The sequence below is a fragment of the Lissotriton vulgaris genome, chromosome 4_1, assembly GCF_964263255.1.
Source record: "Lissotriton vulgaris chromosome 4_1, aLisVul1.2, whole genome shotgun sequence".
Lineage (NCBI taxonomy): Eukaryota > Metazoa > Chordata > Amphibia > Caudata > Salamandridae > Lissotriton > Lissotriton vulgaris.
The window spans coordinates 938,861,705-939,005,883 of record NC_141691.1 but is presented as its reverse complement, the minus strand read 5'-3'; the positions used below and the strand labels follow the sequence as shown (position 1 = coordinate 939,005,883).

The 144,179-nt window shown below is 41.5% G+C and overlaps 1 protein-coding gene across 4 annotated transcripts; it reads left to right on the top strand.

The window, feature by feature from the left end:
- Positions 1-23,481: 23,481 nt before the first annotated feature.
- Positions 23,482-135,276, top strand: VSTM2A (V-set and transmembrane domain containing 2A). 4 transcript variants are annotated; one of them, XM_086965213.1, is made up of 5 exons: positions 23,482-24,142; positions 26,899-27,065; positions 27,808-27,864; positions 42,020-42,356; positions 133,868-135,276. In XM_086965213.1, the coding sequence occupies exons 1-5, from the start codon at positions 24,067-24,069 to the stop codon at positions 133,912-133,914; spliced, it is 684 nt and encodes a 227-aa protein (XP_086821339.1). In that variant the 5' UTR covers positions 23,482-24,066; the 3' UTR covers positions 133,915-135,276. The 4 variants fall into 4 exon arrangements, with proteins under 4 accessions (XP_086821339.1, XP_086821337.1, XP_086821340.1 ...); XM_086965211.1 differs by having other exon boundaries at positions 134,127-135,269; XM_086965214.1 differs by lacking the exon at positions 133,868-135,276 and adding an exon at positions 128,938-128,977.
- The last annotated feature ends 8,903 nt before the right edge of the window (positions 135,277-144,179 follow it).

Sequence of the window (144,179 nt, the reverse complement as noted above, 5' to 3'; positions counted from 1 at the left end):
AGGTCTTTATGGTCAAAATACCTTTATAATGAAAAATAAACTGATCTGTAGATGACCTGAACACAGGACTGTGTTTGATTTTAGGGATTTTTTTAAAACAAAAGTTGTTTTCATATTTTCAAACTTTCCCTTGGTGTTTCTTCTTTCTTCTTTTACTTCTCTATTTACTTTACTTCATTTCCTTTGGAACTTGAGCTCTCTTATTTCTTTTAAATGTCTGGCAATGTGATATGTAATGTAATGCCATATCTTTTTGACAAGTAATCATCTACATGTTTGTACAGTTGTTATGTGGTTCTAAAATTGTGAGAATGTTCATTGAAATAATAACATGAACTGATTCAATTAGGTACATGCAAAATCAAAAAATAAAAATAAATGTATATGTTTTTAATCACTATGAGTATCATGTGTGATTGCGAAGAGTCAATTATTGAATACTTATCAGTAGTGGCTTTTGTGTTGTTGCGCATATTATTCGATTGGCCCAGCCATGCTGATTTTGGGCAAGAACCCTTTATAGATTCAAACTTTTAAAAAGTGGCATTTTCAGAATTGAGACTTAAAATCTGACTCTGCCATTAATGAGGGATTTTAAATTACAGTTCCCTAGAGACCAAACATGAAATTTCTTCCTGCTCTCAAACAAACGGTATCACTTATTAAATGTTGCAAGGAAACCCAATGTTATTCCATGGGAGAGGTAGGCCTCAGAGTAGTGAAAAATGAATGTGTGACTTCTTCACTACCAGGGCATGTAAAACTTATAAATACATGACCAATCTTTTAAATGCAATGCAGCCTGCCCCGTGGATGACTTATATATATTAAAAAGGGTCTTTTCGCTTGGAAAAGAGGCTATTTTGCCAAGTCAAATTGGCAGTTTCAAACTGCATAGAGGCTGCAATGGCAGACCTGAGAAATGTTCAAAAAGGCTACTTAAGTGGCTGGCACAATAAGTGATGCAGGCTCGCTAGTACCATTTAAATTATACGCCCGAGTACATGTAGTACCACTTTAGTAGGGATTTACAAGTACATTCAATGTGCCAGTTGGAATGTAAGCCAATGTTATCTTGCTTAAAGGAGAAAGCACAAACACTTTAACGCTGGCTAACAGTGGCATATAATGTCTGTTGTCCTAAAGTCAACAAACACTAATTCAGTAAAACAAGAGGGGTGAAGTCAAAATGTTTGGGGGTGACCCTGCAGAAAGGGCCAGGTCCAACATATTTTTAATATACAAACTTCTCCACAATCTGAGGCAGAATTTGGCCCTTCATTTGTGGAAGCGTTGAAGCAGGCAGTGGAGTCCTAGTGATTTGCCAGTGACACATAAGGTCCCAGTGGCACAGAGGGTCTTGAGGCTGGCACAGAAAACAATTTAGGGCCAGGAACCAACACCGATTTGGCTGATGACTCGTATGACCTTAGCCACCACCTTGGGGTGACATCAAACATTGGAGCATCGTCTTCTGGAGCTGCCACTACCACCACTCCCATTATATAAACCTGGAAAGTAGTGCTAGCTCCCAACCAAAAGAGATTGGACTGCAATGTACTTTACCTCATGCTCCTCACTCCTTGCTCCCATGCTATAGCTCCTTGAGGGCAAAGAGTCACTACAGATCAGGAGACACTTTGTGCTGGACAAACAGTGGTGTTGAGTGTCCTCCAGGATTTGCTCCAGAGTGTGGACACTACCAAAATAGTGGATTATCTCTTAAAGATGTTATAAATGCTGATGGTGCATATTCTGAGACAATCTTGCATTCTCCTTCAAATAAATGGCCATGTTGTTTAGTTAGCATTTTGGCAAATCTTCTCAAGGCAAAAGGAAAAAGGGCATAATTTGTGATCCTGTAGCATATTCCAAAGTGAAGACCGTGGTTACTAGGAATAAGGAAATTATAAACAGTTTAAGACAATTATATGTAACCCTTTACAGTGTCCCTAACACAAACACAACAGCATTCTTAAAATAGTTTTTGGGCCAATTAAACCAGAAAGACCCAATATAGTTGAATGAACTACCTAAAAGACAAGAATCTGTTTAGTACTCAGAGCATGCTTCACATGTACAGACATTTGCTTGGTTCACATAAACATTTGAAGATGTAATTCCTACTTTCATATACAAATGTCTTGATTTATAAGTAAAAGGTATAAGTAAAAGGTATTAACAAAGAAGTGCTGGCCCTTATAAATCTCTTCACACATTCATAGTATTCATAGTGAAAAATTGTGCTTGGGTAACCCCCTGTTAGACCTAGCATCTTTTGATGGTTTTCCCCAGTCTTTTTTAATGGTATGTTTGACTTCATTTTGATGGTTTTGTGCCTCTGTGCACTTTTTCACTGCTGTTCAGTGTTAAATTGCAAGTGCTCTTACTCTGAATTGTGTTTATGGATTAATGTTTTAATGTTTGGCATATTTGATTTACTAACAAGTTCCTAGTATAGTGCACTATGCGTGCCCAGGGCCTGTAACTCAAATACAGATAGTGGGCCTGCAGCATTGATTGTGCCATCCTCACAAGTGGTCTTCCAAATGTGTCTCAGACCTGCCACTGCAGTGTCTGCATGCAGTTTTTACTGCCATGTCGACCTGGCGAGTGCTCCCACTTGCCAGACCCTACCCAACCCTGTTCCTACATGTAAGGCACCCCTTCGGTAGGCCCAAGATGACCCCCTGGGCAAGGCGCACTGTATGTGAAAGGTGGTACATGTCCTGGTGTGTGTGCCCTGATAGTGAAATACTTGTGATTTAGTTTTTCACTATTGCAAGGCTATCTGTCCCATAGGTTAACATGAGAGTTTCTTTATAACACCTTGCAAGCATAACTCTCCATTGGGATGAGATAGAAAAATTCAGTTTAGGCTCTCTGAACTCAGAATTTAATATCACATCTTTTGAGGCAGATGGTTTTTAAATTATGTGTTTGAACATGCCACTTTTTGAAAGTAGGCATTCTCTTGCCTAATCATTTTGTGCACGTCTGGTGGTTTGTGTATTGACTGTCTGATTTTGGAGTGACAGGGGCTGGGGATGTGCATTCACTGTAGACAGATGCAAGGGGGGTTGAGTTGTGTCCTGCTTTTCCTGGATGACTCATAGTAGGTCTGAATATGCCTGTTCTGCATTTAGAATGGTAGGAAGAGTTTTGACTTTATTTGAATAGGCAGTATCTCCTCTGCACACTGCTGTCTCCACCTCCTGTAGTGAAGCTGGGCCAGAGTGGGCAGAACTGGTGTAGACCCTTGTCACAAAGAGAACAAAGAATAAATGTGGTATATTTATTGGGGCCCTGAACCCAAGTCTTTGGAACTCTTTTGGATCAAGGAACCTGCCAAGAAGAAGAGCTAGAGAAGCTATGAGGATTACCAACCACTTTGTTGTGTGCTTTGCTGTGTTGGCCTGCACTAGCTCCTTCTGTCTTGGGCAGAGAAAGGACTAGACTGAACTTTCTGCAACTTCTTTGTTTGAGTTATTCTAAGGGCTTGAGGTAGAGCTTGCTCCCTGTTCAAGAAGTCTCAGGAACAGCAAAGACTTCAAGGTCATCTGCTACTAGCACTGGGAACTGTTTGATTTGTGTTGCAACAGAAGAAAAAGCAACCCAATGCCATCAATGACGCCGCTGCTAGCTCCATGTTCTGAAGGCACCTCAGAGGGAACTGCTACACTTTGCACTGCAACCCTGGTCTCACTGACGACACGTCGCCACTGAGCCGCTGCTTGCATCGCGATCTGTGGGCACTGCACTTTGCAATGCCTTGCTTCACATCACCGCCCTGGTATCCGTGATGATGACACTCTATGCCGACACTGATTCCACTGTTTGAACTGTTGTTTGGGGGCACTGCTCATAAGTTACACAATGCACTGCCCCATCCCACAGTGCAGTCTGGGTCTACTGATGCCGGTGCCACTGACTCCAGTGAGTCAGCCGATGTCAGCACTTCAGCAATGACGATGACGCTCCATGACCTGCAGCACCACGACCACCACTGCACCAATTCGCACCACAGCCCTGCTCTCGCTGATGTCTCTGGATGACCATCACTGAGCTGCTAATTGCACCGTCACCTGAGGGTGCAACATGCTGCACCGTGCTCTTCGCACCACCTCCCCGACACCTACCGATGTCAGCGCTTCTGACTTCTATTGCACAGACTTTGAACTGCAACATGTGTGATTTCAAGAGCTCGATGACACCTGCACCGACCTCCTGAACCGACGCCGGCTCTTTGGAGCTCACCGCAAGGTCCCCAACTCCCTAACTATCTAAAGGTGATGTTTTGTTGGTCTTCCCAACACCATAACTGGCCCGCGACACCCCAGTCAGCCAGAACTGTTTGGATTTGTTGTTCATGATGATATGATAGCTCCAGACGGAGCTTTCAACCTCAAGCAACTGTATATTAAGTCTATTTTGCTTGTTGATATTTCTTAGGACTGCATGGTGGATTTTTTAAATTTTTGGTCTTGTTTGCATGGATACAATATTGGATATTTTTTCTAAATGTGTGTGGTATCTATTTGTAGTGTTTTCACTGTATTACTGTATGTTATGTGGAAAGGCTTCACACACTGCCCCAAGGATAAGCCTGACTGCTCATGCCAAGCTACTAAGGGGGTGAGCAGAGGTTATTTTAGAAGTGTATCCCCCTTATCCTGTGTAGGAAGAAGGGTCCCTACTTGGACAGGGTAACAACGTGCCAACTACAGACTCCCATTGCTAACACGGTGAGTGGGCATTCAAGTGAAGTAGGTTTTATAAGAACCAGGCCCTTTGTATAGCTCTCTCAACTATGACCTGCTTAACAAACACCAATCAGGCTTCAGGGCAGGTCATAGCACTGAATCAGCCATGACACACATTATTGATGAGGCGCTACAAATCCTGGATCAGAACGGAGCATGTCTTCTCATATTGTTAGACCTATCATCAGCCTTTGATACGGTTAAACATGAGAATCTGATAGATATTTTAAAACATAGAATGGGACTATCTGGATCAGTGCTAAAATGGTTCACCTCCTTCCTCCATTACCGTACACAAAAATACAAGGTCAACAGTACTCTGTCCAATCCAGTACCAGTCACGCTGGGGGTCCCACAGGGCTCCTCACTATCTCTGACATTGTTTAACCTCTTCCTGGAACCCCTCACTGAATTGCTTAATGCATCTAACGTTCAATTTCATATGTATGCTGACAACACACAACTCTGTCTCAAAATTCATTCCTTAAAAGACATTAAAGTGCTCAATACAACGCTCAGGAACACCCAAATTAGGTTGGCAGAAAACCATCTCAAATGGAACGCTCAAAAACCGAATTCCTCCTTATAGCTCCACCCGCCAAAGTACCCATGATGCAAGACCTGATCAAACATATTACTGCATTCAACGTTCAACCTAACATTTTAGACTCCGCTTAATCCCTAGGAATAACTCTGGACAGCAGCCTAACTATGCTGAAACATATTAGTAATACCACAAAGGGAGCAAACTTCCAGATAAACACGCTGAGGAAGCTGAAACCATTTTTACCAGCAAACGAATTCAAGTTGGCAGTCAAGCTGTACTTAAGAAACTATTTCATGAACGTGGTATAAGGACCTGTAGACAGGCTCTTATGGCAAGCTTAGATCCCGAAGACTTAGCAATTAATTAGCATTTGTGAAATTTCTTATATTGGCCAAGAAAAAGTTGGACGCTTGTGTTTGAATTTTGTGTAACTACTGTCAAGTTGATTAATGGAATAATTTTAATGGGTCAGAGTACTTTTTATTGTTTTATGAGAAATATTTGAATATATGCAATGCATCAGCATTTAAGTATTGTATAAATGTTCATCCATTTTGTAAGATTTTAATTAATCAAACAAATAAATAAACATGAAACAGTTCAAGCGCTAGTTATCCCGAGGGTGGAGTAGGGAAGTGTTTCTTTGTGTGGCCTCCCTAAAGCAATGACAGCACCCCTAAGAGGCCTCAATAAATGCAGCAGCAAGACTCGTCACTGGTTCTAAGAGAAGCTCCCATATTTCCCCAGACTTAAAAGCCTTGAACGGGCTACCGTTGGAAGCCAAAATTCACCTAAAAATAGCATGCCTGACACATAAGGCCTTAAACCACGAAGCACCCAGTTACCTCCCTCAGAAGTTGACAATCTCGGGTGGGACAAGAGCCTCAAGAAACGCTGAAAACCTGCTACTGAAACCCCAAAGATTCAACAGGAAGAAAACATATAAACAAAACTTCTCGGGGATGGCGCCCGGGATTTGGAACTCACTGCCCCCAGAAACCAGACTAAATGCCTCTACAGCTTTTTTCTAAAAGGAAGTGAAAGCGTTCCTCATGGAGAAACTCACCCACTCATAGACCAAGGTATCGCGGGGACACAGCACCTCCTTTCCATTAACACCTACTTTGACAAGGGTATCCCAGACTTTCTAGGTACGCAAGCTGACCGCGACCTAATGCAAAGTGTTTATGTTGTTCCTGTACCCTAATGCCTCACTTTGCACTATGTATTCTGTATTCTTGTTGCGCCTACAGTTATTTGTTTGTATACCCATCCTGATTGAATGCAAAGCACTCTGATATCCGCAAGGATCTTGTTTGCGCTACATAAGACCTTCAAAATAAAAATAAATAAATAAATGCAGAAGAGTATCCCACCACACTGGGAGATGGGAATCAGCAGCCCTGATATTGCAGTCTCTAGAGCTCAATGATATTGGCGCCAGTCATAGAGAGCATTCTTCGGCCAGTTTGAAAACAACAAACTAATTCAAATGCAGTAATGCCACGGACTCCCCAGACGAACTTAAATATTGCTATCTAAATTTTTTTTATATATCTCTGAGACACCTCTGGCCTTTAACATCACACACAAAATATTACTGTTAGTTGTTAGAACGTGCATAGGGCTAGTAACAGATGGCTAGACACCAGCACTGGTTGTCCGTTTTCACCTTCATTATCTGCAAAGGGTTCTGAAAGCAACAAAGGTCAGAACTGCAAAAGTCATGTATCAATCTTTACTTCCTTACATGCTTGTAAGCCCCTCAAGATTTCAAATAGGCTTTTAAATAGGCTGTCAACTGAATTCCCTTTAAATAGACATAAGACACTATGGTGCCAAACACTTGTACCGATGCTATGGGAAATATGATAACTCAGTTACTTACTAGGGACTAATGTAACACTAACTCCATCAGACTTCTGCCAACTGTCTCTGACATAGCTCCCATATGCAAACTTGCTGGCATATCAAACTTCCCTCAAAACCATTTGTAATTTGTGTTCCATCTGTCAAAAGAAGGTTGAAAACCTGTGGGCACCTGTAAGAATTGGATTATTAGTTGATATAATAAGCACAATCCTTGTAATGGTGAACCACAAAAGTCAGAAATAAACCTCTGCTCTGGTGGTGAGGCATAAAGCAATCAGGCTTCAGTTAGAGGCAATGTGTAAAGAATTATTTATGCAGCTCTAAAACACAACACAAGAAAACACCTAACTAATTTAGAAAAATAAACTTAATTTTAATGCATAAAATGAAACTGAAATACACAAGTCAAATAGGTAGAACCGGAATTATGAATTTGTAATTTAAGTAAAAATAGCTCCATGAAGCACTTAGTGGCAGTCACGGTTATCTGATAACTCTGGACTAGGTCAAAGTCAAGTCTCCAGGCCCACCGCAATGGAGTGGAGGTTAGATACGGGGCGAGTTTCATCCTGGTGGGAAGTTCAACTTCTTACATATTCAAGTTCCACACGAAGAGCCTCTGTCAGAACTAAGGGTGGGCGTAAAATCCGTTTCGCGGGCGAATTAGCGGATTTTCCACGATTTCGCGATCAGCGAATCTCGCGAAATCGCGGTAAAATCCGCGAATCAGCAGGGACGAATTTTCAGCCAAGCAAGGGTTACAGCAGCAGGTGCAAAAGTTGAACCTAATTTCTTTGTAACCTTTTACAAAAGGGTTACAAACAAATTAACTTCAACTTGGACACCTGCTGCTAATTGCTTCCTGGCGCCTCGTTGCCTACTTGCAACTATTCTCTGACCCTGCTCTGACCCTTGAAGCAGGGTTAGAGAATAGTTACAAGTAGGCAACGAGGCACCTGTCCAAGGAAGTAAACCTCATCAGGAAGCAATTACAGATATAAAAAACAGGAAGAAGGGAGAGGATGGCAAATACACCCATTTTGAGTTGTCAGGAGGGGTTAAACTAAAAGAGACCTTTACAGCACAATTTTCATATGCATTTTGCTAAAAATAAAAAGCTGTATGTTCTGTAGGGGCAACTCAGGAATCTGGCCCTTCAGAGATCCGGCCTTTCTTTCTTTCTCTCGTTCTCTCTCTCCCTCTCTCTTTCCCTCTCTTTCTCTCTATCTATCTATCTATCTATCTATCTATCTATCTATCTATCTATCTATCTATCTATCTATCTATCTATCTATCTATCTATCTATCTATCTATCTATCTATCTATCTACCTATCTATCTATCTATCTATCTATCTATCTATCTATCTATCTATCTATCTATCTATCTATCTATCTATCTATCTATCTATTTATCTATCTATCTATCTATCTATCTATCTATCTATCTATCTATCTATCTATCTATCTCTCTCTCTCCCTCTCCCATAAACGACTGCATGGGTAACTTTGCTATGCAAGCGGCTCGCGAAGACGCAAAAATCCCCGCGAAACACGCAAAAATCCCTGCGAACACGCAAAAAAACAAAAATCCGCAATTTTGCAGATCGTGAATTCGCAAATCCGCAAATTTGCAGATTGCGAATTCGCAAAATTCGCCCATGCTTAGTCAGAATTTCACATTGGTAGGGGACCGCAAGAAGATTGTTGTTGGTGCAAAAAGCATATCGTTAGACAGACCTTCACATTGGCAGGATATATGGGGTGTTTATTGACATGAGGAGCACCAAGAGTGTGAAGTATGGAGTCTGTTGCTGTGAAGTTTGCATCTGCAGTCAGATTGGGGACCCATATTGAACCTTGGTGAATTACACTTGCATTTACTAGGGGTACCTTGGATTTCTTTTTTTTTCATGCGAATTGACCAGAACCTCCCAATTTTCACATGGAGTCAAGTTCTTTTAGTTTTTGGATTGGAGAAGTACACTCTGACACCAGCCAAGGTTCCAGGACCTGGTGGGGGCATCTCTTAGGCATCAGGGCTCATTACAGCAGAGGCTTGCAGAAGGGTCTAAGCAAGTTCAGTTGGTGCTGGTCAGCTTGGCAGTTGTGGATAAGGTATCTAGAATCTTGTTGTGACCCTGAAGCACAAATAGGAGGTCAGCCAAATGACCCTTGAAAGTCACTTCTAGGGTTCAGATTTTAAGGCAGGCAGGTCCGGTCTTCCTTCAAGCTTCAGACAAAAGGCAGCTCTTCTGCTGAATCTCTACAGGTTCATGAGTTTTCTTTTGAGAAGCTCTGAGGGTGTCAATTGTATACCCAGTGCCAGCCTGTGTATGGGGATCATCTCCTTTGTCTAACCCCAAACGGGTTCTGGTTGTTTCTTTCACTTTCACTAGGTTTTGCTCCAATCTGTATAGAGGGACAAAAGGCAGGAAAGCCCAGGTGAGGAATGCATTCACCAGTGACAAGGCAGGCATCTTCTGAAAGCCAGAAAGGGGGTGAATACAGCCCTCAGGTAACCCTTTGAAGTCCAGAAAGGGCTGAGTGCAACCCCCTAGGCCATCCTGTCCAGAGGAGAAACACCCTCCCAAGATCCTGCTGTCTCCTGTCTGGAAGGAATACACCTTACACAACAGTATAGCCATGAACAGTTATATGACCCTAGACACTGACAGTAGGTTTAGACAGAAAAATGCCAACTTTCTAAAAGTAAACACAAAGAGATGATGGACTGAGAGCTGAAACTATTCAGACACTCAACCCCAGTCACATATCTGGGTTGAATCCATCATCATTCTTTAGCTTACTTCGCGATCCCAGTTTAGACCCAGCAAATGCAAATCAATCTTGACCCTGTTCCTCATGGTCAAAAAGTTGCACACGTAAATCAATCTATGCTCTTGCTTCTGCCCGAAGATTCTGAGGATCTCCCCCAGACATCAACTGCCAGGTTACCACTGGCTCTGACCACACCACCCAGAGGCATATCTCAACAACCCCCACTCACCAACAGTAAGCAGGGATCTCCTCAAACTAAAACAGCTCAAACTGTACATAACTTTGATTTAACAAGGACCATTTAAATCAAACAAACTCAAAATTTCAGAAACTCGCCCAATACCCAGACCAGCAATGCAGAGTTCCCACAGAAGTCAACAGGGGGTACAACAAACAGCACCAGGGCACTATAGAGAGAAAGGCAGCAAAGTACGCAACAAACGTGCCCCACAAGTGGCAGCACAAGCCGCTCTCCCCAGTCCGGTTACTCGGGGAGCAAGGGATGCCGAATAAAGCAAACTGCAGCACAGCACGGGGATAGCACCACAACTATTATTTTTACCCCAGAATATATGTCTCGAAGCAGAGACAATATATTGAACAGAGGAAATAAATTGTGGCTTTTATATTCAATCACAAGCCTAGAAAATATCTGATCTTCTCCAAATAGAGTTTCAGCCAAACAACAATTCACAATGTTCAGAAACAACCAAAGCAACCTGGAACGCTATAGAAATAGCCCCAAAAAATCATGGAAGAAGTGACTATGTTTAAGCAATGGGGGATAACATTTGAAATTGAAAAGCAACCTCCCTATCCGACACCCTTCTTACCCTCCACCGGGACACCCTGGCAGAAAAACACCAACTCAGTATTAAAAGAAGCAAGGAGTAATTCCCCAAGAGCATACTCCCAAGACACAAACACCTTTTTTCCAGAAAAAGATCTAAGAAAACCATGCCACCTTTTGCCGGTCACCTCACAAAACTGGAGGCAAATTCAGCGCACCATCAGTATAACAGAACATGCAAATTGACATAGGTAGAGTAACTTTGACCATGCCTTAGACAAGTCCAGACAAATTAATATATGTATCTGGAACATCAATAGTTTAGCTAGTAAACGTGAGGATGCAGAACTTCTGCAACATTTAAAATCATTCGATTTGGTATTGCTGCAAGAGACCTGGGAGGAAAAGGCCTTTGAACTCCAAAGATACACTCTTGTTGTATCCCGGCAAAAAAATGCTCCAATTTTGTGCGCCGATGAGGGGGCTTAATGATTATGGCCTCCATACTAACAATAGAAGAGACCATAACTATTGATTCTGAAATAACACTCCCAAGCGCCATGCAGGTGGTAAAGATCACACTCTGCCTAAACAGTCTACACCAAGAAGTTATAGTCATCAAAGTTTACATCCATCCCAAATGGAAATGGAAAGCAGCCAAGGAGTTGATTGAAGCCACAACAAAGATAATGGATGAAGAGGATTCCGATTATGTTATCCTGGCATGCGACTTCAACATGTATCTTATTAGCTCTGGGGCAGGTGATGCCCTCGACCAAGAACTTAGCGCCACATGGGAAGTGCCAAGACAGGGCTCCCCAAATATTAAGAAACCAACAAATTGCTCAAAACATCTATTACTACAGCTAGAACATCTTAACCTAAGAGCCGTGAACGGGTGCTTCACGGACGACAACCAACCAATCGCAACATTTCATTCAAACTAGCAATCTTCCCATTTGGATTATACATTCACATCCTTAAATATGCTTGGTACAGTAACAGCGTTTACTATAGGGACCAGTTAACACAGCGATCAGTTGCCTCAATAAGTGACAAGAAAAAAAAAATCTCCCCCTATCTGTCAGATGACTCAATGAGGACGGTGGTGCACGCCCTCATCACGTCACATCTGGACTATTCCAACAGTCTGTATGTAGGGGCACCTGCATACTTATGCCATCGACTACAAATTGTCCAAAACACGGCGGCAAGACTGATTTGTCATGTCCCATATCGGCACTCCATCTCCCCGTATCTGAAGAAATTACACTGGCTCCGAATCTCTCATCGAATACAGTTCAAAGCCCTAGTCCTGGCCTTCAGAGCACTCAATGACCTCGGGCCAGGCTATCTTAGAGCCAGATTGAAGCAGGTCCAATCGGTCCGCTCTCTGAGATCCAACCACCTCCGTCTGTTGCTACCTCCCCGTTTTCATCGCTCGAGAAGAGGTGGCAGAGCGTTTGCTGTGGTTACGGCCAAACTATGGAACACCTTACCGCTTAGCCTCAGACTCACTGAATCAGAAACCCTCTTCAGATCCAAACTAAAAACGTACCTGTTCCCACGCTGCTAGTCGTCTAATCCTCTGCTGTTCCTGTCCATAGCGCCGGGACACCCCCGGAGGGGGTAGCTGTGCGCTTTACCTAATTCCATAATAATAATAATAAAAAATAAAAAAAGCTAACTCACTTCTCAAGATTAAACCAGTCATAGGCATCAAGATCGAAGCTGTCGCAAATCCTAAGCGGCTTCAATGCAATCCCCGCAACATCAGCGCCATATGTCTGAAGGCAAAAACTCTTTACGCTCAAGCTGAAAGGCTTACGACTAAACTGGTAGAAGCATGGCAAAACTTCATCTTAGCTGTTGCTGAGAAACTATTGAAAGGATCATCAAATAAAGTAAACCATCAAAAGGGTGCATTGACCAAATTACAATCCACCCCAGAAATGAAAATGCAAAAGTAGATCATAAACCAAACATTGAGACAGATGCGAAAAAGATCCATTAAATAATGACCTACAAAACGTTCTACAGGAAGCAAAACGGTTGCTAAAAAGGAAGAAATGGGAAAAAAAGAAACTAAAAAATTAGGAATTATGGGCAAAGCTCCTCCATGAAGTTAAACGAAAAAACAGAGCCAGGTTTTGGCAAATGATTAAAAGAATAAAGAATCCAGACCGCCTAACGTCTAATGGAACGGAGGAAGCATGGACAAAATACCTCTTTGAACATTTTAACAGCACACCCACTGATATTGGGGAGCGCCTTGAAGAAGTAGGGCCAAAATAGCCCAGCAAAGAAATCTGCAGGAAAAAACAAGCAATGGTGACACAATGGCAACTATTCAGGATTCAGACCCAAGCGGAACTTTGTCAACCCCTTGTGCAGGTAAATTAATGCCCCATTTAAGTTCTTCTCCCTCTGCTGAGATTAAACAATCCACCTCCACACTAGCGGATATTAAGAGGCAAATAGCTAGGGGAAGACCAACAGGTGCTCCCAGTCCAAATGGCATCCCGCCAATGCTATATGAATAAAACTTTGAATATTGGAGTGCAGCACTAACACCGGTTTATAAAAATATAAGGAACACCTTGATACTACCGAAGTCCTGGTATGGATCAGTAATAAGACCAATCCTCAAACCGGGCAACAGGAAACTCTCAAATCACTACTGACTTATTGCCCTCATCGACATGGAGGCCAAGCACTTTGCAGGAACCATACTGGAGGAGTTAACATCATGGGCAACCAAAAATTCCAGCATCCCAATTAATCAAACAGGCTTTTGCCGAGGCCAAGGAACCACAACAAGAATCAAGGATTGACCCTGCTGATGGACGCAGCAAAAGATACCAAAACTCCCCTTTATCTTTGTTTTATTGACTATACTGATGCTTTTGCTCATGTTGATCGAAACAAAATCTGGGGGAAACTGGAAAATTGGGGAATACCTAAACGACTTTTGGACCAATTTATATTACTGCATACAAACACCTGGATCGAGGTTAAATTAGAAGCAGGAAAACACCTTTCCAAATCCATTCCGACAACAGAAGCGTTAAAACAGGGCTGCGTTATAGCTCCATTTTTATTTAACCTTTTTCTTACAGACCTGCCAAGAGAACTCGACAACTGTCCTTGCCACGCACCAAAACTGGGGAAAACTCTGCTGTCCAATCTGCAGTACCCGGACGACCTGGTTCTAATAAATTGGACTCCGATCGGCCTCCAACACCTCTTGAATGTAACTCACACTTTTTCCGAAGGGAACTGCTTGCAAATAAACTTTGCCAAATCCAAAATCATGGCAGTAAACTACTGGAAAAAGAGGAAACTCAATTGGCATCTAAATGGCAAGGGCTGGATTTGGTAAACACCTAAAAATACTTGGGAGTAATTATGAATCACAAGAACTCATTCAAACCCCAACTTGAGTCCTTGCTAGGGAAGGGAACTGTGACTTGTCTGGCGATACAATCTTTAAAGGTCAAACCTCCCGACTTAACATTTACAACTGTGCTCCAAGTTCTGCAAGCAAAGTTACAGCCGACGCTTACATATGGGAGTGAACTCCTTCAAGGTAAAGACCCTGCACTATTGGATATAGTGATAGCCAATTCATACAGGGTAATCTTTAATCTGCAAAGATATGTTTCTCCAGTGCAAATTTGGTTAGAATTTGGCCTTTTAAAACAAACACTGGAAAGACGGAGCGCATATGTTACTAGGTGTCACAAGATTTGCAGTGCTGAGGTTGGCTCCTTAAATTCAAACTTATGGGAAGAGCTGCTCCGACACCAACAATCCACAGCCAGAGATTATTTATTTTATTCACTCCAAGAGTTGGGACTGTCAGACCTCTGGGGCACCCCTACTGATCCCACTTCTTTTTAAAAAGTCACGAAAAAATCAGCACAAATCTACTCCTCCATTGAGGATAAGGAGACATTATCTAAAATCGCGCATGGTTGGATCAAACTCGGCCATTATGTAACACTGCAACCTCAAGCGTACCTTAGCATTGGAATGCACCTAAAGATGAAAGAAGATTTTTTTTAAATTACGCTTTGGGGTAGTTCCAGCTGCCCCTCACTTGCTGCCTTGGAAAAGAAAAAACTGCCCTCAACAGTGTTGCTTGTGCAAAGCTGGCAAAGAAGATATCATTCATGTAACCTGTATCTGCCCCAAATTAAAGGACCCGAGGTACAATTTATTACGTCCATCTGTTAAATTACATGGTGTTCAAACATGTAGGCAAGTGTTCAAACTGTGTTTCATCCCAACCAATACAAAATTGAACTGTCAAGACACAAAGTTTTTTGAATTAGTAGCAGAAAGATATAAGAGCACGCCGAATGCGAATCAATAAACACCAGACCGAACAGCTCCGCTATAGCGCCCTGATGCATCTGAACTTTTAATTGCAATGATGATTATAAACTGACATTAAGCACATTTTAAGTTTGAAAGAGTCGCATAAAATGAACTTTTAGTAATTTTTAGCAATGTTCCAATTCTTGAGTAAAGGTTTTAATGAATCATGTACAAATAAAATTACCTTACCTGTTCCTCATGGGAGCAGTCCATCCAGAATTGCCTAGCCAGGTTCACCCTGAATCAGAAACAAACATCCTGGGACCTGTTTAAGGGTAACACCCCTCATCAGCCAGGGTTTCTTGAATCCAGTGGCAAATTGAGCAAGGGACCCACGTCTGGGCATACCCTGCCCAATTAGGGTGAACAATCCAAACACAAAGAGATTTTGGATGGAGTGCTGAAACTGTTCAGACCTCACCCTTAGTCACAGATCTGGGTTGAATCCATCATCGTTCTTTAGCTCACTTCCCCACCCCAGTTCAGACCCAGCCATATGCAAATCAGTCTTGACCCTGCTCCTCATGGGAACAGTCCAGCCCGAACTGCCAATCCAGGTCTTCTCTGGACCGGCAACAAGCACCCTGGGACCAGTTTCGGGGTAACACCCCTCACCAGCCAGGCAAGCTTGAATCCAGTGGCAAGGTGAGCAAGGTACCTACATCTGAACATACCCTGCCATCTTAGGGCGAACAAAGCAGATACAAACAGATAATGGGTGGAGCGATGAAACCTTTCAGACACTCACCCCCAGTCACAAATCTGGGTTGAATTAATCTATGTTCTTTTCATCAGTTCACCCCCCCTGTTCAGACCTAGCTATATGTAAATCAATCTTGACCCTGTTCCTCATGGGAGCAGTCCAGCCCAATCTGTCAATCCAGGTCTTCTCTGGATGGGAAACATGCATCTGGGAACCGGTTTCAGGGTAATACCCCTCATCAGCCACGCTGGCTTCAATCCAGTGGCAAAGTGAGTAAGGGACCCACATCTGGGCTTACCTTGCCAAATTAGGGTGAACAAAGCAAACATTAGGAGATGATGGACAGAGTGCTGAAACCTTTCGGACACTCACCCATAGTCACAGATCTGGGTTGGATCCATCATTGTTCTTTAGCTCACTTCACCACCCCAGTTCAGACCCAGCCATATGCAAATCAGTCTTGATCCTGTTCCTCATGGGAACAGTCCAACCTGAACTGCCAGGCCAGGTCTTCCCTGGACTGGAAACAAGAATCCTGGGACCGGTTTGCTTGTTTCCAGTCCAGGGAGGAACAGGGTCAAGACTGATTTTTATATGGTTGGGTCTAAAGTAGGCTGGCATAGTGAGCAAAGGAGCTATGGATTAAATCCAGATTTGTGACTGGGTGTGAGCGGTCGAAAAATTTCAGCACTCCATCCATCATCTTGTTGTGTTGGCTCTGTTCACCCTAAATGGCCAAGAGTATGCCCAGATGAAGGTCCCTTGCTCGCTGGGCCAGTGGATTCAAAGTAGCCTGGCTGATGAGGGCTAGTACCCCAAAACTTTTCCCAGGATTCTTGTTTACGGACCACAGAGGACCTGGCCTGCTAGTTCGTCCTGGACTGTTCCCATGACGAATGCAAATACAACAGTTGATGGGCAGAATGCAGAACAATGTCATACATTCACCCCAGTACCGAGATCTGGGCCTAAATCCATCGTTTTTTAGCTCACCATGCCATTCCAGTTTGAACCCAGCCATATGCAAATCAGTCGACCCTGTGCCTCATAGGAACAGTCCAGCCCGAACTGCCAAGCCAGGTCCTCCCTGGACTGGAAACAGGCATCCTAGGACCGGTTTGGTGCTTTCAGCCCTCATCAGCCAGGATAGCTTGATTCCAGTGGCATGGAGAGCACGGGACTCACGTCTGAACATATCTGTCCCACTCAGGGTGACAAATGCAAAAACAACAGTTGATGGACAGAATTTAGAACAATGTCATACATTCACCCCAGTACAGAGATCTGGGCCTAAATCCATTGTTTATTTGCTCTCCATGCCATTCCAGTTTGAACCCAGCCATATGCAAGTCAGTCTTTACCCTGTGCCCCATGGGAACAGTCCAGCCCGAACTGCCATGATGAACAGGGTCAAGACTGCCTTGTGTATGGCTGAGGCCAGACTGAGGTGGCATACTGAGCAAAAGAACAAAGGATTAAACAAGGATATGTTACTGGGGGTGAGTAGTTGAAAGGTTTTAGCACTCTGTACATCATCTTGTTCTGATTGCCTACTTTCTAAAAGTGGCTTTTCAGAGTAGTCATTTAAAATCAGACTTTACCATTAAAGAGTATTTTTAATTATAATTCAAATAAGTGTAAGAAGTGTTTCCCGATCTACTCCTAAACTGAGGTTATCACATTTTGACGGGTATAAGTAGGGGTGGGCGTAGTTTGCGAAGTAGCGCTAAGCGTAGCTATGCGAAGTGCACTTCGCACTATGCAAGCTACGCGTAGCACTACGCGAACTGCCTAGTAGCATGTTCGCACTGTGCAAGATGTCGTTTTCAATGATTGCACAGTGCGGACAAGCATCCGGCACTGTGCAATCATTGAAAACAGCATCTTGCACAGTGCAAGCTGTTCTTTTTTGCCATTCAAGTAGATTTTTACTTGAGCTGCAGCTTTCTCAATGCGGGCTGGTAGTTTCTCATTGCGAGCGGCCGCGAGCATGCGCGACCACTCGCAATGAGAAACCTGACCCCGCATTGAGAATAACGCCAGGAGGTTTATTTTCCATGCTCACGATCGGCAACTTGTTGTTGCTGATCACGAACAAGAAAAAAGTCTCGCGAGGATGTCATTTTGCTTGCTCGTGGTCGCCAACTTGTCATTGAGGAACGCGAGCAAAGCAAAAAATGACCGCTGCACTACGCTACGAATGTTTGCACTGTGGTATGTGCAGTTCGCGTAGTGCGAAGTTGCGCAAACTTCGCAAACTACGCAAGCGTAGCGTAGTGCTTTGCCTAGGGTTAGTTATAAGGTAACCCAGTGTTAGTCTAAAGGGGAGCTAGTATTGCTCTGGAGAATCACAACTTTGGAAGTTCATTGACACAATAGTAAAACTTAAGTGCACATTTCCTAGTTTTTAAATATCATGCACCCTGCCCTATGACCCTTTAAGGCTCTTTCTTCGAAGCGACTTACAAGTATTAAAAAGGAAGGTTTAGGCTTGGCTAAAGTGTTATTTTGCCAGGTCTTAATCGCAGTCAGTTTTAAAACTGCACCACAGGCTGCAGTGGAAGGCCTGAGAAATGTTTATCAGTGCTACCTTAGTGGGTGGTACAATGAGATGAGTGCTGCAGTTTACTTGTAGTGTTAAATTCACAGGCCCTGGATACATGTGGAACTGTTTACTATTGACTTATAAGTAAATTAAATCATCCAATTAGGTGTATTCCATGTTTTCTATGTGTGGAAGGGAGAGCACAAGCACTTTACCAATGGTTATCAAGAGTAAAGCACAGAGTCCTAATACCAACAAAACAGATTCATAATAATAATAGCATAGAGAAGGCAAAAATCTGAAGGAAAACCATGCAAAAGGTGCTTATTTTCAACAGCATCTAATTCTATCTAGATGGTCTTATCATTACATTGAGTCTGTATCACCCATGCTGACCAAAAAAGAAATTCATTGGATTTCCAAGGAAAGAAAAAATAAGAGTACTAGAGGATTGCTATGTATGCACACGTCCAGAAAGTGGGAAATGGTATTGTTTTGTGCCCTTTGATGTACTTCAGTTTCTAAAAATATAATGATGATGACACTGTTGAATATATCCTTCAATGTCAGGTGGGATACACTCAAGAGATTTGTAAAAGATGAAGGACAGCTGAGAGTTAAAATGTGCTTTCTTCTTATGTACTGTTTCAGGTCAATTGGGGAGCCAGCTAATCCACAAGAGTCTAGGCAGTGATGCACAAGCAGCAGGACCAGATCATATGTTCAGTCAGTATATCATTTCCTTCCATATACTCTTCCCTCCTAGGATACAGTGCATAGGCTTTTATGCTCTTTAGGCAGGGTTTGAAATCTGTGGTGGATAGCAGGACCAGAAATAACTTCTCTGGCACCCATCATGTGGAATATGTGTCCCATAACAATCTCTATGGAGAGCTTTTGGGCTAGGTGTCACAAGTGAATGGTTGTACTGTATAAAGACTCCAAAAAGCCATTATGCATCAAAGTCAGGTGAACCAGAAATAAGCCACTGACTCCAAGCACTGAGCAGTGTTATTTTTGTCTCCCTCCCATATGACAGAATTTGATCCAGCAGAGTACAGAATTTAATTAGTATGTGCAAGTTATATGCTTAGAATTGTTATGAATTCAGAAACATTTGTGGTAGATAAGTGTAAAAGCCCACATAAAACGTGGTTGAAATGTCGATTACCTCATTGCCAAAGAAAGGCTGTAGTCCATCTTACGAAAAGATGTGAGGGTCAATCGCAGTTTGATAGGACAGGAAAATCTGCATTAATCAGTGGTTCCCAACTTGGCTGTACCCCGGCCCAATTTAGAGCAGAGGAATTACTGATTAACTGCTGGTGGAGCCCTGTTAGCTCTGTTGTCTGTTGATGGTAAATCACAGGTAGCAACTCTGTAGTCTCAGAGTAGCTGCCTTTCATGCTTTGAGCAATCTGCTCTATTCAAACAAAAAGACAATGAAGACATATAAGACATGAAGTAAGAAAAAGAGGATGGGAGCACATTACCTCACATCCCAACACTCAGTTTGCCGCAATGCATCATGGTAAATGCAGTGCATGATAACACTTACCTCAGTGACAATCTTTTGTTTTTCACCCATGGTACAGTCAGTGCTGTGTATATCTAGACATGTGTTTCAGGATAGTTGTACTTCTTCAATAGAGCACAACATATTCTTCTGAGGGTGTTCGAAATGCTGTCCAAAGTCTTCTCAGGTCTCTGTACAGCTCACTGGGTATAGGTACATCAGCCAGAGCATGTCAACTCATTAGCTCAACGGTGCCATTTCAAACAAAAAGAGGGTGGGAGCCCGCTGCCTCACATCCCAGCACTGAGCTCCCCCAATCCATTGTGGCGAATGCAGTGCATGATAACACTTAATACATAACTGACAGTGTTTAGTTTTCACCCTTGTTGGTGCCGCCAGGGCTGTGTATCTTTAGACACACATTTCAGAATAGTTCTCTTTCTTTAGTAGAGACCAACACATTCCTCTGAAGTGCTGGAAATGCTACCAAAAGTCTTCTTAGGTCTTTATACCACACTCTGGATGCACGTGCATCAGCCAGAGTAAGAAGGTGAGACAAAAGAATATAATGGAGAGGAAGACTAGGGGAGGAGTAAGTAGTAGAAGTAGAAGAAGAAGAAGAAGAGGAAGATGAAGAACAACAATAAAAGCAAGTAGGAGGAGACAAAGAAGGAAAAGAAAAGTAAGAAAAAGTACAAATTTGGAAAGAATAGGAAGAAAAGGAGGAGGAAAAGTATGAGAACTGGAAGAGAAGAAAAAAGAAAAGAAGAAGGATGAGGAGAAAAGAAGGTGAAGGAAAATGAGAAGGAGAAGATAGAATTGGAGAAATGGAAGAATAAAGATGGGCTGAAGAAGTAGGATGGACATTAGGAGGGAAAAAGGAGAAGTAGGGGATAAGAAACAGGGGAAGGAACAGGGGAGAAGGAAATAAGAAAGTAAAACAGGAGAGAATGAGAAAAAGAGGAAAAAGAGGAGAAAGAGAATGAGAGGATAAGGAGAGAAGAAAAAGAAGAATATGGAGGGGAGAGTGAACTAAAGAAGATAAAGAATAGGAGAAGGAGAAAAGGGGTAATAAGAAGGAACAGGAGAAGAAGAAGAAGCAGACGAAGCAGAAGAGGAAGAAGAAGAAGAAGAAGAAGAAGAAGAAGAAGAAGAAGAAGAAGAAGAAGAAGAAGAAGAAGAAGAAGATTGGAAATAGAAAGAGGTGGAGTAAATGAAGGAGGATGAGGAGGAAGAGGAGAAAGAGAAAGGGAGGAAGAATTTGAGAACGTGAATGAGAAAGAGGAAAATTAACATGGGAAGGAAAAGTAGAAGAGACAGGAGAAAGAGAGGGAGAAGTAGAGAAGAATCAACAAGCGAAGGAGATAAGAAAAATGAAACAGAAAATGGAAGAATTAGGTCAAACAGGAGAAAGAGAATGCAAAGGACAAGGAGAAGAAGAATGAGAGAAGAAAAAGGACGAGGAGATGCAACCTGGGATGGTAAAAAAAAGAGGAGGAGAAAGGGAAAAGAGGAAAGCGAAGAAATAGTAGAAGGAGAAGGAGAGAAGAAGGAGGATAGGGAGGGAGAAGGAAAAGGGTAGAAGGAGAAGGAGCATTTCTTGGGAAAGGCAGAAGAAGACAAAGAATTAAATGCACTTTCTCACACAGATAATAGGGTAACGCCAAGTTCTGGTACTTTATTACTGCTTCACCCAAAGTTCAGAGTATTACGCTGGACAGACAGAGAGAGAAGAGCCTTTAGGAATGTTCAACAGTAAAAATAACAAGCTGGATTTTACTGTTGATGTTACTGATATTAACACAAACATTGCCTGTAGCAAGCACAAATGCACGCAGTGTCCCATACCTTGCAACCTACAAAGCATACTTTTACAAGTTCAAAACTGGTTTATTTGAAATGCGGGCCACTTTTTAGGTTTCTGATTTGCTAATGAGGTCCGCTTTAATTTTGCTTCTTCGGACCTATTTTCTGAGACAGTCCTTCCTTGTTCACACCTTCCATATACAGGAACCCTTGTTTCCCGGCTCACAACTAAACACTGTTCACCACTCGCATTATTATTTTGTAAGTTAGCCCTCCTTCTTGGGGAACTTTCTGCAATATTAATCGTAAATGATCAGAGTTCATGTGACAGGGGAACACAGGACAACTCTGTCTCGAGATGAATCCTGTGCAGCAGGTTCGTCTCCACAGTAGAGAAATTGACAGACAGGCTGGCCGCCGCGATGATGTCACGCGTTCGAGTCGGTTGTCCTTCACAGACAGGGTGCCCTGACTGGCAGCACTGGTTTTCAAACACTGAACGTCGAGCGTTCTCCGTCCATGACTTTGATGACACGGTAAAGGGTATATATATATATATATATATATATATATATATATATATATATATATATATATATATATATATATATATATATATATATATATATATATATTATAGCTCGAGAGTGACAAAAAGCTTATTTTCTACGTGCCGACGCGATACAAATGCGCTAACACCTGATTGACTCCAGATGACTCGGGAATACATATGCATTAAAGCAAGGTACAAAGGAAGGCGCGTGTCAAGATAGACAGCAAGAAGTTGTTAGGAATTTCAATAAAACGTGTTTGATGCGGTTTTGATTGATGTTATGTATATATATACGTATAGAATATAAACGGAATATGTTGTGGAGGTGTGTACCTCAGCAATGAGTGTAGGGAGTGGGTATGTTTCCAGCAACAACAGCCGATTTAAAGGGAATGTTGGATCTGGCAGAGCTGGGGTGCTTCGCCTGATATTTTTTTTACTAGTTCCTACTCAGTCATGCTTGCTTATTTTTATGAGAAGATGCTTGTGCAATCAAGCTGACGTGTTTACTTGTTTTCTGAGGGGCCTGCTCAGTCCTCCGTCGAAAGCTACAGACCAGCCACTTTATTTTTAAGCATGTTATGCATCTGGGGCTGTGAGGAACATTCGTCTCTGCAAGTGAAATGAAAGGCAAATCAAATTTGGTGGCGGTTGTTTGGATGACTACGGTTAAATTGTGCATCGCAAACCTCAGGAATATTAATAGCAATGCATAAGCATTGGGTCTCTTTAGAACATTGTGCGTGCCCGCCTTTATGCATCGATGGGCGCTTCTGTGGGTCAAGTGAGCTATGGTCTTGAAAAAAGCATTTGGTTGAAAAATGCAATACAACAGGGAATTAAAAATAACAATATTATCTACTGCTTACAATACAATGAAGCTTATAAACACGGTTCAATCTGTGGTGCTCGCAGAAGCTTGGCGATCGGACTGCGCGCCTAAAAGTTTAAATCCGTTCACCGACGTTTCAAAAATAAATACAAATGCTGGTGCAAGCGATGGAATGTTGAAGCGACTGCATCCACAGAGCCAAAGTGAGCACAGTGCAACCTGCCGGTGCAGATGTCTCTCGCGGCGACAGGCCTCCCTCAGGGGGCGTTCACACGGGCATACTGACAGGGGGGCCGGCCTCTCTCCGTGCATGTGGGAGTCCACTTTTGCTCCTCAGGCAGTGCGCGCCTCCCTGCCCCTCCCCCGAGAGCAGGCACCGGCCGTTCAGAAGTGCGCAGCACATCACCCTCAGTCGGGTGGAGAGGCTGGGACCTGCTGAGCGAAAGCCCGGGCATCGGAGAGGACGTGCTCCCCAGAGAGCAGACAAGCACCAAGAATAAGCAAACAGGAATGGTTTGAAGCCGCGGCGGGGCAGCAGGCGGAGGGTTAAAGGCATGATCGCAGCCATTAGAGGGACAGGTTGATGCAGTGGCTAGCTGCCGGAGCGCCGCCCCTCCAGCTCCCCCGCCCGGCGCGCTGAGAGGAGGCACAAGGCGCAGCGTCCGGAGCAGCGCGGGCTGGCGGTGAGCGCGCTGCCTGCAGCTTTCAGCAGAGGAGGCGGGAGAGTTGCCCAGTGTGTGCAACGGACCCGAGCGGAGCCGGGCGCCATCCCTACTTGTCCGTCCAAGAAGAAGGAGCCGGACCCGATCCCCTTAGCAAGGCACCCCTGCCGCCTCTCCCTCTGAGGAGATGCTGATCTGTGGGGCGGGATGCCCGCTCTGGCGCCGCTAGGGCTGCCCCACACCCCGGGTTGCTTGCCGCGCAGTGGCGCGAGACCCCTCTCTCCAATGTGACTTTATCTTTCATCTCTGGAAGGATGGGGGTCTCTCTCGCTTCAGCTGGATTCCTTTACTTTTTTGCGTCGTGCATCCAACAAGGACTTTCTTCTCCAGGTAAGGTTTCTGGCAGCAACATGTCAATGTTGATTGGTGGGAGAGGGGGCACGGTTGTTATTTGACTGGTGAGGTGGAGAAGGGTACTGACATGATGAGCAAGCTCAATGCCCTTCTACGTGTATAAGAATTCAGAATTTGTAGAAATGGGGTTTGTATGAGTCAAGTATATAATTAAAAACGATTTCCTGCCTGTTGTCCATACAAAGCTATTTCTAGAAGAGCTGTGGAAGAACGTGGATACAGAAAGCGGCGAACAGTAATAGAAAACCCGTGGGTACGCTTAAAACGACCCCTTTGCTATCTGTTGCTTTCCACCTCAAAAAATAGGTTGTCCCCTCTGCTCAAAAAGGCAGGAGGGGGACTTGAATCTCAAACTGCCTCGAAACAGACCTCCGCACCCCTTGCTTCCGCCGGCTGCGCAGAGCTGACAGGGCATCGGCGATCATTTCAGCACCTTGGACAGACCCCCTCAGACGGTCCCTGCATCGTCCGCTCCAGTGAAACACAGATATGCCGAGACGTGGGTGCAAGTCGGTGTCCTACTCACCCGTACTCACTGAAAAACAGTGCAATGGATGAGAACTTCAAGAGCACTAGAGGCACGCAGAGTGGAGCCTCGAGAGGTGCTCAGACGCTCTAATGTCGCTGGCAGCGCGCAGAGAGCGCACCGACCCCTGCGCGAAGCTTCTCGAGCCCAAGAGGTTGACATGCTACCACGTGAGATTTCAACCCAGACTGGCCAGCCCATGCCTTTTCCTGCCTCCCCGACACAAGCAGTCTCTGCGGAATAAACACAACCAACTGCGAATCCGGCAGACGCAAGGCGCCGGAGAGGTGCTCTGGCGGCGTGCGTGCATGTCTGGAGCTGGTCTGCTGCGCGCCAGCCTGCCCCTTCCATGTCTCCGCTGCTGCATGATTACTAATGCCCCTGTAGCCCTTCCACTTTACACACGGGCACATTGCGCTCGTCTTTGAACCTGGATGTCTCACCCATAGACTACCAGACTTCTCTACAATTGAATCCCCCGTTTCAAGCGAGGAGGGTATACTCAGCTCGTGCCTGTCAACGCCTGCTACACCAAACATTGCTTTTAATAAGCTTCAGGCCATTTAATCATTTTAGATCGCCCCTTCCATAAATCACCGAGGCGAGTCTTCAGATGGCTCAGCCCTGAATCCATCAGCGGCCCCAAATGCTGCATTGCCCCAGACCGCATTCGGATCTAATTATAAACAACTTTATCCTCCCAGGGGAGCCATTGGTCGCGCTCTTATCTTTAACATTATCCGAGCAAACAAAGCGTTTCTGCTCTCAATGGGACATATAACGACCATAAGGGAAGGCGCAGGGGGCGTTACTGAAAAGCTAAACAACCGTGGGGAGGAAAGCAGGCATAACAGTCGGATATACAACAGGCTGTGTGCAAGACAAGAAACCAAATGGGATCAGGGAGATTGGCCACAGAAAAGAACTATGGTGGGAAATGAAAAGGGGGGAGACGTGCAAAGAACACGAATGTCGACACCGAAGGTAGAGAGAAAATGGCATTCAGAACAGAGTTGGGGGAATAGACGAGTGGGAAGAGGGGGGACAGACTAAGAGAGGTAGACATACGAAATGTGAATATTTGTAGAACGTGATATGAATACACCTTAGGAGAAGGAAGGCCAAACGTGTGTACAGAGTAGGGGAATGTGCTGTGGGAATAAACAGAGCATAAGTGTTGTCATTTGGTGAAGGGCGATCGCAGGAAGAAAGAATGAACGATAAGAGGAGAGAACATGGTCTAGGAAGATATTAAGAATACAGAAAGGGCGCAGAGCAAAAGGGGCTTATGCATGTACGGTAAGGATCACGAGGAGAGAACTGATAGGGTGACAGACGAAAAGGGACAATTAGAGGGGGAATAATGAATATAGGGAATTAGTTTCACTGAAGAAAGAAGGAAGGCCTTGTGGGATGGTTGGATTGAGGACTGAGGGGAGCAAGCATATCTGGAAACGCACGGATAGAAAATACAGGGGAAAGTGAGGAGGTAGGAATTAAAGACGGAAACTCGATGGGGAGGGGGCAATTTGCTGCGACAGAGAAGGAGAAATTAGGAGGAAGGAATAGAAAGGAAGTTGGAAGAATAAATTACGATAGAATAAGAAGGTATGGGTGACTGGAGAAAGAAAGAAAGAAAGAAAGAAAGAAAGAAAGAAAGAAAGCAAGAAAGAAAGAAAGAAAGAAAGAAAGCAAGAAAGAAAGAAAGAAAGAAAAAAAAGAAAGAAAGAAAGAAAGAAAGAAAGAAAGAAAGAAAGAAAGAAAGAAAAAAAAGAAAGAAAAAAGAAAGAAAGAAAGAAAGAAAGAAAGAAAGAAAGAAAAAAAAGAAAGAAAAAAGAAAGAAAGAAAAAAAAGAAAGAAAAAAGAAAGAAAGAAAGAAAGAAAGAAAGAAAAAAAAGAAAGAAAAAAGAAAGAAAGAAAGAAAGAAAGAAAGAAAGAAAAAAGAAAGAAAGAAAGAAAGAAAGAAAGAAAGAAAAAAAAGAAAGAAAAAAGAAAGAAAGAAAGAAAGAAAGAAAGAAAGAAAGAAAGAAAGAAAGAAAGAAAGAAAGAACTGCCTGTTATGGAGGGGAAGGAAAAATAATCCAGAAAAGGAAGCAGCATAAATAAAAGTAAGGGGTGGGGAAGAAAAGGTAGGGCATGGCGACACAGAAAGAGAGAAAGTAACAGAAATATATGCACACTTTGTAATGAATGCACTTTCTTACAGCGAAATTTACGGAATTACCACGAAACCTCACAGTAATTGAAGGTCAGAATGTGGAGATGTCGTGTGCTTTCCAGAGCGGCTCTTCTTCCGTGTACCTGGAGATCCAGTGGTGGTTCCTGCGAGCTCTCGAGGACCAGGAGAGCGCGTCGGAGGTCACAGGAACTCAGGTACCCACAGCCCCCGCTAGCACAGTATGCCTTCAACACTTCAGTCACCCTTTAGCAGGTGCACCAAGCCACGTGAGGTGTCTTAATAGAAAACTCTCCCCACACCCGACGGATTATGGAAAACATTTGCGCACGCATCACGTGGCCAAATCGCACCGAATGCGAAAAACTGCTCCCTGTCGAAGTCCATTGCCCAAAATCTCCCCCCCCCCCCCCCCAAAAAAAACTGTAATTCTAACTAATTTTCGTCGCTGAAGTGTCGTGTTGCCAATTAGTTGTAAATATCGAATTCGCCAACAAAACACAACGGTATTATGATTGGCAACCCACCCACATAGCACCGCGCCTTATACTAAGATTAAAGTCCCCGCGACTACAATGTTTGCGAAAAGGGGCAAGAAATGTAACAAACCTAATAATTTAAAGCATCCTTTCGTTTATACGGGACCGTAAAGCGATTAAAAGCCCGGAGATGTACTTGTCTGGTACCGCCACGAGCAGAGACACTGTGCCAAATTAAGTCTAGTGATGCAATACTGAGCGTCTGCTGGCATGTTGACGGAATTTAAATGATCAGCCGGGCATTTCTCAACATGGGCCGTGGGCGTCTGTTCGCCCTTTGAGCTGTAGATGGCGCACTAAACACACCAGAGCCTGCTGCAGCCGAGCTCGCGGATGAATTTCTGTGATATTATGTCCTGGACCTGCCTCTGTTCTCAGAGATTGCCATTTTTTCCAACAGGTGGAGCTGGTGCCAGAAACAGAGAGAGACCTGGACAACGACGGTACCAAGATCAGCGTACGTATGCCCTGACTCCTTGCTGTCGAGTTGTGCGCGGAGGCTGCGCGGGGTGCCCAGACGAGGGTGGCGTTGCTGTCTGCCCACAGTGGGCCTTCCTCCAGTGTCTGCATTGTTAAATAAACAGAACGTCATACCAATGTCTGATGCGCTTATAAGCATTCAATCACAACTCGTTTCTTTACTCTTTGACCTTAAGTTAAAACGGAACCACTTCGCATGTACTATACTGCCGCCTACCGGCTGACCGAGAGATACCGCAGGTTAGTTAATCAGCCTTTCCAAAATGGCTTCTCAGTTTCAAGAGAAATAGCTTCATTCTAAACTGCCAAGCTTAAATGGCGCTGTGTTGTGTCGAACTGTACAGAGGGATTTAGCTACAAAGTTCCCAGCTGAGCTTAGAGTCCATTCAGAAAACGAAAATTCTTTGTTTAATTTCTAAACACTGGTTGCACACAATAATGCCGCATTTACAGGTTAAAGGGTGGCATCTTTACGCTTTTTGATTCGATTATATGCAAATGTTTGAGTAATATCGACGATCACACGGATATTTATATATAAAAAACAAGCAAACATGCCAATTGTTTAGAACAAGACAGTGGAAGATTTTGGATATACATCGGGGGAATGTATTTTCCCCATTGTCATTTATTGAAGCAGTGGCAATTTAAGGTGGGAGACCCCTAAAAACGTTATTGACATTTAAAAAATCAAGAGTTTCCCGCCGAATTTGGGTCTGTTGGCATTTATGCAACAAGCAATGAGGCAAGATGTAACCTGCGGAGACCGGCGACATGCAGTACGTGCCACTGTCATTTGCTTGAGTTTACAATAAAATCAGCTACGTCATGGTTTAGTGTGGCCCATCTCAAACCAGGGCCTGATTTAGCGATGGTGGCACCCGGTGTGACAATCATTTTCGGCATTCCCACACCCCATAACCACCTCTTCGGATTTTCTCACTGCCATCGGGCAAAAGTGCCTCTCATCTCTCCAGTCATATGTTATTGCAAAACCGAGCCCCACTCCCCCCACCTCTGGGTTAGTGCCCCAGTGCAGCCGCACCAGTCACACTACCCGAAAGCAGGCCCTGCCTCAACCCACTGGTGCAACACCTATTAGCTACCGATGTAAATAAAACAGAGTAGCTCAAGGACCACTGAAGATAATGCCAGAATATTAGTACTTTACTTGGTGTCCTCACTTGCCGGAGTTAAAAGACTTCTGACAGTGGCAATTCCCGAACATGAGATCCATGTCGGGTCTTTGCTTAAATGCACCAGGAAGCCATGTATTTTAACCCCTCCTATGCTGGTGACGAACCCCAGACGTCACGCCCCGCGGTGGGCATGTGCTGATGACGGCTGGGGTTCGTCACGGCTCCGCCCTGTTCTTTTGTTTACCGCACAGCGGTAAAATCGCGGCTGCAGCGAAGGGGTTAAAAATTGAATGTTCAACACTGGGGATAAGGTCGTATCAATGGCCTTCTGAGCTTCAGTGCTCTGCAACAAAGTCAGGATTATTAAACACATCACCAAGCATGAATTTCGCATCTTGTATTTCATGACTCTATGTGTTGGCCATTGTCCCTTAAAGCCAAGTTGCCATAGTCACGTGAGCATTGATGTTCATTAAGTTGGTCCACCTTCTTGGTGTGTCCATTCCTTCAATCAAGGGAGGGCATTTTCAGTATGCAGCCCCACCACTGTGAAACTTCAAAATATAATGTTTATTCCTTGGCTCTGTCCAGCCCCCCCCCCCTATGATATGTACACAACTCAAATTTTTTTTGTAACTAAGGGCCATGTTATCAAGAAAGGGCGATACAGTATTGACGCTTTTATTGGCAGGAAACTGCTGCTAAAGCGGTGATAATGGGCTTGATAATATGCCCTTGTGAATTTCCATAGAAGCCCAGGTTCTGGTGTTAACCTGGGCTTACATGGGAAGTCACAAGGGCATATTATCAAACCCATTATCGCCAATTTAGCGGCAGTTTCTTGCCGATAAAAGCGGCGATAATGTATCGCCTTTTCTTGATAATATGGCCCTAAGAGTTCAGAAATTCATTGTCTCATTATTTTAAGATCTGCTTTCTGGGTGTAGGTCTAGTACTACTTCTGATAAATTGGTTACACCTGTCGAAAACCATTTCCTTTAAACACACATGGCTTCCTTAGTTCTACAGAGATTTACTTTCTCCTCTGTGACTTTTATACACCATGATTTCAGTTGTAATAACCTTTAAAATGACATCACCCTAGGCATATATTGGACTTGGCATACACTGGACATTTAGGTCCATTGGTGTATTCACTGATCTACTGGTTTTCATTATGTGCAAATGATTTTCCAGGGTAAATGTGTTTTCATCACAGAAAAGTGGAGGGATGGAGGTGTATGGGAGGGGCTCCTTCATGGCAGAAACAATGTTTCTTTTCTCTGGAAAACCAGTGTTTAGTTAAACAATACAAATATACTTAATCTCAGATTTACATAGCTACCAGGAGAAAATCAATATGGATACCCTTACAACACAATTGTTGCATTCAAAAATCCCTGCAAGGTACATTTCTGTGTATCAAATCACAAAAGTTTGAGACTTAGTCTCTCACAACACAACACTTCCATCTGACATTCATACCTCCTCATTTCATTACCACTTCATTCTACATTTTCACTGTTCATTTGAATTACGAAGGTGTAACTAGCATCCATTGTACTGAAAACAAAGTCTCTAATATGCCTTCTGATCCATGTGCAGCTCCCTTTCTGATGCCCTTCCTCATTTAACACTTCCCTTCTGGGCTGATCTGCTCCAGAATTCTAAGACACCTCGAGTTGAAAGAATGGACTAGACACACTTTTTCAACGTGTGTTTTGAAATACATGGAACTGTGAATCGTTTTGCAGGTGTTAATAAAGGCCAGACAGCTCCACCATGTGGTGGACTGTCAAAATTCTGTTCTGGTGTTCGTAAATAATTGCCGGTGCTGAGCACCAGTAAATACCGGCACAAATTAGGTACTGTCCCTGAATGCACAATTCCAGCAAGATGTTGAAATAGGAGCTACTGTGATAGCTTCAAGAATATGTTTAAGTAAACCACAGCCTTCAGGAAAATCAATTTAACTCCATGTCTTTGAGGGGCACTGAATTCTGCATGACATTCACTGGAGAAAAACGTGTTTTCTTGGATAGAAGTAGGACTTCTAGTTTCATCCTTCTTTCTCTCAACCATAAATGATACCAGTGTCTACAATGTGCTAATGAGTATTTTACAAGAATGGGCTTGCTTACTTGGAACACGCAATAGCAATAGAAATTTTAGACTCTCCCTCCAATTATAGCTAAGAAGTTAGCATGAAAGCATGCAAATCACCCTCATGGAGATTTTACCTTCAAGGAGAAAATCTGTTGTGCCTTCTTTTCAACATATATATCCACACCCTAACTCAACTCCTAAAGCAATGCACGGTAAACCTCTAGATTAATCATGATGAGACCCAAATCCACTCCCACCAGGAAAGCCTACCTTCAAATCAGAGCAACATCACATTTTGCATGAATCATGTACTCTTATGAGTGAAATAAATCTTACTATATTTTAAAAGAGTTGCAAACAAGGCTATGACTGTAGGGGGACATTCGCTACATCCCATCCGTAGTACACGTGTCCCTCATCCTAGGTCCACCCCTTTCTGTTACTGAGATTCTGAGGAACCTGAGAATCACTCGCTAATTCAAGTTTCCTTTAATTTCCCAAGTTAATGCAGTGGCAAAGAGCGTCAATGTGCTCCTTTCACACCAGTGGAAACTTCTCTTGCACTGTATGAACCATGGGTCCTAGCTGATGATAGCTGTTGTGTTAGAGCATCTAGAATATGGCAAAAGCATTTATATCAATCCTCAAACTAATCAGCACGCTGGAAAGAATTCAAAACCAGATAGCTAGCTTGTAATTGAACCAAATGAGAAGAGAACACAACAGGCCTGTAGTAAAAGCACATCACTGGAGCCAATAATTACATGAAATGTACAGTGGTAAGGGCATAGCATACTCTTCAGAATCCTGCACTCCACTTCGATCAATGTCGGCCCTCACATTCAACAGTTGCCCAGCTAATCACCCAAAGAGTCAACTGAATAAAGCTAGAAGCATTCTATGACCAAGAGCTTGACTAGCAGGTACGTCAAACAATTTCCAGTCCAAAATCACCCAGTACTGACTTAAATGTGTTTTGTAAACAGTATGAGTAAATTCACTGTTAGATGATTCCTTGACCAGGTCTGATAGTGCCAAGTGTTGCACTGATTGCTGACAATATCTGTGGTATCATTTCTCAATGGAGCCAAAAGTCTCCTCTCATCAGCTTTAATTATTTAAACCAGCAGCTTGAAAATCTCAAAAATCTGTTTATGGGAAAAATAAACTAATCTCCTATAGTAAGCATTATGCAGACAAGGAATGCCAAATAAAAGGAACTTCTTTTACAGATACAGCATCAATTGAATCAAATCACCAGCTCAATACAGACATTTAGGAATGCTTTTTCCAATATAGACTTATCAACCAGAGGTTATATATAACCCCTCATATCTAATATAAACTGTAGTTGGGCCATTAATGGAAGTTGGCAAGTCTAGTCTTTGAGTTCAACAAACATGGTAATCCAAGCTAGGAATTGATCAAGCGACCCAGGTAACACAAACACACAATAATTTTCTTTTTGCTTTTGAGCTCATTGATACTAAACTTAGTGCCAACTCAGCAAGGAACTATTGAAGGCCCACATGTTTAGAGCTCAAGAATATGGGGCTGTGAGCATAGAAAAGAACCATCAACCTCCCTCCTCCAAGGTTTAAGAGGATGATTGTCCAATGTTAGTAAGGCTGAATAAAGATCTCCTATACACTAATACATATGGGAGCAAAGCTGCACAAGATGTTCTGACCTTTCCGGTAGCTGGTTTTCCTTCTCTGCATTGTACTACTACCCAGTTGTACTGGATAGAGCTCTAGATCAACTTAAGCTACTTGAGCAGTGATTATTAACAACATGACATGGCTAATATAGTCTAAAGTTGTTTCTAAATCTTCAACATTTCAATACAGTGAGGTTGGGAAGACTGCTAGCCTAGCAACCACCATACCATTACGAAGGATGGAGCATTTTTTTCTGAAGGACGGTCTTGGATCTTGGAATTTGCCATATTTCAGTGCGCCCACTTGAAAATTTGAGTATGGAGTGCATTATCCAGAAATTTAGTGACAGGCAATAAGTGACTGAAACATTAAATGAAGGCCATTGTATTTCAGGGCACAATATTGGGAGCCGGCCTGGACACAAGCTTGAAGGATGAACCATACTACATGTGAGCCAGAAAGAAGCAGAATTGTTAGATTTTCCAGTTGGCATGTAATTGAACTTGACTAGTTTTGACAAGTAACAAACAATAATAAATGTGGACCTTCCCTTAAAGAATAATCTCTTTAAATACCCTTTGCATCACATATAGTCTAGTTCAACTTCAGTAACTGGGAAAGGTAGCAAGAAAGAAAGAAAGAAAGAAAGAAAGAAAGAAAGAAAGAAAGAAAGAAAGAAAGAAAGAAAGAAAGAAAGAAAGAAAGACAGAAAGAAAGAAAGAAAGAAAGAAAAAGATAAGCATGCTGTATTGAGCCACAGGACCAGCCACAGCCATTGCTTTCGCATTATCACGTGCTCCCAATGTACAAAATGTTGGGATGTTATCCCACAGTCCTTGCCTAGATAAAATGTGAGAATTATTCCATTAGCAATGTTGGTGAACCAAATTGCATTATATTACGCACTGCTTAATAAGGATATGGTGGCCATGCTATGTTTATTCATCAACCATCCAACGACCTTCTTTATTTTGGAACATTAATCGGGCAATACAATTAGAAACTTATTTAAGTGAGCACATGCCCTAATTTAGCAGCTATAAATTCTGCTTTTATTTGAATTTTAAAACTACACAGATTTTAAACCTTTCGGAAGTTACTAGAGTAATTGCAAAAATATATATATAAATGCATAAATGTGGAGACAATGTCTCCACATGATATATTTCCCCAAAATATTGCTCAGGGAGTTAGGCACAAAGCTCTAATATTTAGATTGCAGTATATTATAACACTTTCTATAAGGTGGGCCTGGAAAAATATCAGCATTAGCTAGACTTTGCAGAAGGTTTGGTTACGACTGAGAATTAATGCAGTATATTTTTGTATTCTGACTGGATTTGAAAGCATTAGATAAAAGTGTGTTGTACATTTTCCTATTATCAGGATTTAAAACAGGAAATTAGATAATGCAGTAAGTCCAAGTAGTAAAGATGACAGGACATGTTGCTGTGTTTTTCGTTCAGCTGAAATAGCAAGTGCTAGTTTGACAAGCACATTATTTTAAATACTGTACATCAAAGCCTAAGGTAAATGGCTTCAAGGAACCTACAGGTTTATAGTAATTTAATCCAAATAGGAACACAGCTATGTATTCATTTATGTACCTTCTTTAATCAAAGGACCTACTCATCCCATCTGATTATGTGACACATTTTATGCAATGTGGTTTGTCAAAACCAAAATATTATTAAGAGCTGTGCCTTCTAAGAGACAGCGGCCTGCATCTAGAAAGTGTATATAAAAGGAATGCTGATATAATGTGCATAAGCAAAAAGAACAGATGATGGACGGCATTAACTCCAAGTCACAGATCTGGATTTAACCCATCTTTTTTTTGCTCACCGCACCATCCAAGTTTGGAATCAGACATATGAAAATCAGTTGTGATCATGCTCCCCTTGAGACTAGTCCTGTCCAAACTGCCAGGGCCTTGCTGGACCAGAAACAAGCATCTTAGGTCCAGTTTCTGGATATCACCCCATATCAGCCAAGCTAGCTTGAATTCTGTGGCACATTGAGCAAGGGACCCACGTCTGGGCATACCCTTCACACTTAGGGCAATAAAAGCAAAAAGATCATATGATGGGCGGAATGCTAAACAAATCAAATGATCACACCCCAGTCACAGATTTGGGTTTAATCCATCTTCTTTTGCTCACCAAGCCACCCCAGTTTAGACCCAGCCATTAGAACATCAGTCGTGACCCTGCTCTCCATGGGAGCAGTCCAGCCCGAACTGCCAGGACAGGTCCTCTCTGAACCAGAAATAAGTATCCCAGGACAGTTTTCGGGGTATCATGCTTCATTAGCCAACCTATCTTGAATCCAGTAGTACAGTGAGCACGGGGCCCACATCTGGGCATACCCTTCCCACTTAGGCATAAAAAGCAAAAAGAAGAAAAGATGATGGACGGAATGTTGAACTAATCAAACATTCACCCTCAGCAACAGATATGGGATTAATCCATTGTCTTTTTTGCTCACCACACAATCCCAATTTGGAGCCAGCCATATACAAATCAGTCTTGACCTTGCTCCTCATGGGAACATTCCAGCCCGACTGCCAGGGCTGGTCCACCCTGGACCAGAAACAAGCATCCTGGGACCAGTTTCAAATTGTTCAGCATTCTGTCCATCAGTTGTTCCTTTTGCTTTTAATACAATGGGCTTGCCATCTTTATTTGGGGAAAGTAGTTAAAACATCACTGCCACATTACCGGGATTACTCAATATTTGTCCAGGTATGGTTTTAGTTGATTAGACACAAATATTTTCTAATGGTTGATCTACCAAAATGTAATAAGTTCCATCAACAAGAAAAAAAATTACATTTACTTGTTGGTTCCCTTAAACAATCTGTAAACAATCTTCAGCAGGTGAAGATCATATGACCAAAATTACGTTTGATATTCAAATAATGATCATGTAATCATTTAACACAGATCTTGACTAGTTTACACTTCACTTACAGATAATTTTCAAGTTATCCAATAAACAAATTGCTTCACTCCAATACATTGGGAAAAGGGCTGTCTTAGATCATCCAATCTTTCATTGTTTAAAAAGAAAAATGTAGGTTCTAATGCACTTGAGATCTAGCACAGTGTACAACGGAGCCTGGCCGGCATCCATGGATTAATCATGTTTTGGCTTTTTAAAAATAAATTAAAATTGTAGCAGATTTTCAATATTTCTACTGGCCACGAACTGTTTCTGAATTTCAGAGTCAAGTTTGATGCCCCCTTAATTATTTGTATATCCATAACTAAGGCAGAACGTTCTGATTGACACATTTGATAGCTGTGTGTAACCTTGAATGTCGCATGACCGTCAAATTACCCAATTCACCTATTACTGAGTTATCTGTCATAAGAGAATGGTGTTGTCAGGTATTTGGCATTAATCAATATGTGCACTAAGATGTCAATTGAGCTATGTTGAATACTAGTAAGTTGAAAATTATAATACATTTGGTTACTTTGTGTTACATTCTCTGCATCAAAAATAAATCTAAGTTCTTACGTGTTTTTTACAGCATGAAGATGAGAGCCAAATAGTGCTTCAGAGAAAGATATAGAAAATTAGAACAATAGTAAGAATGCATCAGAGAGAGAGTGAGGAAGAGGAGTGGAGAATGAGAAAGAGAACATAAATAGCTGTGTTGGAAGCCGAATTATGTAGAGTCTCACCCTGCTGCAGAAACATGTTTGCAAAATGTTAATTCAAGAAACATGCCAAACATTTTCTGAGATCAGGGTGATGTACGTAAATTGCATCAACTTATCCGGCTTGAGGAGTAATACACTACCATCCATCAAAATGAAAACATTCTGATGTGGTGAAGGTCATATTTCTGAGTTATTTTATTAATTAATGTATGAAACACTAAGTGCAAATGTTTGCATGTTTTCAAGCAATCTAGACCGTACATTCTCAATTCACTCAATTAATGTTGTGTTTTGACAACATAACATGTAATCACACTTCGAGATAAATAATTGTGTCAAATCCTGCCCCACCAATATTTACAACGCTCTACTGCAAGTTCAGATTTGCTTCCAAATTTGTCATCAGAAATCTCTTTAAACTGTTTGAGATTCCTGAAATACAAATTCAGTACTCCCCAAATTAGGTAAGCCATCGAAAGAGAGAGGAAAAAAAATATATGGAGAGTACTATTCAATCAGCGGAAAATGGAACGCGAGATCCAAAAAGCAATAATGAGGAAAAGAAAGAAAGAAAGAAAAAGAAAGAAAGAAGGAAAGAAAGAAAGAAAGAGGAATGTAGCCAGAGAGAAGGAACAATATATGAGAACATATAGTCAGTGACTAAGAATTGCTGACAGAACTAAGTGAACTAAAAAAATACAATTAGAGGAAGAGAGGGCAGAAGAGTCAGAGAAATGGCTATAGAGCCAGATACAATTAGTTTAATCAAAACTAAATACAAATTGTCGTCTCTTCAGCAGATAAGATTAGTAGAATCACTTCCTTTTAAATAGTATGATGATCTCAATGTGCACCGCCTTGCAAATTTGAGCAATACTGCCTTGGGTACTGTGAAGACACTGCTGAGCTCCGTGACACTAACAGGATCCTTGAAATGTAAACATGGTGGCTGTTCTTTTTAAGTGAAATGGTAAAGAGGATCTCCACCTCAAGTGCAGCTGAACATTATTACCAGATGCGGTAGGATAAATCAGTATTTATGCTCTAGTTGTACATTGCAGACAATCACTATATATGAACACCTTTATGTAACCCCTGTAAATGAAAGTTCACTGTTTTTCACAGTTCTGCATCAAAAGTAAATTAATCTTGTAACCCCACCGAAGACACATTGAAACCGCAAAGCAAAGATTCCCACTGTGAATCTAGTCAATTGAATTTCAAATGTCATTTTTATAAAACACATTTTCATATATATTTCTCATGTTCAGATTCTTTCACACACAATTATTTGACAACATAATGATGTGGGTATTGAATGCAGATATGTTGCTTCAAACAAACAGTAGCTTTGAACAGCACTCGTGCCAGACCTAGTATGTTATTTATGTTCATATACTAATTGGTTAAGCATTCTTACATACAATAAAGATTAAGATGCATCAGCCCATATTTGAGCATCAGCAAGCGTATTTATTAGGACACACATTTCAAACCACTGAAAGAGCAACATTTCAATACATGAATGTTTCATTCATCTAACTCTATATTACCCGAAAAACAATTACTTATAGTGATTATGAAACAATTATGTAACTTTCTTTCTCTCTCTCCTATTGCTCTCTTTCACACTTTCTTCGTCTCTTGCTGATGAAACTCTTGGCCACGTGTTGTTGGACTGCTTATTTATTTATTTCAAAAGTTTTATATAGCGCCAACATGACCCTAGAGGTATCAGAGCGCTTTACCTTTCTTTTGAGCTTTCTCACTGTTCAAATCCTGCCTAGACCTACAGATAACACTCACCTGTATACAAACATCGTGAAGTGAAATATGGTGCTAAAACTGTTGTTTTCTATAAGGTAGCCTGTACTGCTAAAGCACATGATCCAAGCGCCCTTCATTTGTTCCCTTAAATCATTTGTTTTCGTTTGACACCTCCTTTGCCAAGCTGGGTGAGCCTGGAAACGCTCCCTCTGTGCCTGATGTGTAAACATAGATATAGAATGGGACATTTGCCAGCAGCAAGGAGATTTCCTTCTTTTTAATCTTTAAAACAGCCTTGCGGAAATTCCAAATTGAAAACAGGGCAGGCAGGCGGTGGGGTCACAGTGGAAGTCTGTTAGGCTCATAGGAGAGCCTAACAAGCAAACAGCCGCCATGACTGTGCCTACTGCATTTTCTTGCACGGTGTGGCTTGTAAATGTAAATTGATACTTGTATAGCGCACTACTCACCCGCAAGGGTCTCAAGGCGCTTGTACGAATACCGCTGTGGAACTCATCCTGGCTTTCCCTGTGAGGCGTTCACTCCTGGGCACCCCCAAGGTGGAGGCCAGGCATCCTTAGCGTTGTGGGGGCTGTTGTGGAGATTAAGCAAGCTATTGCCCAGAGTTGTAGAGTGGGACTCTATGATTGGAATAGGCACCTAGGCGAGAATTATCAGGTCCATGGAATTTTTGAGCCCAAGACCCGCTGAGGCAGGAAATTGAACCCTGGTCCCGGGCTAAACCTCTGCATCAGGGTCTGCCGCTCTAACCATTGAGCCACACTTCTCCACTTCTGATGTGCCCTCGGACACAACCCCATGGCCAGATGTGTCTGGGGGCCCTGTTAGGGACCCTTACCTGCATTCTTCCATCCTTTTCATGATGGTCTCCCCTCCATGAAATGGGTGGGGGAAAAGAAGGTCGTAACAGCATCAGCGGTCCCTGCATCGTCACCACCAGCATTTACTGCCATTTTCGACACCACCACCTCCGTGGGTTCCTGGATCTGTGTGGAGGCAGTAGTCTTGTGGCCGTCCCACCACCACCACCATCGTAATACAGCAGGCAGACCTGCTGTGGTGGTCGGACTGCCACTGTGAGTCCACCAGTCCCAGGACGCCATACTCATAATAAAGCCCTAAATCCAGCTGTTACAAGCCACCACACAGATCCATGTCCTTATACATGCAAACGTCAGCATGGACATGGACCTGCTAGTGGCATGTCGATTCGTGTTTATTTACAATGGTGTCCCTTTATTTCAATTGTTATCTTTATTTATGACATCACAACTCATCAGATATAAAATAATCAGTGACTTGAGATGTCTCTGAATAACATCTGTTTTGTAAGCAGTTCCAAGGTGTTACTAATCCAGTCGTTGGAGACCCATTCTTCATAAAGAATTTAAATACATTATCTTCCAGAGCACTGACCAAAAACCGTCACTGTCTTTCTAACAAATGCAACATTATGACTAACTTGAATGCACTCACATGAGCATTTCGTTCTATTAAAGTTCAATTGGTATTTCTTCTTTAGTAAAGAACACATGGGAACTCAATAATACTGTTTTACGCCGTTTCCTATTACATTGCATTTGTGACAGTACTTCTTGGGTGCAACAAGGCTATTTAATCAGTATGCTAAGATAGCATCACAGATCTACTGTAATAGCCTATTAGAGTTGCGTTCTCACCACCAGAGCCGGCAAAAAGTCAAAAAAGAACTTTCATTTGCCACCCTGGTTACATGTTGCCGCATAAGACTCTGCACATATATGAAACTGTTCTACACTTTCTCCTCACAGATGCAAGCAGGCTATCTATAGAAATCACCAGCTAAAACACACTGGGCCTGATTCACAGAGGTAAACTTACACTCACCTTAATCCACACTTACACCTACATAAACGCCTATGTGAATAGCAATCAATCGTAAACTTACACAAAAGTGTAAGTGTACCTTTGTGAATTAGACACGTTGTGTTTCACTTTTGATTCAAGGAAATGACCAGCACTACCAAGGAAGTAGGTCTTTCTCTACACACATAATTCATACTTGGTAAAGGTTTAGGCACATGCACTTCATGCAAAAACAGTGGAGAAAAGTGGAAAAAACATCAGTTTTTTCGTAACACTGATTTACTATGAGAGTATTCCTGTATTTCTGTTTGTGGTTTGTGTCTCCATGTGTTAGTATGTTTACTTATTTCTGTGATTTGGTACTTACTTTGTTCCGGCAGTTGCAAGTGCTTAGTCACAACACATATGTTTGAGGGCAAGGATTCTTTTTTTCATCAGACTTTGACCAAGAGCAAGAGAGTGAAGGATAGAAAATGGGAAAGGAGGCGGAAAGCAAAGATAGGAAAACAGAAACAAAGAGAAAGAGTAGGAATGAATAAGAACCTGCAAACTGACATAAAATCAGGAAGTGTAGGCTGATGGAAGAAAGAAGCATGAGATTGACTGAAGACTAGGCAGGCTTTCTATTCTGCAGCTCTACAAGCAGTACAGACAATGAGGGCCTCCTGAGAAAAACATTGGGCTGCAGCACTTATTTGTTTTAAGTTATGCATAGCCTGGTTGATAAATTGAACAAGCTTACTAACTTTGTCAATTAAGTTATATAAGTTGCACTAAAGAAACTGTGTTATCACAAGAAACTTTTGATCTGGGCTAATATTTCTTCCATTTAGCTATCATGTATATTATCATTTTACCTAATCATACAGGACCCATTATCGACAGCATCCATTTTAAATCAAACATGGTCTCTTTTATCCGATTGAGAGGATGAACAAATTCTGTATTAAACAAATCAATGTGCTCTTCAATGATATTTGCAGCCATTTCTACTTCAAGTGCGAAGACTAGGGAAGAACACCATACCTCTTCATTTTAATTGCATTGCTCTGTGTGACCCTGTGTATTATTTTATAGCTGCAGCTGATTTATTGTGGTATAAGAACATTGCTTTAATCATTAATTGTTTAGAGCTCTTTTGAAGACAATGGAGTGGCTCAGGGCCTATAAAATTGGCCTACTTATCCAGCATTCCAGTGTTTGTCTGTCTGTTTGTCCTTTTCAATGTGTTACCTTCAGTGTATGTACTGTTCTCACAGTCATACTGCACGTGTGACTCTGGCTACACCAGTTGTTAAAGCCCCTCTTAATCATTATAGGCCCTTGCTGACAGTTAAGGCCTATACACTGAGTTCAGGACAACTGCATAACCCTTGAGAGAAGGCAACATCGCGACAATAAAGTATGACTAAATGAACTTAGAAAATCTGATGAAAAATTAAAGGGGCTGCATGAAGACAATGTGGCATATTATAAAGGAACGGCGTTAACATTATTGCCGCTTTTGCGGCAGAAAACTGCTGTTAAAGCCGGAATAATGGGCTTGATAATACACCCTTGAGAATTCCAATAGAAGCCCATGTCCTGGTGTGAACATGGGCTTCTATTGGAAATCTCGAGAGCGTATTATCAAGCCCATTAGCGGCAGTTTTCTGACGCTACAGGGGCGATAATTTTAACACCGTTCCTTGATAATATGCCTCGATATGTTTTAGAATGTTGAGATGGTCTCATTCTATGAAGGCGAAATAAATGCTTTGGAAAAAGCCAGCATGTCTGTGTTAGGTGATGTTTGTAACCAACGCCTCCTACTGAACATGTTTTAAATGCACTATAAATGGGAGTGACATTTTTAGCAGAATTTCCTTATCGCAAAATCTTAACTTTTCATGAAAAATGTTTTTCTCATGGCACGTTTACAGACAGTGAAAGTCCAGGGCAATGATATCTCCCACAAGCTGCAGATATCTAAGGTGAGGAAAAAGGACGAAGGGCTGTACGAGTGCCGGGTGACCGACGCCAACTACGGGGACCTCCAGGAATACAAGGCCCAAGCGTTTCTCAAAGTCAATGCCAACATCCACACTAGGCGCATGCAGGCCTTCGAGGCGTCGCCCATGTGGCTGCAGGATATGAAACCCCGCAAGAATGTCTCGGCCGTTGTCCCCAGCAGTATGAATGCCTCGGCCAATCAGCGACTGCGCGCCACCTCCAGCCCTGAAGCAGAAGCCAAAATACCCAAACAAAGTCCACAATCAGGTACGTGAATGGATTTTGACCAATTGCTGACCAACTTAGATTATTCTGAATCTGAAGCACATACAAAACTAGGAGCTGATTGGTGCTGGTGGATATTTCCTGTTGGATATACCTAATGGGATCTTAACGCGATGTTTGTGGGTAGTAGATGATGCTACCTTGGTTTTTATGGCACGAGACAAATGGCGAATCAAATATTGTGTTTTAAATCTAATGCAGTGCAGTGATTTCTTTACATTTGTAAAATTTGAACTTTTAAATTTTTTACATTTTATATTTTTTCTGCTCATGTGTGTTGCATTCCCTTTAGACCAAGTAGTTTCTGTGGCTGGTGTTCCCATGTTCCACACTCTCACCGCAACCTTGAATTCTGATGCAGCACAACAGTTAATGTAAATTACATGCGCAAAGACTGATACTTTTCAGTGTTTATGTATCGCATTTGTAATCAAGAAAGCTGCGAAAGTAACAAAATAGCTCACACACCTACCACATTTCACAACATTTATACTGCGCCTTTCAAACCATGACATGCAAATATAGTGTCGAGAAATAAATGAAATATGCAAGATGACACCTTTCAAGCGGAATAGAATGCAGAAGAGATATTGTCATGAAAATTACTCATCCGTGAAAATGCCCATGCAGCAATTTCATATCTGCCTGTATTTAGCTGTAGCTGCTTTCCTTGGAGGAGGTAGTTACAGGATTAGATAATGCAGCCACCGCTGTTGGCAGCGTTATGTGCCATTAGCTTCACAAGGATGGACTGCGGATGAAGGATGTGGCAATTCATTAAGCACCAGTGCAATGTGTTTTAAAATCAAGCAGGCACGACTTTTGTTCCACCTTGTTTCCCTGAGTGCAAATCATTATATGTTACTCTGGCATGAAAGAATGTTTCTTGGCAACATTTTCAAGTTCACAAATGATGCGTCTGAAAAGCCTAAACCAGTTCTCCTGCTGGTTGGCTCCATTTTCTGATCTGACACAACATCAGAATAACATTTATTTTGTGTCTTTTGGCCCAGAAAGGATAAATAGCTCGCAATGCACATTTTGCTTTACTTGTGTATTTATCCCGAAGGAGAACAAGTGGGATTAGCGCCTGAGACATACCTAATGTATTTTTTCATGCATTTTTCTTTCTTTCATCAATGCACTACTAGGGTAGAGTTAACCTCATTCAAAAGGAATTGAAGTAAGGCCTAGGAATTCCATTATTATAGCTGTGGCAAAATATTACTGCATATTTTATGGATTGTGAGGGTTTTATAATGGAGCATTGACTGCAGTTCTGAGTTTAGAGGTGGGCAGTACTAGTTTAACCCCGAAATATATGTGCATACTTTCCGCCACAGATGGAACAGTAGAGCATAACCGAGTGAGTTTTAATTTTGAGTATTTATTCTTTGACTTGAATTTTTAAATTTCAGGTGAACGTTGCAACCAACATATATCCTGTAGCTTTGTAAGTTTTTTTAATGTTGTGTGGAAAAGATTAATTACAAAAAAGAATAAATAATTATTTCAAGCAATACGTGCGCCCTGTGAGTCCCCCAGAGTGTCTGCTGCCCATTTAGTTTTAGGTATCAGTTATACATCAACATTAAAAATTATATATTAGGCTTCTGTACTTGGCTTCTTCTGCTACTCACCGTATTGTTCACATAATCAGCATTTAAAACCACACAGTCTACCATTGGTATGTGTCATATTGCTTCGCAGTGTGACTTTCCAAATGTATTTGAGGTTTCCACTGCAGAACGATTCACGACTAAGGTTGATTTTTAATTATTTAGTGATGAGTGAGTAAAATGTTTGCCTAATGTTTTCTGATTTATGTTTAGTAGTATTACTTGATTGTAATTAGTGTTCGGACAGTTTGATAAATGACCCCTCTTGGCATGAGCTTGTGCTTCCTCCATTATCATGGACACAACTCCTGGAGAAAGATAGGGGGTGTTTAACCAAAATCTGCTCCGCTAGGTGGGCAGAAAGCTCACTAAACACCAAGGAATATTGCTTTTACAGTTTTTTGGGGGCAGCCTCCCCACCCTGGGCCTGGGTCTGTGCTTCCCTTTACCCCAGGCAGGACAGACATCTGCTCTCCGTTGGGAGTAAAAAGGGGGTGTTTACCAACATTCTGCTTCACCAGTGGGCAGAAAGTCCACTTGGCACACAGGAAAGTCATCTGTCCTGTTTTTGGGGTAGGGTGTGGCCCCTCTGGGCATGGACCAGTGTTCCGATCCATGCCCATTGGTACAACAGTGGTTTTGCCCCTCCTAGGTGGCAGATAGGGGTATTTACCCATTATCTGCTCCCCTGGGGGACAGAAAGGCCCTAAGACAACAGACATTTGCTTACATTTTTTTTGTAGGGAGCTCCCCATTGTGGACATGGGCTTGTGCTCTGTCCCACCTTTAGGTCAGGACAGAGTTTCTGTCCCCCAGGGGCGGCACAGAGGGGTATGTATCCCAAATCTACCCTAGGTGGGGCAGAAAACCCACTAAGCATCAGGAAATGTAATCTGAAATGTTTGTTTTGGGAGAGAATCACGTGCCCTGCACATGAGCTGTGCTCCCTCCTTCCCATTAGCACAACAGTCTTTCTGCCCCTACTGGAGGGGCAGAAAGATTGAAGGGGTCGCCTCCCCTAATCTGCCCAAGAGCTAAATTTCCACTAGACTTCAGGGAATATTGTTTTAACTTGTGTGTGAGGTGAAAGTGCCCCTCAAGCATGACCCTGTGTTGTCCCCCACCCATGGGCAGAACAGACTTTCGGCCCACCTGCAAGCTGAATAGGTGGTGTTTGCTCCCAATCTGCCCCCACCCAGGTGCAGTTTTTACTTTTGTGGGGGTATATGGATATGGGCCTGAACCCCTCCATCCCCCAGCTTTACAGCCTTTCAGCTAACCGTTGTGGGCAGATAGGGGTTGTTTACCTCAATTTGCTTCCCCCCAGCAGTTGCAAAAAGCCCACTGAATGCAATAGAAATGTGTTTTTACTGTTTTTGTGGGGGAATAGCCCCCATAGCAAGGGGCCTATGTGCCCTCATCCCTAGATGCAAGAGACTTGCCGCTCTGAGGGCTGGGTAGACATGTTCTCCCATCCACCCATCCAGTGGAGAAGAGATCCTACTAGACACCCAAGACAAAAGACCAAAGAAAAAATGTAGGGGGGTGGGTGGCCAATAAATGGATAGCTCCTCAGCACAAGGAACGCAAAGCTCTTTCTGCCCTTGGGAGAGCAGAAGGCCCACTAGATCACCAGGACAGGAAAAATAGTCCAAAAAGAAGGGGGCGGGTGACCGACGCAGAGATCTGTCTGGGACCACACCCCATAATGCGTGCAACAGTCTTTCTGCTCCCCCGGTGGCAAATTGGGGGAGTTCTATCCTCCATTGATTGAGACAGGTGCTGGTCGGATGCTCCGTGACTGCATTCGTAAATTATTGAAGGATTGCAGAACTTTCAATCATACAGACATTGGGTTAGATTGATTTTTTTTTATCAATAGAACATGGGTTAGTGTTTGATGATATCTCAAGTTCCTCAAGGGCCTGTCCTCTTAGCTTAGTTTCAGTCACTCAGTCCTGATGATGGTCTTGCAGACTCATTAACCACCTGAGACCAACATGTTAACAGAACATCCTCTCTAACTTCCATCATACGACTGATAATTTGCAACTAAATTTGACATCTTATATGGACTATGGTCAGAATGTTTGTATATTAGGTGGATATACCAATTCCCATTCATCATTTCTAAATACAGTACAAATTGATTTTTGTGATTAATGTGGGTCAGCTGTGTTCTTCACAATGTTTTCTTTTGGATCCTGATTGAGCAATGGTGTAATAGAATACGTATAATGTTTTGATAGTTATTGCTGAAGTCTTATTTGTATTTAAAAAAACGTTTCTATAATTAATTAGTTGGTATGCCTCATTATGAGTATGTCATATTTTATTCGATACGTTGCATTTTTATACCAACTCAACTCAGAGTATATACAAGTGACTCCTTCAGGAGCCTGTTGTTTCACGATTGAGTTTATACCCAGTCTCCTGGGGGAATTTTGGGTAGCCCTAGTGTGTTTGATATGCTAAAAAATTTGGACCACGTTTGCAAAAGTAACTACTTATTTTTTTTTGCCAACTTTGTGAATGTTATTCTTTTGTTCTTGAAATTGGAAGATGTGTTTGGCATCGTTTTGAAGACGTCAGTTTTAATCATAATGGATTCAATTAAATGTGGAATCCCTGTGTTTGTTTAACATTATCAGGGGTGTAGCATTTGGGAACAAGCACGCTAGCTAGGTAAAGATGCTCGACAGGAGGAGAAAGTGATAGAGACAGAATATTGCATTTTTGGTTTATTTGACTGTGAGACACTTGCTTCAACATGGACTACTATGACTGAAATAACGGCACAGCATTTTTTTCTGAACTTACAAATATCTTAGGAAGACTGCAAAATGCATTTGGTAGGTGGTCCACATTTGTATCTACTAGTTTAATGTCAGATTCCCCCAAGTTTGAGGAGTGTATCAATCCAACATCCTATGTTTATTGAAAATGCTGGTTCTAGAAAATCTATCACAAGAGTGGGTTTGATGTAGATGAGATTGATTAGATGAACATTCCTTTCAAACCTTGTGGAACCTCATGCACCTGTGGAAATTAGCTTGTTGTAGTCACTATGCTATTAATTTATAACATATCCAGAACGCCCTTATCTCATCTATCCTTCTGATGCCACTTTTCATCCTTAGTTGATTATTCTTCTGAAGTTATGGCAGAAGAGGAGGAAACTAACAAGGGCATGTATGACATTTTGTGTGGATTTAGGTTATGTTCTCCATTGCAGCGTGGCTTAAGATTGTCTCCAGACAGTGAATCATTATTTCTTACAATCACATGCAACCTCCTCTTCTCATTTGCTTTAAACTTTAGTTTATACTTTTGCAGTACACAATTAAACTCACCTTCTAGGGAATCAATTTTTACTTTGCCAGTGCCCTATCTGCTTGTTGTGTCATGTTTGATTTCCTCTTAGCCTTTGATGTTAATATGAGAGTTGCATTTGACACACTTTGTGACACTGTAATTAAGGAATTTCCTTTAAGTATTTTCAAACATTAAACATTAAGTACAGGAGCACTAGGGTTGGGGCTGTAGACTGATGATTTCTTTCACACACATATTACTTTACTAATATACTTTGTATATCCACAGACAACAGTGACATTCTTTGCACCATTTCAGTTATTTCCATGTACCAGAGTATGATTCAAATGTTATATCTGGCTTTGCTTTCATTGTCCATAAGAAATTATTTCAGATTTCATGTTCAAATTTTCTGGCTCTCCATTTGCATTTATTGGACTGAAGGCATCTCCTCCATATCCTATAGTAATGTAAACTTTGCTTTTAAGACTCTATTAAAAATCTGAAAAAGTAAACATTTCATTGCCAGCATTTATTATAGTTTTTATATGGACAACTCAAGTGCCCTTATTATTTAGTTGGCCTAAACATTGTAATGTATTGATAGTTTCCATATTGTGTCATTTCAACTGGTAATTTACATTTTGCTGGATCCTGTGGCAGGAACCTTTATTTGCGATTTTCATTTAATTACAGTTTGTTAATTTTACAATATACTGTTTGTATTTGAGAATTGATTGAACATAGATTGGGTTCTAATTAATTATTAACATTGAATCATTGGCATAACAAAACATTAAATTCTTCTTTGTCTACATTTTGGGTACTTCCATGTTTTTTAGCAATGTCTCATTTATATTTTGTTTTTTCAGGAATTTAGGAAACAAATCAAAGCACTTTTGTTTGTCTTTTTTCTTACCAGTTATAGGTATGCCCCACATGTATTGGGAATTGCTAAAAACAGTGGTCCCTAGACATCTACTGGATATACTAGATAGTAAATATAGACTAGATATGTTCTATATTCTTTGTCCAGCTGGACAGAATTTTAATAATCAATAAGTATATAGAAAGAAAAACATTCATACACACTACAAGTGGGACACCACCTGGGACCTACTACCACAATAAGACAAACAAAAAATAAGGGAAAACAGTTCAGGCAACAGGAAAAAGTCTGTGAACATAAAATTGTAGTAGACTTAGATAATATGAAAAAACATTGCCGGTAAAGCTATACAGTATATTAACATGCATATGGTGAAGATTGGGATGATAGTAGATATAGCCCAGGAACTAGGTAGACTCCTTTTATGGCTGCATTGATAAGTGCTGTAAGAACTGGTGCCCACAGCTGAGGATTGGATTTAAAAAGATCTAGGGGTATACCTTTGGGTCCAGGGGCCTTATTTTTAGACAATCCCTCAATATATTTTCTAAACTCTCCGACATAAACGATAAGGGTCAACTTTCCCTCCCCCATACTATCCAATGGGCTGTCTACTATTGGACTGGTAAATATTTTCCCACAATTACCAAATAATTCCTCCTCTGTAATGTTTGCCTCAAGGGCCTGTGTGGACTCTCCTACCAAAAAGGGCTATTAACTATGCTCTAGAGCGTTTCACAATTTTTTGAAGTGTTGGCCTCTTAAAACATACTGTTATGTTATGTTATGTTAAATTTAGCTTATAAAGCGCACGTACGCCCGTAGGCTTCATGGCGCTGTAGGAAGTTTTCAGAGCATAACACAACAACAGGAGGACCACCTAGAACATCTAAGGATAGGCTACTCTAAAAAGCATGTTAGGTAAGTATACAGAGGGGGCGAACAGATCTGCTGCATGGAGAAGCCAGGAGGACAGTGCCCTCTCATCAACCTCCAGATCTTCGTCTAATGGGGGAAGGGTGTTGTTCAGCGTGTCCATGAACCCGGAGCGGTCCATGGATTTCCATTTGCGGAACTCTTTACCCATGGGAGGTTTGGCCTTGTGCTGCTCTTGAATTTCTAGTGGGAACTGGATAAGATAATGGTCTGACCAAATGCAAGGGCTTATAATAGGAGAGAATGGTGGTACGTTGTATGTCCAGATTTGGTCTAAGCTGTGACCCTTCTGGTGAGTGGGAGAGTGAATGTGTTGGACCAGGTTTAGATCTGTAAGCAGGTCCCTCAGTTCTCCAGCTTGGGTGTCGGTATCTGTTCTATCGAACCAATAATTTAAGTCCCCCACTAGAGCAGTTTTAGAGTGCTTTATTACATGGGAGGCCAGTTGTTCTGCCAAAAGTACTGGATAGTTGGCCATGTATTGGGGAGGGCGGTATAACAGAATTACAGTAAGAGCCCCACTCTCTGAGTCTAGTGTAATTACCAAATTCTCTGTGTTGGGGAGGGTGAGAGAAGGTAATTCCCGGAAGTGAAAGGATTTTGAAATGATTGCTGCTACCCCACCTCCAACCTTCCCTTGAGCACGGTTGGCAGTCAGAATGTAGTAGTCTGAGGGAAGTGATGCCAGAATGTCCGGCAGGGAATGAGGGTTGGTCCACGTTTCGGTCAACAACAGGAGATCTGGTTTTTCTTCCATCAGGAAAAGGAAGATGTTGACCTGGTTCTTTATTAGGGACCTTGTGTTGAGGTAGTAGCATCTCATATTATGTGATAATAGAGGGGCCGATCTAGGTTCATTCGGCAATGGTGGAGTAGGCTGAGTATCATCAGCCAGCAGGGGAAGGCGGGAGAGCCCCAATGTTTGTATACGTGTGCAAGTATGCGACGGGAGTGAAGGGAGGGCTATTCCTGAGGAGGAGCTAGGTTGTAGTGATAGTAAATCATAAGAGGAATACCTCACAAAATGGCCAGGGGGAGTGGGCCCAGGTCCCGGTCGGCCGCGGACGGGCGCAGACGGGCTTAACTCAGGCGCAACTCCGGCGCGCCTTCGTCGCGCCCGCTGCGCTCGTCCGCTGCGCTGACACATATGGACCGTTTAAGTAGGGGCGGGACTCGGGGGTGTGGCGGTGATGTCACTGGCCTCGCCTCCCACCTCACCCGAGCAACCCGGCCCAAGATGGCGGCCCCTGCCGCTGCGAGCCCGCTGAAGCGGTCAGCGCTCAGCCGAGCACCGGTGCACTCAGGAGGAGTGATCAGGTAGGTGTTCTGGAGTCCGAGGGAGAGACTGGGATCACAGGATAGTTTCCAAAGTTAGAAGCGCTCCTCTGCGCTTAATGCGGCGATGTGTTAAAAAATTTAAAATACTGCTCCAGCAATGTCTTTCCGCGTTGCGAGTGAATACTGCAGCTAACTTCCTTAGCCACAGGCGGAGACCCCCTGCCACAGGGTCGTCAGCCTGCAAATGCCCCATGCCATATCCCTCTGTTCAGCCTTGTGTCTAGCTAATTGTACCTTGTATTGACTTCTAGAGGCTTTCACTAAGGCAGGGTCGCTAGGTTTAGTACCTAACAACCCCTTCAATTCTCTAGCAGCTCTAGAGCAATTACGGTCGAACAATCTCGGGGCGTGAATAGTCAAAGACCTAGGTGGTGGCCTTAATAGTTCCCCAATGGAACGTGAGATAACTGAAAAAGCAGCAAGAATAATTACAGGAGCTTCCTGACCTTTACGCAGATTTCTAAGTTCCTCTTTACACCTAGCTACAAGTGACTCATGGAAGAGGTCCAATGTAATCTGAGCCCAACTTACTCTTCTACCCTGATCTGTTCCCTTAAGGGACCCCTTTTCTCTATTCAGCCTAGATTTTCATAGCTGGAAACAGCTAGTTGTAGCACAAAGAGGGTTGTGGTCACTATATATGCTATCATCTATAGAGAACTGTGTCAAAAAAGGAAAAAGAGGATTTGAGACATAGATAAAATCAATAAAAAATGCACATGCATTCCTGAAAACGTGGGAACAATGCTTCTACCACTTTGGTCCAGCCGACACATTGCTCCTCAACTAGAAAGTTTAGGGTCTCTCCCTGCTTGTTGTGCCCAACATGCATACCCAACACACACAGGCATCCACTATTGTGAGGCTTTGACACCATAGGGTCCCCGCATAAGTGAAGATTAAAATCTCCAGCGATCCCTATAAAAAACATGATAGTGGATCTTTAGACTCCTACTTGTTAAAAACGACACTAGATGAGAGGTATTACAGACATCTGGGGCAACAATTATGGCTCTATATAAATTCAATCATAACAGATTGACTGCCCCCTGAGTAAATAACAAGGACTACAAACAAGGTTTATCCATTGGCAGAACCATCATGCAACAGTGTACTGCTTGGGAGACAAAGATAGTAAGCCCACCCTTAGGTCTACCTGCCCTTGATGGAATAGCGGGCTCAATGAAAGTCTTGTAACCCTCAAGAAGAAAGCTTTTGGTGATAGGCCATGTCTCCTGAAGACATATAACATGAAAGTCTTTTATAAAAGCACCCGAAATAGGATCAGTAAACTTGTTTGTTAACCCAACAATATTCCATGACACAAGTTTACAGGGCTTCTCCAGAGCCAATCCGGCAGGGCAAGATAATCTTTTGGTGTAAAGACGATGACCTTGCGAGTTCCCTTTACAAGAGTCAATCACACAAGTTCATTGATTCCAGGGGCCTAAATCCTTATAAAGGGAAGTATTGTGAGTCGACAGCTGCCTGGATGGCTGACGGCCCGATGGAAGAACCAGAAGGCTCCAATCCTTCAACACCCCAGGTAACCTCACACTACACAGAGGACTGTAGAAATTCCCCAGAGGTAGGGCTACTATGGACAAAACGGGGACACTAAGTTTATTCTGCAAGACTGCATGCAGAAAACTATCTGCCAGATGATGACTGATGAAGTTAATTATAACACAGTCTACATCCTTGTGTTTTCTGGACCTTCCAATCCAAGTGACTCTCCGTACCATGTTAATGAATCTCTCCATCCTAAAACCCAGCATTGTGTTGCAGTTCAGACAATAAATTAATTTGTTCTTTAAATGGTCAAGTGCTTTAACGCCGCTGGGGAGAGCACCAGGACGTTTCCAAGGACCACTGCATGCAGGGTTGACTCCGGGGGGTGGTGTAAAACCGGCAACCTTTGCTGTGTGACGTGGTCCCGGATTGTATACTACCCATTTCTCCAAACAAACCCCCCCCCCTCCTCTTGATGGTTCTCCCCATGAGATATTAGCAGGCATTGGCCAAGATTGTGCTATAGGGTGCTAAAATTCAGTTACCGCAATTACAACCAGAGAGTCTGCCCTTAGGGAGTTTGACTTCACCTGTGACCCGGGGCCGGGAGATTTGCTTCCTTGCACAGCAATTGAAGAGGGTACAGGCATTCCATGATTATGTACACTACTTATATCCGGCAGAGGGCCAGACACTCTTCCAGTCCTGCTTTGAATTGCACAGTTCTCTGCTGGGAAGTGCTGACTTATATTCAGGAGCTCTGATTCTATTGTGACTAGGTGTTTCCTGATGGGGTCTAATTTAATGTCCATGCCTGCCAGTAATGATTCCAGCCAGCCTTCCATCATTACCACCAAGTTCCTCTGCAAAGGAAGCTTGCGTGGCATGTGCCGGGTCGTAACCTTCGATCCTTCTCGGGTAGACTGGTGAGGATACCAAGGTTTAAGAGAGCTAAAGCAGGAGGCAGATAATTTGGTGTAGCGGCAGCACAACTGTGGAATGTTCTCCCGGTTGACCTTAGACAAATCTCGGACCTCCTACCATTTAGGAGGTGACTAAAAACCTGGTTATTTCCAAAGTCCTAGATTGCCATCAGTCTTGACCCCTCCCCCCTCTGTTTTTGAGCTTGCTAGCGCCGGGATGCCTGTTAGGCAGCAGTGTGCTTTAGAAATGAAATAAATAATAAAATAATAATAAATAAGTCTCCCTTTGTAATGGTTAGCAGGTTACTTGGACTTTGCACCGTCCCCTCTGCCCTCAGGTGTTTTGCTTTGCTCATGGTCAAAGGGCCTTTCCTTTTAACTCCCATGCCTGATGGAGATCCAGCCCCTGGCCCTGCTCGGGTACTCCTAGTCTGGGGGATGGATTCCAAACCATGGCTGATTGGGCAGGATGATAATTCTGGTGTCGGGTCGGAACTGGCTCTCCCCCTAGGCCAGGTCCTTCTCCTGCACCCTTGCAAGTAGATCTTAAACATAATGTTGAGGGACCTGTGTCTGAGAGGGTGGGTTTAACATACCCTTCGGACTGATCTACACTGTCCCTTGTCCTTTCAAATGGAGGGCATTGGACAGGGGAACCAGAGAGCTGGAGGGCCACTAGCCAGACATCTTTATCAATAATCCCTGCTGCTCTTTAGAGAAACAAATCCATTGTGGTAACTAGAGGTGCTAGTGCACCCAAAGCCAGTCCTTTACATTTTCCCATTTGCCAGTGGGGGAAGGGAAGGAGCCACGGTAACAGACAATTACCATTGAATATACATGTTGACTCAAACAGGATTAGAACCCTCTGGCCTACCGGCAACACCCCCACCTACCTGCTTATGCCGGGAGGTGGTACAGATACCCCACAAGATTGTTGAACGTGCGGTGCCCACTTGCCTGCTTCCCACTAAGGGGTGACATGCAGCGGTACTCCCAGTACCTGTTCCAGCCTGGGGTCTCCGTTTCGAGGACCAAAGTGGGTGGCCCATCCCAGCCTCTTCAAGGCTCTGAAGGGCGTGGATCGACCTGCCCTTGGTCTGAGCTTTGCCCGGGTGCGGCCCACATGCGGCCCAAACCGCAGGAGCCCTTGCGGGCTTAAACATTCAAATTAGTACCTCCTAGCACAGGGCACAGCCTTCTGGGACTGAACGTCCCACTCACCTAAAACAATGGCGGCAGGCAGCACTCCACAGCATGACAACACTTCTGTGCCGCAGGAGCCCTTGCAGGCTTAAACGTGGGAATTAGCAACTCCTCCTGCAAGATACAGCCTTCTAGGACTGGAGGTCCCACTCACGAACAACAGTAGCAGCAGGCAGCAGTCCACAGTCTGACAACGCTTCCTGTGCCACGGGATTCCTCGCTGGCTTAAACGCGGAAATTAGCCCCTCCTCCTGCAGGGCACAGCCTTCAGGGACTGAAGGTCCCACTCACGAACAACAATGGCAGCAGGCAGCCATCTAAAGCCCAACAATGCTTCTGGCAGCTTTCATTTCACAAAGAATGTCTGGCACATTCCCAGTAGAGTATGGACTGCATGATGTTGGGTAGCGTTATCTCCCCTTATGCATGTGGCATGGCTATGCTGTTGTCTTAATAATCTGTGTATTTCTTTTCCTTGCCAAAATGTTGAGTGTTTTCCCTTATGAATGATCACCCACCACATATTATCTCTCTAAGACTTTCAAGAAGTTGCATGTTGCATGTTTTATATAATTATATTTTTACCCATAAGGTTGATAGTTCATGAGGTTCAAAGACAGCCAACACCCATTCAGTACAATATTTTCAGAATTACAAAATATTTATGATTGAAATTTATAAAACTACTCTAATCAACCTATTTGAAACAAATGGAAATTAGTATCTCATACATCATACCTGAAAGTTTAATACAATTGATCATGCACTATGTGGAAAAATATTTTATTGTCTATCAGTTCCCTCTTTAATAATTTAAACAGCGTGGGGCAGATTTACAAGCCCCTTGCGCCACACTTACATCATTCTTAACATGGGAAAAATGAGGCAAAAGTGGTGCAAGGGGCTTGTAAATCTGCCACCTTGTGTTTAGGTTGCCTGATAATGCTTTTCACTGCTCTGAAGTGAACTACCATTGTCAGTTTCTCATTGTAGTTATGAATGTTATACTCATGTTCATTCAAACGCTTTTCTATTTTGCTTTTGGTTCTGCCTATTTATAACTTTCCAAATGGGAATTTCAGTAGGTACACAAAGTTACTTGTGTTACATGTCATGTGGTCTGTAATGTGATTTTCCCTAATTAGGTATCGCAGCTTCACCCCCATTTTACCTACTGAGCAATGTCATCAGTGAGGGCACAATTGTGTACCATGTTGCAATTTGTGCAATGTGTAGTGTTTTCCACACCTGTGCTGTTGTCGTTTACTAAATATTGCTTTGATGTTTGTGCCTGACTGATATGAAAATAGAAGCTTTACATACTCATTTCCAATGAAAAATGGTTCCATTTATAGTATTTTCTATTGCTTTTTCCAGCAAATTTACTTTTTATGTCACCACATAACTATCTAGCAAACAAAGTATTATCTGTCGTGGATGTTCTCTTAACATGTATGACAATTCTTCTAGTTTTGCCTCTAACTTTGCATCCTAACTCCTTGAAATAATTATTTTGACTTCTATAAGGTGGGGTGTAGGTAAACACATGTTAAATGGAAAATGGGTAAACATTTCTTTAACGTGGGAAGTGGTATCTTTTTTTAGGTTTCTTTAAAGATGAATCATAATATCGCTATTCTGCTTTGCAACATGTACATCTACCAATGCTATACTATCCTGTATATTTTTTGTTAATTTAATCCTTTCCACTTTATGGATCAATTGTAATATTGGAAGAGCCACCAAAAGATGCTGAAACAGACATAAACCAAGAGTTTATATATACTTATCTTGGATTAAATGCAAGGCTCAATGACATGGCACTCATGTCACATATTGTTTCTGAGAAGTCCAGAGAACGCAGGGGGGCTGCTGTAGATAGTGGGCTGTGGTTGGTTTGGTCAGAAGAGCTATCAAAAGACAAGAAAGGAAATGCTGGCTGGGTTTTTGCAAATGCTGTTGTTAGGTGAATAAGTAAGCCTTACTGAAATGTTGCATCAGCTGCTTGCACATCTGCAAGAAGCGCACACAGAGCAGTTTGCAGTATGTATATTAAGCCAACGATTGGCGGAGAGAGATCTTTTCTCTGAGGATTACCTTCTAGGGTAGATAGAAATAAAGAACACTTAAGTTATATATTCTAATGCTGTATTGCAGTAACAAATTTGATAGCTATTTATAAGTCTGTAAGCAGAAAATGTGTAATGAAACAGTGACAATGAAGTTCTGAAATCAAAAAACAGACAATAAAGGAAGGAAAACAAGAACAGGGACCTCCTGAAGTCAAAGCAAAATGTTAAAATGCCACTCTGCTTTCTTTACTATAACAAAATGGAAAGATAGATTATGATGCATGTTTCATCCTCATTAGTCAGGTTTTTTAATGTAAATCATTGTACACCTATTTCATGAATACTGAAAGTTAGGTTAGGCATGTGTTGGGCAAGGGTTAATGTAGCCTTGGAAACATTTGTACTGCTTTGCCTAAACTATGTGGGAAACGATAATACCTTGGACAACTAGTGTTTGATTACTCACATCTTGAAGCAGACAAACCATATATATCCACACAGGTCACTGAATCATTTATGTCCAGTAATGTTACAGGCTGTTTAGGCATGGTAAATAGTTTTGAAAGGAGGTGAGACTAATAAATATGACTGTACGCTGACTTGCAAAGAGTATTAGCTTCATGGATAGGGCCAATGGGCCATTAGATATCAGTATAATCTAAAACGTGAGGAAGATCCACATGTTTCATCTGCAGAAATGATTACCTTAAGGCAAACTAATGAGCACATTTCAGAAAGTGTATTGATTAATGCAACATGAAACCCAAGACCCTAGAACTAAATGCAATACTTTGTTTATTACAGACTGGTGCTGGGAAGAAACAATCTGTAACCCGTAAGATAACTACTCTTATCATATGGAAACGTATCTCAAAGTCACCACATTAGATTAAGAGTTTAAATAGTCACCTCATGAAAGTAATTTGCTGCCAGATTAACTATTAGAGGGGGGAATGAGAATGTGGTCGAACAACAGGAAATAGAAAATCTGAAAGTCCTTATGAACATATCTGGAAAAAAAGGTGGATGAATTTGATACAGTTAAAATACCTTGTATTGATGAAGAGAAAGTTCAACAGAAATATTGTATTGCAACTGTATCAATAGAAGAAGTAGATGCCAAACCCTTTACAAATAAGTATTTAAAGTTAGTGCTGAATAGGCACAACAAGTAAACCATGTTAGCTAAGTGGCAGCTTATTGAAAATGCATTGCAATTTGGATGGAATATAACAAGAGACAAGGTATCTGATGCTCGAGCAAGGCAAACTGGCCAATGGAACTAAGCAGACATTTTGAAGCATTTTTGTGGTTAAAAGCAACTAAAAGATCTAACAACTAAGTATTTGAAGCTAATGCAACCAGAAAGCGATGATATATATATGGATGTGATCAAGGGAAACTGCCCGAAACGCGTCATCTGCCAATCTGCTGTACTCTCAGGAATACAATATCCTTTGCCATCATCTGGGATTCGATGGTCTTTTGTGTTTGATCGCCGAGGTACTGGTGATCCCAAGCCGACCTTTTGATTGATATATATATATATATATATATATATATATAACAGGTAATCCGCTTTCAAAAACGCTTTACTGGAATCTCGCCAGCCGGCAAGGAAACTCGGACACGGACCAATTAGGCGCTGAATTTTCTTTATTGCAGAGAGTTTGTCAAAGACGTTTCGGCTCAACGGAGCCTTGTTCACATGATATATATATATATATATATATATATATACTACTAACAATTCATTTACAGTTTTGTCTCTTTACATCAGCTAATGTTAGCACAGAAAGCATGATAGATGGGCTGGGGTTCTTGAAAGCTACAGTTAATGAAATCCTAGAACATTACTAGCTAACACAATAGTGAATAGAGTACCTGGAAAGACAGACAAAGGTGTGTGAAAGGGTAGATGCTGGTTCTAGATGAAAATAGAGAAATTTTTGTATTCAGTAACATAATAACTTTGGTGCAGTGTTGACAGGATTACAGAAAGAGTTATGTATTGATATTATAGAAATGCAACAATTCAATCAGATTGTAAAAATATTTGTGGCTGAAATGATTCTCATTTTATGCTCACTGATGTTATAGTAAAAGTGTGAAAATGTAGCATAGTCTCTTGGAATTTGAATGACAATTCCACAGCCCTTAATGAACCAAAACCCCTAGATTATCTGTAAACATACATGTTAAAATGTCACAGGAAATACATCAGTTAGAAACCTTAACCATTTGAGGATATCACACATTTGACCTGTTAGCACAGATCATAGTAAAGGGTTGGTCAGATAATGTGTTAGTGATTTTGGTTTTGAATCATAGGTGTTTGAAAGATGAAGATTTATACATGTGCAGTTTTTTTGCAATGCAACTCAAACACAAGAAGTTGTATTGGTATGGAATTTTCTTTATGTATATTTGCATACAGTAACAATGAAAGTGAAGATTAAATTATTATATATATATTTTTAAATAATTTTTATTGCAGACAGGAAGTAAAAACAGTACATGATATAAAGCTGTAGACACTGATATGACTCCCCGTCCACCCCGCCCTCTAATACCCATCAACAATCTTTACACAGCCTTAAAGCCCACATCCCGGAGGCTGGGCGGCGCTTGGCTCGGTAATATTCACCCCTGGCAACCGTATAGGGGATAACAGGATCGTCATTCGGTCCAACATCTGGTATCTGCTTTTCAAATATTTTCTCCCCCCCCTACTCCCAAACTACAGACAATCCACGCTGTAGGACCCCTTGCAGGACTGAGCTCATCGAAACTCCAAACAGCTCCCTCAGTTCCTACCCTTCCAAGCATCTTATCGATGTGGTAGATCCTCCCCGGGGACCCCGGAAGATTCAGTGCAACATATCAACTGCCCTCCTCCCGAGCCTGGCAGTTAAACATAACACCCCCTCATATCCATACATCCATCAGCTGTGTCGTGTCCATAATCCGTACCACCCACCCCCTCCCTCTAACTGCAATTGGTGTGGGCCTCATTAAAGTCAAGGATCGAATCCATTATTGAGTTCAGCACGTCCTCTGACTATGCTCAATGTGTCTCCCGGGAAGGCAACGCAGAATCCCATCCACTCAGTCATCCTCAGGTTCTAGGATGTTCTTAAATGTTTGCACCAGGTCTTCCCATGCTCTCGCCACCTCCAAACACTTTTCATTGGCCGAGCGAGTTGCCTGCCTGTGTCTAAGCACTCCTTCGCTACTGGCCCATTTGCACATCTCATGCGCCCATCTTCTAGCCCTCTTTCGCCTTCCAGTGCCAGGTTATCTCCCTCTGCGCTAGCATAAGTCCTGGATCAATAAACTTACTGGTTACCTTGGTCTTCCTCGTATGGGGGAACCAAAGCAGTAGGCAGGCCGCCTGATCGTACTCCACCTGCCTGTCCGTAGCTTCATTTAACAGGTCCCCTATTTCCGCCCAGTAGTGTCCTAGTTTGGGGCAGTCCCACAACATATGTTCTAGCTCTTCCTCGGGCCTCAAGCATTGGGGACAGGCCGCATCTTGGACATGGAAACATTTCTTAATTTTACCCGGGGTGAGGTATGCCCTATGTAACACAAAAAAGTGCACCTGTTGAAAGCATGCATTTCTGCTCCCTTTCCACGTTCTCTTTAGTATTTGGGCCCAGGTTGCATCCGGTATGTGTTTCCCCACACTCTCTTCCCATTTCTGTTTAAGTGTGTCCAACGGCATCAACCCTTCTTGTAGTAAGTGCGACTGCAGACATGTAACCGCCTTAAAAGTGCCCGCCGCCATCACCACATATTGGCATGCCAGTGTAGTCTTGGGTTCTAACTGCCCCGATCTCCAATGTCTTTTCATGGCAGACACCACCGCCATGTGCAATAGGAAACCCCCATCCGGAAGTCCAAATTGGTCCTGTAGTGCCGGGAAGGACAATAACTCTCCATCAGCATACAGATCCCCGACCATCTGGAGCCCCAGCTCCTCCCATTCCATAAATCTCGACCAGTCCCCCCCATGCGGTAGCACCGTCAACATGCCCAAGGGGATTTCAGGCGCACAGGGGTGGAGCACCCATGCCCTCCGCTGACTCCTATTCCAACATAGCCTCAGGGTTCTGTCCTCCGAGGCCAATTCCTTTAAGTCTAATTTTTGCTGCATAATTATGTAAGACAGTATATGCCTCTGCACACCCGACCCCCGGCTCTCTTCCGGACCCCTGAACTCCCTCGCAACCTTCTGCGTAAGGACCTGTAGCTGAGCTGCTAAATAATATAATTCAATGTGCGGGACAGCTAATGCTCCGTCCAATTTTGGCCTTAGTAGTGTATCCAGCGCCACTCGTCTCCTCCCAGACCCCCATATGAAATCTATCGTAAGTGTTCTCAGGTCTCGAAAGAACCTGGGAGGTATCAAGAGAGGGAGGGTATGGAAAAATTATAAGAGGCGAGGTAGAGCCACCATCTTAAGCAGCGCCACTCTCCCCAACACCGAGAGAGGCAACGTAGCCCAGAACGACACACAGACCCTCAAAGCCCTGATACAGCGGCCCACATTTCCTTCTAACATGGACTCCGAGTCATGATAGATCCGGACCCATAGGTAGGTAACCACAACCTCTCCCATACCAGTCCGGGGGGCAGGAGCGGCTGCTGCATGTCTGCCCTCAGAGGAAACACACACGTCTTACCCCAGTTGACCCTGAGGCCCGAAAGTGCCCCAAAATTCGTCAACAGGTTCACCGCTCCTTGAAGAGCCACATTTGTATCCTCCAAGAACAGGAGCAAATCATCCGCGTATAGCGAGATATGATGCGGTACCCCAGCACAGACCATGCCGGTGTAAGGTTCCCCTGTTAAAGCCCGAGCCGCTAGGGGTTCGATCACCAGCACAAACAGCAGGGGTGAAATTGAGCAGCCCTGTCTTGCGCCCCTCTGCACCGGATATTGCGCTGATATAACAGACCCTAGTCGTACCCTCGCCGTCGCCAATAAATATAAAATGGCCGTCCATTTCCGGAACCGTCCCCCAGTCCAAACCTCTCCAACACTTTATCCAAGTAGAGCCATTCCAGGCTGTTAAAAGCCTTTTCCACGTCCACTGATAAGACAGCCGGGGTCGTGTCCTCCTCTAATCCACCTTCCAACACCCGTATCAATCTACGTATGTTAAGCGAGGTATTCAGAGTCGGAATAAATCCTGCCTGATCCGCATGCACCAAGGTAGTCATGTGGGGTAAGAGTCTCGAGGCTAATATTTTACTCAGTATTTTATAGTCAACCGTTAGCATTGATAACGGCCTGCATGAGGTTACGTCACTACCCTCCACCCTGGCGGTCACATCCTCTATTTTTCACATTGCGGCGGGTGCGGCTTCAAGCTGCACCGCCGCAATGTTAAAAACGCATGCATTGCATTTACGTGCGCAAAGCGGCAGGCAGCGCGTGGTGCCTGCCACTTTCTGCATGTAAATGCAGGGGGGTACCATAGGTACCCCCCATGTGCACCCCTCCACCCCCACTTCACCCAGGGGGCCCGCAACAGGCCCGCGAAGTGAAGATCCATATGCTTTTCCACGGCAGAGAACCCGCTGCGGAAAAGCATGTCTGGGAAACCATCCTAATATGTCTGGCGGTGTCTGAGAGACACCGCCACCATATTAGAGCTTTTCCTTCGCTGTTGTAAGCCGACCGCGGCGTAAAAGCGGCAGACTGAAAACAAGACCCACCAGCCATCCTAATGTGGCGGTGTGTCTTTGGTGGGTCCGCAGCAGATTTTCCGCATCCTCCGGGCCGGCAGTGGCTTCCGCCGGCCAGGAGGATGCGGAAAATCCGCGATCCTAATCGACCCCCTATTTTTAACCTTAGGTATGGGCTTACATTACAATCTTTCATCTCTATTGTCTTCAACTCATTTGATTGCTTCAGTGTTTTTTCACTACACAGTTCTGTATGGTTATTTCGCCATTTACATTCTCTGGTTTTCCCTTTCTTTTTGATTTTGTTATTTCTTTCTCACAACTGTTGTCCCGAGAGCTCTGGTATCAAAGCTTGAGCAATGACATTGATGATTTGAAATCATAAAAAGGACAGTAATGCATACTGCAGGTAGCTTTGAGGAAAGAAAAGAGGTTATGAGGATATTAGAAAGGGTGCAAGGGTTAAGAATGCATATCGGAATTTTCAAAGATATGCTAGTCTATTGAAAAATAAAAACGTATGGTAAGAGGCGGTTAATCTAATTTGTGGTAGATAGTGTTGTGTATTTTACCTTTATGAATTGAAGTATGATTATTTCAAGAATTTGGTTTTTAGGGAAATGCAATGATTAAAGACATATAACTGATATTTAGTCTCCACCCCTATGCTTGATTAGTAAACATTTTCCACCACTGCAGACATAAGGCCCCAAATTCTTTTTCACAGAATCAAGATCTGTGGACAGTAGGTGGAAATTCTACAGTGCAAACATTAGGATGGGGAACAGTAAACAATTGTATTTTCAACATGGAAAGTTACTGCATAACGAAGCCAGAATACAGATGTATATATGTAGAGAAATCTTCCGAAACCACACAAAAAATTTTCAGGATTGTCAAGGATGGGGGTTCTCAACAGGCAAGAATGTAATCAACAAAAAAGTTTATTGCATTAAAATACATTTACCCAGGATATGTGTGTACTAAATTGGATAATTAGTTTAGAGAAATGAAAGCTACACTCAAATAATAAACACAGTCCTTGTTAGGGTGAACCCCAAAAGTTACTAAATAGGCCTGAGTGCAGCCTTCTGGTAGCTTGGCACAAAATCATTCAGGCTTAACTTAGAAACAATGTGCAAAGTATGTATGCGACATTTAAAAAGTAATAAAGTGAAGACACAACACTAGAAATACCCCAAACCAACTTAAAACAATAGGATACAATTGTATAAATAATGTATGACCAAACAACAAACATCAAATAAGTAGAATGAGAGATATGCAAATCTAAAGATTTAAATTAGCTCCAAAAAGCACAAAGCGTGAACTGTGGTTATCTGGTCATGCTAGAAAGGGGCAAAGTCACAAGCTGCATGGCAAAGCAGCCGGTTTGATGAGCTGTGGTGGGCGATGCAATTTTCTTGCATGGAGATGTGTCATGCGGTGCTTCAAATGAGCTGTGGTGCTGCAATGTGAAGTGCTGTGTTGAAGATGCATTGTGCAACAGTTCTGATGCAGAATCATACAAGACAATGCACCATGCTGCATCAATTCTGCTGGGACCACAGATGGGCTGGCAGAGCACATCCATGCCCACTTTCAATGGTCCAGTACTGGGGAGGGACCATTTGGGATAGTAAAACTCAGGGTTTCAAGACCCAAGACTCTGGCCTTCAAGGTTGCTGGAGTCGGTTCTGATCAGGAGGCCAGCCAACCAGCCCTTGGAGAAACTCTGGTGTCCTTGTGTTCAAGATGCAGGTTGGATCCTTCTAGCTAAGGCAGGAGTGTTTCAGGGCAGCAGGGCAGAACAGCAGGGTAGAAGAGTGGCAGTCTTTGTTGCAGCAAAGCAGCACAGCAGTTCTTCTTCTGAGTCGTCGACAGGTCCAGATGTGTCCTTAAGTGTTGGGTTTGAGGGTCTATTACTTATAAATGGTGTTCACGGTGAAGTGGAGAAAGATCTGAAGCCCCCCTTAAAATGTTAGGCATCCCCTTCCTCCTTGCCCCCAGCTTGGTTGGTTACACAAAAGACTAATGACAACCCCATTGTGAGCATGTTCAGGATGGTCCTTTTTGATGTACAAGTGTGTTTAGGTCCAATCCTAACAATACCTAGCTTTACTTTGGCTCACTGACTGGGAGCAATAAACAAGTACCGGCTGCCAGTTATACCTAGTCATGTGACTCTTGAGATAAGCTGTTGTCACCAAATGGTTAGGACAAGAAAAATCCAACTTTCTAAAAGTGTCATTTTCTGTATTGTGACTCAAAATACAACTTTTCAATTGCAAATTCTTTAGACACCAAAATCGAGCTGCCTACTTGGTCCGAATTGAAAGTTAATAATCATTAAATATATTGAGGAAACCCAATGTTATCCTATGGCAGAGGTAGGCCTTGAAATAGTCAAAAATGTATTTAGGAGATTTTCACTAGCAGGACATGTAAAACTTAAAAGTACATGTCCAACAATTTTAAATAGACTGCACCCTGCCCTCTGGGCTGTTCAGGGTCTACCCTAGGAGTGACTTATATTTATTTAACATGAAAGTTTGGGCCGGGCAGAACGTTTTTCTTGCCAGGTGGAAATGGCTTTTTAAAACTGCCCACACATGCTGTAATGGTAAGCCGGATACATGTTTTACAAGGTTGCTTAAGTGGGTGACACAATCAGTGCTGCAGCCCACTGGTGGTACGGATGCTCCGTCCATCACCACCCCCTTTTGTACCGCAGCCCACTGGTAGCATTTAATGTACTGGTACTGGGTACATGGGTTAACACTTTAGTAGGGATTTATAAGTAAATTAAATGGTCTCAGTCAATTCCACCATATTTAAGGGAGAGAGCACGAGCACTTTAGCATAGCAATGGTGAAGTACTCATAGTCCTAAAGCCAACAAAGAACAGATTAGCAAAAGTAAGACGGGTGAAAGCAAAAAGTTTGGAAAAAGACCACTCTTAAGCTGACAGGTCTAACAATCATGTTTTCATGCTCTGAAAAAGATTCAAAGAGTCAGGAGGTTTACACATTTTATTGATTATTACAAACTGTATAAAGGGATCTTAATGAAGGGATTTAAAAAAGTTATGAGTTTAATCTGGAAATGTGAAGCACACATTTCATTTGTAAGTCTGTGTAAACTAAATATTTTTCAGGAAGTAATAAAAAATTAAAATTCTTCTAGGAGGTGATTATTTTACCAACTCTCTACTGGATGGGCACTAATGTATGTAGAAAAGTAATATCCATTCCTATAATTCCATTGTATATTTGCATTGTAGGTGTTGGTATTGTTGAATATTCATTAACATCCAGTTAGGCATAACCATCAGTGGGTTAGTCATTTCACACATCTGCCTGTAGTAAATTGAGCAAAGGTTTGACAATGTGTGCTTTCCCATTATTATATATTCATTTCACAAAACAAAACTGCTTCTTTTGACTACTAAAAAGTCAGGGGCATATTATCAAGAACGTCGTTACAATTATCGCAGGAATAGCGGCATAAAACTGCCGCTAAAGCGGTGATAATGGGCTTGATAATATGCCCTGGAGAATTCCCATAGAAGCCAATGTTCACATCAGAACATGGGCTTCTCATGGAATTCACAAGAGAAAATTATCAAGCCCATTATCGTTGCTTTAGCAGCTGTTTTCTGCCGCTAAACCTGCAATAATTTGTAACGCTGTTCTTGATAATATGCCCCTGAGTTTCCTAAATTATTAAATCTGTATTTTCCATTTTTGTCTTCTTCCCACACAAATATGAATTCAAAATTATTTTGAAGTCTCTTTGTTGGGATGATTTTAGTTTCCTTTTTCCGGGTTTTACGTTTGAGTACTTTGAGAATTTAGTCTGTTAACAGAATGAGTCAAATTTATTCTGGCTTCTTTATAAACATTTTACAATTCTTGCTCCAAAGCTGGAGTTTAACCTGAGCCTTTTGTAGTAAAGGTTTGCTCCTGCCTCATAAAAATGATCCTGGCATGTAAATATGTTGACTAATATGTTAGTAGATGGATAGGTCATTGGTTTCTTATGCAATTATTTTTCTAATTCCAAACCAGACAAGATGTTTTACTGGTCAACCTCCATTTAACCATATTTTTATATTGTAGACATAAAGTATAAAGTAGACACTTGAAACTCTGCAGATAATTTCCAGAAATGCAAGATCTTCAAATGCACAATATATGATGCTTCATAGGGCATACCTTAATCCATCATGGTTGAACCACATTTACACAACAGCCTACCTTACTTGCCCCTGACGTCAAGTTCATTCAGCAGATATTCAGAACATGCTTTCATCTTGTCCTAGAGTAACTGGATACTGGCATTCTTTTCCACACTGCACTGGCTACTGTTCCAGAGCTCACAACACTCACATCATTGGAAGCTACATTTTGGGCATATTTCCCAGGAGGAAGAATCATAAGTTGAGGTTACTCGTTCTGAATCTAGCTCTTCTTTTAGGAAAACACCTACAGACCATGCTTTGGAGGGCACAGCAGCAAAAAAAACAATTGATGGACAGAATGCAGAACAATGTCATACATTCACCCCAGTACAGAGATCCGGTCCTAAATCCATTGTTGTTTCTTCTCCCCATGCCTTTTCAGTTTGAAACCATCCACATGCAAATCAGTCTTGACCCTGCACCCAATGGGAACAGTCCAGTCTGAACTGCCAGGCCAGGTCCTCCCTGGAGTGGAAGCAAGCATCCTAGGACCTTTTTCGGGTTTTACCCCTTATCAGCCAGGATAGCTTGACTCCAGAGGCATGGAGAGCACAGGACCCATGTCTTGGCCTACCCTTCCAACTCGGGTTGACAAATGCAAAAACAACAATTGATGGATCGAATGCAGAACAATGTCATACATTCACCCTAGTATAGAGATCTAGGCCTAAATCCATCATTTTGTTTGCTTCCCTTGCCATTCTAATTCGACCAAAGTCATATACAAATCAGTCTTGACCTTGCGCCCAATGGGAACACTCCAGCAAGAACTGCCAGGCAAGGTCCTCCCTGGACTGGAAACAAGCGTCCTAGGACCGATTTCGGGGTTTTACCCTCATCAGCTAGGATAGCTTGACTCCAGCATCTTGGAGAGCATGGGACCCACGTCTTGGCATACTCTTCCCACTCGGGGTGAGAAATGCAAAAAACAACAACTGATGGACAGAATGCAGAACAATGTCATAAATTCACCCCAGTACAGTGATCTGGGCCTGAATGCATTTTTCTTTTGCTCAGAATAGCTTGACTCCAGTGGCATGGAGAGCACGGGACCCTTGTTTGGGCATACCCATCCCACTCGGGAAGACAAATCAAAAAAATGTTGGACAGAATGCAGAACAATGTCATACATTCCCTCCAGTACAGAGATCTGGGCCTAAATCCATCATTTTGTTTGTTCCCCACACATTCCAATTCGACCCCACCATATGCAAATAAATCTTGACCCGGCACCCAATGGGAACAGTCCAGCCCGAACTGCCAGGCCAGGTCCTCCCTGGAATGAAAACATGCATCCTAGGGCCGGTTTCGGGGTTTCACCCCTCATCAGCCAGGATAGCTTGACTCCAGTGGCATGGAGAGCACAGGACCCACATCTGGGCATACCCACTCCACTCGTGGTGTCAAATTCAAAAAGAACAATTGATAGACAGAATGCAAAACAATGTCATACATTCAGCACAGTACAGAGATCTTGGCCTAATCCATAGTTTTTTTGCTCCGCATGCCATTCCAGTTTAAAACCAGCCACATGCAAATCAGTCTTGACCCTGCACTCAATGGGAACAGTCCAGCCCGAACCGCCAGGCCAGGTCCTCCCTGGACTGGAAACAAGCATCCTAGTACCGGTTTCATGGTTTCTCCCCTCATCAGCCAGGATAGCTTGACTCCAGTGGCATAGAGATCACGGGACCCACGTCTGGGCATTTCCATCCACCTCGTGGTGACAAATGCAAAAACAACAATTGATGGACAGAATGAAGAACAATGTCATACATTCACCCGAGTAGAGAGATCTTGGCCGAATCCATATTTTTTTTGCTCCGCATGCCATTCTAGTTCAAAACTACCTACATGCAAATCAGTCTTGACACTGCACTCAATGGGAACAGTCCAGCCCGAGCTGCCAGGCCGGGTTCTCCCTGGACTGGAAACAAGCATCCTAGGACCGGTTTTGGGGTTTCCCTCCTCACAGCGGGCACGGAGCTTTGCCCAATGGTGTGGGACTCTGCATCATTGGGGTGATACATAGAGTACTGGGCTTCAATAGGAGGAGGCCTTAGAATCCGGAAACACCCCATTGCAGCATCGGGGACACTATTTAATGCAATTAAAAAAACTGACGGCTGTGGAACATCTGCCATCTAATACATCCTAGGAGCTCCCCTAGTAAAGTCTCTATTTCACCACATTGTTTCATCTCATTGATCTTCCCGGTGGGTGTTACTTATGGAGATGGGTTACATTTGTGGAATGTGGAGACCATTGCTCGTCTGGATGATTGGGGGGCAGGGAAATTTCGCACTTCCTAATCATTGTGCTTCCTGGTGGGAGTTGAGAAGTACATTACGTATTTGGATTCACTCTCTGCCCAAAAAATCACTCCCGATCATTACCCAGCCTATTCGTTTTGCTAATTGCTTGTGCAGTCTCGACATATTTGTTTAGGCCCTTAACTGAGAGGAAGCTAAACTTTTTCTGTTGCTGAACCCTTAGTCTGCCTTGAGCATTTTTAGCTATTGCATTAAATTTTCTCTCCAGTAGAATTGGGTCATTTTAGTAGGCAGGCAAGAAAAGTGTTTCTTCCTTTGTGAAGAACAGAATGGCTCGTGTATCATCCAAAGTATGCAAATCAGGGCCCCTGTCTTGTTGCATGTAGAATGCACAGTGCTGTCTTTACAAATTCTGACACATTAGGCAGTACAGGCTGTGCAATGGAAAAATATATTTGAATCAACAGGATGTGTGTTTGCAAACTTCCATTCATTATTTTTATAGTCCTGATTTTTTCAAGGTTAAGATTTTATGGGAATGAATTAGGGAAGTAATAATGTACACTCCTTTAAAAGGAAGTGGTAAAACAATGGTGCCCATATGTGAACACTGCCAGCTTTGTGCCTAGAGGAATTACAGCTGCCATGCATGGAACTATTCATTCCTGTAGCCCAGAATCCTGTGATGAAAATTAGTTATGGAGGAATTTACTTTGCCACTGCACCCAGAATAAATTGGAATGGGGCTAGGTGGTTGCTGTTTCAAACAAGGACCTTGAAATGTAGATCCTGCTTCATCTTCTTCACAGGTGGTTCTACATTACCTACAAGTTCAAATATGATCTGTTATAAAATGTATATCATGAAATAAAACATGTTGTGAGAAATATTTGACAATCCAGATTTAGAAAACTGTTTCAACCGCACCAGATTGTATGACTTCAAGAAACATGGCACAACTGTGATATTTTTCCTCAGGCTAGGAGTATCATATTAAAAATGCATAAGCAAACTAAAAAAAAGAGGGCCAGTGGTGGTGTAGCCACAATAATAAACTCAGTCCTGACTAAAGGACTAAAATAACTGTCATGAGCCACGATGAGGTGACCTCCCAAAGGGGCACTCAGCTGTATCTTGTATTAGACCAACCCCTGCATCATCGTAGGCTCCTGACGTACTTCTGCCTGGAAACTTTTTACAGACTTGTAACATTCCGGATATGTAACGATTGGGCGAGAGAAAAAAGACGCTGTCCTTGTGATGATAAATCATACCAATCAAATATTCATTGCACTCTTTTTTGCACTTTATACAGCCACCCCAGGCGACAAATTTTGAAACCTCTCTTATTAGTCTGGGGATTAAGAAAAGCCAGAGATGCCTATAATAGATTAAGGACTTTAGACAATTGCCTTACCATTAGCACAGTGAGCTCCTATTTAAATGCAATCTTAAGAGTGAGAAGGACCATAACTATGGAATAGCAATAGCCAATTATTTATAAATAATCAATATGTTTGTGTCCCGATTGTATTGTTTTATACCTCTCTTTTAACCCTTTTAATATTAAAAAAGCTTGAGTGAAAAAGATGGAATTTTAACTGTGATTTTATCTGGATACTTTTATGAATTGTAAATTCAAATCGAATAAAGCTTTGAACTGAACTGAACAGTCCTGACTATGAAATCCAATCCAGTGGATGTTGCTTCTTAAGCTATTTTATCAGTACCTCTGGAAAATCTTTAAATAAACAATGGCAAACAGCTGATTTAAAAAATGGTTATCTCTCCAAAGCAATGCTTGAATCTCAGCAGTTATCTAAATGATTTAGAGATGAGTTGTAGGTATCCTTTCAAAAGTACAAATATTATCTATATTAATAGTCACTGTTGATATTAATCTTAAATTTCTTTAAGAAGTAGGCAGAAATGTTACAGTAGTTTCTTGCTCTAGCTGTTAGGGTCTTCCTGCAGTTAAAGTTATTGGACATTGAGTTGACAAGAAGAGTAGGACATTAGTGTTAAGTATCTGGAATCCAAGCTGTAATAATTAAAAAGCAGGGTTTTAATGCATTCCCAAGCACCAAACACTCATCGCGCATAGGTATAGCCGCTACTTTAGATTATAGTGTGGTCTCTAGGGCTCACATCTCCAGTTTCTCTGATTTTAAGATGAAGGTAAGTCTAGAGAGTGATTATTATCCCTAGACGTTTTCAATTCTAATAACGAAATCATATATCCAATGCACCAGCATTAGGAATAATTACTTCAGCTCTTGCTTATAATGTTTTAAAATGTCTGATGGTACAACGTTATCTTTGGATAAATAGCGGACTCCCATGGCCAAGGAAGCATTTGATTTTTGATTTTCAAAAGGTAAATCCCATTTTGGATTTTGTTTTTGAAAATAAAAAAGTTACCACTTTTATGCAGGGCTCCATCATGCTGACGAAGCCCTCTGACACACAGGAAAATGCATTGATAGGAACCGTCATTATGGCAGTTCCTGGCAATGCTTTATAAATGACTGCTAGCTTGGCAGTCATATATAACTTTGGCGGGTGCAATAGTCTCTACCTGGCAGAGGTAAATTCCTCCAGCAGGACAATAGACATTACCTTATCCGCCAACTTCAAAATTGAGCCTTAAGTCTAATGGTAAAATCTCCCTCCTGGACAAAACTGGTTCTTTACCCAACCCAAGCAGCATTGAGCTCAGCCCGAAAACATTCCTTTACCGGTCTACCATAACCACCGATTATCATTGGTGCTCAGTGCTTTTTGGTGCTGTTTTTCCTCTGATAGTCTAAAAACCACATCTCCTGTTTCCCCTATCTCTTTTATTTTCTTAAAGTAATTTTGTTTACTTCTTTTTCTTCTCCATCTTTATGAATTGGCGTGGGATTTTTATAGTGTTCATTTGATGGCATTTCAGCTGTTTCTGTAACTACTAAATTTTTACACATTTTCTGTGCTCTGTGCAATGGCTACAAGGTTTGAACTCAGGTTCAAATTACGAAAACATGTGCCTGGGCCCAACATTATAGTGACCTAGGGCCATATGTATGATCAGATTTTCCCATTGACACAGAATGGGTAAAACCCTTCGATACATCTGAACCCTAATTACCTATGCTGGACTAATGTCCACCCCAAATAATATATTTTTTTTGCATAGTCATCTTCAGGAAAAAGAAAGCAGTTGGCCCCAAATGGTATGGAGGTGAATCAAAATACACCAGTGTAATTCTACTTGTAAGTATGGCCATTAAACTTTTGGCAGATTATTTGATACATCCTTATATAAGATATTTACTTTACCTCATACAGCAAAGCAAGCTAAGTTGTACTTGGCATTTGGTCTAGGATTTTCTTTTCAATTTTTGCATAAAAATGCACATTTGATTTTTTTTATCTACTAAAATCCAAGACAATTATTTATAGAACTTAGGGCAATATTTATGACCCTGTTTAAATTGCTCTTGCACCACTCAACAAAGTGCAAGAGGTATGCCAATCTTGAGTCAGAGATTTGAAGACAATCATACCTCAGTGGCTCCAAAAATCTGGAGTAACGCATTGCAGCGCAAATCACTGTGTTGCATTACTCTGCCCTGAGATCGCATTCCATGGGTGTTGCCTGGGTGTTCCCACACAACTCCCAAGGTTTTTGTTCCATTCCGAGATTTACAAGACTTTTTAAACCTGGGAATGCACCAAAAAGATACAACTATCCAGGAGAGGTGTAACAAGGTGAAATATCTTTATTTCTCCTCAATACTTCCTCTTTCTATGTGTGCGGCATTTTGCCGCGCACATAGAGAGATTACTATTCTTCTGTGGATTTTTTTTGCAGAAAGGTATCCAAGGGAGTACCTACCTGCACAAAACAATCCTGCATGCAATGCAGGCACTCTTTCACCATGTTGCAAGAGTGCCTGTGTTGGTGCTAGGTAGTCCATTGTGCACCAGTGCTGGTAGGAGAGTCAGGAATATGCTGTATGCCTTAAATACAGTGCATTCCTGCCCTTTCCAACTGACGCAGAGCAGGCCAGCAAGGTGACTTGCTGCGCTGCCCTGCGCTACTATTTCATAAATATGTCCCTTAATATATAAAGATTTATATAATATGTCAGGGGAGAATCTATAATCTGTCTACTATACAAATCTCCTTTAAAAAAGACTCTTTATATGAGGAAACCTTAATGCAGTCTCATTCAATTCATGTTAAAAATTATTTCAGAAGTCAGTTAACTGATTATTCATTCTCCTATACTATTCAAATCATAAAAACTAGTAAAATATTTAAATATTACAGTTTCTCATATGATTTATTCATGGTACAACCACACCTGAAGGGCATATTTTCTGAAATACAAGATAACAATTTTTATGCTTTCACATTTCACTCATATCCATTAGAGAGTATACTGGGATGTGGCAAATCAATCAAAGCAAGTAGTGAAGCAGTGGATTGTGCTTCTATAAAATTGAAAATGTTTCTCATATATTATGGATTTGTTTTATATACTGCCCAAGTGAAAGTTATACCTAAAGCCACTGTTCATAAAGTAAAATATACATAAAGTTGATGAAACTTTGGAACTATGATTTGGTGGATTTATTGATGTCATTGGTAGCCATATGGTTTAGTTCCTCTTCATTGCATTGCTGAAAGTCAGAATTACATAGACTGATTAAAGCACATACAATGTTCTATATTTTGATTACTTTACTCATCCATCACTGTACCTAGCTACTTCATTTATTCTGTAACTCTGCTAGTGAAGGACGTTGTAGGCTATCTGCTTTATTAATGGGTCAGATTGTATATAAGTGGCGATTTGTAATTGAAATCATAACTATTAACAAGTTCAGAATTGTTGTTGCTGCTAATGTAATGGATCTTGGATTTAGGGTAAATAATTGCTGATACTGATCATATCCAGTGCATATTTATTGTAAACCTCATTTTGATTATTAAGCTAGTCCACCAAAATTAAGAGATGAAATGTTCAACTGCCAGTTTTAGTCATTTTAATTATGCTTATACGTCATATATTCTATAACTTGGTATTGGTGAGCAGTTTTCTTTATTTTACCAAGAACTGTATAGTCAAACCCAAACTTCCTGTGTTTCAGAGGTGATGACTTACCTTCAGGGTAGTAGGCTGCCAGACCTGAAGGAATCCCAGGTATCACTGTTACTGCCAGGGTGTTAGAGACTGCTCTCACAGCTCTGCACTCACAGCAAGATGGCGGGGGAAGATTAAATCCCATTGGAGTTCTGTAAAACATTCTAGGACGTCATTGTTTCTCCAATCTTAAGGATAATGCAGTGTGTGGATGAGGTTGGCAAAGTGCCGGACACCTGCAATATGATATATATTGTGTTATTTGTGAAGAAGGGCAAGCCACAAGAGTGGATGGGTTTGTACTGAACTTCTCTCTCATTAATGCTGACACAAAGAATTTTGCTAAGGTTCTAGCTAAGGTTCTAGCTATGTGGCTTGCCTCTCTTTTACCAGATTTCATTTAAAAACAAAAGCATGGTTTTATCCCAGACAGGAACACCGCAAGACATATTAACTCGGCAATCCCTGTTTTTGATGTAGCAGAGAGAACTCGCCATGATTTTACTAGAGGCCGAGAAGGTTTTTGATTTTGTAGCCTGAGACTGTTAATGGGCAAAAATTGGATATTTTGGGTTTGGCGATCGATTTTGTAAATGGGTGTAATCCTTGAAAATGTCTCCCTCAGCCAAACTGGTATAAGCTGGCATATCTTCATCACCTTTTAAAATCCAGTGGGGCACTCACCAGGGGTGCCCGCTCTACCCTCTCTTATCTGCGCTGTATTTAGAGCTGTTTCTGCAATCATTGCAGAATAATGCACTGGGATCTGGCCCATGATCCCTGGTTATTGCGAATTGGAGGTCAATACATATGCTGATGATGTTGCCATATACTGTCCTAAACCACTAATTGCTATGAAATGTATAGTAGAGGAGGCCACGAAATGTGGGTTTGTCTCTGGTGTATGAATGATGTTACCACGCGATCAAAATGATCGCGATACATCATAACGCAGTTTTTACAACGCAAGTCATTACCACGACTTGCGCTGTAGGGTGCTGGACTTAGGAATAGTATAATTTACTATTCCAACTCCAGCCTACGTACAGTAGGGAAGGTATTGGAATAGTAAATCTAATATTCCTTAGTCTAGAGCACCCTCTAATGCAAGTCGTGGTAACGACTTGCGTTTTAAAAGCTGTATTTTAATGGTACTGCGGTGTTTTGACCGCATCGTAAAGGTTGTTTACCGTCTCGGGTTATACACCGAACGTAGCTAAAACCCAACTGTTGTTGAATCATAAGTGATCTATACCAATACCTGGGGTAGTAATCACAGCTATCTACTTAGGAGTACAATTAAGTGCACAGGTCAATAAGATATTTAAATAAATTATGAGCCCCTGCTTCAGGCTGTCATTTCTAAACTACAGATCTGGAATAGGCTCCAGATAAGCATTATCAGCTGCTGCAATATCAAAATGATTCTATCTGTAACACATGGTTTAGACCTGGCGTGTTGATGTTAGGGCAGCTTTTTGATGCACATGGTTTTTGCACTTTTACAGAGCCACAAACTGAGTTTGACCTCTCTCCCCATTATTCTTTTACATATTCACTGTTGGGACTTGAGCCATCAACTGACCTGGGAGGTCGCCTTCTTTTGGGGGGCTGTGGACGCTTGCAGCCGAGTGCTGCTTTCCCCTGACACCGGACCCTGTTGACGCTCGCATCCCGATCACCGCGGAGAGGCGGTAGATCGGGAACTACACATCCCAGCAACCTTAGCGCCCAGGAAGGCGCGCATCCAGCATCCTGCCCCGCCCCCGGAGGTGCGCTTAAGGACAGCGCGAGCCCCGGGGGAGCGGGGGACTTGAGCCATCAACTGACCTGGGAGGTCGCCTTCTTTTGGGGGGCTGTGGACGCTTGCAGCCGAGTGCTGCTTTCCCCTGACACCGGACCCTGTTGACGCTCGCATCCCGATCACCGCGGAGAGGCGGTAGATCGGGAACTACACATCCCAGCAACCTTAGCGCCCAGGAAGGCGCGCATCCAGCATCCTGCCCCGCCCCCGGAGGTGCGCTTAAAGGACAGCGCGAGCCCCGGGGGAGCGGGGGACTTGAGCCATCAACTGACCTGGGAGGTCGCCTTCTTTTGGGGGGCTGTGGACGCTTGCAGCCGAGTGCTGCTTTCCCCTGACACCGGACCCTGTTGACGCTCGCATCCCGATCACCGCGGAGAGGCGGTAGATCGGGAACTACACATCCCAGCAACCTTAGCGCCCAGGAAGGCGCGCATCCAGCATCCTGCCCCGCCCCCGGAGGTGCGCTTAAGGACAGCGCGAGCCCCCGCGTCGCGGGATCGCGCGCGGGTCGGCGCCCGGGGCTAAGCCCGGGCAAAGGGCGGGCCCTCTGTGGCCCTCAGAGGTCCTGAGGAGGACGGGGCGGGCCACCCCACTTGGTCCAAACATAAGAGGTACTGAGACATTATACTCTACACATATCTATGGTCAGCTGTCCTGTGTCTAATCAGGCCCCACGTACTCCTCATATGATGTCTATTTGGGAAGAGCTTAATGCCGTGTGCGGCACAAACTATGTCCCTGATTTAACCACCCCCCCCAGAGTGGGGAAAGACACTGATCTTATCAACTGTACCACCCAGGATGTACCTGTATCCCCTGATTTAATCCGGTTGAACAACGAGGAAACTCCACTAAATGTCGATCTAATGTGCTGTAGCTCCCCATCCTTCCCTGTAAATCCAATTGTATTAACGCCATTTAAAGCAGTGACTACTTTAAATAACCCTGATCCCCCCCTCCAACCGACCCTATTGGCCCAATTTGAGCAAGTGTTGAATGCTGCTCTGTTACCCTTGGTCACCAAAATTAAGGAGTTGGGAGACAGGGTGACCAGTGTTGAACAAATAATAAAAAGGATTCTCCCACCAACTGTTAATTCTGCTGTTTCCCAAGGTTCCACGCTCCCTATAAACCCTGACAAGCCTATTTCCTTAGAACACAGGAAAGCACGAACAATTGACCCTGCCCTGAGCATACCCTTCCCAAGGGGTCGTAATAATACTCCTAAACCTACTAGCGCCCCTTTTAAAGCCTTTAGACATCCTCAGGCAAGAAGGCATCGATTTAATTTACCCCCCGAAGCTGCCCCCTACGTGTCCGTTCTTTCCGGGGTGCCTGAACTGGGTCAGGGCAATTACGAAACAAGCGAGGATCTGTTAAATAAGACCATCTTTTGGCTTAATAAAAACAGACCGCTGCCGCCCGCCTTAGATGGCGGAATTTTGAGCGTCAGGAGGGTGGGGTGGCTAGGCAGATTGCCTAAAGACATCTCGGGAGACCTGATATTAATCAGATTTAAACACAGGAATATTGTCCCCTATTTAAGACTTTCTCAACCAAAACCAGGAGATGGCCCTATTTCTACTTGGGACTTGTTTGACTTTTATCCGGGACCCAGAGTAATGAACAATAACACTTGGTGAATAGAACAGTTTTTAAAACTAGTGATATTGTCATTTTGTTAAAGCGCACTTTTTAATAGTTCTCTTACCAATGATTTTAACTTTCTACGGAGTATTGGATCGCTTTTTAACTGAAATCTCTCGTTTTTTAATGTTTTACAAACTCTGTATAACAATGTATGCTTATATGATATTTTTATGAATATCGAATAAAGCTTATTTTGAACCTTTGAACCTATTCACTGTTGAGGGGCTACTTCCACATCAGTGGAAAGGCTGCAATTGTTCTGCAATGCTTTGTTATGTCAAACATTCCTAAAATTAGTCTGAAATCTTCGATTATTATGACTTATCAATGGTTCTGTGAGCATAGGTGTGATGATAGCTTCCAACTGGCAGCTAAATAGAGCAAAGTGCTTTATTTTGTGGTGTAACTATCAGCAATATATTCTGTTTAGTTGAATTTGCAGAAATTCAAGACCTTTTGCATATTATATTATCCGATATAAAAACTCAGAAAAGGGGTGTTAATCTTAACTCTGAAAAAGCTAGTTGTCCCAAGTGTGGATGTCAAGCAGCTGGTATTCTCTATAGGCTAGATGCATGCCCCGCCCATAAGAGATTCTGGAAGGGGTGACTAAAATGGTTACTGCAAATTTAGGATATGATATTCAGTGTACTCTTTTTAAAATAATGTTAGGATACAGAATGGAAAATGATATTGGACCTAGATAGTTGCTGTCTATATGCAAGTCTCCACCAGATTTCGTATTTTTAGATCTGGGGTTTCAGTATCCCCCCTGTGAGCTACCTAGTGGTGGGCAACAATCCTGCAAATACACACATCGGAACAGGCTCTGGCTAGAGCAAAGAGCACTTGGTCGCTCAAGAAATTTGAGAGAACATAGGCAGCGTTCAATTGGTATCTTTAGATTCAGCAACACTTGTGACTCTTGCCCAGATTGTAGGATTTCATTCTTGTTGGTGCTGCATCTCTTTACCTATGATGTATAGCATTTAAGAGTTGAATTTTGAATTCTTCCTTTCATTTTGGTATTCCTTTCCCTATGTTTGTTTACTTGTTTTTCCATCTTTGATGGATATACTAATGTTTTCCTAAATCATATCCACCCACTTGCTGGTCAAAGGGGCTGTGTCCCCTGGTACTTTTCTTTTTTTCTCATTGTGGTATTATGTATGTGATTTGATTATTTGTGAGCTAATAATACAAAATATTCTATAACTTGCTAATTTTTTATTGTAAAGGCTTTTATTGACCACTAAAATAAGTAATTGATTTTTATTATTTCTTTTCCACTGCTTTCCACTGGTTCATGTGCTACAACCGTTTTTAATCAGCTCTCAAGAGTCATTTTTGTTCATAGAATATGAATATTTTTCCAGGATACTAGAGCTATTGCTTTCTCCTATTGTTACCACAACTGTTGGGAAGGGTAAGTAAACCTGCAATCAACTCAAGTTTAAAATGATTAATCATACCATAATAGAGTAAAGCTTGATTTGTGTAATGCTTTAAATGTTTCTCAGAAACTACTACCTCATAAATAGATTATCAAATGCTGCAGACGTAATTGTTACGAGCACTAATTCAATAACTCTTATGTCTGCTGAGTCAAATTCATTAACTTCAAGTAAAATAGAGGATTTCTAGTCAAGTACATGCACTTGTACACATGCCAACTTGGGCAAAGAACAATCAAATCAAAAGTCTCAATTTGTTTTTACCAAGAAACATATCAATATTCAAAGCCAATGTTTTTAGTTTTCCCAAGGCAAGACAGTAGTGTGTTGGGGAGCAATTATTGTTTTCTCTAATCACTAAACTTTGAAATTCCCACATAATGTTTAGAACTGAGATAGTCTTTTGATGCCCTGCTAACCATTAAAGATCAATTATTTCTAATGTCGCTACAGCGATTAACTATGAAGAATTTGGATGATCTATCAGTCATTAGAATTATGTTTGTGAATAAGGAATGACAATTAAAAGTGAAACTGAAGGTTTTAAGTAGTAATGCAATGTCTTCTGTTTGGCTCAGTTGTGGGTCCAGCCAACTTTAGCGTTCTAACCTAAACACAAATGTTTTAGAAGATATCTTCAAATCTTATATCTACATTGTGTGCACGGACTATTCAAGAAGTTTATATATTGATTTGTAGAATTTCTACTTGTTGGCAGATTGCCCAGAGCATCTTTTAGTTTGTTCATTTGTTAAATCTTAGCTATTGATCTCCAAAAGGCATTTGTTTTCAGAATTTGATTTACCTGCTACAGTGCTTTTTTGTTTAGTTAATGAAGCATCTGTCCCTGGGTACTTTGGGTCAAATTCTCTCAATAAAATGACAAAGTCCAGTAGTGATATTTACTTTTAGCAAGCAACTCTTTGCAAAAGAGTGCACATATGGAGTTCAGCTCACTTAATGGGGCTGCTGGCTTTTCTATTTATAAAACAGTAGCAGCCCGTCCCGACGTTGTCTGGGTATGAATTGCTGCCGGCCAGTAGTATATTGTTTTGTAGGATTTCGTTTTGATAGCAATTCTTATCTGTGACAGGCCTGTGAAACGCTCCGATTCACAGTGCACTGCTGATGCACTTAAGAGTGTGCGTTCAGTAGTATGTGAACTCGAGTTTCCCTACTTTATTTTTCCTTGCAATATTATATAGCGCTAACTCGAAAACATGGCATGAGCACAATTTACATTACAGAAGAACACATTCATTTGTGTTAGGGACGGGGAGACAAAGCAATTCGCCTGGAATCACAGGATGTTGAGCTTATGCCGAGATTCGAACGTAGCCCCCCAGCTCTAAAGTTCGCAATTCTAGAATTTGTGGCAGGAGCTGTGTCTAAAAGTGTATGTCGGTGCTGGCCATCAAGGAGAGAGACCTGTGCATTTTTCAAATGGGTGGTGAAAAAATATGAGTATGTTGCTGGGGATGTGGGCCGCTGTGCCACCAATGTACTTACTGGGGGAGGGTAAACACCCATTATTCCGCAACTTTCTTTCAGCATACCATCACTCCACATACTTTCATTACGAAAGTACCATGACTCCGCAATGCCATTATAACAAATGACATTACATTTTATATGCTTTTACCATGCATACATTTACAACGAAATTCGTTGTAAATGCATGAATGGTAAAAGCATGTTTTTTTTTTAGTGTTTGGATAAGGTAAGTATGGGTATAGTGGTATTTGTTTTGGGGTACTGAGGTATATGTTTTGGGGTGTTTGGGTATTTTTTAGGGTTCAGATATAGTTTTGGGTTATGGGGTACAGGGGTAGTTTTAGGGTTTAGGGATGGGTATGGGTTTTGGGATACAGGGGTATTTTTAGGGTTCAGGGCTAGGTTTGGGTTTTCGGGTAAAGGGGTATTTTTTGGGTTCAGGGGTAGGTTTCGATTTTGGGGTACAGGGGTATTTTAAGGGTTCAGGGCTAGGTTTGGGTTTTGGGGTACAGGGGTATTTTTAGGGTTCAGGGCTAGGTTTGGGTTTTGGGGTACAGGGGTATTTTAGGGTTCAGGGGTAGGTTTGGGTTTTGGGGTACAGGGTTGTTTTTAGGGTTCAGGGCTAGGTTTGGGTTTCAGGGTACAGGGGTATTTTTAGGGTTATGGGGTACGTTTGAGTTTGGGGTTACAGGGGTATTTTAAGGATTCGGGGCTAGGTTTGGGTTTTGGGGTACAGGGGTATTTTAGGGTTCAGGGGTAGGTTTGGGGTTTGGGGTACAGGGGTATTTTAAGGGTTCAGGGCTAGGTTTGGGTTTTGGTGTACAGGGGTATTTTAGGGTTCAGGGGTAGGTTTGGGTTTTGGGGTACAGTGGTATTTTTAGGGTTCAGGGCTAGGTTTGGGTTTTGGGTACAGGGGTATTTTTAGGGTTCAGGGTTAGGTTTGGGGTTTGAGGTACAGGGGTATTTATAGGGTTCAAAGGGTTGGGCTCTCTCTTTATTATATTAGTATAGATATAGATATAGATAGTCAGCAGAGAGTTTCTTCTATGGATGATCTACTTCTTGGCTAAATCAACTTTCTCTCCCTTGCAAAGTAGTAAGTCTGATAGTCTAGATGATGGCACTCTCGTCTTCCTATGTGATGGCCACTGGAAAAATTGGCAAAGAAACTGCATGAAGCACTTTGGCAAAGGTGCTTTGGCTCTAAATTGTAAGGTTGTGGCATAAACACGCACCTGAAATCTCAGGATGTCTGCAGGAGTGATGAATTTTGAATGCACCCAATACCTCTAGGAACACCTCTCAATGCTGCAACTAGAACGCTGTCATAATGGCAGATCTCCCAAAAAGGAAGGGTAAGTGTATGAGAAAGAAGTGAAGAGAAAAACACTGCTTCTTCACTCAGCCTGGTCCAGCTGGGTACCACGTATTGTGACTCTGAAGAATCTACAGCATTTGTTTGTGTAATACTCTGAAGTTAAAAATAGTAAGGATGAGAAAAGTTGCACTTCTCCGCATAGATATACACTCACAAGTTTAGATATAGCAATGTCATATAATAAACGTGTATTTACCTTATGCGAGGACCACTTGCAGCCTCTTAATATTTTAATTAAAAGGGGTCGTAGATATGAATATAATATGATTTCTCTTTATAGTATACTTTGTACTTTGGTTCACATGTATAGTCTTTAGTTCCAACAGAAGTATTTCAAAATAAAAGATTCAAAGGAAAAGCAAAATAAGGCAGAACTGAACAATAAAAGGACTGAAGTATGTGTCACCATTCATAACGTGCACTTGTACTTCAAGAACAAATATCACCATTCATAACATGCACTTGAGTTTCCAATTTCTGAACTTGTCACAGGATGTACAGCACATTATGCCACAATACTAACAATAGGAAATACTGAATACAAACACAGTTCATTAACTCCTAAAGGGCGATGAGCACACTAAAGGACTTTGTTTTCTTCTTCCCAAAAGTCTCGTATTTGGGCGTTAGACAGAAACCAAGAAATGTGTCTTCAAAAGCAATGTTGCCACTTCTGAGAGTCACTGGGAAGTGTTCTACATCGAGCGCGAAAGAACTAGCCAAGTGTGAGGTCAAGAAGTCACACACAAGATGAAAAGATAAGCAGAAGAAATGTGCAGCACTTAGCTTGTCTGACGCATGAGGAATCCTCTTGAAAGCCAAATCGAAGAAGTTGGATCAGGCATTGACACTGACAACTGGAGAGATGTTGAGACAGCAACCTGAAGGAATCCAGGAAATAAGCCAAGCACAGGCAAGTGCAGTGCTTGCCCTTTTATACCCAACTGGACAGTTGCTTGTAAACATGAGGCAAACCAAGCCCCTCCACATGCAGTTGCACAAGACTTGCCACACCCACCAATGTGACAGTTGGCTATCACATGTCTGAATAAAGATAGTGCAACAAGCATTGCTACATTTAAACACGCATTGGCATTTACAGGTTAAATTAAACAAGCATTGCTACAAACAATAGAATCCTGAAGTATTGAATGTAGAAGCAGTATTTAAAACCCTCTACAGGATAATAAACATGTGCAACCAAGGAGCCTAGGGGGTGGGTACAAATGAGACATGGTGGGACCGGAGACCGGAGCTGTTCCCTGACAAAAATATTCTGTTCACCCCAGTCTGATCCTGATCTTTCCTCAAGATGAAACATCCTAGCACTGACAAGAACAAGTGGTAGCTTGCTGTTTTCGAGATTTTAAAGTAGAATGACATCTCCAAAGAGGGTCAGATTGTGGGCATGCACACTAAAATGTCTATAGAGGAACAGATAAAAGGTTTTGTCCTAAATTCTGGAATCTTCCTGAAATCCTAGAAATTGAACTGGCTGAAAAATGCTCCACCATTTTGGCAACAAAGTCAATATCACTTGGTGTATAAATGTTATTATCTTCATACCCGTCAGTCTAATTTCCAACTTTCTTCATCACATCTTTGGAGCCTAGTGAATGCCACGATTGGAAAGTTAGGTTTGAAAGTGATTTCTGGATAGCATGTTGACAATCCACTGGAAGAAACTCTTGTTCCCCATATTGGTTGTTGGTGGCACTGTTAAATGTCAAGGTCATGCTTTACTAACAGTCATTTTTGTAACTTAGATGTTAACTTTGCCATTTTTATATTTCCGTTACAGGTTGCTGTAAAGTAGATCTGATGATGCGTTTTTGGTACACCACTTTCTTTATGGTTTTGTTTTCTGTTTTTCTCTATTTGCATTATTTTTGGTATCTCCTTGAGATAGCAGAAGTGACTTGTTAGAGGTCCTGATAAATGACCCCGCTCCTCAGTTGAGGTTTTTAATGTGGGCAGAATCATGTTGACCATAGGATAGTACATTGTCAGGATTAGAAGATTGCTTTCCTGTGTAAACAATAATTGTATAATCCTGACCTTGACAGACAACAATAAAGTATAATGTCTGCCATGTAGGCAATTGAAATCACACTGTTTACATTTTTATTTTTGCACCACAGCACTTACAACACTCTGCTACCCTCACCATATGTCTACCTCCATAGGGGTAACATCATAACACATTAAAACATCCAAAGAGCTCCTCCTAATTAGTGTTGGAGTTGTAGTAACCTGCTGTTATGGTGTGAGGAGAATCCCTATAATGAAGTATGCCACTTTTGGTGGGTGATGAGTTTCATCCTATTAAAGGAATACTTTGCTGACATCTTAGGTTTCAAGTAACTCTTCTTCTCAGACCTTTTGATGGGTAGCTTAAGGAAAAGCACACCTCTTTACACAGTAAAGCACAATATTTGTTTCTCTATTTCACAGCCCCCCATCTCTTCCCATATGTATCGGCAAGCAATATAAATTGCCTCTAAAAAATAAGTTTTGGGTGACAAAAGAAGTGCATTGATTTTCCAAGAATAGGATTTGGTATCAAAAGAGTAATCTGATTGCTTTCTAGCTCCTTGTATGGGGAGGGGGTTCATTCATGAGCATAGGCATGTCCTCTAATCCACGGAAAATAGGGGATATACCTTGATGGTAATCTAATGATTATTATATTTGTGACTGTTGTTAGACACTTACCTAGTTTGAACAATGGGATTTTAGTGGCTTTGTGAAGACTGAAAGGAATCATATTTATTTTTCCTAGTGGTGTTCTTACCAAAGACCTCTTCAGTACATGTTCACAAAGTCAAGGTTAAATCTTGCTGGAATTTAAATGAGTGGGCTTTTCTTGAGCTTTTACATCTATATAATGAAAATCTTGGTACACAAGAAAAAGATTGAGTCCCTCATTACTGGTTTGACTCCCTTAAACATGTAATGAGATAACTGCTTGTGCTGGTATTAGTGTTGCAATTTACAGCAAGAGTAGGAAAAACACTCAGGCTGTAACACAGCATACATTTTAATACTGTGAAGTTCAGTGAACATCTTTCACAGTCTACTGACAGATTGTTGCGAGGGATTCAGGTAAGGTATTTCTCAAGTCTTTGTGACTATAATCATAGAATTCCTCGCAAAGACTAGGCCACACTTGCTAAATGTATGCTAGTATCCCTGCTGGTAATCTACACTTTCATGTTTGCTGGAACAAAATTGGTTTCCTAAAATGTTATCTTTTATCTGGCAACACCAGTTTGGAGTACTGTGTTGCTATGTATATGCATTCTTACCTTCACCAGACAATACCTAATTGGTTTACTTTATCACAGTTATTCCAGTTATTTTTTAAAAACAATGGTCCTATCCCTATTCTTTTTGCATGTGGGTAAAATCTTTAGCATTAATGTCATTGCCCAACACACTTTCCCATCTAATACATGCAAATCAGTATTTAATACTTATGAAACAATATACTTGTTTAGGTATATCATGACTAAAGAGATTTAGACGAAAACCTTAGACATATGTACATGGTGTGGCATAGGGCAATTGTTTGCTTAAAAACAGGGTTTGAATAATATTCAAGCGTGAGGGACCTCCTGCAAAGATAAGGTAATCAGGGCAAGGAAAATGTCTGAAACAATAAAATCAACCCTGCCTAACCTTCAAATATATTTTTGTCTATACATCCTTTTCGGTAATAATTGTACCTATTGTTCAGAAAGACTCTGTCATGAATTCAATACTTTAATTGTTCAATATATGATATCAAGATAATAGTTCGATGTCAAAAAGTAAATCTCCATAATTCAACATGCAATCAACAGATGTTTGGAATATAGGTCTTGGAATACACACATATTTTTCTTTATATGAAAATACATACTGACTCATTCATTCACATACATACCACATGCTCACTCATACTTTCCACAGTCATAAAATCACATATACATAAAATGCGTAATATCACTGTAACTTAATTCGTTCATATATTTCAAAATTGACAATGTAGTATTTCATACTATGATAATATTATTGCCATCATTTCAGTGATAACAGCAAATTAATTTTTACTTAGGAAGTTGCATTCTGTTTTTTTTTTACAATGCAGTTGTATCCATCCAACCCTTATTCGTTTGCTTATTGGGGCTTTACATAATGCTATTAATGAGTTGTTTCAGAATCAAACACTTTCATCAGGATCCCCACATTTTTAGACTACACTTTAAATCCAGGTGACCAATGTGAAACTGAATCAGCTGTGCAAGGTTTTTGTAGTAAAGAACTCAGTTAGATAAATATTCCAAGAAATTCAATTGTAAACTTAATTTTATATTTCTGGTGAATACCCATGAGATAAAGCATAAATTGTTTTCATCTATTACCTATATCTTATGGGTCTCATAGACATAGTAAATGAACATCAATAATTATATTAATCTGTTCGTCTAAACTTTCCTGGTATGTCAGAACCTCAGAAGGATGCCTGTTAAAGGTTTTGCTCATGACTATAACCTGATCCTTTATAGAAATCCCAGTGTAAATGTCACACTTGATATTGACCCCTTATTTCTGGGTTGTATGGGGAAGTAAGTGAGAGTACATGAGGCCAATGTATTCACAGTCATAAACAGGTCTGATTGTATCTTTTTGGATGTTCTGCTACCTTGATGTGTCATCCTTAATGTCCCTAGTGAAGGACTGGGTTTTTCTAACACCCAGCGGTGCCAGGGATAACACCTAAAACCTTTGTGGGTAACCTGTTCCGGCGTACAAATGACAGAGACACGGGACACTTCCTTCGGCGTCAAAGATTCGAGGTTTATTACTGCAGGGAACACAGAAGTCACGAGAAGTACATAGCATGTTAGTTCACGGAGACTGCTTCAAATTGTATCTGTGGATCGCTCTTTTTATACCGTTTTTGAGCATAGGATAACATGGTGCACAAAGGATTACAACCTGGTTCCCATCATAAAGATCATAAGGGGTCGCTTTCATGTATTCAGGGCCCGGAACATAATTACAGTAGCATTTGGCAGTTCCCAACTGTAAAAGTACATCTTCCCACCATTAGTACATTCCGTTCGGCAATAAACGAATCAAGGAAGAGACAGAAACAGGTGCAGAGGAAGATGAGGACAGTGAACAAATCGAAGAGGGTGTAAAAGGGGTGGTATCAGGAAACACGGGTTGCAGGCATCAAAGGGGACGTGCCTAATGAATGCACAACTGAGACAATAGACCGGCACGGCAAGATGAGCCTCGAGCGGGGCCATCTGCCTTACAGTGTCATCCCCCTCATCATAAAGACACCTTCAAAGGAACACGTGTCTTCCGCAGGAGCTTGGGAATCCCAGGGTCGCGAAGCGGACAGCGTCCGTTCGCTGGCTACTTGAGGGCAAGAAACAAAATAGATGCCGTATCTAAGATGGAACCCGTGGGTTCAGATGAGAAACCCACGAAACAAACAAACGGTTTAGGCTAGCACAGCGAAAACGCGCACACCCACTAAACACGTCATTTGCAGTTCATAGATACCAGACTCGACCATATTCGTGCGAGTCAAAAACACCACTTACAATTGTCACGGAACCTCACTAGCCATCCTGTCGGCATGGCTAACTCTTCTACTTTAGGTGTAGTCAAGCTGGGCAAGGTGTGTGAAATGTGTTTGTAGTGGTATTCAAGTGCAAGGTCTTTCACTATACCACAGATACTTAAAAGTTGCCTAATCACTGACCAGATGCAGGCCGAACTGATTTTAACTCACCTAGTAGAATCTAAGGACTGTTGAATTATGAAAATGAGGAAATTGGCCATGTATGTGCAAGGGGGCTCTGGGTATAAGGCTATGTTAGCAGATACAGGGACTATAGAAATGAAATATGGATATGTCCTATGTAGTGTTTTAAGGAATACGTTGGGTAAGTGTGGCATGGTCATGTGTAAAATGTTTTCCATTGTGCAATAAAGCTATCCATAATAACTTGGAAATTGAAGAGTATTCCTATGTGTTTTAAATCTGGTTACATGCAATCAGTGGGTTAATATTTGATATGGTTACATCTGTTGATTGGACATTATGCAATATGCTACTGATAACTGGTAACAGTCCACTTATAATTCCAGTTCCACTCTCAGAACCCTGCAGTTCCTTCAGTCACTTCTTAACTGCATCTTTTCCGTATCATGTACAGTGTTCTGCTGTTGTGTCGCAAGATTCAAGCTTTCCAGATGCACACAATGTATACATACAAAAGTACATACATACATTAATATAGCCATACATTCATACATACAAACATAACCTGTAAATCCCGAAATCTGGCAATGAATGTTTATTCAGGCATTTTTGGAATTAGCTCTGTGTGCCCTCTGGGGCAGTAAGGAATATGTCTATGAGTAATCATTGGGGCTTTATTGACTAGCAAAACATGTTCATGTGCATTATAGGACCAAGCTATATGTGCTGATTTGAAATGTATGGAATCTGGTATTGATTTTGTTTTAAATTCATGACACATTACCTTAAAGCATATCTGCATGAAGTCTGGCTGCATGTGATACATATGCAGTGTCATCTTAAGGATTTTGGGGGCCCCAACCCAAAAATCTTTTTTGTGGCCCCTGTTTGGAACAACTTTGAATTTTATTACATGTTATCTGCTAATGCAACCACTATATTGCCTAACAATATTCAATTATATGGAAAAAGTTAAGATACAAATATACAGATAAGTGAGCAAGAGGGAAACTTTGCTAGGGGTGTCCTTGAAAGATGGGGGCCCTTGGCCATTTCCCACTTTGCCTTTGCCTTTGCCTTAAAACATCTATGTAAATGTGGTGCCATGAAACGTGTTGATGTCTCCTAATTGTGACATTCTAGAGTGTGGAAAACATGTGCTAATTGTGTCATAACCCAATCTGACCATGTGTACTATCTGTATTGATTGAGCATTACATAAGATCATTGTGTGCTAATGTGTATATATTTTAGCTGGACCTTTATAGAATCCTGCGGAATCCTTCAGCATATTGACTGGTTCACTGGTTATCTTGATTATTGCAGAAAACAGCTATGTTTACCGGCTTTGAAGGTATGATTTGCCTTACCTATTTGTATTTTGGAATCCGACAATATTCACTGCTGGGTCAAATTGGAATATGGTTATGTCTTCGAACTGGACATTATGGAATCTAGGTATGTGTGTTAAAGATAGACTCAAGAAGTGTGGCTATTTGTTGGCCTATGATGGAATCTGGCTTTGTGTGGCTAATTGGGGCATCTGGCTATGATTTAAGAGGTATATAATGACATTTGGCAAAGTACTCTCAAGGATACTATCAAATCTAGCACTACCTACCTGCTGAGGGAATGTGGATGAATGGATAAATGCAACTGGTAATGTGCCTGTTCCAAGACAATGTAGATACTTCCCACTGTGTTTGTAGTGGGCAATAGGGAAAATTCAGTGAATCATGTGCTAGAACTAAACTAAGCAGTCAATATGTGCTCAATGGTATATTGCATTAATATGCAGAAGTGAAGCAATTATGTAGCTGCAAGTACAAAACTTCTCTTAGGGATTTTCTGCTGCACATGGTTTGACAGGGGCTGTTATTATTTAATATCTGGGGACAAATGTGCTAACAGAGGGGCTAATTCTGTGGGATACACTTTAGGATATCAACTACTGATGGTCACTGTTCAAACAATAATGTTGATCACTGGCACAAAGTAGCACTGATGTCATTTTCACTGGATAATTGACACCGAATTGCCAATATATGGCTCTGGCAGGTGAACTGGTAACAACAGTCAAGCACTATGATTACATGAGCACTCTGGGAATTTGAACCTGAAGTACATACATTACATATAGTATTCGGTTACTAATCTTAAAACAATTAGATTTCCTCAATATTCTTTATTGAATTTGTGTGTTCAAATAGGTACAAACCAGTCAATCCACAGGAGAGGTACAGAAATGATTATGCTATCCTGACTAGTGAAAGCTGTCATATCCAGGAAAGGAATAATATGAAAGGAAAATATAATTATATTGTTATACTTAATATTATACAAAATAGATATAACATTGGAAACATAGGGTCCGATTTGTAGCCTCCGACCAGCAGTCAGAGGCTCTCTATCAGACATCCTGAGGTTTCCCTCTGGCTGCCGTATTTTGATTTGTCACTGGATTGATAAAACTAACTCTATTAATGAGGGTCTAAATTCCGCTGAGGAATGGAGGGGCTTTGTCTCTACTCTAGGACAATAACCAATTTATGACATGTCGGCTGACATGTCCCTGGTCTGTCCTTGCTCTCTCTAGGAGCTTTTTTGTCAATTCTGAGCCTTGTTTATAAATTCTGAATCTGTTGTTCTTTTGCCTTGTTAGGCCTTGTTTTATTCTAAATTATGTTTATAGATTGATTTCACCCTGTGTAAATATCGACTATGGTGTTTTTTACTGCAACATAATGACATGTTAGTAATAACAAAATGTATTCACTATTGTTGTATCTATGCTGTGCAAAATTCTGTTCCCGTGCGCCTGGCTGTACCTTCACTTTGTCGATCGTATCGATAGCTTGGGGCCAACCACTTTTGTCTCACTATCCCTCCCGTCTAGAAGATCGAGCGCTCTGCTCTCTTCTAGTTTTCCTGCGCACGCGCTGCACGGCTCATCTCCCTGCCACCGATAGCGCTGTTAACCTGCAACATTCGGAGAGAAACAGACCGCGTTTTACCCGCAGGTAAGCGCCGCTCTTCCACAAATATTTTCCCAGCCAATTCACTCATATGGCAGCTCCCCTTAACCCGCAATACCCTTGCAGGCATTTTCCTGGCCAACGCTGATCTAGTGCTCATTGAAGCACCAAATGGCACGATTCTGTTAACCCGCAACATTCGCATAGAAGCTGACTGCGGTCAACCTGCAGGTACGTGCTGCTCTTCTACATTCGGATATCTTGCAATCTCATTCGCACGACAGCTCCCCCTAACCCACAATTACCCTTGCAGGCAATTTCCTGGCCCACACTGTTTCTGTGCTCAGTGAAGCACCAAGTGGCACGATCCTGGTTTATGATTGGACATACCTGTAGCCACGCTTGATATATTCCACTGTGTACAATCTTACAGTGGTAAGTACCCTAATTGAGCCCGCTCATATAGCGCCTTGTTTTTTTTTCCCACCTTGATTATATTCTTACCCTCTTTGTTGGTTCCCCTGTACCAGAGTACCCGGCTGGGTTCACTGTGAGTACTCCTTATCTTTTATTCTCACGCATGGTTGGCACCTACTCCATCACGAGCTCTTGATTTAATCCTCTAAGGTACCAGGCCTTTTTCATACAGTCCTAATTGTAAATTCACCTTTCCGCACATGGAGCTCACTCCTCCCCTCTCTCATCCCCACAGATGTCCCACACCATCCCTGTCCTGACGAGACCCTCAATCCTCTAAAGGGTCAAAACGCCATCGACGCCCATTGGGAATGAACCTTTTAAACAATGCCTATGAATTGAATAGCCATTGCATATATTATTGAATATTGTCTGTTTGGTCGTTTTTCCCATTTCCTTGTAATTACACCTCTGCTGAAACCGTGTATATAATTGTCACTTGTTTTCACTCTTAGTGTGTTTTTCACCACTCTTCCGGTACACACTTTACACTTGGGACTACTTTTCTCGAAAAGCTTTCACATTAATGTAAATAATTATATAAGGTTAACTGTATATTCTTTGAATTTGTGTAAGAATAACAAACTGATGGTTTTCAAATCGGTGTTATGCGTTTCTGTTTTTCCTTCTTGCACCCTTGAACCTTCATACCTATTATCAGACATTGCTCAGTAAGTATCAAATATACTGTCAATTGTTCCACTGGAAACAATGTTCTTTTGATATAGTATTTTGATTAAGGCGGTCAGAAGGAAACCTGCAGGGAGAATCGGCTCCTCTTCTAATGAACAGGAGCCCAATAGAAATCCCCTAACGATGGCTGAGCAAGGCTCAGCTCTGTCATCAGGATTAGGATGTTGGGTTTCGACAGCCAATCCATGTTGGCCTTTCCAACATCGAATGGCTGTCTGAAACTGACTTAAGGGGCCCCTAGTTTGGCCCCCTTTCTCCCTGGCCCTCCACTATGGGCCTGCATCCCCTTAACATTCCTGCACTGTGATGCAGTGTCCATTTCTCAATTAAAGATTGGGCTGCTAGCCTTTTTTCCCCTAAGGTCGGCGGTTCCTTTTCCGCAATGGTGTTGGGCTGATGAAAGTCCTCCCGACATCGTAAAAAGGCCAAGAATTTTCATATTCCAAAATGTTCCTACAAGCCTGAAATCACCTACTAGGTTTATCAATTCTTTTCAACTGAGCACCGACCTGCCAATGCGCGTTCCCAGAACTCCAATGAGTAGGAGCCGCCTTTCAAACTGCAATGCAAACACAACAGGTGATGGACCGAATGTGGATCAATGTCACACACTCAACCCAGTCCAAAGATCTGGGCCCAAATCCATCGTTGTTTTGCACTCCACACCACCCTGGGTTAGACAATGGCGATATGCAAATCAGCTCTGACCCTGTGCCCCATGGGAACAGTCCAGTCTGAACTACAAAAGCCATGTCCTTCCCAGAACGGAATCAAGCATCCGAGGACCGGACCGGTTTCGAGGTAACACCTCTCATCAGCCCGGCTAGCTTGACTCCAGTGGTGTGGAGTGCCTGGGACCCACGTCTGGGCATCCCCAGGGCACCTAGGGGATTGCATTTGTCACCCTGAGTGGGATGGGTATGCTCAGACGTGAGTCCCATGCACTCCACACCACTGGAGACAAGCAAGCCGGGCTGAAGACGGATGGAATGCCAGAAACCGGTCCTTGGAAGCTTGTTTCCGGTCCAGGGAAGGCATGGCTTGGCAGTTCGGGCTGGACTGTTCCCATGAGGCACGGAGTCAGACTGATTTGCATATGGCCATGTCTGAACTGGGGTGGTGTGGAGTGCAAAAAAACGATGGATTTGAGCCCAATTCTCTGTACTGGGGTGAATGTATGACATTGTTCTGCATTCTGTCCATCAACTGTGTTTTTTTTGCATTTGTCACCCTGAGTGGGATGGGTATGCTCAGACGTGAGTCCCATGCACTCCACACCACTGGAGACAAGCAAGCCGGGCTGAAGACGGCTGCAATGCCAGAAACCGGTCCTCGGAAGCTTGTTTCCGGTCCAGGGAAGGCATGGCTTGGCAGTTCGGGCTGGACTGTTCCCATGAGGCACGGAGTCAGACTGATTTGCATATGGCCATGTCTGAACTGGGGTGGTGTGGAGTGCAAAAAAACGATGGATTTGAGCCCAGATCTCTGTACTGGGGTGAATGTATGACATTGTTCTACATTCTGTCCATCAACTGTGTTTTTTTGCATTTGTCACCCTGAGTGGGATGGGTATGCTCAGACGTGAGTCCCATGCACTCCACACCACTGGAGACAAGCAAGCCGGGCTGAAGACGGCTGGAATGCCAGAAACCGGTCCTCGGAAGCTTGTTTCCGGTCCAGGGAAGGCATGGCTTGGCAGTTCGGGCTGGACTGTTCCCATGAGGCACGGAGTCAGACTGATTTGCATATGGCCATGTCTGAACTGGGGTGGTGTGGAGTGCAAAAAAACGATGGATTTGAGCCCAGATCTCTGTACTGGGGTGAATGTATGACATTGTTCTGCATTCTGTCCATCAACTGTGTTTTTTTTGCATTTGTCACCCTGAGTGGGATGGGTATGCTCAGACGTGAGTCCCATGCACTCCACACCACTGGAGACAAGCAAGCCGGGCTGAAGACGGCTGGAATGCCAGAAACCGGTCCTCGGAAGCTTGTTTCCAGTCCAGGGAAGGCATGGCTTGGCAGTTCGGGCTGGACTGTTCCCATGAGGCACGGAGTCAGACTGATTTGCATATGGCCATGTCTGAACTGGGGTGGTGTGGAGTGCAAAAAAACGATGGATTTGAGCCCAGATCTCTGTACTGGGGTGAATGTATGACATTGTTCTGCATTCTGTCCATCAACTGTGTTTTTTTTTTTTTTTTTTTTTTTTGCATTTCAAACTGCAATGTTCCTTTAACTCCAATCAATTTCAGTCTAATGTCTCTAATTCATTGTGATATAAAATATACTACAATGCACTGACAATTTTCTTGTTTTGCAATTTTAGGCACATCTACAATACCTCACTGAAGGTTGTCTTTAAACATTTCCACAATTGGATCAATGCTATGGCTTCATATGCTTTTGATAACACCATTTTTGTATAGCTGTCAAACATTTCCCTGCAAGTGAAAAGTCTAGCCAATGGAAAACAAGAGATTTATACACATAGCTCAAGGAGATTAAAATAAAATAACCGTGAAAACACCCCAGTCCTTCTATGGCCAGGCTTGGAAGAATAACCTATTGTAGAGTTGGACAGGACAAAGAAGTACAAAATGACCATGTGATCTGAGCAAGTCAGATTGATCTCAAATTAAAATTCTTGAAATGGAGACTTCAGTACTTTTGACAAGACAGCATATGCCTTTCACAAACATCAGAATACAAGCTATGGTTATTGTAGGAAAATGGCACAAAACATCAGAGTAGGAAATTCGACTTTTCTGCATGGTCACCCCGTAATTTATTCATTTTCCCATTACTCTATATATTTGCTGGCTTCAGAACTCTGTGCCTATACACATCTTACCTATTAGTACCATGCCTGTGCTCTCCTTTATAATAGTGTTAAATCCTGCTGGATTGTAGGATCCTCCTTGACAGGTCTCCTGGGTTTACATATCACACTAAGTTATCACTTGAAAGCATGGGGACAGAATGACAAGACAATTTGTGTGTATCCACAGTCTGGTTGCTGGTGAATCGTCTTTTAGTTTACCAGATTTCTGCCTCCGGGTTTATTGGGGTACACTGGATGCCTCCAACTTGATTAAGGTGCTAGATTTGGGAAGCTAATGAGATTACCATTGTAAACTCCTCACACACACAGTCAGTTCTCAAAGCCAGAGGTTATTGTGGCCAAATACTTTAGCCATCTTGAAAATGCCAAAGTGGTTAGGGTTGTCGTCAAAACCCTTTACCCAATTGGTTTGGATGTACCCATTGTCACCCAGAAACTCATATGGCCCCTCTGAGAACCCACTTCAAAACAATGTTGGGCCTGAGGAAGAACGAAAGAGGATTTAACCTGCTGTCTGTGACCTGAGAGGAGGGCAGCAGTCTGGAACAGGTCCCTCTTGTACCAAGGACAAAGAAAAGAATTGTTACTTAAAAGACTAAAGTCATAAGGTAAAATCTTTAACCATGCCAACCTGGTTGGTGTATCCGACCCGCCCTCCATTGTGGTCTGCGTTAAGTTGCGCCTAGGTCACAATCTACTGTCACCATTGACTATCATTGACTATCATTGGCACTTTGTGCTTCTTGGTGGTATTCCTACTTAGAACTTTCTCCAGTTACTCCTATCATATTTTTTATTTTGTTGGTAAATTTTATTTCATTTACGCAGTTCACTTTGGGGGCTTTTATTGTATTGCATTCCAAGTTTATTAATGTATTGGTACGGTCTAAGGGCCAGATTTATGAGTTCTGGCGCTTCTCTTCAAATCAGCAGGGATGCGCCAGAACTGATGCGTCACGCAATTCCCTCCTTGCGGCACCACAGATGCGCCGCATTTACAATGCGACGCACCATGGAGCAAGGAAGGGCAGATGCGTGACGCGTCTTGTGGTGTACGGGCGGCGCATTGCTGGAGTAGTGTCGCAAGTGCGACGCAACTCCTGCACTGTACAGAGGCCACCCATACATAACGTGGTGCGTCACTCCTTACGCCTGCTTCAAGCAGGCGTAAGGATTTGACGCAGCAGCATCGTAAATAGGTCACAGGGATGCGCCACGTTTCCGCGCCGTTGCGTCACGCAACGGCGGCCTAAACGTGGTGCAAGTCCGACATAAATCTGCCCCTAAATACTCTACTCGTAATCTCTAAATTAAGCTTGTTTGGTCTGGGCCAAAATTTCCCTGAGGTTAATCTTAGATGTATTTATTGACTTTCTTGGGTCTCCCTGACAAAGCTTGTGATTATTTTATGAGGTGGGTAGTTACCCCCCAACTAATATCACCATTTACCACAGTCAGGATATGAAAGTCTGGCAGTGCATTTCATAATCAACAAACAAGTCTCGCACTAGGCCTACACATTGTTAGTCTTAAATAGAAACAGACAACTCTTCAAGGGACTGCGGATGCGATGCTTTTGCAGAAAACAGACACTTTGGCAAGAAAATATTTGCATTTCAGATTGCCAATGAACACCCAATTACACTGAGATTTTAATCAGTGCTTTATTTGAGCCTATGGTTTCCAATGCTTAATTGTCAACACCGGCACTTATGACAGCTGCCACAAGGCAGCGCTGTTTATGTGATTTAGAGGTAAGCAGAACAGTTGTTTTATTAATTCAATATACAGTACAAACAGCAATGACTTGCCGTTGCCGTCCAAGCCATTCTTATAGGTTTAGAGGCCTTGAGCAGTCTAAATTGTCACCCTTGTAGCAATGTGACGAACAGTAGTTGTGTAGGTGCTGTGATGACAGCGCTGACAGGGGCAATGCATGGTGCAAGCTGCGTGACCTCCTGACAAGGGCCTTGGCACTTAATTTTTTACAAACGAAGCACTGATTTTAATGCCATAATTTAAAGTCTGCTAGATGGCATTATTTTATACAACAGGTAAATAACGTGGTTTGAAAATATGTCAGTATGGAAGCCAACTGGTAAAAAAAATATACATTTGCTGGGAATAACATTTAAATCGAAGGTCCAAATTAATTAAATAAACTAGAGTAATTACCAAGATGTTAACATTGGAAAACCTACTGTCCAAACAAACAAAAATCCATGGCATAATATCTTGTGCAAAGGCAGAAAAACAGAATTGATTTATGCACCACAGAAAAATGTGCTGGCTTTTTCTGAAAGTGAAGAATACAAGCTTCTTGCAGTAAATTGTGCTTTGTTTCTCTGTGGCCTGTGACTTTACAGCTTCCATGCCATGTAGTATTGAAAACTTGGGGGCATATCAGCAACAACCGGCAATAATTATCACTAAGCGCACTTAACGCTAGGATAATTATCTCAGGCTATTGCCGAATTTTATCGCTGAGATAGCGTGCTATTACCAACGCTTATCTCAAAAGCGATAAAATTCCAGTCGCAAGCTGCCAATTGTGCGATTATTGCTGGAAATACAGCGATGATCGCACAGCATTTGGCGAAAGCTTGCTGATAGGGCAGGGCAGACTCAGCCATGATATCCACCTTCCATTGAATATCATGGCTAAGTAAAACTAAAAGCAGGCTTATGTAAAGTAGCGATAACCAAGGTTAGCGCTACTTTTCTTATCGCTATGCTTGTTAGCATGCTCATTGATAATTGGAGAAATGTCAGTTAGCGACATTTCTCCAGTTATTTTGAGCTGGAACGCCCACTTTGCATCTCATTAGAGATGCAAAGGTGGGCATTACGGGAAAGGGCACTGAAGCAAGGGTTCACGCAGTAGCATGACTTTGCAGATATAGAGATAAAATTATCGCAGCTTTTTCAGCCAAAACGGCAGCAAAAGCGGCAATAATTAATTGTCGCTGCCTTGTTGATATGCCCCTTGGCTTTTTAATCTCTGTAGTCTGAATCAAGTTCTTTAAATCATTTCCTGTCCTTTAGATCTCAGGTTGGAACAAAAACCGAAGCATGAAGCAACAAGCAAATGTATGTCTTTAAATAAGCAACTAATTCAAACTTCTGACATCCAGTTATGACCCCCAAGTTCATAAGGAAACCTTGCACAGAATTAAAATATAAGTTCAGGGTACAAACAAGATTCAACTTATTCCTCAAAAACACTACAACATTTCACAACATCGTTATACCGGGCCAACATTTAGTTCTTCTCTTTCTTGGCTAATCACACTCCTTTCAAGCTAAGAAACATTAAAAACAATTGTAGCCTTTGCTGTTTCTTGCAGAAAAGAGGTACTGGCCTTTATTCCTTAGAACGTGGTTTTCGTGGAAAGAATATAAATACAGGGGTTCTTACAGTGTAATATGAATTAGTGCAGCATGGGACTGCATCCTCTCTTGATTGATATTTCCTTTGAATGAAACAAACAATGAATCTAAAATTCATATATCAGCTAATTTATCGCAAATTCTAATGGTAACTCTAGCATATACATATAAACAGAGCAAACTTAATTAGAAGGGGTGCTCATAAAAGAAAGTACAAGGTGAAAGACACAGTGCCCGTGATTTGTGAACAAATTGAACAGAAATAATAAAACAATTCCGGTATAAGCAAAGTCCAAAATGGCTGCATACGTGTTTTAAGAATGAATTTGGGGGTGTCCAAGGTCCAGTTCACACATTCTATCAGAAATCCATGAACAGGCAGTCGACTTGTTCTCCACGGGAGATTACTTCAAAGGGGTCTTACTTAGGACTGTGATATTGATACAGCTCAACCCATTCTAGTAAGTGCAGAATAGTAGTTGATTTATCCCAAAAGGCCCAGGGACATCTTCTAAACAATTAATAAGAAACAATCAGCAACCTGGTGCAAACTGCCCATGGTGCTTCTGGAAATATATAAACCAGTTATTAACTCCCCAGTACAATTCAATTCAAAAGACTTTTATTCGAATTTCGTAAAATTCATAAAAGTACACAATAAAAACATTCATTTATACATTAAAAACAGGTATAGAATCATGAATTTGTCCAGGGACAATAACATTGAATAAGATTCCTCTAATGAAAGGGGTCTGTGTTTTCTTAAATACGGAGTTAAAAACCAGTTACTATATTTTAAATAGAATTTACAGAAGAATAGAAAATGTAAATCATTCTGTTTACTAATACCGTCACATGGCCATGGGTTATAATCATTTACATGGTGGTAGCCCAAGGGAAATCCCAATAAAGTTTTTATTGAACCTGCCCTTAATCGGAACAGTAATGATCTTTCCCAATTCGTCATCGGTAAAGTGAGGTATTGTGCAAGATTATTCCTACTTAATTCATTTTTATGATAAAGCACAACAGTTGATTTAACAATTTCTTTTTCCATTCGTTCTGAACTATAAAGTGCATACAGTGCTTGTTTGACCTCATTTTTGTCATTCGCTTCAATGGTATTAGGATCGGAGAAAAGATGTTCCCTGTTCACATCACTCAATGCTTTTGAAACATCAGCGAGCCAGGGAATTGACATGCCATGATCACATTTGAGGCAGTCTTTTATTATATTTTGAGTTAAAGTTGCAGAATCATTTCTCCAGATCCTTAACCAAAAAAGAATTGGTCTAGATCTAATAAAGTCGCATACGTAGGAGAGGTTAAGTTCCTCATGGCAAATCCATTCTGTAGAGGAGATTGAGGCACCCAGGATTTTCCTGCAGAATCGAGCTTCTTCGCGCTGAATCCCGGGACTTTTTCCCGCTCCCCAAACCTCGGCCTCGTAAGTGACTACTGGTAAACACTGTAGCTTTAAATTTTTTAAAATAGCTCTAGTGGCACCTATTTTCTTAGGTCGGGACAAACTCAAAATAGAATTGTTTGCTTTCGAGAACTTGATTATGGCGTGGGCCTTATGCCCACTCCATGAGCCGTTCGCAGTGAAAACCAAACCGAGATAGGGAAATGAACTAACAGATTCTAACTTATCTGCCCCTATATGTATCGTATTGAGTTTACATTTCCCGGTGCCACATGGCATGGTAAAAGATTTGTTTAAATTGACGCGCAGGACTCCCCAGTAAGCGCGCTCTTATATTTGTAGAAATACAGCAGAAATAGGAGAGGTAGTCATCACTCACCACTATTTCATACTTTTTTAATTGAAAACATTTCCTTTAGAATCTCTGTATTTTGTTGCTTTATCCTGGGAGAGATATGGTCAGAAAGTAATGCATTGGAGATCATCCTATAAAAACGTATTTCTCATTTGCAGTGGGTAAGAAGAAGAATTAACTTAATCTGAAAGATAATAATGTAAGATTCACTTTAGAATATAGTACAACAGTCAGAAGATATGAGGATGCATAATTCTGCGTGCAATGCAAATAAATAGGAAAATCATTTATGCATGCACCGATTTACTCTAGTTACATTTAAACAAGCAAAAATCCCTTTAAATGTGATGAACGTTTGCTTCTCAAAAGAGTGGGTGAACTGAACTATATATGGAAAATTGTGACTGTTATCGTTAATGACGTAAAAGCAGCCACGGTCGGTTGTAGGAGTTCCTGGAGGGCGGTGATGTGGGGAGGTGTGGGGCAGGGTGGGGGTAGTAATGTATATAAATAAATATAATATAATAAATATAAAGAAAAATAAAGAAAACAAATGTGATGCAGTGCGCGTAACAAAATTCGTTTTATTTATTAAAATGTTTACTTACCTGTTATACTCCGTAATCCATACATTACTACCCCCCACCCTGCCCCTCCCCTTCCCACGTCACCGCCCTACTACAGACTGGGTAAAACTTAGAGATTTAAAGCAAAGGATCCTCCACTTTTGGTCAAATATAAAGGACAAAAACATGCAGCAGTGTGAGATTGTGATTCGGGAGCATCAGAGAGTAGAACACATTAAGCTTATCTTTGATATAAATAGAGCATTAGAAGCAATTGCAGTTCAAGACTGTGAGCAAGTGAAATGTAAAGTTCATTCAAACGTTATAACTAACTTAATAGAAAATAATAGCTCAATCATTGAACGATGGGTGGTAACAAGTCTTGGGAGAAAGTTGTAAATGTATTGCGACTTATATAGCGCACGTATCACCAGAAGGCGTCAAGGCGCTTTCCTTGCGAACCCGTCCTGGCTTTTTCCCTGTGAGATAACCCCTACTGGCCATCCCCAATGTGAAAGCCAGGCATCCCGCAGCAGGTGGGCTGCCGTAGTGGAGATTAAGCAAGCTATTGCCCAGAGTTGCAGCGTGGGACCCCATGATTAGAGTAGGCACCGAGGCGAGAATTATCGAGTCCGTGGACATTTTTGGGCTCAGGACCCTGCCGCGTCAGGAATTGAACTCTGGTCCCGGGTCAGACCTCTGCATCAGGGTCTGCCGCTCTAATCAGTGAGGCACACTCCTCCACTGTTGGTTGTTGTCCTGCCTGCCCATTGCTCATTTTGCCTATCTCATTTAGGGTGCATCGGTGGTGGTTTTCCCAATGGATGAGCTGTTGCTGGGTCTGTCCTTGCTGGGATGGCAGCTGTAGTTGCTTTGGCACCACAGTGTGATGAAAGCCAAGGGCTAAATACACCCCAGAAATGTATTTGAATTTGAGACGTCATCCTGAAGGGCAAGTCTCCTACTGAGCAAGCACAGTTAAAGAAGAGTAAGAGCATTTGTTTTATTGCAGGAACATCAATCTATTTTTTCACAGGCCACGAGACAATCATTGAGATAGTAAAATATTGTATGTCAATTGCAGTTACATGCACTCCAAAACTAATTTGAAAATCATCACCGGTCAATGGGAAAAAGATAGAACAATTGAATCAAAAATGTTAACTCCATGAGCTGGATTACATGATGTGCTATCTGGTGATAATGTTCTACCTGTTCTTAAACTGAGGAGCAGATCTGGTAAGCGTTTACACTGGCTCAAATTCACACAGAGTGATGAAAAGTAGTGTAAAGTCTTGCAAGGTTGTTTACTTTCCAGTGCAAACGTTATTTTGCACTAGAAATGTGGTCTTCTTTCAGTGTAAGTAGCACATTGTGGTGTTTTGCACCACTTTTCTTCAAAAGGCCATTATTTTGGTGGAGCACATAGTTTTTGAAGCAAAGCTTGATCTACTAAGGTAGTCAGGCTTGGCTTTAGAGCAAAAATGAACCCCTCCTTAACACTGTTGCAAAAATTAAGCAAACACTTCATGGGTGCTGAACAGTACAGCATAAATAAAATGAGTGGAATATTTCTGAATGTATTCATGCATAGGATGATGTACTGGAAAGGTATGCTTCTTCTAATTCAATGAAAAGATCAAAAGGGCAATTGTGGCAATCAAGGGTTTTGACATTTTAATACTAGACGACTAAAACTCAAATATCAAAAATAATCAAAACAAACATAAACAATAAAATGTTCACAGTGATTATGAATCACTGATAAGTTTCAATGACAAACATCCATGTTCCTCATTTCAAAATTGTTATATTTGATCTGTCCACTGTATCATGAGTGGATCACAAAATATATGTTCCATTTATAAATGCAAAATGCAGCAGTTCTTTATTCTGAATAATTTTGTATCATATCTTGTTCCTCCAGAAATGCTGCACTGAGCAGTGCATGCATTATAAGACAGCTACTCTTACGTATATCTTCCAGCATCTACTGAAAGGAGTCTTTAGCTTTGTAATTTCCACGCTTGGTTGCTAAAATGAAGGGCACATAGAAGTGGGCTGTGTGTGCATCACCGCAGGGGCCTGTCGCTTCCTACTCTCATCTCTTTCTGAAGAGAGTATCCAGCTGTGAAACTCCTCCGATTGAACATTAAAATAAGTTCCTCCTGATCTTAGTGTTCAATCTGCCAAAACGTAACCAATTTTGGAGTGCTGAAACAGAGCAAAACAAAAAACACTGTTAAAAAGTACTCAAGTAAAGAAGAATCACATTTAAAAAAAATGAGAAGTAGAGATCCAAATCATGTCAGTGGTAGACCCTAATAAAATGTTTAGCACAAGGACTATATTTTCAACAATTGCATAACCTTTAAAAATAAAACTAACTTACATTTGAACTTTTTGGGCCTTGCACTGATTGGAATAACAGAGATCATATAACATACCTTTTTTGTATTATAGGCAATACACTTCTCATTAATCTCTTACTTGAATATCTTTTGTGCCTGTGAAAGAGCAGATATTCCTACTTATTGAGAAGAGAGTCCTAATTTCATTAAAGGCACACAGGAAAATAATGTTCTTCTCTGTTCGTACTTCAGTATTACTTTAGCAAGAAAGAAGAAATTACACATTAGGAAAAGCACTCCATGCGTAAATGGGCTGGTCATATCATCACAACTACACAAAGGAAAAATAATATTTGTCTCTTTGTCTTTAATAAAAATTAGGACTTACCTTCAGGATAGTTGGAGACTTCTACATTTGCTGTTAATAGATTTAGACCCATCAAGTACTAACATAAATTAATACTGATATATGCACCTTAGTCAAATTGTTCACTTCTAATCGAAAAATGTCTCTCAATCCAAGAGCATAACATCACTTAACTGTCAAAGCAATTGGTGTAGGATAGGCTTCTTGATGGGCTCAGAATACACGTGTGCTGTAGCAAGTCATGCATTAAGCACGGATTTGACAGTAAAGAACCACTGCTTCTATAAATTAGAGTAAGTCTTTGAATCTCAAGCGGAATCAGTGATATATTAGGACAAGGGTTTTAAAAAGAGCCAAGGCAGCTCATTTCCGGCACATCCTTACTTAGGAATAAGCTAGATCTAAAACAAAGACACCTATGATGAAGCTTTTAGTGTGCATACAATAGCTAGTCCAAGCTCAAAGTGAGGAAGCACTGCATGGATGTAGAAAACGGTAAAATACAGCCAAGGCAGAAAAGTTCAGTAAACATATACAGACCTGCTCATTGAGTCGGCGCCACACTGACTGTGAATCAAAATTCTGTGAGGTCAAATGCTAACATTACCACATACTGTCTGAGGAGGAAAACATCAATACAAATTTGGAAGATGGGTATTTGATGAACATGCCCAAGGAATGTCCCACATGAAACTGTTATGGGCCTTCAAGCTTGTCCAAACTTCTGATGGGATGGTATGTTTTAGTCAGCCGCGAACGGTAGTGGGATGACCCTGCAGGGCGGTGACATCGGGAGGGGGGTGGTAATGTATGGATTATTGAGTTTTACAGGTAAGTAAACATATAAATAAATAATACAAATTTCGTTGCATGCACTGGATCACCAAATGCAATGCAGTGCGCGTAACGAAATTCGTTGTATTTATTTATATGTTTACTTACCTGTAAAACTCCGTAATCCATACATTACTACCACCCACCCTGCCCCTCCCCCTCCCCACGTCACCGCCCTGCAGGTAATCCCACTACCGACCTCGGCTGGTTTTAGTTTAAGATTGCATCATGGGAAAAGTTCTTCTTCTGTCGTGTTGAAAAACATATGAAGCATTAGCCAGTACTCAAGGTGAAAACTGGAATGAAAGACTTTTATTCATTGCACTGTGTAGGAGAGCTATGTTTTACAAAAAGTAAATGTTGTGATAAACAGTGAGCAGCTGCTTCCCCACTTCCTTATACGTGGTACTTTCATAGCAAGAATAGCAGGCAGACAGAAGGGAGAGTCAGAGGGGACATTTTCCCCAAGGCCCTTCGCCTATTGAGGGATCAACGTTTTTTTGCTGGAACATCTATTTATAGATTTCAAAACAATCATAACCTCTTTAGCCATTGCATCTAGGACAGCTGTAAAGACTAGAGGATGCTAGACATTGTAGCTGCCTTCTTTTTTCCTTCCCTTTGGCAGTTCTTTTAACTTGGAAGCAGCTACTCGTAACAAAAAAACATTATATTAATATAAATCAAAAGCTGCAAAAAAAACGAAAGAAAGGGGGGAAAGAAATGAAAGAGAAATGATTTGTATAGAGAAGCGATAAAAAAACGTCTTCGTAGCTGCAAAGACATTTCTTATCTGTTATTCATTTTGACTGGTGCATAAGACTTTCTTCACATTCCAATTTTTTGCAGAATACCCTAGGAGCTGGAATGTTGCCTATTTAAAAAAGTAAGAAATCGTATGTTAAGTATCAGCTTCTTGACTTGCCCGAAAATTAGTATTGTGTTGGAGAGCCCAATATCAATTTTATCTGATTGACTACATTTAAATGATTTATATCAGAATACTGTTATACACAGAATGCAGTTTGCACACTTAGAAAAATACTAAACTCATAGGGGCCCATTCCCAAAGGGTACACTTCCACACGGGTACATCTACACGTGTAAATTTGCTCTAATACTTTTGAGTTAATTTACTACTTTTGGTTATTCACCATTTCTGAGTGTAAATTTACTCAAAAGTGGAGACTTACATGTCTCTACCCCCAGAAAACAGGGGCGGAGCCTAATTTATGACTGTAGGTTGTCTAATATAACCTTACAACTATATTGTATGATTCCGTACACTTGCCGCAAAATACTTTTATGTTAAATTATAATGTAAAAGAAATTCTAAACCTAGTGCAAATAAAATAAAAAGTTGCATTATGTTTTACATAATTGTAGATTGAAAAAAAAATATTTTATTATATTGAATTAATTTAAAATTTACTTATTTAAGTATTATTCTTAAAACATGCTCCACCTACAACAGAATGTTTAAATACATTTACTATGTATACAAATATTAAACATAATATAAATAGAATGTATTCTATATATTTTGATTTACTTAACATATATTTGAAGAAATTAAATGTTTTTACATTCAAAAGTTAATGCATTATTTTTTATAAAAATATTATGTTTGCAATTATTAAGAAGGTGCTAAACATCAAACTGAATTTAAATATACATTTTAAAACTCAACATTAATTTAATTTCATTAATCTTATGTACAATGAAGTTTCATTTTAAGTCCCTCCATCCTTTAATTACCAGTGGGGGGGGGGGTATTACAGTGCCTGTTATTGGCCGTATATGCTGCTTAACCTACTCAGGATCTGGAGTACATTGACTGCGGTTTTGGGACCTTTTAGCTGTAGTAGATTTTGAAGTGCAGTTTGTTCAAAGCAATGGGCTTTCTCATTTTTGGGTGAGTATGTGTTCCTCCCTCAGCCCATGCTTACGCCTTCTTTAACCTCTCCCTTCTTCTCTCTAAACCCCACCTGTTTTGTAATACGTATGCCTTATTCAGCAACCATTCCCTTAGTTTCTCCTACTTTTACTATTGAGTACTAAACTTGGCTGTGTGAAAATCTCAGCACAGAAAAGATAGGAGAGGTGGAGATTTACACTCAGAGGTTTGTGAATATCATTTTATAGCACTTTTGTAACATTACTAAACTTAATACTAAATGCAGCTTGTGAATAGGCTCATTCAGTATTGCAACAGGGATATCGTTATCAGCTTTGTCTAGGTTTTTCTTTGGTAATGGTCTAATAGTATGCATTGCAGAGAAAATATATTCTGTAAGAAGAGGGATGTGGAAATTTGTTAATACGGGAGTGTTATTTTCAACTGTCAGAATCTTTGCTTTCAAGAGATGGTGCGTCATATTTAAATTTTCTTATTATCTAATCATTTGCAATATGCAGAGATGCCTCTTAGTAAGGAATGGAAAATCATTGCATATTTCAGCACCTGGAGGAAAGTTTTGGCATGTAACATGTTAACAACAATTGAGAGGATTTCCATTCTTCTGTACTCCAGGTTTTAGGTTGTTTTAAACTGTATGAAGGTTGGGAAATAGAGCATTATGGATTTGGTTAGATAGAGGGATAAGAATTAGTTATCTCCTTTCTATCCAATGCCCTTCGTTAATATAAAATTGATGCCCGTTGCTACTCTTGCAGAGTTCCTTGGCTCAAAAGTCATTTCGTACCCAGATGACACGCAGCTTCTGTTTGCGTGCGAGAAAGGCATGAACTTGGATGGGAAGTTGATTTCACGTTGTCTCACCAAGGTATTTCAGCAGCTGGATTTGTACCATCTGAGATGCAACCCAGACAATACAGAGATCGTGACTTTTGGACATGTCCCACACAACTTTGTGGAAGCCTGCCGACCGAACAACTTGCTGCACCCAGGTCTCCCACAAATCTGCGTTAAGAATCTCAGGATCAAAAACGACATCTCCCTTTCCTTTTTACCGCAGATTCAAGCTCCAGCTGGTTCATGCTTCAGCGTGCTTCGCATGCTGAAAAAATGTCTTCCGCTGCTATCTGAGTCTGCTAGCAGAAAGGTACTGCAGGCCCTCATTACGTCTAGATTAGTCTATGGGAATGCTCTGTACCTCAGGCTCCCTGAATATCTCCTTAACAGACTACAGGTGGTTCAGAACTCCACAGCAAGACTGCTACTTAGACTTCCTCCCAGGTCCCACATGACCCCTTACCTAAGAGCCCTGCATTGCGTCCCAGTGAAAAAGAGGGTGGTTTTTAACGCCATGATCCTCATGCATAAGGTCTAGCATGGGACAGGGGTATCCTATCTCAAGGAGAGAATCAGCACATACACCCCTGCTTGCACCCTCTGCTCTTCCTCTGCGTTCCTGGCAAAGGCGCCTGTATTGATCGCCTCAGAATAGGTGGGGGATCCTTTTCCTATTTAGGACCATTCTTCTGGAATAGACTCTCACTAGATCTCCGGGTGATACACAGCCTGGATATTTTCAGGAAGAAGTTAAAAACCTTCCTTTTCAACAACTAAACCCACGGCCTTTCCCATCCCCCACTGCCTAGCGCCAGGACACTCTGCCGAGTAGCCATGCGCTCTATAAATTATTATACCATACCATAACACAACATAAAATATTATTAAGTTCTATCATTTTGAAGGTACAATAATTTCTCTCCCTTGATATAAACAGTACTCAGTTGAGAATGTCACATGCCTGCCCTTTAAGTCCCAAAGCATTTTTCTATAATCCTGAGATGAATGCCATGCAGCATATATTTATTTTTGGAATGTATGTCCTCTTTGTCATGATAGTAAATGAAAGTCACAAATCAGGTGGTCTCACAAATTGCATCCAAAGACTTTATGTGGGGCAGCATGAGATTAACACAGGATCTACCGCTTTCGTTGAGAAACCTAATCTCCTGCAAGTGGTGCATTTGGCCACACCACACAGACTGCTACAATAGACCCCAGGTTACAGTGTTCCTGAAGGCCTCAGGTCACACCTTGGACATTGCACTTTAAAATATTAATGAAACCCCCAAAATGATTCCCAACTAGGACCACTCAACCTTGAAAAGGGCACTAATGGACAAAATACCCGTTGGATGTTCCTATCAAGCTAATTTATTATGTTGAACTACATCTGAAAAGCAAGCAGACCATTTCACAACCCATGCTATGAAATATGTGGATGAATAAAATCATCTTCAATAGACGCCGAATTAACTTGCCATTTCTTTTAGTTCAGAAAATGTATTGCGTTTTAATGCAGTAATTATTCTTGAAATATTGGAGAATCACACTCCGTTTAATTTTCCTATTATTGATTGACAGGGATGTTGGTTCGTCTCACTTGAGGAGTTTATAAGAGGCCACATTTATTTTCTGCCGCTATTATTTATTGTGGTGGAGTTTTGAGGGCTGGGGCGTCGGATGTTATACATTTTTCTCAGCTTCAAAAGCAGTAGGTAATGCTACAGACATAGGCAACACTGCCTAGGTTTTGACATATCACAAGAATGTGCCTGAAAATAGGTATTTTTCATAAAAGACTGGGAACACACTAAAGGCAAAAAGCATTTGCACCAGAAACACTAAACATGTTACACCATTCCTGAATTAGGTTTAATTTTTATTTAGTTATTGTGATATTTTGAATGCTTAGAGGTCATTAACAAAGGCATTGTGGAGTATGTAAAGCAGTACCTTTGTAGTACTCTTTCACCTACCCTTCCATGCTTTTTATAAATTGGGCTCAAGACATCTGAAATGGGTATAAATTGTAGATATTCTGGGAAACACTATACCGATTAGTACAATTAGAACATCCTGTGCCTTACATACACCTTTACTGATGGGAATCTGGACACAAAGTTGTGTAAAAGTATGTAAATTGGTACAGCTGTCAGGTACTTCCCATACTTGGGAATGCTTTTGTGAATTAGCCCCCTTGTGTCTATTGATTTTCTGACTATTTATCATCAAAAATGTTACTATCATCAGTTGCCAATTTTGAAATTTTCAGTGAAGGGTTTATAACTTGCTGCTAGGCTGGTTTTTTTGTAAGTGGGTTATCAATGTTGGACACCTTTGACAGTCCATGAGACCTAAGGTCATATGTGGTTTTCTGCAAATGCCCGAGAAGAGCAATATAGATCAAGTGATAGGGTTTGTTTTTTATCCTAAGGTTAGCCTCTAATGCTTCTTTTGAACGAAAGACTATTTATATAAAAGCAGTGTAATAAAAAAAGAGAGAAATTCATTGAATTAGGTATGTTATGCAAGGGTGATGTTAATGTTAGATCCAGGTGACTCAGTGCACATACACATCAGTGTCTAATTGTGCATCAAGACGTGTTAGTCATAACATAAAATCGGGTTGGGGTTGATTAAACATAGTCGAAGATCTGTCTGTCTCCTAGTTTGTCATTAACATAACAGAATAACCAGACAGGTGCAAATGGTTGGAGGTGTCTTTATGCATGGTGGCTCATGATAATACTGTAAAAGACCTGCATCAGCACAGGAATGGAGGAGAGGATTTAGCAGATTGCTCCCATGCTCATTCAAAGGAAAGTTTACGTGGGGCATATTAGTGACAACCCACAGGAAAAAAAAGGCTTAATAGGGTGGGTCAAAATGTGGGTTTAATGACAAGCCCGGATATACAGTAATATATTTACTGAACTTAAGGTTACATGTCACATATTTGTTTTTATCTCAAACTGGGATACATTTTTGCAATATTTTCTTATATTTGATGTGCCAGGCACACATTTAATCTGCTGCATACACCTCTGAGTGGCGAGGCTTCCAGGCGCCTGCAGGAGGTCTATTATGCTTTCATTTCCATCATGTTCTGCCAGCATGAGTGTCTGTTTACTGATTCTGGCCTTTCGATTGCTTCCATATCTAAGCCAGATTTGCATCTTCAGGCTCGCAAAGTGTTTACTTGGCTGCGGTTTAGCCTGCAAGAGGCAGGCTTTGATGTAACCCCTGTTAACAGAAACACTGCCAATGCTTGTCTATAAGCAAAGCAACAACAGTGAACGCTCCGCACACTGCGCGTCTTCTTTTCACAGCACAAACCTTTTACCACACTGAACAATTTAAAATGAAGATGATTGGATGCCAGAAAACAAATACTTCACGCAGAGCGCAATATTGTCTACTTTGCTCTGATTTGCATTGTTCACAAAATGGCGCTAATTGCTGATGCGCCAAGTTTTGCGCCAAAGGGCGCAACACACCTACACGCGTGCATGTAGCTCCATTGTGAACATGAGAAAAATGGTACAGCAACGGTGAAATCAATTTTGTATTCAGTAAGTGCGCATTGCTCAGTTGACGTTTCGACATTTAATGTTTTCTTTGGCAGTGCTGTGATTGGTTCCCTAATCATTTAAGATATTTGAGCCGATAACCAGTTGAAGATTGACAGAGCTACTTTACTCCTTTTGTAAAATTAGCACCTGAACCATGAAGTATAATTCCACTGGTGCTGCCCCTTTGTCCTTAATTGGCTGAACAAGGCCACTGGTGTCTACAAGCACAAGAATTCTTTTAACACATGTTGGCATTTGTGATTGTTTAATTGTTTCAAAATGTAACTTATCCCCAACTGCAAAAGAGAAAAATAGCAACTAATTATCGACGCAGACGGAGCAGCACAGCTGTGCCTTATCTTATGATGCTAGAACAATATGTGGGACAGCTACCTGGAATTTTTCGCATGATTAATGACAGTACTTTGCTCACGGGTCATAGGCATGCAGGCAGTCAGTGGAGCTGATTCTTTGCTATTATTAAAGCCTCCCTGTGGCTCGTGCTGCAGAGTGTACACAATTTCAATCGCCCAATAATTTAGGCCGGAAAGGCTCTTTAGAGGAGCCCTAAATATAATAGATCAATAGTGTGTGTAGAGATTGCTTATTCAGGGCTCCCTGAGCCCCACCTTTTGTTTCAGATTTCTAAACCTTTAAGGACATTTTAATTAGAAAATATAACAATTTCATATATACCAATATTAGTATTATGCTTTCTCTTCGTCCTGACACTTCAGTTCGAAGTTTGTCCTGAGAAATACTTCGAATTGCATCATAGGATTCCATTAAAAATCATATAAATACATATTGAACAAAGTGGATGTGTGTGTGTCAAAGTGCATGCACACACACCCACGCACATACTCACTCTTGATCCCTGATTCTCTCACTAAGTCCCTCTTTGTCTCTTGAACATCTCAAAATGTAAGAACAAAGATGGACTGATGATTCAAATAATGTCTATCTATAAATTAAACAGCAAACACTGACTTGAAAAGATGAGAAAAAAACATTGCTGCAGACATATTTATGATAAATGTGTATGTTACCACTAAATGCAGGACCAAACAACACTTGCAAATAATTGATTCTGCTGTTTGCCATCTTTCCTGTAATGTATTAAATTAAAATAGCAGACTGAGGCTTTGAGATGGCATTTACTGAAACTTATTTTTGAGGATGTAATATAGTGTGTCACCAACTCACTGTTCTCTCCATATAAAGTTGTGAAAATACCTCATTGAGTTGAGTGTCCCCTGAAGATATAGATGTGCTTTCTAAAAGCCAGTGCTAATTCGAATCAATGCAGGTAAGACTCAGTCTTGCTTATGTATGAGGTTCATAAAACATAGGATCAATGAGTTAGGTAATTAAATATCCCACACCCATAACTCAATTTTGTGTGTTTAGATTATAATGAGTAGTAAAAAGTAATGAGTAGACAATATTCTTAAGATCATGCAAACAAGTGCTGGGGCAAACAACCTTCCTATTACTAATTTCCCAGCATTGGCTGAGCATTAAGCATTATTTGTAGGAAATAGTTGACTCTAAATAGCAGGTCATACTGAGAGACCATTTGAATGCTGGATTGCAATGCTTATGTTGAGGATTAGTATGGGAAAACCCACTTAATCCTCCATTTCCCTCCATCTCTAATTTCCCTCACAAACTTCATCAGCCACTATCCTGTAGATACCATAGCAACACCCATAAACACATGCTTAAGGATTACCTCCACCTAGCCATCCACCCCAGCCACAATACAGACCTACCCTAGACGTGCCCCATAAATCACCCATATCCTCCACCTCAGCTCTCCATCCACCAAATCCAACCTAAGCTTCTTTTTCTTGTATCTTGCAAACCTGACTAATAGCGTAACCTTTCCAAATAATTGACTGTCATTATAATGTATAAAGCTTTAGTTACTTTTTGATGACCCAGGGAGAAATCATATTGTGGGGACCCCTCCACAGGTACCTCTTTGCCTCCACTAGTCTTCTCTATCAGAACACATACCCATTGCAGTTATGGAATTTTATTGGATATCAAAGAACTATCATTATGGAAGTATGTTATATTTGATCTATGTCTCTTTTCCCTGGCTGGGACTTCCCTGTGGCTCACATGGTGTCACTGCTAGAATGCTTGGTGACATCGTGGAATGTTGAGGGCTTAGCCTGTGTGTTAACTGGCAGTTGGTGGCAGGCAGGCTGATTGACAGGGAGGTCTTGAATAAAGATAACCTATTCATACTCCTGGCTCAAGGATCTTCTGTGTCCAACATTTTTGGCGACTTTTGGAGAACCTGAAAAGAACCTACAGCGTGCAGAAAACAGAAAGGAATAAGGAACCTACAAAGACAAGAGAAACTGGAACAACTGAAAAGAATTAACAGCTTCGTGGAGAGACTATGATCAAAGAAACTTCTGACACTAAGCTTTATACAGGAAAAGAAACGCCTTGCTCAAAACCCCACCAGTGTCCATTGCCATCTTGACAGCCTGGGGCCCAAGGCGTTTAATCATCTAAGGAGTAAGTACAGCGAGGTAGATACAGGGAGGGAAGAAGAGTCACGGAGGGCAGATTTGTCACGATTTATGTGTGCAGCCCTTGTTTAAAGATCGATGTCTTCCTGTTGCACGGCAGAACTTTATAGACTTGACCACAGAGAGAGAGAGGATGACGCACTGTGCGGCCATCCGACTCTGTGTTCTTTTGTCTATTCGCACTACGAGAGAAAGAGTGGGGGCAATGGCACGTATCCCGGGTTTTATCGTACTTTGAGGAAGAGACTTGAGGTTTGATTTTGGCCCCTGCGAGACACATGGAGGTGTTGGCAGTTATGAGCGGAGCGCCAATTTATTCTGTGAGGATATCCTAATTGGTGGTGCCCTGCCAGTTTATTTTGCTCTTGTTTAAAAGTTTTATGGTGGACGGCAGCGCATACTTTAAAATTTAACGGGTGCGCAAACATTTAAAATTCAAAAGAGTACACGCACTACTCACTGTTATAGCCGATCAGTCTTCTATGACGTTCGCCTTCGCTGCTGGTACACGTTGTCATGCGGCAGCGTGCGGAGAGCCACCCGGAGCAGCGTCTGCAGTGTGCCGCCATTTTCTTCTGTGAGTAAAGTTTTCCACAGTTTGAATGTTCTCCGGTGGATTGCAATTTCAATTGATGTTTGGCTTATTTGACTATGGTCTTCCGGACAGTGAGGACAGTGGAAAATCGTGAAGAACCATGGGACGTTTCTTGTGTGCCGCAGGTGATGAAGTCTTCGGCAATGAACTTCCTGTCCCGGCGAGTTAATTGACATAGTCTACAAACTGACTTCGGAAACAAACTTGTTGAGCTGGCGCTTTGACTGGCATAATCTTGCTACTCATTTATATGACTCAGTGTGGGAAGGACCTCGGGTGAGACATCGCTCACCGGAGTTCAAGTTTGTTTATTTACTGTGCATTTAAAACATGATGTCTTCTGCAATGTGGTGGATTTTGTTCTTTGGGAGCTCTATTTTTAATTGCTTTGTAAAGTTAAGAGTGTTTAATGCTCCAAGGTTTTGGGTGGTGGTGTCCGACCTTTTGCAGTCATAGAGTTGAGGGTGTTTCATGCTCAAAGGTTTTGGGGTGTTGATATCTGGAGTAGTGGGAGTTGTGTGCTACAGTTAAAATAATGAGATTGTGTGAAGTAATGGAAGCTAAGTGCGCCAATTTAGTTACTAGGGTGGTGAGTGCCCTTTTGCAGTCTGGCGTGGAAGCTAAATACTCCAATTTCAGTTCACAGGGTGAGGTGTACTCTGTTAAAGGTTTGGTTGTGGGGCTATGTGTGTCCCAGGTTTGGTTGTGGGGTTATGTGTGTCCCAGTAATAGTTCACGTGGTGATGTGTACCCTGTTATGGAGCGAAGAGTGCTCCAATTTTAGTTCACAGGGTGATGTGTACCCTGTTACATGTTTGGTTGTGAGCTATGTGTTTCCCAGTAATGGTTCACGGGGTGATATTTACCCTGTTAGGGAGCGAAGAGTGCTCCAATTTTAGTTCACAGGGTGAAATGTACCCTGTTACATGTTTGATTGTGGGCTATGTGTGTCCCAGTAATGGTTCACGGGGTGATGTGTACCCTGTTACGGGGTGAAGAGTGCTCCAATTTTAGTTCACAGGGCGAGGTGTACCCTGTTACATGTTTGATTGTGGGCTATGTGTGTCCCAGTAATGGTTCACGGAGTGATGTGTACCCTGTTACATGTGTGATGATGGAGAAGATCCAATGTAGTTCATGGGGTGATGTGTACCCTGTTACGTATAGCTTGTGGAGTATTATTTGTCCCAATATTAGTCTGTATTCCGTTGTGTTTCCCTAGGAAGGGGATGGGACTAATTATTTGAGAATTTATGTTAATACTAATTATCTGAGAACGTAATGTACTTTATTTTCTTTTGCAATGTAAATGCTTCATTTTCAGAAAGTATGGTGTACATTGATGTTGATGTGTAAACCGATGTTGATGTTGCTTACTATAATTTCACTTTTGTTATTTCCCTAAAGAAAGGAGATGTGTTATATTTGATCTATGTCTCTTTTCCCTGGCTGGGATTTCCCTGTGGCTCACATGGTGTCCTGCTAGAATGCTTGGTGACATTGTGGAATGTTGGGGGCTTGGCCTGTGTGTTAACTGGCAGTTGGTGGCAGGCAGGCTGAGAGACAGGGGGTCACTCCTGGTGGGGTTTTCATATTTACATCTTAAGAACTTCACCTGCAACTCAACTTGAATAAAGATAACCTATTCATATTCCTGGCTCAAGGATCTTCTGTGTACAGAAAAGTACTTCTCTGGTATATGACCATTGTATGCGTGGTTTTCATCTCTGAAAAATCATTGGGTTTGTATCAGCATTGGTGATAAGTGAAGTCGATGCCATTGAACTGCCACTAGGGTTGCCATACAGTGCCTCAGATGCCAGTCTACTCTGACAGGACTCCAGCCAGTTGATTGGTATACTGTATATTTCTATTACTCATAAATAACCTAATATAGTTGTAAATGTGTCCAATGTCCTGAAGGTGAATTTCAGGCAGTCTAGGGTTTTCAGCCAACTAATCGAAGTAGACTGTGTCTTAGTTTCACGTTTAATTTGTGTGTGTGTGTGTGACTTGCTGTCCCAGTACACTTAGAGTATCAGGCTGTAAATACGTGGCCACTTGCTTCTCAGCTTCATTACACAGATCAATGCCAGCTACAGCCACAAAAAAGACACAAGCGGGCTCTATTCATATGATTAGTCTTCTCAGAGAGGCAGAGAAATGACTAGACACAGAGGGGCATATGTACAAGCCCCTTTCGCCATGGGAACATCACTTTTTTGACGTTCCTGTGGCAATAGGGGCTTTGCCTAATGTACAAGGCAGCGTTAACTCAACCTGGCTTAACTCTGCCTTGTACATGAGGCACTCTTTCACGCTATGTTTATCGTGAAAAGGACGTGCAGTGGGTGTTGCGGTGGGCGTTCTACCGCAACACCCATTGTATTTGAGGCTGCCCACTATATACAAGGGTGGCATACATAGGAGGCAGCGCCAAAATTAAGACCAGGAAAATCATGGTCTTAAGTTGGCAAAATGTGGAGAAATGCATTCTTTCTCCTCTTTTATGCTTTTTCAATGTGTGCTGCCTTGTGCAACACACATGAAAAAGCAAAATGCCATGGTTTGTTTATGTCTAGGAAGGTGTACCTTCCTGTACATAAAAAAACCTTTAAAAAAAATCCATTGTGTAACTTTCATGTGTGCTGTTTGAAGCAGGACACATGAAAGTTACCAAATGGCATTTAAGATTGTTTATGTGCAGGAAGGTTCACCTTCCTACACATAACCAATCCTCCCTTGCGCACAGACACCCTTGCACTCTGGTGCAAGTGTGCCTGCACTGTTGCTAAGTTTTTAAAATTAGAACCATCGCACGGGATAACACAAGGCTCCACCAAATTCTTGTCAATATGGTACAGCAGTGCTTTTCTGAAGTGTTGGAGGGTGTCGTTAAGCCCAGGAGGCTAACGACACGCTCCGCCACTTCATTGTACATATCCCCCTGAGTTTTCAATATGTAGAAAATCAAAACAGCCTGCAGCACACTTCTATGTAGCAAAAAGAAAATGTCCTTCTAGAGAAGAAATTATCAGTACTCTCAAACCTTCAATTATTACTCACAATATACTCAAAAATTATACAAACACCTATGGCGTTCCAGTTTTATTGTGCAATACACGGTAAAACTCTCTAGGGTACTAAAACCGGTGCTTTGTGTGTGCCTGTGTTCTTTTTTCAATTCTCAGCATTCCTTTTATTGTATTTTGGGCACATTTGTTGTTGATTGTGCACTTTATAGATAGTAGAATGTATTTGCTTTTTTAATATATTTTGGTATGTCATTCTGTCTTCTTGACTATGTTTGTCATATGTCGGTGTGTGTGTCTGGTTTTAAGTGACAGCATCCTTTTAATTATTTTTAAATTCATACTAGACCTCGAAAGTTTCACCAAAAGTACATTTTGTAAGACTAGAGAAATTACAAAAGCTACTTATCCTCTTTCAATCAATCAATCAATCAAGCATTTATAGAGCACACTACATACCCGTGAGTGCGAACGGGAGCAGCGAGATGGGCCGGAAGTTCTTAAGGTCTCTAGGGTCTGCCTTGGATTTTTTGAGTAGTGCGTTGATCTTGGCATGTTTCCAGCTCACAAGGAAGGTTGCGGTCTCGAGGGAGAGATTGATGATGTTGCGTAAGTGGGGTGCGATGTTGCTGCTAGCTTTGTTGAAGTAGTGGTGCGGAAATGGGTCTGACGGGGAGCCGTACTGGATTGTGCTGATGGTCTTGATGGTGTCATTGATGCTCCGGAATCAAGCATCCTAGGTTTCTGGCTATCAGCCTTCTTCAGCTAGGATAGCGTGACTCCAGTGGTGTGGAGAGCATGGGACTCACGTCTGAGCATACCCATCCCACTCGGGGTGACAAATGCAAAAACAACAGTTGATGGACAGAATGCAGAACAATGTCATACATTCACCCCAGTACAGAGATCTGGGCCTAAATCCATCGTTTTTTTGCACTCCACACCACCCCAGTTCAGAAATGGCCATATGCAAATCAGCCTTGACCCTGTGCCTCGTGGGAACAGTCCAGCCCGAACTGCTGGAACTTCCGGTCCAGGAAAGACATGGCTTGGCAGTTCGGGCTGGACTGTTCCCATGAGGCACAGGATGACAGAGAGAGAGGCTATCTGCACTTTTTGTTTTCCAGTAGGGAGTGGTCATCAATATAATTTACTTCATCTATCTTCCCTCAATTTTCCAGTTTATGGAGTTCTCTCCTTGGTGGCCATATTACTCTCCAGCTCCCAGCTTTGCATTACAACCTGTCTATTTGCTTTCATCATCCAACAAACTGAGGTCCAGCAAGGCTCCAAGGATGGTGCAATAAGAGTCTCCACCTGCTTACATGCACGGCTGGGAGGAAGTGGGGAACAGAGGTATTGCAACCAAAATGCAATGCACGTAAATAAAAAGGACAACAAAAGGGGGCAATGAGATGAAATCCCACGTAAGTGGAGTTATTTGTACTTGCAAAATTGTGATGGAAAATACAAATAATATTTTATTTAAGAAAAAGATTCCCAGCCATGCAGTAAGTTCTTGTAGGCTTTTAAGTAGGTATTATTGCAAGCTTACAGTATGTGGTACAAAAGAGGGTGGTGATGGACGGAGCATCTGAACCAATCAAACACTCACACGCAGTCAACAGATCTGGGTTTAATCCATCACCTTTCTTTAGCCCACTCTGCCATCCAGTTCAGACATGGCCATATGCAAATCAGTCTGACCCAGTGTGTATGTAGCCTGTACAATCCTGTACAGACTTGAATTAATTTGAATGTCCAGACTATGACTCATGGGGCCTACAGGAAATGTTTTCCTCATATTTTACAGAATGTTGCCAGAAAATAAAAGGCTTTACAAGGTTTTGCTGCTGCATTCCGTTTGGCAAGGCGCAATTTTGTACATAGATTATGAGAGGCCTTTCCTTTCCTGTCCAGACTTAACCACTATATACCAAACTTCTTCCTCGATACACATCAAAAAAATGTTTAAACAATAAAGGAAATTGTTACACGTTTATAAGTTCTTCCAAGCTTATAATAACTAGATGCTGAAATGTATTTTTATTCCGCTTTATCATTTTGAATATTTATATAGCATGACGTCTGCTAGAGCTGCAAAAACAACAATTGATAGACATGCAAGCTTGCAATAATACCTACTTAGAAGCCTACAAGAAATTACTGCACGGCTGGGAATCTTTTTCTTAATTAAAATATTATTTGTATTTTCCATCACAATTTTGCAAGTACAAATAACTCCACTTACGTGGGATTTCATCTCATTGCCGCCTTTCGTTGTCCTTTTTATTTACCTGCATTGCATTTTGGTTGCAATACCTCTGTTCCCCACTTCCTCCCAGCCATGCATGTAAGCAGGTGGAGACTCTTATTGCACCATCCTTGGAGCCTTGCTGGACCTCAGTTTGTTGGATGATGAAAGCAAATTGACAGGTTGTAATGCAAAGCTGGGAGCTGGAGAGAAATGTGGCCACCAAGAAGAGAACTCCATAAACAGGAAAGTTGAGGGAAGATAGATGAAGTAAATTATATTGATGACCACTCCCTATTGGAGAACAAAAAGTGCAGATAGCCTCTCTCTGTCATCCTGCTTGCATCTTCACAGTTTAAAGGCATGTGGACGGAAAGTAGCATGCGATTGTTCCTGCTCCCATTAGTCTTCACCATTGTTCCCTGTAGATTTAAGAGGCCATTACGAGGGGATATGTTTGAAATGTCTCCAAGGATGTTCTGACTGTGAGTCAATCCGTGGAACATTGACTATATTCCCGCACTATGGGTTGGGGCAGCATTCTCCAAAGTCGATCCTGGAGGGCTGGATCCATGCCAGATTTTTAACATATCCACATTTAGATAAATGTAGTGATCTTAAAAATCTGGCATGGATCTCATCCTCCAAGCCCAACACTGGAGAACCTTGGGTTAAGGTGTCAAAGTACAACTCCAGTTAGTGCAGACTCCCGAAGGTTGCAAGTCTCCACCATTTCAACTTCTAGATGATGCTCTGATATACTCCTTCAGATGTCAGCTTTGGCATCTTGTGGAGTATAGCTTTCCTTTGCTGGCCATTGGGCAGGTGAAAGCCCTCCTCTGCCAGCTACTGAAGATTCCTCTCTTCAGAGAGCTCAATAACTTTCTTACATCTTCTGGCTCCAACATAGATATATTTTAGAACCATGCGAAGGAGTTTACCCATCAACTCCTTTTGCAGTAACTACAACAGTTTTCTTCTCTCCTCTTTGATTGAAGAACTGTCAGGAAGAAATATAAAAAGCTAAATGTCATCTGTTTCAAATTCACAGTGTTCATCATCAATTTGATCAAGGAGCCTTCATTGTGTTTATTAGCAGTTAACTCTACATTCCTTTATGATTACTTCAATGGGGGTATTAAGAGACTCTAACATTCACGATCCTAAGAAGGTACCAAAGGCTTCTAACGGGTAACGGGTTCATTCTTCTTCACTCAGTGCAGTTTTTATGGTTAAGAGCAATTGTCACCCCTTCTTCCTGCTCCATCTGCATGTCTTATTTAGATGCATAATCTGAGCTGATTCTTCCAGCAACATGTCTGTCTTTTCTAGAGGTGCAACTGCATCCTGTATGGCCTAAACTATAGCATTTGGCATGGATATGTAATGTTTTCTAATTCTGTGAAGCAGTTCCATCATACTCCAATTTGCTGGAGAATAGCCCCACCAGGGAAAAGGATAAGGTGTCTCATCAATCATCTTCATAGCACTGCTTGCTGGCTAATCCCTTGAAGGCAACAAAGGTCAGCGTTCTCCTTGTCTTCCTCAGTTTTTGCCTCTAGAGTTATATGCACACTCTATCTTGGTAATTGTGTGATAACACCTGCTTCACCTGTGTAGGATGCCCTATAGATACCCTGCTCAGTCTTTACTTTTTCTATAGTGTCTCCCTCTAGCCACATGATTATCATGCCCTACCACCTCATTTAGCTGAAGAGTGCCGAGCAGCTCCACAATGGCCCTATCAACATTCTGCCACAATAGCATCACTGTGCACCCTCCTTTCTTCTTCCCTAATATTAACGTTACCTGAGATGCTGCAAGTCCTTCTGCCTCTTTCTTCCAGTCCTTGGTACCGTTATGAGAATTAATCAATTAAAGTGTCCCCACGCAACCACTCAGGTGTACGTTTGGGTTCCTGCGAATACCTTCTTTTACCTCAACCAGCCTGGTGCATCACTTTTATTCTTGCTTTGTGTGGTCCCTCACAGTGCCTCTCAGTCACTTTCCACAATGGGAGCTCTGCAAATTGAAATCCGGCCCTTTTGTAATCTTGGCCACATCACAGCTTTGAATCAATTAAAGCTTTTGATGACTGAGGTTATTTAGCTGACCAATGGTGGAACTGCCTTTTGTGTCAATAGAAATCGGTGTCTACCAGTGAGTTAGGGCTTCTCTTGGGCTTTCCGTCTTCCCCAGATAAAATATTCAACAGCTATCAATTTGAGGCAATATTCACACCTCTCCTATTATCTAAATGGTTTATTAGTAATAGGTTTAGGTCATGCCATATAAAATATAACTTTGCTTTGGATTTTATAAAAAAATAACTTCTGAAGTATTGCTTTACACTGTCTGTGCTCAATTAATATTCTCTTTAATTGCATCAACAGCCAGTCAATTGGTGTTTCACTAAGATATAATAATCCTTGTACATAGACTTGCCATACAGAAACACTGATGCAAGATACGTGTGGGAAATAGAACTCTGACTGATACGTTGGAAGCTTTATCTAAGAAATGAAACAAAACTGCATGAAATCCTACAAATAGGAAATATAAGTCCATCCAAAGAAAGACATCTTGTGTTGAAAAATCTAAAATAAAATGCACTAAGTGATATTTTGTGTGATGTAATGCAAACCTAATGCTTATGGACATTTTTGGTAAAAAAAAATAGGGGCAAATGTATCAATCTTTCAAGCAGAGCAACACAGCAAGATACCTTGCTGTACTGTGCTACGTGAAAGGGCATGAGTGTGCCATATTTAACATTATACAACACAATCCTGTCCTTTCGTAACTCCAGAACAATTTTGGCTGCCTAGCTCCAATGCAGGCATCCATGCTTCAGGCACACCTTCCTGCCCAAAACAATCCTTAAAGGAATGTTTCCCTGTCTATGAGTGTTCCAGAGGAAAGAACAGATATAAATAAAGACATTTCTCCTTGTTACATCTCACCTGGGGAGGCATAGCATTTTGATGCATTCCCAGGTCTACGTATAATGGTGAATATGTGAAAATATCCATAGGGGATGCATGGGAATGCCTACACTGCACCCATGGAGTCGCTCCCTGTTGCAGAGTAATGCACACCAACGATTTGGCTTGCCATGCATTACTCTAAATGTATCAAGCCATGCAAGGCCACACATGGTTGCCATGCATGGCTTGATAAATCTCACTTAGGATTTACAATGCCCTTGCTCCCCTTTGTGTTTTGCAAGGGCGATGCAAAACCTTGATAAGACTATTTTAAAGCTGGGAGATATGCTTGCAGGGCAGGTTATAATCCAATATTATCTAAACTAATGCCCACACAAAACATTAGAAAAATTCAAGTTTAAAATGTGCATATTTTAGCTGAGTGACACTGTTAATATGCTTTCACAATGGCCAATTTATTTAGGTTTTCACTGCATACATGTGCTGTGAACTGAAGGTAATGATTTTTAATTCTCGCATTCCAGGTCCGTCCTACAATGTTGACAAATAGGTACCATTACCTTGGGTATTCATACCACACATGAACTGTACTGCTTGGAAATGAAGCCATTCATTACAAATAAATATTTTTATTTATTTAGTTTTTTGTTGCTTTTACATGTTCTAATGCAGGGTTGGCCCCCACCTAGGCACCGGTAACGCCTCAGCATGAAAAATTATAGACCTTTGTCAAGGTCCACATCCCTGGTCGACACCTAACGCTTGCCTCACCCTCCTACACTGGAATACACCAATATGTCCACACAAATGGCTCCTCCTCTCAAATAGATTATCTCCTCATGCCATTAGCAGACACCCCTACCATAGTGGAATCCTGTGTGTCTGCCACCGGCATTGACCGACCACACCCTGGTACTTCTCCCTCTCAACTTGTCCATACACAGACAACCTGGACAGTGGAGACTGAGTGCCTGGTGGCTCCAAGACCCTACATTTGAGAACTTTCTCTGACAACACATCTCAGACTACTTCACTATCAACAAAGACACAGTAGGGTCTCCTTTAATACTAGGGAAGGACCTAAACGTGACCCTTAAAGGGGAAGATAATATCCCACCAAACCACAGCCAGGGACATTCACAGAATCTTCGAGTGAGCACATACTTCATCTCCTAGAGATGAAGAAGCAGGCCCTGAGGCAGATATTGCTTGACATGGCGACCCTTGGACACTTTTCAACACTGTATAAGCTTTATGAATTGCAGGATAAGGCTTGGAAATACTGGCTTGTGAACAGGGAACAAGTAGCCTGGCTGGTTCCACGCCTGACCACAGAGATGGGCTTAACAGTTACTACCTCCCGACACATAGCTCAGGAATGCTCAGCCTACTACACACACCTCTATAGGGAATGCGAGGTGATCATGGCCAAGTGGGGCAAACCGATCATAAAAGACCTGATTGTCCCCCAACTCTCAGATGCAGACAGACAGGAACTGGATGAACCATTGACTACCAAAGAAATAGTGGAGGCCATTCAGGAGCTTTCAGATGGGGAAATTCCTGGCCCTAATGGTTTCCCACTGACAATGTGCAAAAAGGCATGCATCACAATTGTTTCCACCACTGTTGGACATGTGCAATGATGCTTAGAGATCAGGGAGCTCCCACACGACTTAAGGAGAGCCACAATCTTGGTTATCAGGAAACCACAAAAGTCTCCTGATCAATGTGACTCGTACAATCTAATCTCTGTTATCAAATTGGAGACTAAGATTCAGGCAACGGTATTAGTCAACAGCCTTGTAAAGATGATTCAAAGAGTTTTGCACCCACACCAGAATTTCTTTATGCCAGGACATAGCACCAGTCATTGTCTCCGCTGCCTGAATAATGAAATTGCCTTTTCTACTCACTCTACAGAGTGTAGGGCCATTATACCAATTGATTTTGAAAAAGCATTCGACTTTGTCACTTAGCAATTTGTGTTCCACTTAATTGAGTGTATGAACTTTGGTCCAGTCTTTTGCCGCTCTGTCCAAATATTATATGGAAAACCGTGGGCAAGGGTCTGAGAGAACAGAGAACTCTCTCCTATCTTTAAGATTGTCACCATTCCTATTCACCCTCATCATGGAGCCACTGGCTGAGTGGATCTGATGAGATGCTCAGTTCAGCTGATTCTACTGGCTTGATTGACATGAGGACATAGTGTCACTGTATGCAGATGATTACCTTCTCTATTAGTGACCTCAAAACCTCTCTCCCCAGTTATCTATATTCAAAATATATGCTGATGCTCCGGCCTCACCATAAACTGACACAAATCCACACACATTTTCTTAACCAACCCTCAACAAGACATTAGGGCTGCCGTTCCAATACAATGGGTGACCCAGCTCTTCAAATACCTAGGTATGTGCATTGTCCCCACTCAACAACAGGCTTGGAATCTTAACATCTCTCCTTTATTAAATTGGGAATGGAAGGACTTGGACCACTGGGATTAGCTCCCACTAAATATAGCGGGCAGGGGAGTCATACTTAATATGATGGCGCTTCCCAGACTCCTCTATATGCTACAGAACATCCCACACTACATCCCGCCCACCTGTTTATGCAGTCTGCAGGTGGACACAGTGAAAGTCCAATGGGCAAGAGGCCATTTTCACATCGCTAACCGCAAATGTGTTCTGAACCCATATGAAGAAGGTTTGGTGATCACGGCTATACAGTTATGTTACCGGGCCTGCCACCTGGTCCCCGTAAAGGTTAGCTTTTTGCAAGACGAGATGACCCCTCCATAGCAGTAAAAATCGGCGCTCTTGAACATCATGGTGTATTCAATCTCGTATACAGCTCCAAAACACCCACAACTTTCCACTTGCGAGGTAAACATCTCTGACATGTTTTTGTCAGCCACTACAATGGATCAGGTGTCATGGTGTCCTGACAGCAGAAACACAGCTGTTGTTGGAGAGTTGGCTGAAGCACACAGTTGCACTCGAGAGCTTCCGTACGTGGAAAACTATTGGTAAGTCTGGAAGGTCAGCTCAATGTAAGCATTTCACCAACTTACTAACTCATAATCAATGCACAAGACACTACTTTTTCAATATTTACAATAGTGCCATGCACTTGAGGCTTCCCTAGACACCCAGCACATACTGCCTTAACAAAATCCCCCTTCAGGCACATGTCATGGAGTCTTAAATGGGTAAAAAAGGCATTCCACATTATTTCATACCTTAATGAAAAATACCCTGATCCGATGGTGACACTACGTGATAAATGGGAATGAGATGTGGGTCCCCTAAAGGAGGAGGCATGTATGTGGCCAAGATGGCTGCCAGGGCTTTGGCGATACCTGCTAAGCTGCAGCTAATTCAACACCATTGACAGCCGGTGCAGGTAAGAGTGGTGAGGCGGGGGTAGTCAACAGATGACGAAGGAAAAAAAAAATGAAAAAAAGAAAACCACTTACCTTGCACTTGCCGCATCTCCAACTCAGACATTATCTTGTTGTGTTTGCTATGCGCACCCTAAGTGGCCAAGGGTATGCACACAAGTGGGTCCCTTTGCTCGCTGAGCCACTGGACTCAAGCTAACCTGGCTGATGAGGGGTGTATCCCTGAAACCTATCCCAGGATGCTTGTTTCCGGTCCAGACAAGGACCTGGCAGTTCAGGCTAGACTGTTTCCATGAGGTGAAGTGTCAAGACTGATTTGCATATGGCTGGATCCAAACTGGGGTGACATACTGATCCAAAGAATGATGGTTTAAACTCAGATCTGTGACTGGGGGTGAGTGGTTAAAAGTTTAAGCACTCTGTTCATCACCTTGTGTTTGCCCGGGTGAAAAAGAAAGCCAGGAAGTGGTAGAGAACTTATAACTCTGGACTCATGTGCTGCTGCACCTGCTGCACTAATGAGCTGAACCCCTGTTTTCTTGTCACACTTTTCCCTCAAGAGCAGTGACAATTGTGTTTCAAAAGTTTTGACTCAGCCTTCCTTGGAGATTATTTTGTGGAGAAATGCATATCACCATCCTAGCCCTTTATCTGCACTTACAGTCCTGGGGCAATCAAAACATATTTAAGACCGTCCATGTTGATAGAAAAAAAGTAGTTTGATGCAAAGTAATACACAGCAGATCCAGGTGAGTGCATAAAGAATGTTACTAATGTGTTTCTAGTGCTCATGGTATTTGCTACGGATGCACTCTTGCCCCTTTTGCCCGTTGGATTACTGTCACAAAAGTACATTGCAATAAGATGACATGTTGATAAAATGTCTGAACAATATTTTGGGGGAAATAGCTACAAAATTAATGGTATTGTTCTAGCCAGGCAACAAAAGTAATACACTACAGTAGTTTAGCTCGTGACACTTCCTAACTCTGAATTTAACTTCCACTGAATTTCCACGTGATCTAAAAAAATCAGCAGCATACAAAAATAACTTCTAATGGATTGATCAGCAGTGAGTCAAATTTAACTTGCAGATTTAGAGTAAGCTTTTCACATCTTTGTAAGTAAAACTAACACATCAGTGTTGTGTAGAAAGCTTAAAAGTGTGATATCATGTCGAATTAGAGCACATTTGCATAAATAGTCATTGGAGATTAATTAACTAGTCACTGTCTCCAGTTAAGTTTGTCATAATATTTTGCATTAGTAAACCTTGTAATATCAATAACTAGATATTGTCACCAATTATTTTTGTGCATCCAGTATGAAAGATGAAGGACAATTAGTGAGTCAGTTAAGATAAATTGGAAAACATCACACAGGTTGCATTTGTTATTACAGTTGAGAGACACATAGTCAGACAATTTGCTGATGTTCAATGGACCCCAATGCACATTCAAGCATTTGTAACTAAAGTCTGAGGGTCTCATCACCTTTTTGACGTTCCTGTGGTGCAACGTGCCTTGGCACATTTACAAGGCCACATAAAGCCACTTTAATTGACTTTTTGTAGGCTTGTAAATATGTGCCCCTTTCATGCAGAACACTGCATGAAAGGGGCGTTCCATGGATGTTGCTGTGGGTGTTCAAGCACAACACCCATGGATTCTGAAGTATTCCCAGATTTACGAGAAATCATAAACAGGGAATGCATCAGAATCAAACCCACCCCAGGGTTGCTACACAATGAGGAGAAATGTATGTTTTTCTCCTTGTTATTTCCTTTTTCTATGCAGCACACATATAAAGAGGAAATCGTCAGAATTTATTGATTTTATGTAGGAAAGTGTTCATTCCTGCACTAAATCAATCAGCCCCGCAACGCAAGCACCCTTGCACCATGGTGCAAGAATGCCTGCATTGGCACATGGTAGCCCATTGTGCCCACTGTGCACCAGCGCAGGGGGAAAGAACAGGAAGGCACTGTATCTCATAGATCCGGCTAATTCCTGCACTTTTAGGTAGCGCTGCAAGATTACTTGTGGAGCTGCCCTACATCAAAACCTGATAAATGAGGCCCTGAAGGTCAAATGCCCTTTTGCTCCATATCGTAGCCAAATTAAAATGAAAGTGATATGAGAAAATCACAGAACATCACTGTTTGCTGCTACACACATCCCTTAAAATGACTTGGCATAGGGAATCAACTCTACTAATAGTGATGAGGACTCTTTCAACTGATTTTACTTCATTGCAGAAACTGAACTCTTTGCGCCCTGATTTTAGTTAAATAAGTATTTTTAATAGAATAATAGAGTATCTGAAAAGTGTTATGGCATAAGCCACATATGCAAAATATAATACAGTTTTATTACCATTATTGAGGTATAGGAGGGGCGTAATGACCTCCTCCTCTTGTGAGTCTCAAGATTGATATTAAGTTGCAAATAACTGCAAAGGGAGGGAATAGGAGACAGACACAGAGAGAGGTTGCCATTTAATGTGGTCCAATATTGCTAAGTTGACATTGTAGTTCAGCTAATGATAGGCACTGAAGTTAAAATGTTGACCTTTTATGAAGAACTTGCTATTTAAAAATGCAATGTGCGAGAGCTTGAAAATGGATACAACGTTATTGCTGTAGCCTTTACAAAATACTTATGTATTTTCACTTGACCTTTTTTCCCGTATAACTTAGATAACCATAGCCACATAATTCAGATAACCCTGCTACAAAATTTGACTGGGCCTGTGAATTTTATATCTGCAGAGTGTTCTGAGAGCTATCATTATGTCAAAGCCCACATTTCACAAGTAAATGAGAAATATATTCCCCCTATTTCATGGCTTCCTCTGAAACATGGGCCACTGCATTTTTGTGTATATATGTATATATATATATATATATATATATATATATATATATATATATATATATATATATATATATATATATATATATATATATATCCCAGTGTCAGAGCCTGGGGGAGCAGTCAATTTTGCAGGGGCTGGGGTAGCCCCCTCCCCCAGCCTCTGTAAGGCCTTAGGGATCAAATTTCCTGTCACTTACAGTAACTTAAAGGGGAGGGGATGCACGTCATCCTCCTGAGCCTTCCTGAAGCCCAGGAACACCATCCTACGTAGCCAATTCTAAATTAAAGAGAGGGGACAGGAAGCTCCCCTCTCCGCACCTAGAAAGGCCTCAGGACACCATCCACCAATTGTCCTGAGGAGCCCATCCCCGGGGCACTGTTTCCCTGCTGAAAAGAGCACGCTCAAGGACAAAAATGTGTGCTCTCACCTGGAGGGAGCGAAACAAATGCTCTGGCCTGGTGGGATCAATCTTGTAGGCATGGAAACAGAGACTGCTCTTGGCAGGCAAGAGCAGATAAAAACCTGCTCCCACCAGGTGGAGGTAAAGCCAGCTCGTGCTGCAGCCAGGATTGGTGCATGCAGGGGAGTCTATTGAGCTGTGGGGTCCTCCTCCAAAGGGGACCCTGAGAAACCCAGCCATGGAGCTAAAATGTCTTTTTATGCGTAGAAGGGCCATGCATCAACCCCTCCCTGAGCCGTTAATGGCCTCGGGGACTCCATCCTTTGGAACTGGCTCATATACTATGTCCTAAGGAGCCCATCCCAGGACATAGCAGATTTCCTAACAGCAACAGTGCAGGCATAAAAACCAGAGTTACTCCTGTTTGGCAGGAGTATTTTCAAATCTCATAGCAAGCAGGAGCAAACACCAAGTCTGCTTCCAGTGGGGGGAAGGTTTTAAAATGCTCCAACCTGCTGTAGCGGGCTTTTGATCTGTTGCCCTACCCACTGTGAAGCGGGCAGGGAAAATACCAAAATATTGCTCCTGCCTGGAGGGAGTAGTATTAGGTGCTGCTCCCTGCGGGTGGGACAATGCCAGCTCCTGCTGTATGTGAGGTCATAGGACACATATGAGTGAGCAGTGCATGGTGGGGCTCAAGTTATAGTTTTGCTGCTAAGTATAGCTTGTGAATTTCTGTGTTTTTAGTTCAAAACGTTAATGTTGTTACGACAAATTCACCTAACTTAGAACATTACTTAAGCCTTCTTCTATAAAGGGATTGATATGGTTTAAATACTATAACAATATTTGAAGCACATGAAAATTATGGTGTAACTTTTTTTGAGCAATTGATATTGCACACTTATACAAATTAACACATAGTGGTGTTCTTAAACTCCTTATTTAATTATATTAATGACATACCTGTGAAATAATTTAATAGGTGCAGAGAAATTATTTTGTACTCCTGAATGAAAGATTTCAACCTGTGGTGTATGCTTTAAAATTCATACGATGCAGCAATGGCTATCAAGGTTCTAGTGTCTTTGCTATTTTGGTTTAGCATTTATCACCAGGATCTATCAATAAATTAACGCAACCATAATACAACAATGATGTTATGTTTCTTCTGTATAAATAGATAATGGGTATGACTGAAGAACCAATATTTCTACGATGCTTGCATCTGCTTTGTGTCATTTCTAGTAAAGTTATCCCCAAATTAGGTAAGACTTTTTTATTTTTTTATTTATTACATTTATATCACATTTATTGTTTTCTATCTATCAGGTGCACATAAGGCTTTTTAAGCATGACTCCAGCACCACAAGATGCATGGATGCATCTTTGCCCCTGGCCAAAAATCTGGTTCCCACCACGCAGTGCCTTATAAAACTCTCCCTAAAAGAAGGGCACGTACCATTAGAGTGGAAAATCTCCCAGGTCAGGCCGATTCGCAAAAACACCAAACTTCCATGGACAGAACTCTCTAATCTACGCCCTATCTCACTCCTACCATTTACCAGCAAGCTCTTGGAAAAACATGTAAACTCCCATCTCTCCAATTTTGTGGAACAAACTGGATGTTTAGACCCTTCCCAGTCCGGTTTCAGGCCCAAATTCATCACCGAATCAGCATTACTAGCTGTCACAGACAACATCATGAGGACCCTAGATAATGGCCTTTCTATGATTCTGGTGCTGTTGGACCTGTCCGCAGCGTTCGATACAGTCTCCCACAACATCATGATTAAAAGACTGGAAGAGATCGGATTAAGAGAAACCAATGGATGAAGAGCTTCCTATCTGACCAATCTCAGGTTGTTAATCTAGGACCACATCAATCGGCTCCCACAAAACTGACCAAGGGAGTACCCCAGGGCTCCTGTCTGAGCCCTACATTATTTAATATCTACGTTGCTCCATTGGCCAACCTCCTGAGATCACATGGGTTTATCCCCATATCATATGCGGATGATACCCAATTACTCTTCCCATTCAACAAACTCACACCAGAAGTTCGGGCGGCCTTCTCCAATGGAATGAGAGGTATTTCACACTGGATGATGTATAATTTCCTCCAGTGTAATGTAGGAAAGACAGAAATTTTGCTCTTCGGAGAGGCACCCCTCTTGGGATACCAGACTGGTGGCCAACAGATTTAGGCCCCCTTCCTGTGCCCAAAACAGTGGTAAAAAGTTTGGAGATACGGCTAGATCAGGCACTTACATTGAAGAGGCATACAGCTCAAACTGCGAGCTCTTGTTTCCATGTTATGGGCCTATTACTCCTTACGTTCCCTCAACTCCCTGATTCCTCCCGTAGAACCCTCGTGTAGGCACTTATATTGAGTCGCCTTGACTATTGTAACGGCCTGCTTGTCTCTACCAACGAAGCTTCACTGGCCAGATTACAGGTGGTTCAGAACTCGGCAACGCAATTGGTTCTTAACGCTCCCCCAAGAACCCCCTCTCGCCCTCTTTTGATTAAACTACACTGGCTTCCCATCCGCCAAAGGGTCAAATTCAAAATCTGCTGCATCATCCATAAGGCATTGTATGACTCAGGCCCTTCTTATCTTTCTGAGAAATTGAAGCCTTATGTTCCTCTGAGATCTCTTTGCTCGAGCACTTAACATATGCTGATGGTACAACGGGTTAAAAGAGCAAGACTAGGAGGAAAGGCCCTCTCACACCGTGGACCTTGCTACTGGAACGAGCTGCCCCTACCTTTGAGACAATGCACAGACCACTAACAGTTCAGGAAGGTGCTTAAAACTGCTCTTTTCAATACTTGTTAGCTTGCCTAGCCCTTACATCTACCACATGTCCCGCCTAAGCGCAGAGATACCCCTTTGCGGGTCGATTTTAGCGCTACACAAGCATATAAATAAATAAATAAATAAAATAGTACAATTGCATGATTCTGCAATTCAAAGCAGACTCTGAAGAACAAATTAGGCAACATTCATGTTCAAAAAGAGAATTTATGTCATAATTATGCACATCCAAATCTACACTGCACTTCCGGTACTCAGTGCAAGTGAAAATACCGTATAGGGTTTGAGATAGCACCCGGTACTCTTGTTATTCAGTACCAATTGCCTGTCAAACTGCAGCTTGCAAAATGTAAATTTTTATCTTCCAGTTGTGAAAAGTAACTGTTTTAATCCATGTTGTACAGACAGGATATCTCTTTGTTGTCTACACTAATAATTTAAGCCATCTTCATGAAGGTGACTAGTTCCAGCAGGTCACTGTTCTAGCTTCATTTACTTGGCAGTAGTCCATTTCTCAAAGTGAGGCGTGTTGTCTAATTTGTTAGTATTGATTAGAGTATTTGGTCTTTAAAAATGCAATGTGTGCAAAATTCACAAAAGTAAAAAGCTGGAAATCTACTATTCATTGACTTAAAACTAAAATTTGTTGAGACTCCTAACTTGATGAAGATTCACATAAATCCACTGTAGTGTGGATGGAAATCAAGAAAACATATAGATCTGTATGTATACTTTTCCACTGCTAAAATAACTCCTGTGCAATATCTGTGTGTATAAGTCAGTAGATTTGTACATTAGCATTCAGCTCTTCGAAGGAATATTTTATTAATTTGAAACTATTTTTTCTGTGAAGAGCCATGTTCCCTTGCATATTTTTGACATTTTTCATTACCCCCTCTCCATTATTAGAACACACATGTTCCTGACGTTTGCAGAAATACTTTACGCTTACATATAATTGCTACGACCAAAAGCACCATAAAAAATGTTTGTTAAAACCCCAAAACATTTCAGTTTTCTGGGAGTCCAGTAAACTTTTCATGGCTGTCCCTGTCTCCTGAGTGTTCCTGGTCTGACCTTAACGTTGACCATAATGCTATGCCTATCTTATAAGCCAGAGGACTTTCCATAGCATTAAGCTCAATCTTTAAGTATGAATTTCCGTTGATCCTGGTTTGAGACTCTGGATCTGAGAGTGGATGAAACTTTATTCAAGTTCAGCTTAGATGTGCAAAACCTTTGTGATATAGATACCCCTTTGTACACCTGCAGGATAATTTTAGTATTTGCCACTAAATTCCTCTTTTGCTTGATTCCAGGCTGGCAATTGCAATTGACAACTGATGCAGGTGTACATTCTTGTTGAGAACATATCATGTTTTCATGTGGGAGGCTTTTCCAAAAGATGCTTTCATGCAACTACTGAGCATTAGAAATATTTTGACAGATTCAAAATACATATTTAAATATAAAATTTGATGATGTTTTATATATCATCAACCTACCTCTTGTTCAGTACTCTCAGATATGATCTATGGGGAGGCGAGTATAGACTGAGGTTTTAATTCAAGGTGACAAAACAAGGTATGAGTTTCCTTCTACTGCGACAAGGGGCCCATCTACCACAAAGGACATAATTGCTTGTGTTCTAAACTAATTAATCAAGACTGATTTCCAAATCTTTATGGTGTGGTCCCTTGGCACTGATACATTGCGCTAGTGGTGGGTAGTTTTGCACTGGTTCTGGCCAATTCTTTTCAGGATGCCTGTCCATTTTTTAATGACTTTTAAATCAGAGAGACTGCGTAAACAACATTTTCTTTTTTTTATTTCAAAGGGATTTTATTAATTTTCAGAGAACAAGCAGTGTACAAAAAGAAAAAAGAAAAGATACAGATTAGCTTCTAGTTGGTGATATGACACAGCAATATTGAAGCGCAGAATGATGAAGTCAAATTGCAAATCGATAAACACATGATAATATTACAAAATGATAGTAATACAAAGCAATACAAAACAAAACAATAGTTGGCCTGAAGATATGTATATCGGTTGAAATTTCGACATTATATTTGAAAATAAATAGAGGTAGAGCTGAGTTTCACATGTACGCATTACTTTCCCATGTGTGATTAAAATTAAGCATTAGTTTATCGTGACACAAAAGTGGAAGTAGGAAAAAAAATCCACCGACTGTATTAGAGAGTGTAATGGAAATAGTGCTAAGGGGACTATCTAAGATAGAGTGTATCTATGATCCTGTCAAGGTGGTTTGTTTGAGGCGAATTAAATATTGTCTGCACCTATAATAAGTATGATCCAATTAATTCAATATTTGAATGAGGCTTTGTGTGTGTTTTTCCAGTTGTTTCTTAAACAACATTTTTAATGACAGACTAGTGCAAAAGACATTTTATACCAATCAGCCTCATGCAATGTCTACTTATGGTTGGTGACAAATTGCCGCCACTCAGCAAAAACTGTCCATCTCTGCTGAATATTAGGTAGTCCAACCACTTTTTTATTAACAGAAATTTTCTATATTATAGCAGAGCTCTCAAAGAAGTAATGCACTGTATAAGGTAGAGATGACGATGAAATTTCTAATGACACCAAATATTATATGTGTCCATATATTGTTGTTATAGACAGCAATAGATGACATGCTTGTTTTTCACTGAAAATATAGATGTATGAAAAACTTACTGGATATTATGCCCGTGCCAAAGTGAATATATGAGGTAAGCACATCTTCAAATTAACGTTTAATAATTGGTGTAAAATAGCGCTGTACAAGACTGTTGCGTATGTACTATTTCAAACAGCTGCATTTTATTCGCCTTTCATTTTTAATGTTTTAAATGGAGAAGAACTATGGTCGCCATGTACCTCAAAACAATATATCCAGCAGGGGGTATCTACCAGCACCAAAGCTATATGTATTAAAGGCATGCAATAATTAGATTTCTGATATAAAAAAAATAAACAATGTTATGGAAATTTCACTTTAGTGTCCATCAGGTTAATAATGATGCTAACCTGTTATTACATGCGGGTTATTTAGAATTAGTAGAATGTCAGGCATTCATATTGTTTGCAAACTGGAGTGAAAAAGTATCAGTGAAGATTACCACATTTTTTTTAAAGTTTGAGATGGGTGATATAGTAAAAAAAAAGTACAAATATTTTTTTCTGCTTGGTAAAATGGCAATTTGGAATTACATTTTAATGGACAGATAGCAATAAAACCCTTGTGGGGACTGAAATGCTTTGTATGTGTTGTCGTTTGCAGTGCATGCCAAGAAAATCATGGGCAACAGAGCCAAGCTGGCCAACTAATTAAATATATAATTGTATGTGTTTGAATCAACCTTATAAGGAGACTTGGAAATCTGCAAGATGAGCGAATATCTTATAACTTCTTCCGCAGGTGCGAGGATAGCTACAAGCCATGGACTTTCTGTCCTGCTTCTTGTGTGTGGCTTTGTGACGGGTGCTTTGCTTTAATCTAAAGTGCTGACTTTTTCCACTATCACTTTCTCTTCTTAAAGCAAAGGGCAAATCGCCTGTAAAACCCAAGGAGTGGACAACAAAGTTGACCCTAACATCCAACCAACACCCTGCACCCAATGTACTCTAAATCGCCACACCAGGAGCACCCTCTTTTTGAAGTACAAAAGGGAGATGCCACATGTTCTCTCAAAGTCATTGCCCTTCAGATTCCACTGATCTTTCTATTCAAGGAGACTGGCGTGACCTTCTAGGATCTCTTTGTTACAGCAGGATCTGTTTGATTTTCTGTCTTCAAGTAGATCCATCGTACATTGTGTATCCCTCAGGGATTGGCCTGCATGTCATTCACTTTCTCGGACTTCAACGTGGAACTACTGTCCTTTTCTTCAAAAAGGTGGAAAAAACACATCACAGTGCAGTGGTGGCAACCTAAGGCCAACACACAAGAAGCGAAACAAACTTGCAAATCCCAACCAAATGCTAATACCAACCAAACATCAATTTACTTTTGAAAAAAAATATGGCAACACTTCAAAACAACAGCAGGATGACACGCCAATAGTTTATTTAAGGAAAAAAAGCAAAGAAGTTCCTGTCCCTCTGATTATATTTTTTTAATATATTTCCTTGTTACGGCTCGGTTCATGTCTTGTCCAACGCTGGCATAAGCTGATTTAGGCTGATCCCTGTTCAATGTATGGACACTTATAAATACATCTTTTTTGTGTGTTCTATATTTCACGTGTTTTACCTAATTTTGCAACTCCTGTATATGCAAAAATCACTTTAAAATTATGTAAATTGCTTATATGTGATATACCCTCTGAGTAGGCATACTATGGTCCTCATGCAAGACAATTTCTATCTTACAGTATATGTGCTGTGTCACCAACAACAATTTTTTGTTTATTTTCCTTAGAACGTTACTTTTTAATTTGTGATTTAATATTGTGCACATTTATTTGTAAAACACAGGTTTCATCCTAATGGTTTGACTGCTATGAATTGCATTGCAATACAGCCTTCTGTTTCTTCTGTAGGATGCTCATTAAACTTTGGTATGGTCTCTGAATAATATATTAATCTGTGTGTTTGCAGAGTGCTGGGGTTTTATTTATTCATACCACGTGAAGGCTCCTTGTTTTTTCATGCTGAAATTATTCTACAACAAAAAAAACGAACTTATTTTTGTCCTGTAGAATACCAGAGGAACAATAAAAGAGAAATCAAAGCATCTGCTATTGGATACTCTACACCCTCCGTGCTACTGAGTTACGAGTGCCTGTATTTCCAGCTTACAAGTGTCCATAAAAATGTATATTCGTATTTTCTTGAATTGTAAATTGTTTACATATACTATTTTTGCTGTTGGTTGCCATAAAACAAATGATCATAGGTGAGTATTCCGAAACCAAACATTGCACTGGATGTTGGGACAGTATTAGCAAGAACTACATAAAGAAATTCTTTCAGGCACCCAATTTCTTAGTTACTATTAGAAATGACAATGTTGCAAGTTATTATGAATCTATAATTCATAGATAAGGGGATAAAGTATTGTTCATGGAAGATAAGCAGGATCTTTACTCTTGTGACCATCCCAAGTTGCGCAAGGACAGCGAACAGAATCTCAAAAAATACTTTTCCTATCAGAGACTACATCCAAAAGATGATTAGAAGAACATTCCTGGCCTATTTTTGGATTGATGTTTGACAACAATTGTGTCTGCTTTTAGTGCAGCATGTTTTCCGTACATTGTTCAAATGGCATATTTCGTCAGAGCCGGGCTCTAATTTCCCAAAGTTCAGAGTTTTAGGGTTTAAAGAAACTGCAATTCACTTATCCTTTATGGATTCTATTCTATTGTGGCTTGGATCCCAAATCCCAAACGGGTAACTGAAATAATTAAGGCTTCAAGGATATATTTTCAGGAGTTATATCTGAACACCACAAAAATGCTTTTGATGAAAAGGCACAGTACATCGTACTGCATGATTGCTGACTAAGTCCTGGGAATTTAAAGTGTGATGCAATTTTTCAATTTTTTAATGTATTTTATTTGACGTTTCTATAAAGAACAAACCTTGATAAAGGGCGATTGAATGATGAAAAAATCGAACTACAACAATCAAATTACATCAGTAAGAAAATTAACATAGTAGTGCAATATTGCCAAATGTTTAGGGGAAATACTTTTCAAACAAATATTATCTGCTTATTTGTGAAGGTTATAAGCATTAGAGAAAAATAGGAGTATCAGAGAATTTCAAAACCTAGGAGGAGTAATCAAAAGTATTGCTCAAAGTGTGGGATTTCCTGGTGAATCTCTCTACGAACTTACTGTGTGTACTACATTTACCTCCAAGGTGTTGTAGCTACCCAAGAAATTATATTTGACGTAACATTTAGTACTTGTTTGTAACAAAGGCAACCATACATTTGAATGGGGTTTCAATAGGAAAGCTGTGTAAAATTAAATATGTGTGGACTTCTCAAAGATAGAAGTGAGCCTAAGAGCAGAATGCAGCACAGATCTGAGTGGAAGAAACCATATTTGAGAATACCTGTCAATAATGCATTGCATTTACCAATGTTAGACAACACAAAAGAATGGGCACCAATCCTGAATGAATGAGGCCCTAAATTGTCTTTGCAATATAACCTCCCATCATTAGGTTGGAATAAAGGAAAAAACCTCAGGGCCTCGTTGTTGGGAACTTGACATAGGGCAGCGACACAAGTCTTCTAGACAGCACTGCCTTGTGCCAATGTGAAAGAGCAGGAAGGCACTGCATTTCTGAATTACGGTGCATTTGTCCTTTTCCCCTGTGCTGGCGCACAATTTGCTGCCTAGCACCAACGCAGGCATCCTTGCACCATGATGAGTGGGTGTCTGTGTTACATGCAGGATTGTTTTGTGCAGGAAGGAGCACCTTCCTGCATAGAAATAGTCTGGGGAGGTGTTTTCCTCTTTCTATATGTGCTGCAAAATGCAGCACACATAGAAAGAGGAAAGAACAAGGAGCAATACACATATTTCTCTATGTTATGCCTGCTCTGGGGAGGTATAAGGTTTTGGTACTGCCCCAGGTTTACGTGTTTAAGTAAATCTGTGGCAGAGTCAAAATCCAAGGGTGTTGCGCGGGAAACCCAACCCAGAGCACATGGAAAGCCTCCCTGGCAAAGTGCAAGGCAATGCAGATACTTGTGCTGCCTTGTCTTACTCCATATCTATGAGGCCAGGCAAATTTATGCAAAGTGGCTTTGCATGGCCTCATAGACGTGGTTGAAAGGTTTGTGCCGCCGGATCATCAAAAAAAGTACGCAAACCTCTAATTAATAAGCCCCTCAGTGACCTGTGCAGTTCATTAGTGTATGAGCAGAAACATTACTGGTGTCATGCAAAAATGATGTGACACACATTTGTTGAGGAAAGTGAATGTGATTAACATTGAAAGTGCTATAAGATTGCATCCATGAAAAAATCCAGGCTTCAAGGATATATTTTGGTGAGTTATAGCTGAATACCACATGGGGCTTTGGATGAAAAAGGCACAGTACATCGTACTGCATGATTGCTCAATCACCCATGATAATTGCAGTGTGATACCATATTTTAAATACTAATGTATTTTATTTGACTTTTTTATAAATAACAAAACTCGATAAAAGGCGATTGAATGCTGAAAAAATAGAAGTACGACAATCAAATTACATCAGTAAGAAAATGAACATAGTTGTATAATATTGTCAAATGTTATAGGGCAAATAGTTTTCGATATTTTCAAAACCCAGGAGGAGTAATACAAGGTTTAGCTCAAAGTGTGTTGAGATCCTACCTGAGAATAAGGTAGGACATTGGGGCATATTACCAAGGGCCATTATCGCCGCATTAGCGGGACTTTTTCCTGCTAATGCGGCGATAATTTCATCGCCCTATTACCAAGCTGTCGCTAACACCAGTTAGGGACAGCTTGTAGGTGATAGCGGGCATTTAGGGGCCACATTGCATGTCAGCGATAATTATCGCTAATGACATGCAAAGTGGGCGTGCCAAGATGTTAGTGACTGAAAACAGTCGCTAACATCGCTATCTCCGATTACCAATTTTTGGAAATATTCGCGCTAAGGGCGAATATCTCCAAAAAAATAACGCCTGCCCTGAGCAGTTTTTAGCCATGTTATCCAATGGTAGGTGGATAACATGGCTAAGAGCATTAGCTCGGTAATGTATGAATATCGCTGACTTTTCAGCGATATTCATGCATTTCGGACGATTTTTATCACTTAGGAGATAAACCTTGATAATAGCAAGCCTCCTAAGCGATAAAAATCGTTGAAGCACGGCAATAAAATTATTGCCGCTAACCAAGCATAGCGATAATTATCGCTTATGCTTTGTAATATGCCCCATTGTTCTTACTCAAGCTGTTCCAAAGAACATTTGCAAAGAATGCGTTATCAACATCATGCGAAGCAATTATCCGGTGGCTGTAGGGAAGGTAAACAACAACTTTTATGAACTGGGAAGAGAATTGTGCTGCGTCAGCTACTAAACATCTCTCAGGGTTACAAACCGTGGGAAAATAATGTACTATACATGTTGACTAAATATGGCAGGTAATCTTTACAGATTATAGCCTGGCACTACATATTTGTTCAATTATCTTCAGTAGTCTAACACTGCTGATTTTAAAAGTATGATGCACATCCCCCAGTAAAGAGACTGAAAGCAGACCCTTCTTATCTGGCATACCTCTTCCATACTCACCCGCTAAAGCAGGGGCTCATTGTTAATTTGTCATTTATTTTACTACAAGGATCGAAAATGTTATTGTCTTTATTTCTTTTTTTTCATTTCTCAATTTTAGCTAGGTTTGCCCCCAGAAATTGCTTAACAATAGAAGATGAAACAAATTACTTATTTATCATATAATGCCACCTAGTATAGTGGTGGTCCACAGAGACAGACCAGGAGACATCAAAGATGTCACTGTGTATCTGATAGTTTCACATTTCTGGCTTACCTCTTAATATCTGTGGTGTCACTTGGAGGCCCTCTGTGCAAAACAATCCTATGGTTTTTACTTACCATTTTTTTTTATATTAGGGCTGTATAAGCACTGGAACTAGCACTTGTTCAGGATCTGCTTGTGAATGCTGAGCCTGCAAATTGTGCCCTACAAATGTTGATAAAGGAGCTACATTTGTAGGTTACCGATATAGAAAAATCCCTAGTATTCCAACTCCCATATCTAAGGACTTACAAGGCATTTCAGAGTGTCAGATGTTTTCAATATTATAGCTCTTCCTCTAGCTAAGATTGTTAAAATGTAGTTTTTGCTTTATATGTTAAGCATCCCCCCACAGTTTTTTCTGTGCTAGTTTAGTGTTAGTGGCCTGAACCATGAACATATCTTTCATGGCATCTCATGTGTTTCTCTTTTACCTATGATATTGCCAAAGGCAAAACAATGAAAGGGGAATGTGGGAGGAATGTATGTACATAATATTGATGGAGGTCATGTGATTATCAGGTTAAATTATTGTACTCAACATTTTGAGGAAGTTGGTTGCAATTAGGGTGATAACTTCATTCCAGGTCATTATTTACACTGTCTCCAGTCCTGAATCTTTCATTACAAATCCTTGCTCTTCTGTGTGTTAGTGTAAATAGTTCAATAAGAGTAGTACAAGACTACAATGCCCACAATATATTATGCTATCACACAAAAATCTTCGACGGGAAACAGTGTACATTATGATGTGGAGGTAGATGGCCAACGAGAAGCAACAGGCCTTACAAACATGGGAGAATGAATGTCTAACATGTTGTACCTGAGCTTTTTCCACACTAGAACCTCTATATGCACAAACGGAAATGAAACTAAATTCTTCTCAAGAGATCCAAGGCTTATAAGACATTTGAAATAAGTACCAACTTCCAGACTTTCTTACTGGATATGGTGCAAGACCATACATAGAACAAATAAAAGCAGTATTAGTACACAGATTGCATCACAACTTGCATTTCTATTGGCAAACAAGACAGAGTGCAAATTGCACATCCATGATTTAGGAATGAGAATGAGACACTGAGCCCAATGGATTTAACATACCAAATTAGAAAAAAAGTAACAATTTATGAAAAATAAGAATAAAATATAGAACAACAGATGTTGGTATTGTGAATTATAAACAAGACAAAAAGTTCTACGTTACAAACAATGAGAATGTAAAACAATTTTAGAATATGTGGTGCAATACATTGGGAACTAAGCACTCTTTGTGTCTCCCCCCATGATGGACAATGGTGAAGTAAACATTTGTGTTTAATCAGAGTAAAATGTTTTCCTATTTGAGACAACACATACTTGAAGTCAAAGCCTTTAGTAGGTCACGGCTGGAAGCTGTTGCTGACAACAGCTTTGCTAGGCCAGATAAGTCATTATGCCTGCCCTGATTTCATGGCAAAACGTTTAAGCATGAAAAAATACTAAGTAAGGTAAGTCGTAGGAGGTGAAATCTTTTTCAGAAAAGCTTAGCATCTTGTCACAGCTTTTAAAATATTAACTTGATCTAAATGTGAACTATTATGTCAACTTTTAAAAGTTAAATTAGTTCTCTTCCTTGATGTAAAAAGTCTACAAGCCTTCAGGAAAGATTCCTCAATGGGTTCAAGTTACAACGGGGTGTCCCATTTCAGGAACGGAGCAAAATGTCTTATTTCCGAATAGCCCCTAAGATAGTTTTTCACTAGTACCAGTCTAATGTATCCACATGATCTTCTGCACTCATTTGACATGGCTGAAACTTCAAAAGAGCAAATAACAAAAATACTCCCCCGCAACAAATCTACTGTGCTATTCAGGTATCTTCTACATTCTCTGGTAACTGAAGTGTAATTCGACTGGGCAATTAGTCTTGAGTTTAGATGCCCATGATGGGCCAGGTAATCTAGCAGTTTGCACTGTTCAGAAGTTTTAATTTGGTGGAATCAGAGACTGGGGTAAAATGGCAATGCTCCTAGCCCACCAATCTCATTTCCCCCACTTGTTTTTAGGCTGAATGTCGGGCAGTAGCTGGCTTGCCATCTGAAGACTGTGTCCATTGGCCCATCCACCAGAGAGCTACCGGTCCACATAATTCAGAGGTTAAATTCTATTTTGGGCTGCTCTTCCATCACACTTTTTGTATGTTCAGGACCTCACAAAACTGTGGTGATCTCAGACAAGAACCAGTACAAATAACCCCTGGACATTGGGATACACCTCCTAGGACCTCGTGGCCAATTTAATTTGTTTGTCAGTAAAAAAACTCTTGTTTCAGGGTTTTGTTTTTGAAAAATAAAATAGCATCTGAGCGGGGCTCAAACAACATGGCACACCCCATGCAAACTGTTCTACTTTTTGTACAACTGCAGCCTCAGTGAAGGCTTGGCAAGAAAGCAGAGATTCCACAATATGGGGAGGAGTGTTTTGCCTGTGGATCAAAGGACAGTGAATCAGCTGATCAGGTGGGCTGACAAATCACTGAAGAGGCTTTTGTTTTAAGTCAAACTCCTCCAGCAGGGTAAGGCATGGTGCTGTAGCCCTGAAGATTCACAGAAAGTCACATATTCCGAGACCTGGCTCCTGCTGAAGTCTACAGTTTTGTGCCAAATGCCTTGACTGGGACAAAGTTGGATTTTGTAGATGCCCATGTCACATTGCTGCTGGAGTGAATTTTCTTTTTGTTCTGGTCCCAGGTTTTACCTTTGGATTCAGGTGTTTGTTATACTTTGGGCAGATTAACCACATCCCACCAGTACAGTGGAATATATTATCTCTAGGCCCACAGTAGAGCCACAGCGGAGTAGCTATGTGAATATTCCCCTATAGGTGCAGGAACATGCTGAGTGGCTCTCATATTCCCCTATAGGTGCAGGGACATGCTGAGTGGCTGTCATGCTGTTTTGACACTGCTCAGCATTTCACATAGATTTCCAAATCAAATTCCAAAAACAGGAGTAGCAGGCAGTGAAATCCAATGCCTGTTATTCTGCATAAATAGAGCATAATGACCTGGAAATGCAGAGCCAGATGCAGATCCAGGTTAAAGGTTTGCATCAGTGTAACGAGCTGAGGCTCCACTGGTGTTACTCTCCAGTTCCAACACCTCTAAATGGTGAAGATCGGCAGATGTCACATATCCACTAATTCCCATTAATTACATTTCTAGTTCCCAAACCCTTCCAGCAGAGAAAGTCAAGAAGTTGTGGCTGTCAGTGCACACAATCAATAATTCATAGCTGCCAAAGTCCTGTCTTTTGAAGGAATCTTGACACCTTCTCCTGGTCCTTCAGAGGACCAAAGATAGTACTTAGTCCTACTTTATTATAGGTAGTTGGAAACCATCTGTAGGTCTCTCCTACAGCTTCTGGGCTTTCCGGAGAGACTCTAAGTGTTGAGGTCTCTCAAAAGCAAAACTCCCACAGTATCTGGTGCAGTTCCCTCTCAACTGGCAGCCAGTTCTTTGACACAGGATGAGGCCATTTTTTTTAAATTACTGCTCTACTGTGGCTAACACAAATCCAGCCCAATGAACCTTGGGAAGTTACTCCACTCCCTAGTTTCAGATGGTGTGTAGGTCACACCTCAATGCTCTTCATATGCAGGTCTGAAAACAAAGTCCATCTGAGTCTTCACTGGGTCTAGTCATGTACAGATGACCTTGTAGAAGGTATTTTTATCGTGCACAATATCTTGAAATTGGTGCAACTCCTGATTTAATTCTAACTGAATTTCTGCAGCCCGACTATTCCACTTTTTCCTGCAATTGCCGTAAGCCATCTTTCACAAAATCCTTTGCTCAAGATGGCAGGACTTTTGCTGAGGGTTCTAGGACTCACCCACAATACCCAGTGCCTGACTATGCAGATGAGTATTCGCAGCGAGCCACCCTTTTTATACAATTCTGGAAAATGATTTCCCTAACTGGTGGCAGAGACAAGAAGTCTGAGAGGGAGCCTATTTCAAAGACTTCCCTAATGCTAGGGCCGTCTGCACTCAGATTGCGTCTTTGTGATACAATTTGTTTCTAAATCATGCCCAAAAAAGTAATCTAAAAGTTATGTGTACAGACAATTACTTTTCCCAGCTTTCCTGTCAGCAAAACATCCTCATTTGTACTCTATGAGGAAACGTGTCATTGCCTCGTCAGGGTGCTAATTACTGCTAGGAAAAAAGCTGTAAAAAAAACTAGCCCCCACATGCATCATCCTGGGTGTTTGCGAATTCTAAATTGCGAAAAATAGCGATTCGCAATTTAGAATTCTCAAAACGGGATGCATGAATATTTTTGGTAAATTTATGCGATTCGGTAAAAATCGCAATTTTTACCGAATCGCATAAATTACCGAAATACAATTTGCGAATTCGCTATTCCCATTGGTTCCTATGGGCCAAAAGGCCCATAGGAAGCAATGGTAAGGCATTAGCAAATTGCGATTTTCACTTTGAAAATCGCAATTTGTTAATGCATTTCATGGGTGCAGGGGGGGTCCAAAGGACCCCCGCATGCACCCCTGAAATGTATTATTCGCATCATGTTTCACACACACATGTCCTAAGGACATGTTGAAAAAAATGCATTTTCAACGTTTTAAACACTTTTTGCAAATTTACCGAGTGGTTCAACCACTCGGTAAATTTGACCCCATAATTGCGATTTCGCAATTTTAAAAGTAATCATGCATTGCTTTTAAGAAATCGCAAATTTGCGATTTCTTAAAAGCAATCGCAATTTTAGAAATCGCAAAAAAGTTGTGATTTCCAAAATTGCTTCATGCATCCCAAAAAGCACTTTTGGAATCGCAAACGGCCGATTTTAAGGAATCGCACCGTTTGCGACTCCAAAAATGCTTGATGCATGTGGGGGTTGATTACTACTGCCTGGTTTCCAGACAGCAAAATATGTTCCTAAAGGTTCTCCTTTATTTTATATTTAGCAAAAATATAACTTCATAATTGATCTAGGTTTTGGATTGCCATTAAAAATGAATTTCGAAAGAACATTAAAGCACTTTTCTAACCCCATTTGTGGAAAATGG

Coding starts and splice junctions, on each gene's coding strand:
- VSTM2A (XM_086965211.1), top strand. CDS start 24,067: ATGGGGGTCTCTCTCGCTTCAGCTGGATTCCTTTACTTTTTTGCGTCG. Junction 24,143..26,898: donor ACAAGGACTTTCTTCTCCAG/GTAAGGTTTCTG, acceptor ACTTTCTTACAG/CGAAATTTACGGAATTACCA. Junction 27,066..27,807: donor CGGAGGTCACAGGAACTCAG/GTACCCACAGCC, acceptor TTTTTCCAACAG/GTGGAGCTGGTGCCAGAAAC.